The sequence below is a fragment of the Mercenaria mercenaria genome, chromosome 1 (assembly GCF_021730395.1).
Source record: "Mercenaria mercenaria strain notata chromosome 1, MADL_Memer_1, whole genome shotgun sequence".
Classification (NCBI taxonomy): Eukaryota; Metazoa; Mollusca; class Bivalvia; order Venerida; family Veneridae; genus Mercenaria; species Mercenaria mercenaria.
Window position 1 is genome coordinate 23,162,812 of NC_069361.1, and position 127,435 is coordinate 23,290,246.

At 34.1% G+C, this 127,435-nt stretch overlaps 2 protein-coding genes, 1 long non-coding RNA gene and 1 other non-coding gene across 15 annotated transcripts; 2 read left to right on the forward strand and 2 right to left on the reverse strand.

Moving 5' to 3' along the window:
* Window positions 1-12,585: 12,585 nt before the first annotated feature.
* Window positions 12,586-41,948, reverse strand: LOC123543788 (extracellular tyrosine-protein kinase PKDCC-like). Of its 3 annotated transcripts, none has more exons than XM_045329864.2 (7): window positions 41,807-41,948; window positions 26,816-27,601; window positions 24,467-24,589; window positions 22,317-22,525; window positions 21,755-22,002; window positions 15,778-15,954; window positions 12,586-15,525 (listed from the first exon to the last, which is right to left on the reverse strand). In XM_045329864.2, exons 2-7 carry the CDS (start codon window positions 27,431-27,433, stop codon window positions 15,440-15,442), a joined length of 1,461 nt encoding a protein of 486 aa, XP_045185799.2. In that variant the 5' UTR covers window positions 27,434-27,601; window positions 41,807-41,948; the 3' UTR covers window positions 12,586-15,439. The 3 variants fall into 3 exon arrangements, with proteins under 3 accessions (XP_045185799.2, XP_045185792.2, XP_045185805.2); XM_045329857.2 differs by lacking the exon at window positions 41,807-41,948 and adding an exon at window positions 37,193-37,375; XM_045329870.2 differs by lacking the exon at window positions 41,807-41,948 and adding an exon at window positions 33,477-33,511.
* On the forward strand, window positions 40,085-40,156 carry Trnah-gug (transfer RNA histidin (anticodon GUG)). Its single transcript has one exon. It is a non-coding gene; the product is annotated as a tRNA-His (tRNA).
* A 3,411-nt stretch (window positions 41,949-45,359) lies between the features above and the next one.
* Window positions 45,360-93,775, reverse strand: LOC123543758 (extracellular tyrosine-protein kinase PKDCC-like). 7 transcript variants are annotated; one of them, XM_053542243.1, is made up of 7 exons: window positions 93,588-93,775; window positions 57,016-57,808; window positions 54,561-54,683; window positions 47,916-48,124; window positions 47,368-47,615; window positions 46,709-46,884; window positions 45,360-46,419 (listed from the first exon to the last, which is right to left on the reverse strand). In XM_053542243.1, exons 2-6 carry the CDS (start codon window positions 57,631-57,633, stop codon window positions 46,730-46,732), a joined length of 1,353 nt encoding a protein of 450 aa, XP_053398218.1. In that variant the 5' UTR covers window positions 57,634-57,808; window positions 93,588-93,775; the 3' UTR covers window positions 45,360-46,419; window positions 46,709-46,729. The 7 variants fall into 7 exon arrangements, with proteins under 7 accessions (XP_053398218.1, XP_053398226.1, XP_045185771.2 ...); XM_053542251.1 differs by lacking the exon at window positions 93,588-93,775 and adding an exon at window positions 90,836-90,972; XM_045329836.2 differs by lacking the exon at window positions 93,588-93,775 and adding an exon at window positions 64,872-65,019.
* Window positions 93,776-107,450: 13,675 nt separating this feature from the next.
* LOC123536709 (uncharacterized) lies at window positions 107,451-112,267 on the forward strand. 4 transcript variants are annotated; one of them, XR_008370791.1, is made up of 4 exons: window positions 107,451-107,576; window positions 110,758-110,934; window positions 111,346-111,445; window positions 111,823-112,267. It is a non-coding gene; the product is annotated as an uncharacterized LOC123536709 (long non-coding RNA). The 4 variants fall into 4 exon arrangements; XR_008370790.1 differs by lacking the exon at window positions 107,451-107,576 and adding an exon at window positions 109,913-110,156; XR_008370789.1 differs by lacking the exon at window positions 107,451-107,576 and adding an exon at window positions 109,914-110,144.
* The last annotated feature ends 15,168 nt before the right edge of the window (window positions 112,268-127,435 follow it).

Consider the following 127,435-nt stretch of genomic DNA (forward strand, 5'->3'; position numbering starts at 1 on the left):
GTATACAGTTACTGCGCTGGGTGATTCCAGTATACAGTCACTGCACTTGGTGATTCCAGTATACAGTCACTGCACTAGATGAGTCCAGTATACAGTCACTGCACTAGATGAGTCCAGTATACAGTCACTGCGCTGGGTGATTCCAGTATACAGTCACTGCGCTGGGTGATTCCAGTATACAGTCACTGCGCTGGGTGATTCCAGTATACAGTCACTGCGCTGGGTGATTCCAGTATACAGTCACTGCGCTGGGTGATTCCAGTATACAGTCACTGCGCTGGGTGATTCCAGTATACAGTCACTGCGCTGGGTGATTCCAGTATACAGTCACTGCACTGGGTGATTCCAGTATACAGTCACTGCACTGGGTGATTCCAGTATACAGTCACTGCACTGGGTGATTCCAGTATACAGTCACTGCACTGGGTGATTCCAGTATACAGTCACTACACTGGGTGATTCCAGTATACAGTCACTGCACTGGATGAGTCCAGTATACAGTCACTGCACTGGGTGATTCCAGTATACAGTCACTGCACTGGATGAGTCCTGGGTGATTCCAGTATACAGTCACTGCGCTGGGTGATTCCAGTATACAGTCACTGCGCCGGGTGATTCCAGTATACAGTCACTGCGCTGGGTGATTCCAGTAAACAGTCACTGCGCTGGGTGATTCCAGTATACAGTCACTGCGCTGGGTGATTCCAGTATACAGTCACTGCGCTTGGTGATTCCAGTATACAGTCACTGCGCTGGGTGATTCCAGTATACAGTCACTGCACTTGGTGATTCCAGTATACAGTCACTGCACTGGGTGATTCCAGTATACAGTCACTGCACTGGGTGATTCCAGTATACAGTCACTGCACTGGGTGATTCCAGTATACAGTCACTGCACTGGGTGATTCCAGTATACAGTCACTGCACTGGTGATTCCAGTATACAGTCACTGCATTTGGTGATTCCAGTATACAGTCACTGCACTGGGTGATTCCAGTATACAGTCACTGCACTGGGTGATTCCAGTATACAGTCACTGCACTGGGTGATTCCAGTATACAGTGACTGCACTTGGTGATTCCAGTATACAGTCACTGCACTAGATGAGTCCAGTATACAGTTACTGCAATGTATGGTCTTAGCAAACAGTTACTGCACTGGGCGATTCCAATATACAGTCACTGCACTAGATGAGTCCAGTATACAGTTTCTGCACTGTGTGGTTGCAGCAAACAGTTACTGCACTGTGTGGTTGCAGTTAACAATTGCAGCCCTCTTTGGTACCAGAAAAAACAGTTACTTCATTGTGTAGTTGCAGTAAACATTAACTGCACTGTTCATTCTTTACCCTAAATTCTTCCAAGTTGGCGACCGAAGGACTCACCCGATGGAATAATTACATGCAGTTTCTAGGTAAAACCCTTATCTGATTTTCATGGAAGCGAAACTAAATATAGAATTATGGATCGTAATTTGCTTTGAGGATAAACGGAGAATCAAAATAATTTTCAGACAATTCTTCGATAATTTCATGAACACAAATATCTTATATAATGAAAAATTCGTACAATTTTTGCCATTGTGATGTTTAATTCACCATGTTTGACAATAATTACGTTGCTATTGGCAATGATTTTTTATTTCAGTTATTTCGTCAATATGTTTTATGTGTATAATAACTGGATAGCTGTGTTCTCTAATTGATTTTACAGTTATTTCATTATAATGTTTTATGTGGATGAAAGTCCACAAGCTGTATAGTTAGAATGCGTAGAGTACGCAAAGAATGCGCCGAATCCTTTATGCAGCGGCATAACTGCCTGATGCAAATTTCATACGTGAAACTTACACTAAATTTATGTTGTCGAATCAAATATTTTGTCAACTATTTTATCATTTTTAAGATAAAAGTAGTTATAATTTAGCAAAGTTATTTTACATGCATTGTTCCGTTAGGACCATCGCGTGCTGCCCACATAGAAGCGAAGCGCGAATGTACAGTGATAAAGAACAAAGGTACGACTGCAAAGCACGATGGTACGATGGCGAAGATCGTAGCTTTGCCATCATACATTAATGTTTACTACCATAGCTTCGCGTTTCGCTATCGTACGCCTTATAAACCAGGAGTTTACTATAGTGAAGAGAAAAAATGAAAATGCGATGGCGAAGCGCTAAACTTTCACCCATCATACCTTCGCGCTCCGCCATCATACCTTCGCACTCTGAGTTTCAAACCACGCATTTTTAATTTTTGCAAAGGTAGTAGGTTGTAGCGCGAAGAAACGGTTGTATAAACTTTGTCTCTGGAACAAGAGCTGGCCATAAAGGAACACCGTAAAATGTCGGACTAAACCCTGTGAAAAAAATCACTATTCTTCCTTTAGCGTAGCTCCCATAATTTACGCATGCATAAAGATTATTGAATTTCTAGCTTATATGTTTTAAGTATCATGACCGTATATACAATGATTTCTTACATATTTGTATTTTTTTAATAAAATATCCTTTTCATTTAGTTGAAACCAACTATCAGACTAAACCAAAGCAAACAAGTAAACGGAATTTTCTCTCCGGTAACATTACTCATACATGTATTACGGAGAGGAAAAACACGCCATGTACCCGGATAATCTTAACTCTGTTCAGTGACCCTAACTCAGTGCCAACATGGCTGACAGAAAGACGATGTATGTAGTTAATTTCCTTGTCTTTTTTCATGTTTTTATGTGAGTATGCAATGTTAGCGTAAAACTTTTGATAGTCATTATATTCTGTATTGATAACATGTTTTGTGTACTAAATATTTCAATCGAAATGTCACATTATGTGGCTGGAATTCATTAAAATGTACTCAAAAAAGTCTTCAAAATGAACATGTTTTATGTTTCTAACTGTTTTAAAGTACCAGAAATTGCAGTAAGACCTTACTTATTAAATGTATTAGTTCCATAAATATCTCTTTGACAGTGTTTAAAAGTATCAAAGTTTGAAATTGATTTTTATAGCTTAAAAATTATTTTGATTATGAGGTAGGTTTAAATTTGGGGATAATTCCTAACTGGTATAGGAAACAGTGCTGGATAAATACAAACTTAGAATGGATAAACACCTAACCAAACGAAAACGGCTATTCGACTGTGCTTTTTTATGGACTGTTGGTGCTCGAAGTTCTTTGATCTACCCACCCCTGCAGGGATGTGGGATTCCTATGTCCAACTTATCCGACTCGTGATTTTTTTGCCGGCGGGCAAGTGCATTTTTCATTCTGTGTGTCCGCGGACAAGCATACTTTTTCAGGTATAAAATGAGAAAACATAAAATATCATTGATTGTGTGTTGCTTCAAGTGTATGGAGGTGATAAAGATAATGGGTTCATTGACTAGGTCTCGCGCACACTGTAACTCGGTGACTATGATAAAATATCAGAGAAGATTTAGATGCAAGAAGATTTATTTAACGTCGGATAAGTATAAACATATAACACTAGCTTAAAGCTATTTTCCGACAAACACATGTAATTAAGCTCAACATAAGTAAAACAGCTGTAATAAAATGCAAATATGTTAAAGCACATTTAAGCAAATAAAGCATCTGGCTCTAAGTAGATAAGAAACAAATCACAAATTATCACATACATGTTACAGCGCATTAAAACAAAATAGTACATAGGAACTTGCAAATAAAAGGAAAAAGTAATTTACCACATACAGATTTAGCACATTTAAAGCAACATAAAAAAAGATTAGCTGACACTACACAAAAATAAGAAGAGGCACATTTTACAACATGCATTTAAAAAAAAAACATAAAAAAAGAAATCATATACATGCTAAAGGGAACATAAGAACTACTTAAAGTAGCTGAAGAAAATATTTGCATCATCAGCATATAGCATTCTGTAACTAAAACTAAAAAAGGAAAACTAGGGTTACACACAGAGAACTAAAAGGACATTTAAAGACAGCAGAAACGTAAACAACTTAAAAAAGTATTATGACAAGTTTGTAAGTAGAATTCCAACTGCTGAGACAATAAGTCACTGTCAAAGGAAATATTTGAGCCAGTAGTCAGCCAAATTAAAATCAAAAGCACACAGAGATCGCAAGTGTGACTAAAATAAGTCGGAACGTTTTAAGAGTCTTTCTCTGAATTCATCTGGCTTTGCACTATTGCGTGGGCAGTGTTTCGGGCATGACCTCAAAAGATCCCGAACACTGCTTACGCGATTTCAGACCTGTATAAACGTTAAAATGCAAATATTTCAACAGCTTATTTTTTTTACCACAGTTACTGTGATATGCTTTTCTATTTTATTGTCCTAAATAAAGAACTCGATCTCCAGTCTATTTGCACTTTCATGAAGGTTTAATATTGCAAATCAGAGCAAGTGAAATTTGACTATGGACAAGTGGATTTTTAAGTGTCCGTGGACAAGTGAAAAATGTAATGATACCCACACCCCTGTCCCGTCAGTCCATGCATCACTCCCCCCCCCCCCCCCCCCCCACACCACACCACACACACACACACACACACACACACACACACACACACTTTTCTTCCCTATTTACCGTCTGAAAAATATCATATTTAATAATTAATCATAAATCTAATCAAATTTAAACAATATCAAAAATATTCCATTAGCATCTCTATAAAAATCTCTTACACTATACGATATACAAGATTTAAAACAAGCACAATTCTTCTGAAACAGTGTGTGTGTGAGAGAGAGAGAGAGAGAGAGAGAGAGAGGGAGAGAGAGAGGGAGAGATGGAGGGAGAGAGGGTTGGTGACTACAGAACTTCGAACATCGGTGGTAATAAATAATTTCTTATATAAATATAATAATTTTGACTTTTATACTGAGTTATTTTTGAGGGTTTATCCAGATTTTACCAAACATTGCTATTTGCATAATATTAAAATTATTAAAAAATATTTGACTGTAGTGGGCATACATATAACATCTTGTAAAATTAATGATAAAGTTTGAAGACAATACCGCTTATAAAGTAATGTTTACAATAATCAGACCATGTACATGTCAACTCATTCATTTCTATAGAATACTAGTCGGTTAGGTGTTTATCCGTCACGCAATTTCGTGTAAGTTAGGTTTTTATCCATTCCTCATGTAAACTGAGTTCGGTTTTTATCAAATCAAAGTTAGGTTTTTATCCCTTTTCTCGCTGTCAGTACATTTGAACATGTATTGTGTCAACATGTAGTGGGTTAACAACATAGTGTAAACGGGCCTATAAAGCAGTATATCTTGGCTTTCAAACAACAAAATAGTCGAGGCATCAAAAGCATAGAAGTATTTTCAAAGATTTTTTGTAAAAGTTTTCATTGAAAAAGTTGCCTTGTTCGTCGTTTTTCCACCTGAAAACACAAGGATTGATATATTTAACATGATACATTTTGAAATAAATATACACTTGATCAATGGAGATAGATATAACAACAGAAAATTCCTTTATACATCGTAATTACACAGAAAACAAAGTTGTATCGGCTTTACATCCGCCATGTTGGCACTGAGTTAGGGTCGCTGAACAGAGTTAAGATTATCCGGGTACATGGCGTGAAAAAGGCAATTTATAAAAAAAAGGATTTATCAGTGATTTATGTGTACATACATCAGTGTTATTCAATTTATCAACGACAGTCTGGCGCATTATAGCTTAACATATAGTCAGCAAAAAAAATGAATTAAGATAGGAGTTTGTGCCTGAGACTGGATCTGCAATTAAATTTCATTTTACAGACGTTTGGTTTGTAATTTATTGACATGCTTTATAGTTAATAGAGTCATAAAATATTTTTATCGTATAAGTTATGGCTCACGTTAATTTTTATCCTCTTAAAATTAAAGTATGTCGCGTTTCCAAGTAACAATTGCAGAACTTTGAAACAGCGCCGTACAAATACGATACATTGACCTTTCTTTTAAATCTTAACTCACTTAAATTGTCCTCCTTTTCTGATCTTAGAAACTGAATAAAGGTATGTGTTTCATAGGTGAAGGGGATTTTATTTAAAGACTGGACATCTTATCACTATATGGCGAGGATGCACATACTTTTGGATAGTGACATGCTGACTGCAACTTCCTAGGAATCATACTGGTGGTGACGTCTTCATCTCTGTTATTGAATGCTTTTATGGAAATAGGTGCTCCCATATTTGCAAACAGCTTTCGTGCAACAAGATGCCAAAGTCAGTCATTGATATTTGAACAGCGCGGGATGAGAAACCAGAACCATATACATGTACGATCTTGCTTTTTAAATGGCTTTCCATACTAGCCAGTAGATTTGATCTAGTCTGCTGCCTTTTTGGAGACTCTAGCAAATATAGCGAAAATAAAATCTTCTCGAATAAAAACCCCTGTACAGTACAATTTGTTCATCTAATGTCGTTTTCAAGAGTGTCGCTTTTTCTTTGAAATGTCAAAATATTTTAATGCTGTGAAAATTCCACACACCGTGTCCGTGTCATCTGTAAAACTTCCATTCGATTGCTATTAGCTGACTATCACATAGTTTGTTTACTATTTCGTTCTTTCAATAATACATTTAAATGTAAAGTCACGGAAATGACTGCTTGTGCACTTTGTTATGATAAAACCAAATATACAAAATTATTGAAATACATAAAACTTCAAATGCATAAAATAGTTTTATACGCATATAAAATTGCATGCTAGGTTAAACGGAGTTTATATTTGTTACCTAGCAAACTGAATAAAAGTATATAATGGGCTATTTTAGATGGTTAATTGATCTAAGTATTTCTTTGCTGCCTTCTGTAACACATTATGTTTACATTCCTAGTAGTAGAAATGAACTTATTTTATAATTGCCTGTGATGATAAATATGTTATTACCCAATGGTAAAAATCAAGTGATGTATTAATTGCCTGTTGAATGATTTTCTATGACCCAGTGGTAAAAATAATATTATGTATTACACCTAGTGCCTGTGATGTTGACTGATGTGCTATGACCCAGTAGTACAAACAATGTGATGTATGAGGTGCCTGTGATGCTGAATGGCGTGCTATGACCCAATAGTACAAACAATGTGTTGTATGAGGTGCCTGTGATGCTGAATGGCGTGCTATGACCCAGTAGTACAAACAATGTGATGTATGAGGTGCCTGTGATGCTGAATGGCGTGCTATGACCCAATAGTACAAACAATGTGATGTATGAGGTGCTGTGATGCTGAATGGCGTGCTATGACCCAGTAGTACAAACAATGTGATGTATGAGGTGCCTGTGATGCTGAATGGCGTGCTTAGATCCAGTAGTACAAACAATGTGATGTATTAGGTGCCTGTGATGCTGAATGGCGTGCTATGACCCAATAGTACAAACAATGTGGTGTATTGGGTGCCTGTGATGCTGAATGGTGGGCTTTGACCCAATAGTACAAACAATGTGATATATTGGGTGCCTGTGATACTGAATGGTGAGCTATGACCCAATAGTACAAACAATGTGATATATTAGCTGCCTTGATGCTGAATGGCGTGCTATGACCCAATAGTACAAACAATATGATGTATTGGGTGCCTGTGATGCTGAATGGCGTGCTATGACCCAATAGTACAAACAATGTGATATATTAGCTGCCTGTGATGTTGTATGATGTGCTATGACCCAATAGTACAAACAATATGATGTATTAGGTGCCTGTGATGTTGAATAATGTGCTATGACCAAATAGTACAAACAATATGATGTATTAGGTGCTTGTGATGCTGAATGATGTGCTATGACACAATAGTAAACATAATATGATATCTTAGGTACATGTGATGCTGAATGATGTGCTATGGCACAATAGTAAACATAATATGATATCTTAGGTACATGTGATTCTGAATGATGTGCTATGGCACAATAGTAAACATAATATGATATCTTAGGTACATGTGATGCTGAATGATGTGCTATGACACAATAGTAAACATAATATGATATCTTAGGTACATGTGGTGCTGAATGATGTGTTATGACACAATAGTAAACATAATATGATATCTTAGGTACATTTGATGCTGAATGATGTGCTATGACACAATAGTAAACATAATATGATATCTTAGGTACATTTGATGCTGAATGATGTGCTATGACACAATAGTAAACATAATATGATATCTTAGGTACATGTGGTGCTGAATGATGTGCTATGACACAATAGTAAACATAATATGATATCTTAGGTACATTTGATGCTGAATGATGCGCTATGACCCAATTATAAAACCAATATGATGTATTAAGTGTGTTATGGTGTGTTATGGCCAAATAGTAGAAATAAAATGATTGATTAGTTGCCCGTGATGCTAAATTATTTGTTATTAGTAAGTAGTAAAAATGAAAAAAAATATCCATTCATGTCAAGCTAAAATATGTTTTATAACAAAATAAATCAGATAAAATAAAATGCTTCAGTAACTGCCTGTGGTGCTGAATTTTTAAATGCTGAGACCAGTACCAAATGAATAAGTAAATAAATATAATTAGAAAATGCATTTTTTACGGCCAGGCAAATATCTTTATGATATGAGTTGAGGTTGTAAGCCAGACTACACTATTGAACACGGACGGGTCAAAATATGAACAAGACACAAGACGAACAAAAAAACGTATACACCACACGTAGTGAATATATTTCTGAGAAAAGAAAGCAAATATTAAGAGATTTTGCTTTCGCACAACTTAAAAATTAATTCTATTTTTTTTTTACCAGAAACATGTATTAAAGGAACACAAATAAAAGCAATACAGTAATTAATAATTACGTAAGGCAAAATGTATGATGCTTAATTGTAATTATGTAACTACTGATATAAATCATTTATGCTGTATTGATGAGGTTCGTGGTGATGTTTGTGATGTTAATATTGATATCTGTCAGGTTTCTTAGTCGTTCACGAAATCATAGTAAGCTTCCTTCAGCAAAACGAAGGAATTCCTTATCAATGATTGCTTAACACTGAAAATTGAATAAATATAAAGCCGGGCCATTGATTGTCTATAATCTGAACAGTATGTTATGTGCCCAGATCTAACTCTCAGGAGAAAAACGTCCGATAATATAGCTGCAAGTTGTGAAACAGACAGCGCATGTATCCTTATGAATTTATTTGTTTCTTGCACGGTATATTGTTTATAACAAAGCTAATTTCCAGTCACTTTCACTGTGTAGTGCAGTTTAAAATAAGTTGATATAAAATTGTTTCGCTAGGAAGGTTCCAACTTAAGCAAAAATCCATTAAGTGTTGTATCCAAGGCTTCAGAAATGTTATTCTATGGAAATATGCGTCGTGAAAATTTTGAGGTTTTTTTATACTTTGCAGCTAATATTATTGAACATTTCATTTCATTTTTTTTTTGTATACGGCAATAAAACCTAAATATGACAAATATTCAAAATAATCTGACAGAAATGTTGCATTGATAAGAAAACTATTAAAAATAAGTCTATCATAGAATGTAACTAAAAGGTAATAGTCATCTTGTCTTATGCCGTAAAATAACATCGAAAATATTATTGTCAAGTTGTCTTTCCGAAAATGATACTTGCCAAAACCAATATATACACATACAATGGTCTACGTCTACGGGAACCATGCCAAACTGTACCACTTACAGAATAAAAATACAAACCAGGGTTGTTTTATAAAGGAAGCAATAATGAATAATGAAGAATGCCAAAAAAGAAAATCTTGATTCATATCCTAGTCTGATTGAAATTACAACCGCTGCCAAAATGTCTATTTTATAGAATAAGTATGGCACAGATGCAGGCTTTGGAGAAGATGCTGGTAATTGTGTTATGTAGTCAATACTTTCTAAAACAGTACAATTCTGAAACAAAATCCGAAAACAGCTACAAATTTAGTCATATATGGGAACTAAATGAGCCTCGCCATGAGAAAACCAACATAGTGCGTCTGCGACCAGCATGGATCCAGACCAGCCTGTGCATCCGCTCAAATGATGCCGTCTCTGCCTCAAATAGTTTTCAGGACACTTCAGCTCTAATTATTGTTACCCAACCAGGCTGATAGTTAAATGAGCGATAAATGTTTTTCCTTGCGACTTATGACAATGCGAGATTGAAATATGTTGTTTTCATTTAAATTAGTATTCTACTTTATTTGTCAAAACAGATATTTTTCTATTAGGCATGTTTTATTTCTACTGAGTGAAACTCAAAAAAATTCTGATATCAGTTATGGCGCCTTGTAAGATGAGAATAAAAGGACCTCGCTGATTAAGATGTAACCTTGTATAGTCAAGAGAGAGTATGTAAAAATGTAAATTTTTATAGATCTTCTTAACATTCGCGTAGTCGATATAGTGTCAGCTTTGATACTGATATTTTTTTTATTTTAACATAAAAAAATCTACTGATTAAAGGAAAGATGAGATTTTAACAAATGTGCGAAATTTTGCAAAATCTGAATTACCAGAGAACAGCAAATCATATCTACGGCCGCTATTCCTGAAACGGACATACCTTTCTAGAACCTGTATGATCGCAGGCTTAAAAGATACAACTGTAAGTCTGATCAAACCTGCTGCAATATTGATACTTGAGTACTTTCTTTTATTGTCACATGTTCAGCAAATCTCTGAAGGTCAGGAAATCTTTATACAATAAATTTTAGCTATATGCGTGTGCAATGAATGTGGAATGTGTTCATGCTATTTTAAAGACACTTTGAAACTTATCACACGTGTTTCTATATTATGCCAATTGTTTGATAAACATTTCAGCAAACAGAACATGGAATTGTAAAAGTAATATTTTAATGAACAATGCCACAGTTACCAGTTTTTTATATAATTCAGCGGCCAAGTAACTAATTTATAATGAATTATCGTAAAACATAAGCTGTGTCAAAATACATAAGCATCTTTCTAGCATTTGCTTTTGGTCATGAACCATTTCACATTGTCTGACTTCCAATCACTTGCCTACTCAGCAATGCTAGTTCATATCCACATTTGGCTAATGAAAGATTGTTCAATCTACCCAGAAATGGCCGCCCGTGCCTGAAAGTAAAATTCCCTAAGCGGCATCTTGGGCTTTTCTCCAACACTAAAGCTTGAAACTTTACAGATGTCTAAAACGTGATGTCGGCATGACATGAAATGCAAACGCATGAGTAAGAACTTTATTTATCCAATATCATTTTTATTCTGGCAAGGCATACGCACAGAAAATGGCGTCAGACGACATCTAGTTGTTCATGGAAGTAAAGAAAATGAGAGTACAGAGATTAAACTTAAAAACAAAAGTTGCATTTGTATAGGTCTATATTCAGGGTTCACGCACAGGTTTGACCCCGTCTAAAATATGCACGTGAACTTCTTTCTTTTTGCTCATGGGGAGACATTTTTCATCTCTTTCGAGCGAATTGAAAATACCTGGGCTTAAGCATGACATGTCAGCTTTTCATCTATGAAAAACCATTTGCACACGGAAAAAACCACACATCCCACACGGGTCAGTAATGGAGCAAGGGCATATGGATATTTTTGGAACTACGTCAAATCGTTCAAAAGTCTCTTTTTTGTTGTCTAAAAGGTTAGTATGTATCTTATATGTAAGATATTTCCGTATTTGCGAGGTGCAGCCTAGTGTAATAATAATTCTACGGAAGCGTTAAAGGGCTATTTAACGATAATAACGCAAAACATATGGAGAATGTAAATATAATTTCTAATAGGTCAGATAATACCGCTATATTGTATTAGCGGCATAAAGTAAGGTAAATTTGTACTATGTTATTTTTCCACAGAGGAGTAAGATTAGACGAATCTTGAAGATATCAGAATACAGGCGACGAGTTTTTTTTTTTTTTTTTTTTTTTTTTTTTTTGGTATCTACTCGTATGTTACTAATGTAGCTTATTTAAACATAAAATTTAAACGTTTTATTCTTAATTTTCACACTTGCGTAGAAACGATGAAGTTCATGAACCATTTGCACTCGTAGTTATGCCATGAATATACATTTTACTGACCTGACATCATATGATAATGACAAAGCACAAAATGTACAAATCTCAAATGAAGCATCGTGACGGTGCAGAAATGTGTAGTAATGTTTTGAAACATAATTGTTTAAGAGAGGCAGCGCATCGGTTATGTTTTTTTTTCCAAACCACTGAAATATAGATAGAAATAGCGTAAAGAAACCTCATTTGAAAGTTTCTCGATCATGTCCGAACTATCACCAGGTTTACTATTGAATATAGCCGTTTAAACTGCGCGTGAGTGTTCGATATACTTTTAATTTCCAGACGAAAAAAATGGGGAAGAAATTGCGATATCGGTAGATACTGTACTGATGCGTGTCATACTTGAAAATAACAGTTTTCTTTCTTACAATATAGCACATTAATGATAATTGTTTTAATAAGTTTTATCAAAAGAAACGTTTTCAGTCAAATTATATAAAATTCTCCAACTCGTTAAATATTTGTAAATTTCAGACAAGTACAGTCAGTATAAATTCCATAAAATGATAAGAAACATATACAATAGTGTGGTTTAAATCAATTTTATTGAAATAATCTTGTCTTTTTCACATAATAAATTTCTCGATATCAGTTATTCTTAAGTATTCATTTGTTAACATCAAACATTTAAATGTATAGGTATGTTAAACGTAATGATCAAATGCTTAAATAATCATATCTAACACAATACTGATAACTGTTAATGTTCTACAATAAACTTTGCACTTTCTTTACTGAGTGCAATTTAGTGTATAGCATTAAAAATTGATACGTTTCCTAAAATACCTTTTTTGGCACTTTAAGCTGTAACTTTTATGTATCATTAATACTTACATCATTTACTCAGACATGTATAACGAACAATGCAACAACATTTTCAATACTATAGTGATATATAACATGTTAGGCAAAACATGTTTTGGATCTTGGACCTTTTTATGAGGTGTCCAGCTCAAACAATTATATTCAATCAGTACTATTTTTGCACGTAAAGAATAATTTACTCCCTCAAACACTCAACAATAACATAACACAGAAGAGGGAAAAGTTACAAAATAAAACGTAAATGTGGCATATATCACAGCAGAGATGTATCCATAAAATGCTGAAATGGTTGACATCATCTTTATCATTAAATGACAAAGATACTCAGAGTAATAGGTGTTGGTAACTATATCTAATGTTAGTTTACTTTAAGACACGTAGTAATACACCATATTTTTCAATAAGAAGCACACAGGTACATGTTTTGTAGGCCTATACACAGTAAAATCATTCATAATTGGTGGGGGCTTATTTTCGTAGATTGTGTGGTTGTGTTAGTCCACGAAATTAAATCCCAACGAACACATTAAATTTCCATTCATTTTATCTTCAAAAGTTGAAATCCACGAATTCACGTCCCTTTTTTGACAAAACCACGAAACTTTAAATCCACGAAATTAAATGATTTCACACTTACGCATATTGCAAAAACGGTTGTTACTCTCCTGATGCATCTATATAAAATATTTATTGAACGTTCACTCCAAAACGAGAAAACACTTAAAAATAATGTATTAGTGCCTAAAATGACATAAACAAGTACTGCCAAAGTAATATTCCAGCATAGCATTTACAATGGATCATTTATCTCAATTACCGTTCATATCAGAATTGCATAAAATATTTAAAAAATAAGATATTCATCACAGCATTTCTACACAACACAAAAGAACTTGTCCAAAACTTGCAGTTCATACTTAAGACTTAATTGAAGATATACATGTATCTTTGGCTGGCTCATTGTAATCGAAGGTAAAATATGTGGTTCTAAAAGTACATCATTTTTGATATTTGCTGGTTATTAACAGTCAGAGAAATATGCAAATATTAGAATTTTTCAGAGGTTAATTACTTTACATATAAATATGTTAACAATGCGTCATATATTGTTATTTGTCGAAACTGATTTTCAAGATGTGTAGGTAACTGGTAAAAATTACGACCCATGAAATGTATGTTAATGTTTTAAGTTCTAATTGTATAATACCCGACATATGAGCCGCGCCATGAGAAAACCAACGTAGTGGGTTTGCGACCAGCATGGATCCAGACCAGCCTGCGCATCCGCGCAGACTGGTCAGGATCCATGCTGTGCGCTTTTAATGCCTATTGGGATTGGAGAAACTGTTAGCGAACAGCATCGATCCTGACCAGACTGCGCGGATGCGCAGGCTGGTCTGGATCCATGCTGGTCGCAAACCCACTATGTTGGTTTTCTCATGGCGTGTCTCATATATACAACACTCTTAAAGTTGCTTTACGTACAAAGGCAGCCACTCTGGGAGCCACATGTATCTTCTACTAGTACAGACACATAGCGATTTGTCCTGAGGGACAGAGAAAGCAGCACCATCCCATGCAGAACCGAAAGATATATATATGGTAAAAATCCTTTACATACAGGCATGTTTAGCTAATTAATCCTAGCTCTTTGCAGTTTTTTGTAGCAGAATGATTCATGTGATGTTTCCGGAGAAGAATCAGTCATGACCTCTAACATATACGGCGATTGTCCATCAAAGGATATATCTGGTGCCAGATGGATGTAGAAAGATGAAGTTAGTTTATGATTTTTTATGGATATTTTTTTGTAAAATCCACTAGATAACCCGAAAATTTTGTGTAGACATAACATTATCACTTTGAGCTCTTCAACAGTTAAGAAATTTCATGATTTTTATTTAAAATTAGGTGAGAAGTGATCAAAAGGTTGACAAAGACTTTTGCAATTCATGGGTATGTACATGATTACTGAAATGCACCTGTATTTTTCATGTATCCTTCGTTTCAAGCACAAATCCGTGCGACTGATAAACATATAACTTTGATCTTAAATTCAATCATCTATTTTAACCATGTACAAACTACAGGCTACAATAAAACATAGCATACATGTAGCTATGCACATTCCATTACAACTCATTCTAAATTTTAGGATTAAAGTAAGTAACCAGGATAACATGCAAGTCCAATTGAAACATATCCTTGAAGAGTACGGTGGTCTTGGATTATTTAAACAATCTAAAATAAAAAAAATTTGCATATGCAACTCGCGCAGAACCTTTTTTATGTAAACGCATGTTTTTAAATGCCATTGTTAAAGCAAAATGAAATTAGCACAATTACTAGAGTTCGCTTTTTCTTTAGAAAAGAATTTTGCATTGGTAAATTTCTTATCGGCGTTGTTAGTTATTCTCTACTTCAAGTCATTATGATTCTCGGAAAATCTGTCCTGGACAGGTTGGACACGCCGTCTGCAGGACATCACAAACTGTGCACTACTGATCATCTGTCTCCTTGTAATTAATGTCCGTTGTGGATTTTTAATCATTTGATCATCCATTTGGCTTGATGTATAATGTTGTATTTTGATGGAAGGTTGGCGCACCTATGTCATTTTTTAAATGTATCAACTGTCGACCTGGAGCGAAACACAACATAGTTTAGTAATTTAGAATCTAGTTTTATACTGGTACAGTTAATGTTGCAAATTGAAACTGTATTTTTAAGAAATGCATCTACCATTAAACAATCATAAATGAAAACTGGTCTAAATAATATTTCAATTAAAATGTTTATTTCGGTTCCGACTAAAATTCATGGTTGTACAGAATACAAACTTTATCTTCATTAACTGTATAAAATGTATTAATATATTATTTGTTGCTCATACCTGTCCACGTTTTCTGTTGTGTCACAACAAAGCCCTGGCACTCCTCGTCGTTATTACAAACCTCTTCAGCCTCCAGCAGATCAAAGACGGACACTGTGCAGGTTGCCATGGAGACAGACAGTCGGCAGCGATAATCGTACTGCCCTGGTAAGTCCGACTGTTCTATCTTTTTGTAACCTAAAATGAAGGATTCTACAAACTGATTTTTCTGAAAGAAATGATCATACTACATCTATACCGTCAGTATGGAGCATCAATTTAACTCGATTTACATGTACTATTCTAGACAAAAAAGGGGCGGAGTATGACACTCACTGAACGGAATTCTGTGTTCATTAAGATCATCACAAAATTGCTTTATAACAAAAGTCTCATCTAAGTTATCATTTGGAATACATACAATACCCCTTTAATTTAATACCCAAACTGACTAACTAACACTGGTGACTACTGAAATACTAAACATACAACGAACGGCCAGTATTTACTTTACTGTCGTGTACTTTTTCTACGAACTTGGCTATGGTTCGGGTGTCTTGATAACATATATCTCAATTCAACTCAACTCAACTCAACTCATAGTTTATTATAGACTCATCTTTGTATACAATTATAAAATCATAAAAAGACTATACTAAAATTAATACAAGAGGGCCAAGATGGCCCTAAGTTGCTCACCTAAATACACCATAACAGTGTAAACATGTTTGACATAGTGATTTCATGGAAACAAATATTCTGATCAATTTTCATTAAGATTGGACCAAAAATGTGGTCTCTTGAAGTGTAAACAAGTATTTTCTTCAATTTGACATAGGGACCTAGTTTTTAAACCAAGGTAACCTGCATTCGAACTTGACCTAGATTTGATCAAGGCAATCATTCTGACTAAATTTCATGAACCTCAATTGAAAAATACAGCCTCTATCGCATACAAAACCTTTTTCTTTGATTTGTCCTAGCGACCTTGGTTTTGATCCCAGATGACCCGTATTTAAAATTGACCTTAATTTAATCAAGGCTATCATTCTGACCAAATTTCATGAAGATCAATTGAAAAATACAGTCTCTATCGTATACACAAGGGTTTTTTTTATTTGACCTAGTGACCTAGTTTTTAATCACAGATGACCCATATTCTAACTTGACCTGGATTTCATTAAGGCAATCATTCTGACTAAAGTTTATGTATATCCAGTGTAAAATGCAGCCCCTATTGCGTACACAATGTTTTTCTTTAATTTGACCGGGTGACCTTGTTTTTGATCCTAGATGACCCATATTCAAGTTCGATCTAGATTTCATCCAGACAAACATTTTGATCAAATGTCATGAAGATCCGGTGTAAAATGCAGCCCCTATTGCATACACAAGGTTTTTCTTTGATTTGACCTAGTGTTCTAGTTTTTGACCCCAGATGACCCATATTCATAACTGGCCTAGATTTTATCAAGGCAATCATTCTGACCAAATTTCATGAAGATCAATTGAAAAATACAGCCTCAATTGCATACAGAAGGTTTTTCTTTGATTTGACCTAGTGACCTAGTATTTGTCCCCAGATGACCCATTTTCGAAATCGCCCTAAATTTTATCAAGGTAATCATTCTGATTAAATTTCATGAAGATCAGTTGAAAAATACAGCCTCTATCGCATACACATGGTTTTTCTTTGATTTGACCTAGTGACCTAGCTTTTGACCCTAGATGATCTATTTTCAAACTCAGCCTAGATTTTATCAAAGTTATCATTCTGACCAAAATTTATGAAGATCAATTGAAAAATACAGCCTATATCGCATACACAATGTTTTTCTTTGATTTGACCTATTTTTGACCCCATATGACCCATTTTCGAACTCGGCCTAGATTTCATCAAGGTAATCATTCTGACCAAACTTCATGAAGATCAGTTGAAAAATACAGCCTCTAAAGCTAAATATTGACAGACGACGGACGACAGACAGACGACAGACGACGGACGCTGGACATCGAACGATCAGAAAAACTCACCTGAGCATTGCTCAGGTGAGCTAACAAAGCCATTCTAAAATTAGAATTACAAGAGACTGTGTTAGTTATCTCAAATCACATTTATAATTACATTTTAATGAAACTTAAATCTGTATTTATAAAAGAATAAAAATAATTTTATCTACTACAAAATACATTATCTGCACTAGATTCTATTAACCCGAAATTAAAAGTACAGTTAATGTCTAATGTCACGTTCACATTCACAACATATTGACTGACTTAAAATAAAACTTGTTAAACAACCCCCCCCCACCCCCCACCAAAAGTAGATGCCCACGGGCAACATGTCGAGCCCGTCAGCTGTCAAAAGGACTGGGAGTTGCATACGACACTCTGTCTCATTGAGGCAAACATTTATGCCAAATAAAAAAAAGATTGCAAAAAGTTACAATATAAGTTATTTGTAGTAACAAAAAAGGAAAGTAAAAAAAAAAAAAAGTTTGAAGTCAATGCACAAAAATCCTTACCAGTAGAGACAGGTCAAAATACACCTCAAAATTGGATGTAACATGTATGTTTTACTATAGAAAAGTGGTCTTGATTTTTCCCTACGACCAGTAATAAAAAAGTTACAGTATAAGCTATTTATAGTAACAACAAAAGGAAGTAATTCTAGGTTCTTGCGCATGACACTCCATCTCATGATGGTGAATAATTGTGCCAAGTTACATCAAAATCCCTCTATGCATGAAGAAGAAATGCTCCAGACAAAGTCATTCTTGTATCTCACTCACCTTAATCTAATTTTCCTCTTCCCCCCCCCCCCCCCCCCACTCCCCACCACCACCACCACTCCCTTCCTTCTTTTTTCCTTTCTCCTTTTAATCCAAGCAAAATTTGACAGTTGTTTTCTCACATTCAAAAGTTACAGTTACTTATAATAGAGTAATAAGCGTCTATGATATAAAATTTGGAAGCAGGTTTTGGCTTTTAACAATATTTTTATAACTTATCCTGATCAGACAATGTATCAAAATTATTGTTTATTTCATTGATTCTATAAAAAAAAAAGAAGCTCTTCTCGTGTATTAGTATACAGAGGGCATTTCAAATAACATTAATTTCATCATCCACACACACAAAACAAGTTCTGCCATTAATATCAATATTCTCATATCTACCAGTTTCAAGCCTTACTGGTACTACACCACATCTAAATTTCGCAAATGAACTTCTATGGTGAAAAGGTAAATTACATTTTACATAATCTTCAACAGAATGGTTATCTTTGAACAATCTGTATGTTCGAAGTTTGTTTCGACCATGACCTATAGAAGAAATATCCCTATCTAGTAGCATTTTCCATTTGTCTTGTTCTAATGATAATAATTTCGCTTCAACAAAATCTACTATATATTTGGTTGACAATAAATCAAACATTTCAAAGCTTGGACAATCTATATCGTTCAGCATATTGATTACTCTAAAAAAGCTGTTTTTGCATCTGGCTGAAGCACTCTGTCCTACCCATGCAAATATCCTTTTATTAACCCTGCTGTCAACCATTTTTACCATTCTACAAAATTTTCTTGTAACTGAACCCTTCAGTCAAACTGTCATTTGTTTCCAACCCATCTCCCCACTTATTGCAACATAAGGTGTATATTTTCCAACACCTAAGAAGTAACACATGGCACGGTTTTGAATGGCATTTATACATGTAAATGAGTGGTCACCCCAAATTGATGCTCCATAACGTAAAACAGGCCAAACCGTGGTATCATATAATTTTGTAAATTTAAAGTTGAGTATTGGAATCCACCTACTGCTTTACTCTTTGCAATAAAAAGACCAAGTGCTCGTCCAGCAGATAATGCAACAGATTTTTGCCATTTCGCTATAGTCTAAAAATTCATTCAATATAACTCCAATGTATTTATAACTATGCACAAGGGTTAAGCTAATGTTACCAAACTTAAAATCAAAATTTACTAATTGTGTACTCTTCGTTCTAAAATGTATTATATTTGACTTTTCACAATTAACCGACATCCTATTTGTGTTACACCAAATATTTAATGTATCACGCAATTCTTGTAGATCGTCTGCAGATTCGGCTAAAAGAACCACGTCATCCACATATAACAGTATACATACAATATCATCATTTATTTTAATGCCAACATTTAATTCTCTAAGTGCATTTACCAGAACGTTTATATACAAATTAGAAAGAATGGGGGACAAAGGGCAACCTTCTTTCAATCCACATTTAATATCAAACCAAGACGTATCAAAGCCATTTAATCTCACACAACATTTTACATTTTTGTATAATGAAATAATTGCATGCATTAATTTACCATGAAGACCAGTTGCGAACAATTTATCCCAAAGTTTACCTCGATCAATAAAATCATAAGCCTTTTTAAAATCAATGAAGGCAGCAAATGTTGACTGCTTTTTCTGTTTTCTTGTTTCTATAATATTAGTAATCGAAGTAACATGGTCTATTGTACTTCTTCCTTTCATGAAGCCATTTTGTTCATCATATATAACACTATTACTATCACACCAGCTATATATTCTTTCATTTAAAACACTCGCATATAATTTGTACATAACTGGAGCTAAAGTGATTCCTCTATATGACAAGGGATCACGAGGGTCTGCAGTTGAATTCTTTGGAATAGGAGTAATGATCCCTTTAGACCATGCGGATGGTACCATACCAGTAGAAAAACAATGGTTAAAAATATCAAGTAAAGTTGTTAACGCAAGATTATTTTTTAAAGAATCCACTGCAATATAATTAAAACCTGAGGCTTTTCCTAACTTTGCTTTTTTAAAACATAAGCAACCTCGTCACTAGTGATAATATCATCAAAGAGTGGAATCCCGTTACTAATGGACTGAGTATTATTTAGAGGTATGTGTTCATCTAGCATGTCTTGACTTGCTGTGCTAAGTGGATTGAGCAGGTTAAAAACTCATTTCGCCATTTTGACAAAAGAACTTCAGGATTTCTGTTCATTGAACCGTCTGAGGAAACAGTTTCAAAAGGAATGTTTTTACGTCTCTCATTTCCTAAACCTATATTTCCTATCTTTTCCCAAAAGTTATTACATTTTGAGTCTGCTAACTTTTCTATTTCCTCTTGCACACTTTTTAACTTTTGTATTTGTTTAAAATTGTTCTTTTGAGCATTGTGACATTTCAACCAACATTTTTCTGCCTTACTCATTTCATTCCATAGTACAGTTAAATCATCTGTCCACCACGGTTTACCCCTTCGAAATTTCTTACTTGTACTTCTAGATGTAGTACATTTGATACGCTTTACCTGTAATTTCTGCTTTATTTCTGAATGAATGCAGTTAGTAATTTTTTCATAATTCTTGTCAAGCATGAGCTGATTACTAGCATTATTTTCTAACTCAATTACAGCCTGATTTAAATTATTAACTAAAATATCATTACAAAAGAAATCTGAAGAGATATTCTTTGTGTCAAAAATTGTTTTTGTACATGAAAGCTCTACAACTTTAACATTTACATCTTTAGAGATAATATCTAAATGCAAACTCCACTTTAACATTGAATGATCAGGTCTGCCACCATCAGTGTTATTAAAGCATTGGCTTGACTTCACTAAATCTAATGTTCTGACAACTTCAAAATTATTAAACTTATTAAGAAGCTCATACGGCATAAAACAATAGTCTACAACTGAGCAACCTTGAGGCCCAATAAATGTAAAATCATTTCTAACACTTTTCCTTCCATTCAATATGCAAAAATTTGTGTTTATTAAAAAATCAGTAAGTATCTTCCAATAAGCATTTATAGGAAAGTCTACAACACCTCTGTCAGGTAAATCATAACAAAAGTAAACTATTTAATAGCCTGCACTCAACTGTTCAGGAAACTTATTGTTCCATTGAATGGGTCTAATATGTAATTACAGTGTGGATGACAAGTAAGTTTGTTTTAGACTTACTGGAGTTGGAATTTGTTCTGTTTAGGTACCACCCTGACTGATACAATGCCACAAGCTTATTCATTTGTTTCAGTAGCTCTTCTGACGACATGGTGAGATTGGTGTATCCTTCCACAATGCCGTCTATAATTGGCTGAAGCCTTACAGGGGCACCATGAGGAAGGAGGAATATCACAAAATGGCGACCGGCATTGAACAAGTTCTTCATTTCATTGTATTTGACACATCTTCCTTGAACACAATTTGTCCTGAAATCACAATTAAAACAGTTTTGTATTTCGTTCTACATTTTTGTTTAGATTTCATGTGTCAATTTACATAACATGCATTAGATATCTTATGTTCATAATTTATTTTGAACAGACAAATCAGATTTGCTTAAACATATTTGATAAATAAAAACCTAAAGTGCTTGACCTTACCTGTATGAAACGACTGGTACTGGTCACGTTTGGTTAATGCTAATACAGATGCAAATTCGAGTGTTGTCCCTGAATGATTAAGGCTGAAGATGAATTAGCAATTCAATCAAGTACAATAAAAGATATAATATTACGCATACCTCTTAGAGAAATTAGCACTAGAAAAGATTACATCACAGTCGTCTGACGTCCGACATGTAGGATTCTCGAACCCTGTGTCATCAACGTCGGAAAGCTTCAAGCTGCCGTCAACTAGGACAAACTGCTGGCGCCGGAAGTCATTCATAGACATGGAACCGTACGGTGTCTGGCTCAAGAAGTTTACAATCCTAGTTATATCCAAACATACCTGTAGTCAAAATAATTGTACCTCCTAATATTTCTGTTTATAATACAGGAAATATTATATAAAAGGCATGTGAAAAGATTCCTCTCAAATTTATCGATCAAAAAATTTAGGAGTTCAATACATGCTTGGAATATGTCGTTCAAACAGTCGACATACCATATACAATGTAGGAAAATTCGCCTCACTAAGACATTTTTCAACTTTTTGTATGGAGATAATGGTACAAAATAGAACCGGAAGCAGTACTCGTTTTTGTCTGACTCTCGACTGATGAAAGGTAGTTCTAAGACAATGAAAGAATGATGTGTTTTCTGTAATGTAAAAATGTTGATATAAAAATACCCTTTCTCAGTAAACAGTGTTCAAGTTTCATTTTTTTTTTTTTTTGCCGCCTCTGGTTTCATTTAATTATCAGTGTTTCACAATTAATATGTAAGGCAAATCTTCAGTGAATTCCCTACAAGATTGTGTGCTACCTAATATTTTGTAAATCTGGCGATGAAGGCTTTCTAATAGCCTATAAATGCAACAGGACAAGATCTTTTAAAAATCATAACGGATTCAAGGACTGTACCGGCATGACGATTTTCCGTGACGTGTTCTTTCTGTAGTAACTAGTGTGTATTTAAAGCGAAGTAATCTCTTAGACGGACATTAAGATTTTTATAAATCAATTAAGCTTTTTATAAATCAGAGTGATTTCTGGCCATATATAAAATTATTTTAGCTGAAATTTAAAATATATCACAATGTCTTCCTTCAAACAATCTTTTACACTTACCATTAGACTAAACAAAGGCAAGCACATAAAGATTTCTCGCCATCACTTGCTTTACAATAAATTGCAGTTATCATACTGAGAGAAAACAATTTATCTAAGGAATTCTAAAATATTAGCATGTCTGATCTTTTTATCAGTGATATATGTATATTTGCACCGATTCCATTCCGTTAGACATAACAGAAAACATCGGTAATGATTGGTAAAATATGTTTGATATGCTGTCTGTTAACCACTGATCTTCATCAAATATATACACTTTGCATCGGATCGTTCCATGGTAAGTCTCGTCTATTGTGTTACTATTTTATCGTGTGTTTTTTATTTAAACCGGCTTAGAGACGCCTATCTGATGTCAGATTTTATGTGCATTGACGTTAACAAAATGTAGTAACTGTGTTTGAAAATGAAAACAAGGCCTGTTGTTTTCCGTCTTCATATATGCTACATCTGCGTTTTTATTATTCCAAATATCCTTTATTAATTGTAATATGTTTGCAAGCATCTGTGTAATTATGTACATACATTGTCATTTGATGTGATGTTTGTGCGGCTTCTCTGAACTTGATTTTTCCTTTGGGGATCCTTTCTTTGTTCTGATACAGACAACGAAGAATTTACTGAATAAATGTATTCATTCTGCCTTCAATTGGAATATGGCTTATTTATATTTCTTTTTGCTTGTTTCTTGGGTCCTGATTTATTGTTAGCTTTAAACGTGCTTTTATTTTGACTTCAGGAAGTACATTATAAAATGGGTACTCTTCGCTAACACGGAAAGACAACAAATGTTGATTTGAAACGCCCCAGTTCCAATAAAAACTTATTTTAAAGGTACTGTCAAAAAGGTGATGTGAGTAATGAAACATATATGCACGCCTATAACTCTCATCGCCGAACCTTTAAACAAACATAGGAAAGAACATCGAATCATCATTGATATCCTACAAGTTTTCAGTGAAGTTGTTCCCTGCAAATATACCAACATTGATAATGCTGAAACATGTCAACACGATATCACATGCACATATACACTGCCATTTTCTTTGTATTCACATTAAATTTGTTACTGTTTCTCAATAGCGTAAATTTCTTGGAAATTCTTGCTTATTCCACAAATAACAAGCAATTCTAAACAGACAGTGCCTAATTATACTTACTCTAAGCCTGTCTTCCCATGACATTTGCAGCAGTTTTATTAAATCTACGGCTTCTCCTAATTCCGTAACCATAGCAACCCGCACATTGTTGTCTACATTGCGTGGAAGACAGAAGCCAAGCACCTATGCAAATGTACAGAAAAAAAACAATTGACATCTATGTGACTGAAGAGTTTGGAAACAAGTTGTTCTTACAGCAATACAAATATAATGCAATTTCAAGAAAATTTTAATACTATGGCTTCCAGAGGTGTTCATGTTCTATTTGAGTACAATACAAAAACACAAATGTAGTCACTGATCTGTTTTCCATTGTCACAAATGTTTGATTCGATATCTGTTACAAGTTACAACAGTAAATCATTGTGCAACGCAGAATCTGAGACAGCAAATTTCAAAACCTTTTTATACAATAAATAAATAAAGTTTGATTTAGTGCATTTGTTTAAACATCGCCTTAAAACAAGACTAACGATCTTCGTTTTCTCTCAATCACCGACATATTTTCTTACTTAGCACAATCGCCATGCATTTAGGTTCCAGGTAAAAGAACATGGCTTCATCAAAATTGAGCATTTAGGTCCCAGGTAAAAGAACATGGCTTCATCAAAATTAACAAGATTTTTAGCATATTTTCTTATACAACCTCCAGGAAGTTGTCCTTCATTAGACAACAGTGGTAGAGTGTTGAGCTGAGGAACCTTGCAAATGTGCGTAATTTTGCTTTCTGAATTAAGATAAATGATATATTTATAAGATTCCAAAGAAACCTCCTACCTTGATGGATTAGTACAAGGAGACAGAAGCGAATCAGATAGAAATAACATTTAAGAAATGTTATATATAAGTTTATATACCACTTTTTTAGAAGTTCTGTATTAAGAATCAGTCTACAAAAGAATGAGCACCATGCTGTCTTTTTGTCACCTATTTTCGCGAGTACCACATAAAACGTTAGAATATTCTAATGAAGGAAGCAATGCAATTCACACATTTCGAAATTGTTGTATATGCCTCTTTAATGTTTTCAATTAAAAGCTGAACATCTCTCGAAGTAAGCTTAATATAATCGGGCTAGTTTTAGAAATTTTGAGTAATTTTATGTATTTGCAAAACTTAAACGGTTTTCATTTTATAAAGGGGCTGGATTATAATTACGATCTTTTCTAAGACGATACATAAACTATTATTACCGGAAACAAAAGTTTAGATAAGGTCTGTGGAATGCCACAGCCTGTCCAACGTGTCGATACTTATGGTCTTATTCTTAAAACATACCAAAGTCGACATTCTTAGAATATATGAAATAAGAAATAGTACTAAAATGACATGAGAAATTGTAAGCAATTAACACACCATGCAACGATCGTAGTTCACGCCTTTGTTTTTCAGCTGTCACACTGCGAAAAAGACTTAGCAAGTAAGATTATGGCTCATTTGGCGTTTCCAGTTGGTTTAAAATTATGCTTGCTTTTTGTGTATTATTTAAGTTAGGATAATTCTGGACATTTAAATGAATAATTTTGTTTTTAAAGAAAAACGCAGTTTCTGTTTTATGTACTAAGAAAAAAAGTACTTTATAACAAATTGATGGGGTTATTAACGGCTGCAAGAAGTAAAAAATGTACTGTTTAGTCTAGAACTGTTGTTTTTCTGCATCGGTCACGGTAAACCGAAGTATGTATATAATAAAGAAGCATGAAAGTAGTTTTAACAAACGTTACAATGTGCACTTTCTGTCTATCATGCAGCAATAAAGGTGTTGACAGATTAATACAGTATTTAGCAAAGAACATTTTCGCATGAGTGTGCATTTAGCAGTTTGGTTCGGTCTTACCGCTACAACGGTGTTCAAATCGATATAAAATATAGAGGAAAAAGGTTTTATAGACTGTAGAAGTTATCTGACAGGCATTTAAGGCACGTTTGACACTTTTTAAGGTATATTACATTAAAAACCTGAACAATTATTCTATTTAATTTATGTAAACACAGGAGTTTATAATATGTAATATACATGTACAGTGAGTGTTTATAATACACAACCGCTAAAAGAACTGGAAGTTTTCTTAACGGTCGACTGTTACTGCAAGACAATTATTTAAGAAAATAGCACTAAATACATGATTAATTTATATATTAAGTAAAGTAATGATTTTCTTCATTTGACGTAACTATCTGAATATGAAATATTTTAGAAAAAGATGGCTATTGTCTAAATGACAGAAATAATGTAAATAACTTACCGTTTTCCTTTTGAATTTACAATTTTTACAAATATATTATTTTAGACTGTCTTTGATATTTTATTGGTTAGATTAGTGCTTCGTCATTGTTTTAAATATTTACCTTCAAAACATTTTCCCCAGCTAAAGTCTGCAGTAGCACAATCTCTTTGACAATCTTTTTGGCAGCTTTCACATAGCACGCCGTTTGCGACTTTCCAGAAACCATGCAGGTAGTAACATCTTGACCTTTGACATCAACTGTCTTTAAGGCGACAGGTGACCCCTTATACGTTCCCTTGAAAACGGCTTTCGTCCAGCCAGATGCGATATAAGTCCTGTCAGTTATATTTGCAATATCATCACAGTACATCAGATGGTCAGGAAAATATCTCTCGAATAAAACTTCCTTTTCCGGAGCACCATAAGAGATCGAGTTCTCTAAACTGCTTTCCATTATATCCAATAGTTTCCATAATTTATTTTGTAACAAATACCGCTGACTTTCCCGAGAATTCAACTTTCTTTCGTGAAAGACGTTGTATCTTAAATCAATATTTCCTAAATTATACTCCGATGATGTGCCCCCGGGGTCCACATTATTTTCTCCTTCCAATTCGGTGAAGTTCCGTTGAAATGTCATAATATTCATGAAAAGAAAACACAATATCACAAAACTGCTATAATACAACCTGCCTCTCCAGATGATGTTTCTATACCGTCTCCTAAACTTGCAAAACATGTTAAATTATTGTTCTTTCCACATCCTATGATTTGACGTATTCTCAGGCTATATATTTGACTTCCCAAGTTCGATATATTCCGCCGGCTATAAGTTAATTTTACTGCAAACTGCATGCCTTCATGCACAATAACGTAAATATCTGCAGGTGCATTTTGTGTATTTAACCTGAAATAAACAATACAACATTACAGAAATTACCGAACTGCATTAACTTGACACAGCAAACTACTTTTTTTAAGTTTCTTGCAAGAAAAGGCTCTTAAAACATATCCTTGAGTACCAAACTAGACAGTCAAAAATAGAAACGCAATATATATTTATGCCAGCTAGAATTATGTGTTATTGTTTTTCGAAACGTTAAAACCTATATTTAAATATGTCCTATTCGTGAGGCTAAATATACGGAGACTTGCATTATTTTAGTTAATGTAATTTTATGTACTTTATCCTCAAAAATTCAATTGTTACAGTTGAGGATAAATTTCTTTAAATTTCATATTACGAGTATATACATTTATTTTTGATTGCTGCATATAATGTTGAATCTATAATTTATGTGTTGGGTTTACCGTCACACCGACAGAATTATAGATCACATGGCGACTTTCCAACTTTGTTGGTGGTGGAAGACCCCAGGTGCCCCACCGTACATTATTTCATCACAAGCGGGTTCCTGGGCAGAACAACCGACCTTCCGTAAGCCAGCTGGATGGCTTCCTCATATGAAGAATGTCGATGTTGTTTGTTTGTAAAGACACTTTTTACACCAAAATACCTGCTTATATGATCATTATATGAGCCGCGCCATGAGAAAATCAACATAGTGGCTTTGCGACCAGCATGGATCCAGACCAGCCTGCGCATCCGCGCAGTCTGGTCAGGATCCATGATGTTCGCTACCAAAGCCTATTGCAATTAGAGAACCTGTTAGCGAACAGCATGGATCCTGACCAGACTGCGCGGATGCGCAGGCTGGTCTGGATTCATGCTGGTCGCAAAGCACTATGTTGGTTTTCTCATGGCACGGCTCATATATCTCTGTTTTAAAATCACATTGCGACATTTGTACGGGCAGAACTACATCAACAGGAATAATTTATGGCGCTAATGAAATATTATACCACACTAGTAATTGTACATATATAACAGAGAGATGATTCTATCATGACCAGCAATGAGCCCGAAGGCTTCCTTATTGTCTGTGATGCTTAAAACATCTAGGCACTCTCCTGAACATACTGACAGACGTACGCGCTCCGACTACAAAATGGAAACAATTAAACACGTAATGAAATGAAAATAGTTCAGAAAGAGAAAACAAATATATGTTAAGAAAGCAAAACAATTCTCAGACATTATATTAATACATTCTACAAGAAGATCCATCTTTTTGATTAAATTTGTTCGTGAGAGGTAAAATAAATGTGCAGTATCCCTCACGCGTTCCCTGGTACCGGCATAAGCAGAATTCTATCAAAATAAAATTAAATGAACTCTATCATCCAAAAAGACCTGAAAATATATCAACGTAAAATATTGCCTAATTTGTTGCCTTGGTGTTTTTACAAATGTTTTCCATGTATTTCGATTAGTTCGAACTGAATTTGACAATTATCATTCAAGTTTTGATATAAAACTACAAATGATTCACGACAGATAGCCAATTAAAATTCTATAACGCACAGTGCAGTGCATCTTAACTGAAATACAAGAGCAACCTTACCTCTAACAAGTTACTCCTTGTTTAGTTTGTTCGTTTGTTTGTTTTTTTTATGTTTTGTCTATGTTTTTGGGGGGGATGTGGAGTGTTGTTGTATTTTTTGTTTTTGTTTTTTTGTTTCGTTTTTTTTTTCAATTCTGTAATTGCTTCCATATAAGACGCTTATGACACACAAAAGACATAGACTGTCTATTATCTGCACAGTGACAGTATGTCGTGTGCTCTGGAGGATACGAGTCAATACATTCCACAGTACTGTAATAATATTACCGTGACGGAAGTGCATATGATGTATGATATTTGCGTGAATAAGCAAAACGTAAAAATGTCTAAATGAGAACTGACAGAATAAAATCATAATTTATCTGAAATTGGTGTAGTTTACTTTTATTTACTTAGACAAATTATATGACAAATGTTTCAAAATATCTGTAAACATTTATATGGGTCAATAATCGAATAAGCTATGCTGTAGAACGGATTTTTGATACATTTATTCAAGTATGCATAAATTACACGATGTTAGAATGACGTCATAAGCGACAGGACGTCGTTCTGTGATATGCTTTGCAGAGTTGAAATGCAGAGTGTTAAATATAAAAGCAAACAATCAGAAAAAATCATATTGATTGTGTTGAAATAAAAACAAATTAAACAGGAGTAAAATTCTTAACTGAGATTCTTATTGCGCAATGTGCTTCAGTGCTTTTATCTGGACCTTATGGCTGTTAGAGTCCACCTCACTTATCCCGCTTAATTAAGCCGACGCTTGGGAGAGGGGGAGGCGTGGGAGTGTTGCATATGCCATTACCTCTCATGAACAGCCTCAGTCAACCCGAGTCTACTATTTTCTTACATTGCAGTTTTCATTTCTTCCAAAGGATCTTCTTATAGTTTTTATTAAGATAACACTGAATGTTGAGTAATGATGCAGAAAAAGCACTTGCCAAAAATTAAATATACAAACAGAATGGTCTGCTGAAAACGTGCCAACACATACCGTTCATGGTAATGATAATGAATATCAAGATACGTGATGAATATTGATCTGAGCGAATGCGGTGCCAAACAGACTAGCATGGACAAAGAAATTCTACTGTTTGGGTTTATATAGATTACATAATTACAATGCAATTACTGGCAAAACAAAGAAAATGTTTCACTGACGTCATACAGAAGCAACACAGAAAATTTAAAGTAAAGGAAAGTGTGTTTTTTTACAAATAATATGAAGATATAAGGGCTCATACGATGAGAATGATGTCTACCTTTTCAAATATACGATATTAAATTATGCCGACTACCACTTGAGTGAATGGATTTCCATAAAAGTAAGGTTAAGCTTCCTTGAAAGTAATTATCCATATGTCCCATGGATATACCTTGTAACCAATATTTCATTAATCCTCTTGTTTATTTTGTAGCTTAATATGTATAATATTTCATTACATATTATTATATTATCTTTGAATTTTGTTTTATATGTAAAACTTCATAATTTAATACTTAGCAGAATAAGTGAAAAACATTAAAAACATCATCCTGACTGAGTACTTACGGTGTGCCCGGTCGACCACCTCTACTTAATCCTTGAAACAAAGAATCCGATTGGAGATCCTCTACCTAAGTGCTCCATCTCTTAAACAAATACTCCGAATCTAGAGCCTTTATCTACGTTCTCTGTCCGTCCTTGAAACGTTCCGTCCGTCCTTGAAAAACAAATTCGAAGCGAGACCATCTACCTAGGTTCTCAGTCCGTCTACCCGTCCGTCTCTGAAACAAACAGTCCTAAGCAAGACCCTCTACCTAAGTAATCCAGCCGTACCTGAAACTAACAGTCCGAAGCGAGACCCACTACCCAAGATGTCCATCCATCCATAAAACAAAAAGTCCTAAGTGAGAACCACTACCTAAGACATCCATCCGTCCTTGAAACAAACAGACCGAGGCGAGACCCACTGCCTAAGAGATCATTCCGTCCCTGAAACAAACAGTCCGAAGCAAGACCTACTACCTAAGATATCCATCCGTCTTTGAAACAAACAGTCATAAGCAAAACCCACTACCTACGATATCCATCCGTGTCAGAAGCGATGCGTTCTACCTATGCTCCCCTTTCCTCTCGGAAACAAACAGTCCGAAGCAAGACCCCACTACCTAAGATATCCATCCGTCCCTGAAACAAACAGTCCGAAGCAAGACCCACTACCTAAGATATCCATCCGTCCCTGAAACAAACAGTCCGAAGCAAGACCCCACTACCTAAGATATCCATCCGTCCCTGAAACAAACAGTCCGAAGCAAGACCCCACTACCTAAGATATCCATCCGTCCCTGAAACAAACAGTCCGAAGCAAGACCCCACTACCTAAGATATCCATCCGTCCCTGAAACAAACAGTCCAAAGCAAGACCTACTACCTAAGATATCCATCCGTCCCTGAAACAAACAGTCGGAAGCAAGACCTACTACCTAAGATATCCATCCGTCCCTGAAACAAACAGTCCGAAGCAAGACCCCACTACCTAAGATATCCATCCGTCCCTGAAACAAACAGTCCGAAGCAAGACCCACTACCTAAGATATCCATCCGTCCCTGAAACAAACAGTCCGAAGCAAGACCCCACTACTAAGATATCCATCCGTCCCTGAAACAAACAGTCCGAAGCAAGACCTACTTACTAAGATATCCATCCGTCCTGAAAACAACAGTCCGAAGCAAGACCTACTACCTAAGATATCCATCCGTCCTGAAACATCAGTCCGAAGCAAGACTACTACCTAAGATATCCATCCGTCCCTGAAACAAACAGTCCGAAGCAAGACCCCACTACCTAAGATATCCATCCGTCCTGAAACAAACAGTCCGAAGCTAGACCCCTCCTAAGTATCCATCCGTCCCTGAAACAAACAGTCCGAAGCAAGACCCACTACCTAAGATATCCATCCGTCCCTGAAACAAACAGTCCGAAGCAAGACCTACTACCTAAGATATCCATCCGTCCCTGAAACAAACAGACCGAGGCGAGACGCTCTACCTAAGATATCCATCCGTCCCTGAAACAAACAGTCCGAAGCAAGACCTACTACCTAAGATATCCATCCGTCCCTGAAACAAACAGTCCGAAGCAAGACCCCACTACCTAAGATATCCATCCGTCCCTGAAACAAACAGTCCGAAGCAAGACCTACTACCTAAGATATCCATCCGTCCCTGAAACAAACAGACCGAGGCGAGACGCTCTACCTAAGATATCCATCCGTGTCAGAAGCGATGCGTTCTACCTATGCTCTCCGTTCCTCTCGAAAACAAAAAGTCCGGGGAGAGACATGTATTTTTTTTTCTACACGTTAAAATATGAACAGCTATCACTATTATGATATTTTTCCTGTGCAACCTCAGTAATCGCTACACAACGAAAAATATCATTAACAAATTCATTTCCTAGGTTCCCAATTTGTAATGTGTGAGACTGCTACTGTATCTAATACAGAAATTACTTTTCATTCATTAACATGTCAATCTTTCTATCTCAACAGGCGGTCGAAAGCAATCGCAATTGCCATGTCTGCACTTTTGATGACATTATTCGTAGCAAAGGAAGGTCTGCTGTTTTCTGAAGAAGTCTCGGATCGATCATTTAAGGGTAATTTAAGGGCGATGTGTCTGTCATTATTAACATTAACAATACGAGGTCCCAAAACTGTATTTATTTTCTTGAACGTGTCTTTATTTATTAACTGCACGTACGTTGTGAACTTGGGTATTCTCACTGCCCTTGTGCCTAACGTAAACATGATACTAATGAAACGAATGAAAACCAAATGAAAAAGGACAAAAATCCTCAAATTTGTTAACTGTTTGCATACAAATAGTGAACAAATCTTTTGGATTATGAACTGTGTCAACACTTTTAACACAGAATTGTATCTTCTCTCACTGGAGTTTATAACAATATAATGATGTATATGCATTGTAGCTACATGCTTTATGCAATTAACTCTTTAATCGAATTGAATTGATAAGCCTTACCCAGAAGGTTAATTAAGCTCTTTGTTTTATCAAGTGTTATCAAGAATCTTGTATTAGATTTAAGTACTATGATAAATAGCCATGTTTGCTGAAAAGCAACAAGAAATGATGTACATGTACATGATATTTTCAAAACATAATGTTCCCAAAAAAAACTGTACTAATGATTCTGGAGATGGTAAGCAGCTGATGGACATAAAAAATCACTATCTAGTATAAATAAAATGTTAAAATGTAAGTATACCATTTCAAAAATGTATGAAATGCAAACAAAAATTTTAACAAACCTTTTCTACACATCCGTTATTTTGTTGAAGTTTAAATTTGTATCGTGTCCCCTTGGTCTATAACAACAGTTTAAATATTCTTTACAAATGTCATCGGGTAAAATAATACCTCTACTATTAAAGGAGTTATCGCATGTATTAACTTAAACGTGGTTCTATACTTTAGTTATACAGCTTTTGAATGAACGTTTATCTAATTTCTAACGTTTCTAAATGAATGGAATTTATGAATAGTTTTACTGAAAAATATTGAGTTCATAAATATATAGATGTATTTTACACGCACTTTAACTAGTTCATGGTTCGACAGGAAGAACCGACATGAGATGTTTGAATTTTGAAATGGTTTGTATACATTTAATACTTCATATTGGAGTTTATCTGTTTTAAATTTATGTTACTTTTTAAGCATCTATATATATAGGTTAAAGTTAACTCAATTAGGTTGATGATAAATGAAATGTGCGACTCGGCCGATCTTTATTATATTTGTTAAGACGATGTAAGACGACCTCTTTAAGCTATGTCGGACTATCAATCATTTCAACTGCCACAGAAAAAAATCCTGACCCCGCCATTTCAACAGCACGCAATATTTTGACAAGGGATTTACTGTTCTATAGCCGTGATAAATATTTTAAAACTGATTTTATTTTATCAGTATGTCACTGAAAATCTTTCGCAAAACTTTGTTTTTTGTCCGATGTATTTTGACATTTAAATAGAAGCCATGTAAATTTAAGTGTTACGTTATAATGCCTTGGTGAGTGGGACAAAATTGTCAGTAAATAAAGGTCTATAATTATGGTCGACAATTATACTCATTCAAATCACATCACATCTTTTCTTGTGATTTATTTATCAACCTGGAATTTAAACGCTCGTAGCTGAATATCTTGATCTGATCCTCTTTAAACATTTGTTGTTTTGATAACAGTGAAATAGAGTATCTTGAAAAGATCTTCTATTTTTGAACATTTCGAAATGCAGTATGAGTGCGCTTTAACACGGAAATATACTTGTATATTCTTGTTTCAACAGAAATCCATTTATCTTAATCAACATAATACTTATTTAGCTATATATGCAAGAACTAACTAGACACGCCTCTATAATACATTTGTAAAATAGATAAATGATTTGTAGGAATGAACATAATTCAATAATAATTTTAATACGTAATGCCGACGAAAACAACAAACATTTAAAAACGTATAAAATAGCGTATTAACCTTTAACCTGCTAAGTTTCTATAACGAACTTGTCCATCTTCCAGTGGACAGTAGCATTGAGTAAAAGGGGTGCTTACCAAAAAGATACTGACTGAATGGCGAACAGTGCAGATTATGATAAGACTGAACGGACGTGCAGACTGATCATGATCTACACTGGCCGTAAAGGCAGAATCAATCGTGCGAAAGTTAGAAGTAGGAAGTAAGAAGTCAAGAAGTCGGAAGTAAGAAGTGTGGAAGCTGGAAATCAGAAGTCGAAAGTCAGAAAGTTTGGAGTCAGAAGTGCGGAAGTTAGGAGTCGGAAGTGTGGAAGTTAGAAGTAGGAAGTCAAGAAGTTGGAAGTGAGAAGTACAAAAGTTAGAAGTCAGAAGTGGGAAGTACGGAAATCAGTTGTCCCTCCAGGGCTTCCATATACAACAGACGCCTCTGTAATGGTAGAATTTAACTATATTGAATGTGCGCATTTAAAACGTCATGACGTCATTTCTGTTTTAGGTTTATTTTCCGCGCATTGTTAAAACTTTATTTGACATATTTAAACATATAATAGAATTACTTATACAGTTGCTGGCAATGTTAAATTTTGTTTCCTCTTTCCATTTTACATTTCACATGTAAATAGACTAGTGTATGATTTTACGCTAATGTGACAGCTTCGTCCTTACAAATTAATGCATTATGCCATTTAAGTAGTTTTTATGAATGTTATACCTAGTATGAAACCACGGGGAGCTGTATTACTTTCTATACTATTTCCGTAATCCAAATGTAGCATTCTATTACTTATAATGAACAATACTGCAAGACTGCGTGAAAACATTATTTTGTTATTTTTTTTTTTTTACAAAAATTGTGAACATGTAGCATAATCTCAAAGGACTGTGAAGCAATTCGGCGCATAATTTTGAATATAAAGTAATGGATTAGGCATTTAAAAATACATTTTGTCTTTGAGTTTTAATTCTGTCTATCAAATTAATCAAAGTCAAGTTCTCTCTACTGATTTGTCCATTGTACGAAAATATTAACTGCAGGTAAATGGTGTTAAAGATACTGTATTTATTTCTATCGGAATCAACATTTTGCCTATAAACAAATACTGTTTTATCGAAACTATACCAAATATATCTTCGTTTAGAAAATAAAAAAAAATGTTGTCAGTTATTTGTGTCCAGTCATTGAAATAAATAATTACAACAAAACATATTTAAGCCGCTTAAGAATGGCCAATTCCTGTGTCTCACAGAAAAGACAACCCCTGTATGTGAATTTGAAGTCTATGTTTATCAACATTTCCAAATCTTTAAGTTATATGAGCCGTGCCATGAGAAAACCAACATATTGGCTTTGCGACCAGCATGGATCCAGACCAGCCTGCGCATCCGCGCAGTCTGGTCAGGATCCTTGCTGTTCGCTTTCAAAGCCTATTGCAACTAGAGAAACCGTTAGCGAACAGCATGGAGCCTGACCAGACTGTGCGGATGCGCAGGCTGGTCTGGATCCATGCAGGACGCAAAGCCACTATGTTGATTTTCCCATGGCACGGCTCATATAGACAGTCGAAACAAGAACATGAGTCGTTCTGTTTTTACAGCAATATTTCAACAACAACTGATAATTTTCTAAGACTTGTGGAGCATTTAATCATATCTATTTGATGAGTTTTATATACTCAATGCGGACACAACCTTGAGTATATAGTTTAACAATTTGGTATGGTATTATATGAATGAAGAATAAATAAATAAAAAGAAAAAAAGAAAAGCTATACACTGCACTGAAAACAGGGCGTATTCAAAAAAGACAGCACACGCAGAAAAATAATATTTGTTTACATTTTAGAAAGAAAGTTTTGCCATGTTTCGTAAATGAATCATTCGATAAATGGAGCCCTTAAGAGCCAGAAAACTACTTTACATAATTAACAACAGAATAAATAAGATGGCTATTTGCATTTTATAGCTGACAGAACGAGATATAAATCATTGAGAATGTGAATGTAGACGTAAGAAGACAGGATTTTTATATTAATTGTTTTATAATTGAATATGTCAGAATTAATTTTCTATACGTAAAATGGTTTAAATCATTGCATAACTGATAGATTTTAGCTCGTTCGCTTAGCTCAATATGGATAGCGCAGATCTATGGATCGCGGGGTCGTGAGTTCGATCCTTGGGCGAGGCGTATGTTCCCCATGACGACTTGATAAAAGATAATTTCATCCTCTATATCTGATTCATGTGGAGAAGTTAGTATTTACTTGCGGAGAACAAGTTAGTACTGGTTCAGAAACTAGGAACATTCAATTTGGTATACATAACTGTAAATTCTATTAAAAACGACGCTTTATCCAAAACGAACAAACAAACTTTAGTCAAACTTAAATAATCAAAACTACTTTATTGTCTATGGTATGTATATATCATCTGCTTGAAATTATATTTAAAATGCAAAAAGGATATAATTTTATAAAAAGTGTACCTCGTTTAAAGCATTTGTATAACATCCAATGTACGAGCAAATAGAAACATCCAAATTGTGTGGGCACTTTCTTTCAGCATAATAAAAAGCTTTTAATTCACTACAGACAGAGATGTTTTGATATATCCCAGATTACGGCGCTGTGTTATTTATAAAAACAGTATACCAGATACGGTGTGTGTAATTTGAGGATATGATAGTACGCCTGTGTTTAGTTAACAATGTGCCCAGAGTGAAATAAAATATATTTTACGCTTCACCTTTACATAAGGAAGAAAATAAAATAGGTAAGATAAAATAGGACTACAAGGTAAAAGTGTTGCAAATCTTCATGGGATCTAAATTACCATATCAGAACAAATTGTAAATTAATAACACAGAATTAATACAAAGTAAGATCACATTCTGATATATTTTGTACAAACAGCTCAAAATATTCAAAAAGTAAGGCGAAAAGAGCTGGCGAATTATTTTGCCATTGTCTGAAACGAAAAGTCAGACAATCATATCCTTTCCGCAGCCTTAACGTACTAAAACGTATTAGCGTCTGATGGCCCTTTCACGCTTCCGTAGAAACAACATTTATTACATGAAACTTATTTTGAAAATATTTCTGAAATGTCTAGGTCTGCAGCTCTCAAATACGGTTAAATCTTACATCTGAGGCATATACTGACACTCTCAGACAACATCAAAAATGACATTTTGAGCGATTTGATGATGTTCCAAAATTATCAATGTACCCTTGGTCCGTTACCGACCCCTGTGGGATTTGTGTTTATCCAGAGCTGAAATATTTTTTCATAGATTAAAAGCTGACATGCTGTACTAAAGCCCAGGTAATTTCAATTCGTAATAAAGTGCTGAAAATTAGCTCCCCAATAGCAAAAAAAAAAAAAAAAAAAAAAAAAAGAAGTCCACGCGCATACACTTAGACGGGGTGACCCCTGCGCGTGACCCCTGACTATCCACGAATCAAAATGCGGCTTTCGTTTTCAAGTTTAGCATTTCTACTTTCATTTTATTTACTTCCGGAAATAACTGAAGGTCGAGTGACGTCATTTTCTGTGTTGTCAAAAACATACATATGCCTGGCGAGATTGCATAAATATGTGCCGGCCGTCCTAAGGTTATTACAGAATTCATTTTTTATCTAAAAATCAGTGCTTTTTCGACATTTTTTAACACGTCTGTATGAAAACTGACGTTTGAGATAAAAAGGGCGAAACTAAAATGCATTTTAGGAAATCTGTATATCCTTTCCGCAGCCTTAACGTACTAAAACGTATTAGCGTCTGATGGCCCTTTCACGCTTCCGTAGAAACAACATTTATTGCACGAAACTTATTTTGAAAATATTTCTGAAATGTCTAGGTCTGCAGCTCTCAAATACGGTTATATCTTACATCTGAGGCATATACTGACACTCTCAGACAACATCAAAAGTGACATTTTGAGCGATTTGATGATGTTCCAAAATTATCAATGTATCCTTGGTCCGTTACGGACCCCTGTGGGATTTGTGTTTATCCAGAGCTCAAATATTTTTTCATAGATTAAAAGCTGACAAGCTGTACTAAAGCCCAGGTAATTTCAATTCGTAATAAAGTGCTAAAAATTGGCTTCCCAATAGCAAAAAAAAAAAAAAAAAAAAAAAAAAAAAAAAAAAAATGAAGTCCACGCGCATACACTTAGACGGGGTGACCCCTGTGCGTGATCCCTGACTATCCACGAATCAAAATGCGGCTTTCGTTTTCAAGTTTAGCATTTCTACTTTCATTTTATTTACTTCCGGAAATAACTGAAGGTCGAGTGACGTCATTTTCTGTGTTGTCAAAAACATACATATGCCTGGCGAGATTGCATAAATATGTGCTGGCCGTCCTAAGGTTATTACAGAATTCATTTTTTATCTAAAAATCAGTGCTTTTTCGACATTTTTTAACACGTCTGTACGAAAACTGACGTTTGAGACAAAAAGGGCTTAACTAAAATGCATTTTAGGAAATCTGTATATCCTTTCCGCAGCCTTAACGTAATAGAACGTATTAGCGTCTGATGGCCCTTTCACGCTTCCGTAGAAACAACATTTATTACACGAAACTTATTTTGAAAATATTTCTGAAATGTCTAGGTCTGCAGCTCTCAAATACGGTTATATCTTACATCTGAGGCATATACTGACACTCTCAGACAACATCAAAAATGACATTTTGAGCGAATTGATGATGTTCCAAAATTATCAATGTACCCTTGGTCCGTTACGGACCCCTGTGGGATTTGTGTTTATCCAGAGCTCAAATATTTTTCATAGATTAAAAGCTGACATGCTGTACTAAAGCCCAGGTAATTTCAATTCGTAATAAAGTGCTGAAAATTAGCTCCCCAATAGCAAAAAAAAAAAAGAAAAAAAAATGAAGTCCACGCACATACACTTAGACGGGGTGACCCCTGCGCGTGACCCCTGACTATCCACGAATCAAAATGCGGCTTTCGTTTTCAAGTTTAGCATTTCTACTTTCATTTTATTTACTTCAGGAAATAACTGAAGGTCGAGTGACGTCATTTTCTGTGTTGTCAAAAACATACATATGCCTGGCGAGATTGCATAAATATGTGCTGGCCGTCCTAAGGTTATATGGTTTTTAATAAGAATCTATTTATCAAGGTGAATTTTCTCAGCCTACAACCTGCACGTTATTTAGTCAGTGACGCGTCAGCGATGTAGAAACAAATGTGTTATCGCTAAACATGTCAAACTGGTTTATCGTATAAGACTGCACGTTATTGTAACAGTAGTTAGTCCCACGACAGTCGTGCATTTAAAGTATTTCAATTACCAACTGGCTACATAACAACATTTTATAGCCGAACTAATAGTTCAGCGTGACAGCCGTGATCGTATAGTGGTTAGTACTTCGCGTTGTGGCCGCGACAACCCAGGTTCGAATCCTGGTCACGGCAATATCTGTCAGAGTTGCTGTCTCGGCACTGCTGAATATTTCTTTTCTTTAAGACGGTGTTCTAATTTCGTTTTATTTTTTCAACTGGCTTTTCTCAACAATTAATTTATTCTACATAGTTACAAAGCATGTTATTGCTTCTTCTCTTGAGATTTGGTAAGTCACCCTTGACTGAGCAGCAGACCTCTAAAGCTGCAACCTGGCCAATCAAACTCCATGACCCTAGAAATAACCTATGACGTTACAATTATTCTTTCCTAATTGAGGCGACTCTCTGGTTGAAATCGCTCCGCGGATTACACGTACATATTACTAAACCCGAGGATGGAAAAATGGCTTTCTTGAAACATGCCGAACATCTTATTTGTCACAAAGGTTAACATACGTCTTCACCTCCGAATGCATGGTCAATATGTGAAGACACCCTCTCATTGTGCGCAACAAATTCACGCTTCGATTGGTACACTACATGTGGACATATCAGGTCAATGTGTACAGCCAGTGTTTCTTAATTGCCGTATTTACTCAACCGAAAATGGTAATGGATTGACTTTGTTCTTGGATTTAACAACTTACGTTAGCGTAAATACTGTGGAAATAGCGGACTTGACATTTTTAGGAAGTAGAAAACAACATAGTAGTTCTCTTTCAAAATTTTAGTCTTTTTTTTGTATTATGTTGCAGAAATAAACGCCCCCTTGAAGCAAAAATGTAACGCCCCCGGGGGCGCGTAAACGGGGGGGGGGGGGAGGAGGGTAGAGAATGTCAAATGTCATTAAGGTACAATGGTATTGTCCTTGTGTCCAATCCTGGGATTTCACACATTGATGACCAATGTGCAAGAAAAATTTTACAAGATGATCATTATAAATTTATATAGATCTAGATGTGCCCTAGAAGGAACTTTTGCTATGCTTTAACCTGTTAAACACTTTCATTTGGTAGGAAATGCTACTATCCGAAACTGTTGTAATTAATGTTATATGTACCCGTATCAAAATTCTTTTGTTTAGTTTTCGTCACATTTAAATGAGAAAATTGGTTGCTAATATGCTAATTGTGTTGGTTGCTCAAGTTCATAGATATCATCGAAGCGTTTTATTCTATATATACTGTAGTGTTACTGTTGAATGTACATTTGTATTGGGTGCTCTTTAACCTTGTGGCTTAATAAAAATTTTCAAATGCCAATGAATTTCCATGCCCTCACTGTTTCAACTACACTGAGGTTTACTGTTTCTTATTTGCGACTTTAAACTGATGTGATGATAATCTTCTCTACTTTGTATAATTTTACAACATTTTGGCACTTTTAACAATATAAGGCGAAAGTGCTATGTAAAGAATTAAAGAATTATTTTATGGTTGATAGATTAACTTGACAGCAAATAAAGATTAATATTGTAAAGGTATGTTTATTCAAAAAGCACATTTGTTTAAACTTTAGAAACCAGTTAAAACTAGGATACCTGAGTAAAAGTTTAGTACGTAATGAATGTACATTTATATTGCAATTAAACTTGAATTTCTAGCGCAATTAACAATATACTCACGGTTCAATTTGTTTACTGTAAGTGCTAAAATAAACAATTATATTTCAAACAAGAGGCAGATTTACAATTATTAGTAGTTTAAATCATGAAACACTCACCAGTTATACTTCTTCCCTTACAACATGTTAAAATTCCTTTCGTTAAACGTCCCACATTCATGCATCTCCATGTAATACAATAAACATAGGGACTATTTTGATAAAAGTTATCATTGAATCACCTTTTATCAATATTCTCGGGTGACACAACAGGCATTGTAAAGGTGTACCGCCAGTATTTGTTGAGACCGGGTATGTGAGTGTGTCTGAGGTAAAACGTTCGCAAGTATCGTCATAGAAAGAAAACTACTATGTTAAAAAAAATTTATAGGCATTCTTGCATAAAAACTACTTATTTCACTGGATCCGCCATGTATTAACAGGAAAAATTCGTGTATTGGCAAGGTCAACATGATTTATATTTTTGAAATGCTTGCCGGGGACGGACATATCCTTGTGCAGATAGACATCTGGTATTTATGTCTTGTTTCTTCTATAATAACCTGAGCATAAAACCTAATCCATAGTATGTTTTGCTGCATCAGTTACCAACCCAAAAGGCACTGCCTCCAACAATGTACTTTTCTCTCTCTGTTTACTCCCTCTTTTGAACTCGGCGTCGGTTCAATTTTTGTCGATAATCATGAATGTCACGCGATGCGATTCAAAACGGCGTGTACTTGTTTTTAGGAATCATATTAATGATTTGGGAAAGTATCGGTCGGTATATTTTTCTTTCTATTTTTCTCACAGAATTCAGTTAAACTATTTCATAGGTTCATCTTATAACACTTTCTACTATGTAATGTGCGTTTTCATTCCCGTACTGATCAGTGAAAAAGTAAACAGAATTCATAAGACACACTTACCAATGGTACAAATTTCTTTTAACGACATGATATATGCCTTAGAATGCAGCTCTAAAACTAGAAAGCAATAGTTTGAGTAAATAGCCTAACTTCTAGCATGAGCGACCTGTTGAGTTTCCCCTTTTTTCTATTTTCTAACTTCAGAAACATTTTTCAACCACTGACATTTTTAAGCATTTATAGAATGGGATTGTACTTCAAAATATAACACTCAACTGATGAAATTCAGTATATGAAATCGTTATCCTTTCAGATATGCAGTTAATTTTGTACCCTTTACATTTCAACAATGCTAGCGAAATCAATCCTGTCAAGATAGATTTCCACCATTTTCTGTATAAAGTTTTGAAATGTACAGTTGTACGTTACTTAATTACATACAGACATGGTTTTTGCAGTGTTTGTGGTGCTTGTGATTGAGATAAATGAGTATAACATAATATAGAATATAATGGACTATTTAATGATGACTAGATGAATGCTTCTATACTTTGTAATAATTTACACATTTGCCTTTTACAAATGCGAAGTGCTATGTAAAGTTTAAATTATTTTTGGTGATAGATTAACTTGACAGCTAATATTATATTGTCAAAATGTCATTCAAGCTTTGTTTAAACGTTTAGAACATATAAAAATAGAAACCATACAGCTTTAGTACTAATGATGACAAAGCAATAACTGAAATTTCAGCGAATTAACTAATTCAGTTACAATTTTCTGAGTGCTAAAAAAAAATTATAGGGCCCAGAGCAATGGATGTATAATCTACACTCACAGATTTATACTATTCCCTACCAACCGATGTTAAAATTCTTTCGTTACGCATTATGATCCCCATGTAATACCATCAGAATTGATAGTTAATTGTCTTTTTCATTTCGGGTACCATACACAGTGTTAAGGTTACCTGAATATTTGGAAATGTGAGTGTTTTAATTACGCTATCCATAGCAGAACTTATTTAAAAAAAATTATAGATTCGCTACATATTTTGCTCCACCCTTCAAACAGAAATTTCGTTATTGAGTTATAATGTTTATAGTTTTTGAATGCTGCCGGTGAACATACTTAATAGCATTTATTTATGTTTGTTCTTAATTGAGACTATCGATGTTTCCTGTTCAACCACATGGCAAATATAAATGCCTTTTACATTATTAATGTCCAATATAGCATTTAATATGTCACAAACCACTCTGAGACAAAAAAAAATCTAAATTGCCCATAACTTTCATTATCCTGCTTAGTTAATGGAACATTTTGAAATTAAATTTCAGTCTAATGCCTTATACCCTTTAGAAATAATTATGAAAACCATTACCGCGGCAAAAAGTTATTTCCTGCAATTTCGAATTCTTGTTTAAATTTCTATTTAGTGCTTCCAAGCGTTCTACTATTTAATATATTTCTACCGACTGAGAAAGGAACCTACAATAAGCAGTCGTTAATAATCAGTTTCAAAACTGTTTTATTACACAAGTCTCTATTCTTCTGGTGAATAATGCTTTGAGAGCGGCACATATAATGAAACACATAAATTTCAATACATCAAAATACTAATTCCGTAATATGACATCAATTTGTTTTATCTGTCTACCGTCTACCGTCTACCGTGTACTGACGTCACTTCAACCGTCTGTACATTGAATTTCGTCACGGAGGGCGTCAAATATTAGTGTGTAGCTTTTTGTTTGGTGTTCAGCACTTTACAGTTGGACACAACGTCTGGGTGGCTTATTTATATAGTTCTAAAGCCCATTGTGGCTGCGTTGACATGTGTCACCGCTCGTAATAATATTCCTCTAGTTTTTCTGCTTTCTACGATGGCATTGACTACCTACGTAATACTATATGGTGCCTTAATTTGGTTTTTTATAAGTATTTTTACGAGTGAATTGTGTGTTTTACATATCATGTTTTCTGTTACGAATACGTGTGTAAAAGATTCGTATGGGTAACTTGCATTTGTACTGTTCTGTAACTTAGAATCATAATTATCAATGAGGGTTTGCACACAATTTAACTCTCAATTGGTGTTTTAGCCACTCACTGAACGTTCCAAGGTGGTTGTGAGGTCATTCTGGTCTACTTTCTGGTTTACATTGTCTACATATTTCTCATCCATATATCCTTTCCGCAGCCTTAACGTAATAGAACGTATTAGCGTCTGATGGCCCTTTCATGCTTCCGAAGAATCAACATTTATTATACGAAATTTATTTTGAAAATATTTCTGAAATGTCTAGGTCTGCAGCTCTCAAATACGGTTATATCTTACATCCGAGGCATATACTGACACTCTCAGACAACATCAAAAACGACCTTTTGAGCGATTTGATGAAGTTCCAAAATTATCAATGTACCCTTGGTCCGTTACGGACCCCTGTGGGATTTGTGTTTATCCCGAGCTCAAATATCTTTTCGTAGATGAAAAGCTGACATGCCGTACTAAAGCCCAGGTAATTTCAATTCGTTAGAAAGTGCTGAAAATTGACTCCCCAATAGCAAAAAAAAAGAAGTCCACGCGCATACATTTAGACGGGGTGACCCCTGCGCGTGACCCCTGACTATCTACGAATCAAAATACGGCTTTCGTTTTCAAGTTTAGCATTTCTACTTTCATTTTCCTTACTTCCGGAAATAGCTGAAGGTCGAGCGACGTCATTTTCTGTGTTGTCAAAAATATATATACGCCTGGCGAGATCGCATAAATAGTAACTAGTAATAATAACTAGTAATAATAGCAAGCCAACATAGTGTATTTAATACTTTAACAATATACAATATGTTTTGGATCTTGGTCCTTTTTCTGAGCTGACCAGCTCAAAAATTATATATTCTATCTCATATATCCATGTGTAACAATAATTTTCTACCTAAAATGTAAATACTTTGCAATGCAAAAACAGTGAGATAAAAGTCATGTAACAAAATAACAGATATACAGAAGCTTCTTATCACAGCATATATAAATTTACACAATGCTGAAATGGTAGACATCATCTTTGCCATTAACTGTCAAAGATAACTACGTTAAGGTCATTGACCATATGACCAAAATATATACAACTGTGTTCCTGTATCCTTAATTTCAAACAAATGTGCAATTGATTATTAAACAATTAATTTCGTCTTTGAAATCTAATCATCAATTTTAAACATGTATATAATGTATCCAGTCTTTCTTATAGTACATGTAGTATTGTAGATTTAAAGTTATATACAACGTTTTAACAGCATGTTTTGGCTTTACGTTAAACTAGGCATGTTCCAGATCAGATGTAAAGTCAGTATTTATAACATATCCACTTCGTTCAACGAAGCTTGCTTGGATATTTAGGATTGATTTCACACACTACGATAATATGATAATTTGAAAACTGAGAACTATTTTTATGAAACTCCAAAAAACGTTCTTTTTAAAACGATTCCATTGAAGCTAAACATTTGAACGTATCAGTTACACTACTGCTTTCAGTGGAATAAGACTTACTTTTGAAAGCGTTTCCAACCTATAACTTGACTAATCGTATCTGCACATTTGGTTAGTCTTGACTTCTTCTATCCAGCGAAAGAAGTCATTATGAATATTGGACAAGTTCTTTCAAATGTGTCGACTCAGGCTGGATTAATCACAAATTGATGACGAAAGATACGATATACAGCATCTATCCCTAATAATTCATTGTCCATTGACAGTTTGAAACCGTTCTAGTTATCTAACGGGCTTGGTGTATAATGTTGTTTTTCGATTGAAGGTTGGTGAACCTTTGCCATTCTTTAAATGTATCAAACGTCTACCTGGAGTAAAACATAATTAGCTTAGTACTTTTACATCTAGTAAACACATATGCATGAATTATACAATAAATTTAAACAGTCTTCAAATATTAACAACTCTTTCATGCAGAAACAGATTTATTTTAATGGACAATTTTGGCAGAAAACTGATCTAGATAATGCTTCTGTTCTTATGTTTTCTTAAATTCCAAATAAAAAAAAGATGAATGATTTTAACACTTGTTGCTGTAAAATAAAATGCACAACAAAAATTTAAAAACACGAATATATATATTTGTATTGCCTTTACCTGTCCACGTTTTCTGTTGTGTCACAACAAAGCCCTGACACTCCTCGTCGTTATTACAAACTCTTCAGCCTCCAGCAGATCAAAGACGGACACTGTGCAGGTTGCCATGGAGAAAGACAGTCGGCAGCGATAATCGTATTGCCCTGGCAAGTCCGACTGTTCCATCTTTTTGTAACCTAAAATGAAGGATTATATTGTCAGAAATGACCACATTATATGTTATGAACCTTCTATGAAATATTTAGGCTGCATCCACTCGATACAGCTCATATGTATATTCAGTCTTACTATCATCTAACTTTGATTACTGAACTGCTTTATTATACAAGTGTCTTTATATTCAGTATTATTTGAAAGTGACTGTTTACAATATGTCACAGAGCATGATATTTTGGGTCCAATTAGCCAAACTGGTCACATTACGCTTAGCTTCCTCCAAAAATCGAAATGCTAAATATATTATATATGACCAGTGTTTATTTTGTCATAGTGTACTTATTTCGACAAGTTTAACTATGTTTCAAATGCCTTATTGCGAATCTCTCGAAAAGAGTAAACTTCCTCTCTCTTGCAATTCAGACGCCTCTACCTAGCTTTTTAGGTTGTAACGAATGGGACAAATATACTACCAAGATTCGGATGACAAGAAATCTATTTACTGGAGTTGGATTTTGTTCTGTTTAGGTACCATCCTGACTGATACAATGCCACAAGCTTATTCATTTGTTTCATTAGCTCTTCTGATGACATGGTGAGATTGGCGTATCCTTCCACAATGCCGTCTATAATTGGCTGAAGCCTTACAGGGGCACCATGAGGAAGGAGGAATATCACAAAATGGCGACCGGCATTGAACAAGTTCTTCATTTCGTTGTATTTGACACATCGTCCATGACGACAATTAGTCCTGAAATCACAGTAAAAACCAGTTTAATACCTCGTTCCGTTTTTTCCCAGATTTCATGTATCAATTTACATTTCATACATTATTTATCCAATGTCAAATGGTTTCAACCTAAATGTATATTGATAAACTAAAACACTAGACATAGAAGTTTTACATCACAGAAATGCAGTTGACAATGGTCGCATTTCGTTGCTTCTAAATTAGTTGCTAATTTAACGAGAGTTCTTTCAATAAAAAGTATTTTCAGAATGAATTCAGCAACTGCGTCAATTACAATCAAAACAATAATATTACGTGTACCTCTTAGAGAAATTAGCACTAGAAAAGATTACATTACAGTCGTCTGAGGTCCGACATGCAGGATCTTCGAACCCTGTGTCGTCGACGTCGGAAAGCTTCAAGTTCCCGTCAACTAGGACAAACTGCTGGAGCCGGAAGTCGTTCATGGACATGGAACCGTACGGTGTCTGGCTCATAAAGTTTACAATCCTTGTTATATCCAAACATACCTGTAGTCAAAATTACTGTACTTTCTAATAAAGTTTATAAAATGGTAATATTATATGAAAGGTTGGTCGAGACATTCCGTCCAGATTTTTTCACTTTAGGAGTTTAGGAATTCAATATATACTTTGAACCTCCTTGTTAGCCCAGTGGTAGAGAGCCCGCTTCCAATGTGTGAGGTCGTAGATTCGATACCTGACCGCGTTATACCAAAGACGTAAAAATGGTATTAGTAGCTTTCCCGCTTAGCGTTCATTAAGAGGATAGTGCTAGGACTGTTCAGCCCTGTGTCAGTATAATGTGACTGGATGGGATATCATGCCATGTGTTTACGGCGTGATATTCCAGTGAGGCAGCACTATAAAGCTGTGAATGATGCTCACTTCTTCAAGGAGACACAGTTGTTTATATGACTGGTTTTTTTCTGCTTGGTTGCGTTCCATGTTTTCAAAGTACCTTCTAACAGATTTTATTTACATCGTTATCTTTGTTAAATACCAAGGCATCCAAATGGACATGTAGATCTATTTGATTATTTTACAGACCAACTAATGTTGATCAATTTAAAACATCATAGCCTATGAAGATTATATTACAAAATGGGAATGACCGGAATCTGAAATAGCTCAAAATATTTTACTTTCATTTCAAGGGGAATACAGAAGTGCTCCTATCTTAAACTACTATTTTTATTTCATTCAAAATTCTGACTTTAGTCACTTTATTCACATGAATCCTTTACATACATTTCGGCAAACATCTAGCCTAAGGTGTACCCACGGTAGTGTAAGGGGTTTACATTTCTTTAAATTTCGACTGGTCTTAACAACATTCTTGACATTTTCGTAATTGAAATTATGTTGGACCGTGTGGTCAGTGAGAAGGGAAGACAATACATAAACACGGCTTCAGTTATGAAGCCTCTTACCTAGACTTATACCTAGTCATTTTTATCTTTTTATTTTTTTTTCAAATGAGTGCTTTGGTTACTAAATACTAGTTATGATTTTAACACAATGCCTAAAAGACAATGTACATTCTGTTTAAGAAATAATTTATAGCAAAAGAGTGCTTTAACACTATTTATGCACATGGGCGGTTATACGTCGGACGTAATAATTGTACGGCGTATTACCGCCCGAGTGTATAAATAGTGTTAAAACTCTCTTTAGCTATAAATTATTTCGATTCTAATATGCAGTTAATCTAAAACAGTAGATAAAATATAGAAGCGCTCTTTCTTGGTCACAACAAAAACTATGACGTCACCACACGTTAACGTGATGTCATTCTAGCGTAAGAGTGTTTTAACAGAGACAAGTATATTAGAATATTCCACAAAGCACTGTGTCTGCAAGATAAAGAAGCGTGACAAGGCCCCGATGCAAAAGGTGGCCTAAAATACTCCTCATACATTCCAACAATTATTTATTTAATCACCCAGTCATTTAATAAACAGAACACTTTTAAATGTTTCACATATTTAATTTTCAAGCGTACATGTTTCATTTATAATTTATAAACATTTTGTCTCGAAATCGAGACGTTTGCAGCAAAATGCATACAAACACCACATCATCAAACTGTTATCAGGCTCGAGAGCAACAGGAAAGGTTAGAAAGTATTAGCAAACAATGTGGAAGCTTTTAGCGTTTATGCGCAATTTCAGCCGCTCCTCTTGCTGCATGTTTCTTGCTTAAGAAACAAGTAGTACATTGTAGAGAAAAGGTGTGTTATTTACAGGACGTTTAAAACGTATTTACATAGGAAAGAAAACTAAAGAATAAATTCGATAAGTATAATAAATAATATTAAATAGTATAAAATGATATAGGAGTCAATGCAAATACAATTTCATATTAGAATGCCAAACAAAATGGTAGAGTACAGGGCATTTATCAATAATGATGCGAGACAAACAGGATAAACTAAACTGAGGGGCGATATCAACTAGAAAAAAGCCAAAACGTGTGTTGTACGAGCTGAAGTAATATGTACAGACAGTGAAACTGTACGGTTTGCTTCATTTTTAAATGACAGTGTACGTCTGTGTCGAATGTTTCGGCTCTTATACAGAACCAACAACATTAGAGAAGTTATTTTGTGTTGCCTTTCATAATTGTTGTTTCTATCTAATGAACCCAAAGCACCTTTTGAAATTTACAGAGTGGTCATTTTTATTAAAACGAAAGCACTTTTTCACGACTCGTGGAATTAAGCCTTGCTGCCTACCACAAACTTTGTTTGAACTAGCATGGGTATTTATCAATAATGTGTACCGGATAACACTTCAAAACAGTTAAATCCTAAATTTCTTCTTTTACACGCAAATTCATCCACACTTTTCTGAATTTCTGGCATGCCAAGAACTATCACGAGGAAGCAACGCATCCATCACGCAATTAATACGACGAGTTATTTTCAAATAAGCGAAACAAATGTCAGTCAAGATTATTATGTATTTACTCAGATAAACGAAGCTGACAGGAACATTTTTTGTCTCACCCTCTGGTGATGCAAGACAGTCGTTAGATAATGAAAGAAATTTGTGTTTCCTGTGCATGAATATTGCATATGAAAAATTAAAGCTGTCCTCTTAGAACACAGCATTTCAGTTTCATTTTCATTTACCTCCTACGCTTTCATCTATCACAGTTTCACAGACAGTCATGTTTATTCCAGACTTCCGCCAATTTCTTGCAGATGTCAGATCACAGAAACATTTTCATAAATTTAATGATAAATTATCTACTAGTCTATGCAAGACGGCCATGATAAACCTACATCGCTAACCCCAGTTTCACGGCTCACACAGGTATAACAAAATATCTTTGAAAATTGGCCTGCATTTTTCAAAGTCTTCCATAAAGTCATATAAAAACTAGACACACCTCTTGCAACTATGACTGTTTTTTTTTTCCTGACAAATCAATTTATAGTAGAGGGTTACCCAAGGAATGTTTCTGTAAAAATATATTTAAAATCAGACCAGTGGTCTAGGGTGACCTGTGTTTGAAGATTTTCTGTAATTAGCTCCGGTGACCAATAATTTTTGACAAGAATTTATTTAATTCCCACTATATAAATAAAGGGAAAATAGTAACCATATTTGTGACGAATTAGAAAGATCTGAACACTCCTAGTAGAGTCCTGTAAATTATTTCAGAATAGTGGCAGCAGATTCCGTAGAGGAGATTTAAAAATTCCCCGCTACTTGTACATATACAGAAAATTTACCAAGTCCGCTAGCGGCCATGTTTTTGACGAATCGGAAAAATGAAGATAATATTGAGAGAAGGTCTTGCAATGAACATTTAAGTGTTTCTTTTTTATATAATTGGGTTTTTTTTATATAATTGGTTTAGGAGCTCTTTGTTTGAAGTTATTTTCACAAATCAAAATAATATGAGCAATCTTTGTAGAGAGTCACCTAATGATCATTCACGTGAAATTATTTTAAATACAGGCAAAATATTTTTGAAAAGAAGATCTCTAAACTTTTTATTACATACCTATAGGGACAAATGACCATGTCTTCTTGCTGCCATGTCTTTTGATGAATCAGAATAAGCTGTACATTCTTAGTTGAAGGTAATCCAAGATTGTGTGAAATCATCTTAAAACCTGACAGCAGTTTCTGACAAGAATTGGAAGTTTCCACTGTATACATATTGGTTAAGGTGAAAATGCACTCCAGCAGCCATGTTTTTTTATGAATAAGACTATTTTGAACAATCGTGGTAGAAAGTCGGCTAAGGATCATTTATGTGTAATTATTTACAATTCAGTCAAGCAGTTTCTGACAAGAAAATATTTTTCTTTTCCATTATATACATGTAAGGAAAAGAGACAACGCACTCAGGTGGCCATGTTTTTTGACGAATCAAAGTGATTTATATAATTTTGGTATTAGCTCACCAAAGGATCATTTTGTGAAATTATTTTAAAATCAGGCCAGCAGATTCCGACAAGGATTTTTTTAAATTTAATTTACGATATATACATATAGGGAAATGTGACCCTCTGGCAGTCATTTTGTTTAGGAATTGGCATAATTTGAATGATCATGGTAGTGGGTCACCTAGGAGTATTTACGTGAACTTGTTTCAAAATCGGTGGAGTGGTTTAAGAAGAGATGAAGTTTGAAGATTATTTTTTGTTTAAGCTCTACCGGCCCCTATGGGCAACCAAGCGGAATCCTTTGGACAACTTTGAAAGGGCATCCAGGGCAAAAATCATCAAATTTCCATGGTTTCAGAGGAGATGTTGTTCGAAAAAACTGTTGAAGCCGACTGACGACAGTTGGCCATACGGACATATGAATGTCGCCAGACAATGAGTGAGGTAAAAAAAAAAGCAAGTCAAAGAAAACGAAAATTATAACCGGAAATTTAAACATCATCGCGAATTCAAGGAATGACAATTTTAGTGATACATTCTAACAGTTATTACTTAGTGTATAATTATGGCGAACTAAACCTCCGATATTTTAGAATATATTCAGAAAATGGCAAGTGATTTCTGGTATACATCTTGTGTGGCCATATACAAAATGATTTTAAAACACATCTAAAATTGATCACAATTTCTTCCTCTAAACAATATTTGACGCTACCCATTAGAGTAAACAAAAGAAACATATAAGCAATCACACTTGTCAATAGCATTACAAGTATTATACGGATAGAAAACATTTTATCCTTGGAATTCTAAAATATTATCTACGCATTTTATCATTGATAAATGTATATCTGCACTAGTTCCATTCCGTTAATCAAGCCAGTCAGACATAACAGAAACCGTCAGCAATGATTAGTAAGATATGTCTGATACGCTGCCAGCCACCGATCTTTCATCAAATAAACGTTACGCTTCGTAACGCTTCAATCTTAGATTGTTTTATAGTATCTCTCATTCTGTCTGGTATTCTTTTAAGCTATATTAATAAAAAGCACCATTCGAGACACATATTTGTTGTCGGATATCTATCCTAATTAAAACAATTTTCGCAATGACATTTATGTAATAATCTGTGGTAGGCTATGAAAAACAGAAAATTATTCAGCACATTAAAGGAAATAAAAAGAGGTTGTTTCATCAAATTAAATACTGCTATGATAGTCGCTATACGATTATATGTAAAGTCGCGAAAACATGTGACAAATCGTCAGACCAAAAATCATGAATCTCTTATTGCCCTACATTGTCATACTAAAAATTACATTTAAAAAGAAACGTGAAGTGTGATATTGTTAGCAACTTCCATTTATTTCCTAACCTGGCATATAAGCAAAATAATGAAATATACGCACTTATCTCATCAAGTTAGAAATAAGCGATCGATTTGAATTAAACATGTTTTTGTTGGGTTTAACGTCACACCGACGCAATTACAGATCATTTGGCGATTTTTCCAGCTTTTTATGGTGCAGAACGACCTAAGGTGCCCCTCGGAGAAGAACTAACGACCTTCCGTAAGCCAGCTGGATGGCTTCCTCACATGAAGAATACAACGCCCCAGCAAGGCTCGAACCCACATTGGTGAGGGGCAAGTAATTCGAAGTCAGCGACCTTAACCACTCGGCCATTAAGGACCCCAGCCCCACTCCAGTAAAATATAAGAAACATTGATTCCACAATAATTAAAAGGATTTTAGGTTTTCATCCATGATTCCACCTGTGCTGTGTATCCTTTTAAGGGTGCAGTTAAGCGCTCGATTGAGACTCCCCTGTGGGGGTTTTGCCACTGCCCGTTCCAGGGTAGTGCCCAGGTGTGTTTCGTATTTACACATGTTTTTTGTATTTGCTTATATGTGTAATATTCAAATTTACCTTTATTAGTGTGTATGTGTGGACACAGTCTGCATACAAATGCACATACATTGTCATGTGAAGTATTGTTTGAGTACTGCGTTGGCATTTTCTGTTGTCCTTGTTTTATAAACAGTCATTAATCAAGCAGCTAGAACAAATGTCTTTAATTATAAATGCTTTTTGTTTACTGCCCGCTTATTTTTTTGATTTTGTTTCAAGATATATATATTTATTTTAGTCTATAGGTTTTTACTGACATAGAAAGGAATTACGAATACAACAAATGTTTTTATTTACAACGTCAAAACTTTATATAAAAAAATTAACTCTGAAAATTGTTATCGAACAGTGACATATGTAAAGAAATATCTATTTAAACAAAGAAACCTAAGAACAAATGTAGGTATAAATAGGCCTCGAGAAGTTTTCCCTGAAGTTGTTCCTTCATCAAAAATATTTCAGTAACATTTGATGATGCAGAATTATGTCGTTATACACAGATATCTCCAGTGTGTTTCCGTAAAATTTGTTACTATTGTTTAATAAAGTAATTGTATTTCCTGGAAATTTTGGTCGATACCACGGCTGCACAAGCAGTTCCATAGAGATAATATTAATTATACTTACTCTAAGCCTGTCTTCCAATGACATTTGCAGCAGTTTTATTAAATCTACGGATTCTCCTAATTCTGTTACCATAGCAACCCACAGAATGTCGCCTACATTGCGCGGAAGACAGAAGCCAAGTACCTGCATAAAACGAATCAAAAGACGTATTAAAACATATGCACGGCTACTAAACGCTAGCGCCACCACTAAATTGTGGTGATAAGGAAAAGAGCTATCGACATTTCCGTGGTGCAGCTATCGCCCGTTTGAAAATGTAAACACGTGAGTAAAATTTATATTTAATCTTATATTTTTATTGATAGAACTTTTTTCAAAAATCGGAGAATGTAGTTCCGTGTAACAACACTTTAACTAGCGGTTGGCTGTGATTTTATTAAAATAATATGCAAATTGTGGTGTCAGGAGCTATTCTCCCGAATCTGACAGTCGCACATTTTCATATAGGCCACTATTCGAACACCATTTCGATTAATGGACACACTGTAAGAACATACCTGCGCATGCAAATAGTGTAGAAATGATAAATAACTATATAGACACACACCATGAATAATAGAATCTCGGGTTAGAAGAATATTCCAGGATTTTTAAAAGTGGTGGCGCTATAACTCTAGTGATGGCGCTATACAGTAGTGGTGGCGCTGTTACGGCATTAAGTAATACGAACTGCTGACGCATCCGGAACAAAACAAACACCAACATTCTCTAACTGATAATATTCCTGCAAGGAATCATGTTATTAAAGAAAGAAAAACACGATCATAGTTTATTTACCTTTATGAAACATTCTCTATCCAAGAAAAGAAAAGAATAAAATACTCACATACCCTTGGGCCTCTTGTAAATTTCCTTTGTTTAAAATTTTAATGTAGAATTATTTTCTAACCTTTAAATATTCTACCTAAATACAAACGTAAGTGTACTTTAAATTCAGGTCATGAAAAATAGTAGCAATACTTTTATTTCAAACAAAGATTTGTGTAGAATTTATTTGTTATATTTAGATTCTGAAAGTTACTTGCCTTTGTATTTGTACGTCGTTTGCATGCATTGTAAACAAAAGACCATACTTTCACAATTTTTTCTAAAAAGTACAGTACAGTTTCAATTCCAATCGATTAAATATGATTAATTAATACAGCTTAGATGCACAATCTGAATCCATATACATGTAGATTATTTTGCGATCATGTACAGGTTACAACATGTATTTTGTTGAGTAACGTAATTTGGGTGTAGTGTGGGATAGGAAGGTAACATCAATTATTGTAGAAATTTCCGCGGCTTGCAGTCCGACATTTTCATATTTTAAAATTGAATATATCAGCCACTAATCATATACAACAGCGCCACCACTACTGTATAGCGCCACCACTTGGGTGATAGCGCCACCATTTTCAAAAATAGTCGTGTTTTAACTTTTTAACTGTGTTTTTCGTAATTCTTTGGTGTACTGGAATACGTGTTATTCAGTTCTACACGATTTGCATGCGCAGGTATGTTTTTACAGTGTGTCTTATCATCGGAATGGTGTTCGAATACTAGCATATATGGAAATATGCCACTGTCAAATTCAGGAGAAAAGCTCCTGGCACCACAGTTTGCATAATATTTTAATGAAATTACAGCCAACCTCTAGTAAAAGTGTTGTTACACGGAACTACATTCCCCGATTCTCGAAAAAAGTTCTATCAGTAAAAATATAAGCTCAAATATAAATTTAACTCACGTGTTTACAAGTAGAAACGGGCGGTAGCTGCACCACGGAAATGTCGATATCTCTTTTCCTTATCACCACAATTTGGTGGTGGCGCTAGCGTTTAGTAGCCGTGATATGACATTTATGTGACTGAAGAGCTTGAAAAATTGTTATTCGTAGATCAATACATACAATAATCTGTCGTTATTGCATTTTCAAGGAGATATAACTGCTGTATACCAGAAGTTGTTTTACTATATTAAACATAGAGTAACCCCCGTGTGCAGTAGTTTGCTCAGACACTCAACTTCTGGCATAGATAAAATAGCAATAAAGGTATTGACAGACCAGTAAAATATTTCATACAACAAAATGTATTTGTTATATATAAGCAGAGAACATTGTTTTAGAATATGTTTGCACTTGGCAAATGTTGGATACATTTAAACGCAAATTGAATCTTCAACTTATTGTAACAGTGAGAAATATGATGCGTACAATCAATAGCATATTGTGCTACATGAACCAGGAAAAAGCATTACATTAGAACAAAATTGAAACAAATTTCTTTGATTGTATTTTGGTGAAAAAGTGTTCAAACAAACATTAAAACTGGAACATTCTAACTGCGATTTAAATTTCACATGTAATAAAATTGCAAAAAAAAAATATCATCATTTTGCTTTTGTAAACGATATCTAAAATGTACAGATTAATATTTCGTCTGAGGTTAATATTGTTTGAATTATTTACCTTTAAAACATTTTCACCAGCTAGCGCCTGCAGCAGAACAATTTCTTTGACAATCTTTTTGGCAGCTTTCACGAAGCATGCTGTTTCTGACATTCCAGAATCCATGCAGGTAGTAACATCTTGACCTTTGACATCAACTGTCTTTAAGGCGACAGGTGACCCCTTATACGTTCCCTTGTAAACGGCTTTCGTCCAGCCAGATGCGATATAAGTCCTGTCAGTTATATTTGCAATATCATCACAATACATCAGATGGTCAGGAAAATATCTCTCGAATAAAACTTCCTTTTCTGGAGCACTATAAATGACCGAGTTCTCTAAACTGCTTTCCATAATATTTAGTAGTTTCCTTACTTTATTTTGGAATAAATACCGCTGACTTTCCCGAGAATTCAACTTTCTTTCGTGAAAGACGTTGTATCTTAATTCAATATTTCCTAAATCATACTCCGATGATGTGCCCCCGGGGTCCACATTATTTTCTCCTTCCAAGTCAGCGAAATTCCTTTGAAATGTCATAATATTCATAAAAAGCAAAAATGATATCACAACACTGATATAATACAACCCTTGTTTCGAAATAACCTTTCTATACCGTCTCTTAAACTTCCAAAACATGATGAATTATTGTACAAATTATTGTACTTTCAACACTATATGATTTGATATGTCATCTTGCTATATGACATCCCGAAATTGATATAAGATTCCATCGGCTATGAGTTACCCTGTAAACCGCATAGTTTCGTGCACAGTAATGTAAATATCTGCACGTGCATTTTGTGTAATTATCCTGAAATAAAGAGTATTATATTTGAACACCTTGCTTACATACGAATATGTTCAATGATTTGTAATTCTTTGTAACAAATGTTTGATTTGAGATCTGCAACAGTACTAAATCATTCTGCATTACTTAGACAAAGACGGAAAATTGCATGCTAGTTTATTAGTTCAGTTTCTTCCATTTTTCATCAAGATTAATTTCAAATCATTATAGGGTTTTTACAGTGTCTTAGGGCTGTGTACTGAGACTATTGAATCCATTCCCTAAGAGTTAATACATTGATTTTTGTAGTTTTAAGATAGCCAAATGTCTTTTTAGATGTGTTGCTACATGTGGTGTATTGATGAAATATCAAATATTTGGCGAAACCATCTGGAAACTGACTACGCATATTTCTGTCCACAAACTTTCAAAAACTGTTAAAATGTTATTTAAACTTTGTTTGTATAACATTTAGAGTTCACATTAATTCATTTGTTGACAATTCGAATCTCAGTACATGTATAGCCTTGAAACGGTATATTAAACCCTGCAGCAAACCAATCAAGCTTAAGGATCTTCAGTTTCTCTCGGTCATTGACACCTTTTGTTATATAGCACAACCGGACGTCCCAATATGTTCCATCTTTGTAGGCCATAGCCTCATCAGATGCAATGAAGTTTTCCCTTATCCAATGAACAGCCTCTTTATTTGCTGATTTGCACAATGCTGAGCTGATGACCCCTGCATTTTTCCACAGCACAGACGAACATACAGAGAGACTTTAACTTGATCAGCAATGAGCTTTCCTGAGAGCTGCGCTGCATCTGTCATTGGTAGGCAAACTAGCTAGGTACTGTTGTAAATATTTTGTTTCTCATGTCAAGTGGAAACAAATTAGCACATGATGAGTGAAAACTAGAAAATGCTTTTGTAAAAAAGCGCATGTCTCCCCCAATGCAAAGTCCTATAGGCAAGAAGTCAATAGGGGTCAGGAGCGAAAGTCAAAGAGACACTGATGGTTGGCTGCAAATAGGACCATCTACTTGGCATGTCCAGTCATCCCGCTAAATTTCAACACTCTTGGTTTTCAAGTCACTGTTCAGGCTCCTGTGACCTTTATCAAGTGACCTCAAAATAAATAGGGGTCATCTACTCTGCATGTCCAGTCATCCAATTAAGTTTTAACATTGTAGGTCAAGCGGTTCTCAAGTTATTTCCAAAAAATGATTTTACATGAACAGGCCACTGTGACCTTGACCTTTAATAGACTGACCCCAAAATCAACAGGGGTCATCTACTCTGCATGTTCAATCATCCTATGAAGTTTCAACATTCTGGGTCAAGTGGTTTTCAAGTTATACATCGGAACTGGTTATCAATGTTCAGGCCCCTGTGACCTTGACCTCTAACGGAGTGACCCCAAAAACAATAGCGGTCATTTACTCTGCATGAACAATCATCCTATGAAGTTTCAACATTCTGGGTCGAGAGGTTCTCGTGTTATTGATTGGAAATGGTTTTCCATGTTCAGGCCCCTGTGGCCTTGACCTTTAACAGAGTGACCTTAAAATCGTTAGGGGTCATCTACTCTGCATGACCAATCATCCTATGAAGTTTCATCTTTCTGGGTCAAGTGGTTCTCAAGTTACTGACCTGAAATGGTTTTCAATGTTCGGGTCCCTGTGACCTTGACCTTTCACAGAGTGAACCCAAAGTTGTTAGGGATCATCTACTCTGCATGATCAATCATCCTATTAAGTTTCAACATTCTGGGTCAAGTGGTTCTCAAGTTACTGACCGGAAATAATTTTCAATGTTCAGGCCCCTGTTACTTTGACCTTTAATGGAGTGACCCAAAAATCAATAGGGGTCATCTACTTTGCATGTACAATCATTCTATGAAGTTTCAACATTCTGGGTCAAGTGGTTCTCTAGTTATTGATCGGAAATGGTTTTCAATGTTCAGGCCCCTGTGACCTTGACCTTTGACGGAGTGACCCCAAAATCAACAGGGGTCATCTACTCTTCATGGCCAATCATCCTATGAAGTTTCAACATTCTGGGTCAAGTAGTTCTCTAGTTATTGATCGGAAATGGTTTTCAATGTTCAGGCCACTGTGACCTTGACCTTTGACGGAGTGACCCCAAAATCAATAGGGGTCATCTACTTTTCATGACCAATCATCCTATTAAGTTGCAGCATTCTGGGTTAAGTGGTTCTCTAGTTATTGATCGGAAATGGTTTTCAATGTTCAGGCCCCTGTGACCTTGACCTTTGACGGAGTGACCCCAAAAACAATAGGGGTCGTCTACTATAGCAGCCCTACAACCCTATGAAGTTTGAAGGTTCTAGGTCAAATGGTTCTCCAGTTATTGCTCGGAAATGAAGTGTGACGTACGGACGGACGGACGGAAGGACGGACGGACGGACAGGGCAAAAACAATATGTCTCCTGGGGGAGACATAATTATTCCAAGGAAGTTTTAGAAGTCATATATGCGAAAGCAGCTGAAGAATATTTGTGTTGTTACATAGTCAAAACGACAAAAACAACCATTCAAACATTTTATTAAAAACATTGTAGAATTTTGAGCTTTGTTCTTACGATTATGAATGTTTTCTGTATGTTTAGATTATTTCAAACCAAAGTTATTTCTATTCTTTCAGACAATTATCTTTCAAATTATGATTTACAAACACAAGTGACGGAAGAAAATATATTTAACCGTTTATAAAATTCTATAAACTTTAGTAGAGTACAGTTGTATTGAAATACAAGAAAAGCTTTACCTTAAACAACTGTTATTCCAAATTTTTCAAAGATTTCTATAACTGCTTCTATGTAAGACGATTACGCCTAGACAGAATGACAAAAACGTAATGCTAGGAAATTGATTGTCTATTATCTGTACAGAGTCTATTCACAATATGATGTGTGCCGTCTTCAACGAAGACATTTTAAGAGCTCAGGAGGATATAGCAGTCGATAAATTCTACAGTAATTATATAACTGTAACTGATGAATTGATAATCCCTGCATGCGATGCATTTATAGCTTGGAATGTTTGCGCCAATAAGCAAAATGTCAAATGTCTAAATGAGGATTGGATATACATTGTAATTGCTTGGCAGAATAGAAACATATTTTCCTGAAATTCATGAATATGTTTCATTTTTCATTCGACAGTACTCATGTAAAATGCAAAATATATAACGAAGATTTCAGAACTGAGTTAATGCACATGTATGAATTATTGATCTAAGAAATATAAGCTATATTGTCGATATATTTACTAAAGTATGTATTTGTTTTTTTACACAATACTAAATGGTAGTATTTAGAGATAGGATGTTGATCGGCAATATGCCTTTCAAAGAGTTAAATAAGAACAGAATAAAATCATATTACTTGTATGGGTTGGGATGAAAACAAACTGAACTGGAATAATGTTTTAAGTTGAGTCTGTTACTATACAATATGCCTTAGTGTTTTTATATGATCCTTTCAGGTCATTGAGTCCATTTAATTGTTCAGCATAATACAGTTCTACTTAAGCATGTGCAAGGGACGAGAGATGTGTTGCACATCAGCAGACTCAATCAACTCAATCTTCTATTGTTTTGCTTTGTTGTGTTTCTATGCTTTCAGAGGATCTTCTGGTACATTTTATCATGATTACGTCAAAATATCTTTTTTGGTGTTGAGTAATGATTTCTAAGACTAATAACATAATGCTATTGACAACAAAGGAAAGCGTCTTCAGAGGTAAATTTATACACTGAAAGTATGACCATCATATTAATAACGTCCTACAGAGTTTACTAACATGTGGATGACGTATGCTGACTGTTTCTCTGACTACCACGATTTGCTTTCGCAGAAATAGGGTCTAGCTTTCAAAACAAAACTGTCCTCTCCAAGAAATCACCCGTATGTCTAAAGATCATTGAAAGTTTCTTGTTTCTCCTGTCATTTAATAATAGTATTTATCATTAGAAATGTATGTCTTTTATTTAGTATGTAGTGGAAAACGTAAACTTTGACATTTTAAGATAGCATCCTTGTGGAATATCTAATACCGACTGTATGTGGTTAATGGTTATGACAATCTATCGACAACCTCTACATTCTCCGTTTGTCGCTGAAACATACAGTCCAAAGAGAGACATACAGGTTTTATACACAATAAAGTGTGTACAGCTGTCATATAATAGATTGTTTCTCCGTAACTTGAAACCGTACCAAACAAAAGCATCATGAACTAATTCATTCCTTAACTTCCTAACATGTAACGTGTCAGACTGCCAGTGTATTTAATACAGAAATTAGTTTTTCAGTCATTAACATATCAATCTGTCTGTTGACACTGAATATCTCAACATGCTGTCGTTTCTTATAGACAGAAAGGTCTCGTATTTGTCTTGTTTGCACGTTTGATGACACTGCAGCTACAGCAGTGAGTCTGTTATATCTTAGCCTCATAGTTATTGTATTAGGATCAATAATGATTACAGCCGTGAGCTAATGCTATAACGTTGCATACCGTAGTCAATATTATATTATTCGCACTCGGGAAGCGATTCTTTTTTTCTTTTTTGATAATCGTCAAATTTTGTTAAACAGCTGTGTTTTTTTACAATAGCAGCGTCTTATTCGTTTAAGATAACATATATTTATAACACAGCTCAACCTATACTTGGCGCAAACATGATAACATGACATGACAGAAATCTGTCATAATAATTATCTCACAATCAATCAAGGTACAATGTAGATATTCCACGACGGCAAACATATTTCTGATTGATACAGTCGCCAATATATTGGTATTACAACATACGTGCTTTTCTCCAAGATGAAGCTGCTTCTGAACTAACCAAAACATATCTAGGCATATAATGGTTCTTGATAGGTAATATATAAATAAAAAATACAAATAGGTGAATGAATGAAACTACGTATTTGAGAAAATGTATTGATTTATATTTTAAGCTTCACCGTTTTGTCATGTTTTGTAAATGAATCATCCGGTAAAACGGAATGAAATAAGACAGCTTTTGCATTTTATAGCTGACAGAACACAATTAAAGTACAGGATATAAATCGTGGAGAAGGTGAATGTAGACGTATATAACCAGGCTTTTTATATTAATTGTTTTATAATTGAATTTGTCTTAATTCATTTTTATAGTTTAAGGTACGCATGAATTGTAAATATTTTGAGTCACGGACTAACTGATAATTGCAAATAAAACATTTTCTTGTCTACCGTATGCCTGGAAGCGTAAAACAGATATAATTTTTCATAAAAAAACTGTACCTCGTTCATAACATGTGTGTAATATCCGATTCAACAATATCATCCAAATTATAAGAAAACACTTTCATGCAGAATAGTTAAAAGCTTTTAGTTCACTACAGACAGAGCTATTTTGATATATCCCAGCTTGCTGCGCTGTGTTATTTATAAAAACAGTATACCAGATACGGTGTGTGTAATTTGAAGATACGATAGTACGTCTGTGTTTAGTTAACAATGTGCCCAGAGTGAAATAAAATATATTTTACGCTCCACAGTTACATAAGCAAAATAAAGAAAATAAAATAGGTAAGATAAAGCCAGACTCGGCCACAGTTGTGGTAAAACGAATGTATATTTACAACAGAAATGATCAAGAAAATGAAACAATTCCAATGCGATAGAAAATTAATTATAGGTAAATGCAAATGATAAATGAGGTACTGTCGAAGCAACGCGAAACATTTTGTAAAATTCCAACATTTGAACAAATTACTTAGAGCAAATATGCCAACCAATTCACAGTGCATATACCCATATCTTGATATATCTAACCTAGTAGGTAGTCTGAACTTCCTTCTGGTAAATGACACAAATAGTTAGTTTCGCTAGTACGGGAATCTTATCCTCTAAGCACTCTAGTTCAACGTGACAAACCTAGTCAATATTTACATACACAGTTTAAGCGTTTCCACTTCCCCCATAATTATTATTATTTTAGTCTATGTGTAACTCTTTAAATCAGATGAAAACGTTTACGACGGATGCAAGATTCAAACCTTCAAAAGGATCAGGTATTAATCAAAGTTCGTGCATATCATTTTTAACTGAAATGCTTGTGTTTGCGCCATAATGCTATGCGATAGCTTAAGACAAAATGATATCTACATTACTGTGGAAGAAGTTCGGTGTGACAGCCGTGATCGTATAGTGATTAGTACTTCGCGTTGTGGCCGCGACAACCCAGGTTCGAATCCTGGTCACGGCAACATCTGTCAGAGTCGCTGTCTCAGCACTGCTGAATATTTCTTTTCTTTAAGACGGTGTTCTAATTTCGTTTTTTCCCCAACAATTAATTTATTCTAAATAGTTACAAAGCATGTTATTATACACTATCATTTTGTAGGAAATCAGAAAGGCGTTTTGCTCTACCCGAAACCGTATCAAAATTCTTTTCTTTAGTTTCCATCACTTTTAAATGAGGAAATAGGTTGCTTATATGCAAATTGTGTTGGTTGCTCATAGATATAATCGAAACGTTTTATACTACATATACTTACATACCTATAGTGTTACTGTTGAATGTACATTTGTACTGAGTGCTCTTTAACCTTGTGCCATAATCAATAATTTCAAATGCCAATGAATTTCCATGCCCATACTGTTTCAACTACACTAAGGTTTACTGTTTCTCAATCGCGACTTTAATTAAAATAAGTATAATTTTATAACATTTTGACAAGGCAAAAGTGCTATGTAAAGAATTAAAGAATTATTTTATGGTTGATTAATTAACTTGACAGCAAATAAAGATTAATATTGGAAAGGTATGTTTATTCAAAAACCACATTTGTGTAAACTTTAGAAAACAGTTACAAGTTTGCTTGAGTTAAAGTTTAGTACGTAATGAATGTACATTAATATTGCAACTAAACTTGAATTTCTAGCGCAATTAACACTATACTCACAGTTCAATTTATTTGCTGTAAATGCTACAATAAACAATTAAATTTCTAACTAGAGGCAGATTTACAATTATTAGTAGTTTAAATCATGAAACACTCACCAATTCCACTTCTTCCCTTACAACATGTTAAAATTCCTTTCGTTAAACGTCCCACATTCATGCATCTCCATATAAAACAATAAACAGGACTATTTTGATAAAAGTTATCACTGAATCACCTTTTTTCAATATCCTCGGATAACACAACGGGCATTGTGAAGGTGTACCGCCAGTATTCGTATTTGTTGATACCGATTATGAAAGTGTGTCTAAGGTAAAAACGCTCGCAAGAAAACTACAATGTTAAAATATCTTTTATAGGCATTCTTGCATAAACAACTATTTATTTCACTGGATCCTTCCATGTATTAAAAGGAGAAAAATCGTGTCTTAACAAGGTCAGTACATGATTTATTTTTTGAAATGCTTGCCGGGGACAGACATATATACTTGCGCAGATAGACATCTAGTATTTATGTCTTGTTTCTTCTATAATAACCTCTTTTTGGAGCATAAAATATGCAATCTAATCCAAAGTATGTTTTGCTGCATCAGTTACCAGCCCCAAAGCCACTGCCTCCAACAATGTACTTGTCTCCCTTTGTTTACTCGACGTCGGTTCAATTTTTGTCGATAATCACAGATGTATTGAATCGCGTGTACTTGTTTTTAGGAATCATATTAATGATTTGGGGAAGTATCAATCGATATATTTTTCTTTCTATTTTTCTCACAGAATTCATATAAATCTACGTTAGTACTCATTTGAACTCAAAATGTGTTCGTACTAAAACTTGCTCGAATGTAAAATAATTGTCGTTGAAATTTTGTTCCTGTTTACCAAATTTTAAACAGTATGCAAAATTATGGACAATGTCATGCGGTAATGGGTATGTAAAGTATGGAATAACAGAATGGTAATTAGAAATTGTTCCGGAATCGTAGTCATCACATATGAAAACAATGAATTTAGTCGTCGTGTCGTGCTTTTTTATGAAAGAATAGCGACAATACACGTTTGTTTTGTATATTAACGTCTGCAGAAGCCACAAGAAAATATGTATTATCCGTATATTGATGAGTCTTCAACGTGTCTATGTATGTAAATGTATATGCGGCTAGTCCATTAAACTATTTCATAGGTTCATCTTATAATACTTTCTACTATGTAATGTGCGTTTTCATTCCCGTACTGATCAGTGAAAAAGTAAACAGAATTCATAAGACACACTTACCAATGGTACAAATTTCTTCCAACGACATGATATATGCCTTAGAATGCAGCTCTAAAACTAGAAAGCAATAGTTTGAGTAAATTGCCTAACTTCTGTGGTGGGTGCGTCTGTATGCTTGTGAGTCTATAACGGTGCCCTACTGTTTTCATATGTGTTGCTTGTTCGTTTTCTATGATATTCAGTTGACCGTCGTTGTGTGTTTATCTTTGGTACATGAGTGTCTGTGCTATTGTGGTTTACGTTGTAATTTTAAAGAACATGGTATTCCCTTGTATATTCGTCCTTGTTCAACTTTCCCCTTCGGATTCCTCCCCCCACCCCCGACCCCATTTCGCCCCTTACCATTTCCTTCCCCTTTATCAATATTTAAATTAATATGTACTTGTTGGATGTTTGAAGCAACCCGTCTGAAATATTTTTCCATTACAGCTTCCTTTTGTTGTGGGCCTACTATGTAAATGCGTGGCTCTGGGGCTGTGTTTTTGGTGCTCTGTGCTTCCGAGAAATCTACCCTTACCTATTATCTTTTCTAACTTGAGTGAACTGTTGAGTTTCCCCTTTTTCTATTTTTTAACTTCAGAAACATATTTCAATCACTGACATATTTAAGCATTTATAGAATGGGATCGAACTTCAAAATATAAAACTCATTTGATGTAATTCAATGTATGAAATCGTTCTCTTCTCAGATATGCAGTTAATTTTTGTACCTTTATCATTTCAACAATGCTAAGAAAAAACCCATCAAACCTTTCAGAGAGTGGCATTTCCACCATCATTCTGTATAAAGTTGAAACGTTCAGTGTAACCGTTTGGTAAAAAGAAAGTGTTCATTTTATCTCAATTACATACAGACCCTAGATGTATTGCAGTGTTTGTGGTGATGGTGGTGATGATGATGATGATGATGATGATGATGAATATAATGGTGACTATGTCAATGATGACGAGATGGAATGGCTAGGATATGGTGAAACTAATGTTGTCACTCCTTCGTTTATAAATGTATTCAGTTTGTTTGATTATTTTTGGGGAATCATGCTTGTTTATATCAGTTAAACATTGTACGTTTAGAACATAAAATTAAACGCACCATACAACTGTTATAGTAATGATAATAAACGAAATACCGAAACGCTTGCAGAGAAATTATATATAACTTTTCACAAAATGTTTCTTGTTTTGGGTAAACGGGTGTAGGCCGAGAAGGATGTAACTAATTCACAGATTTTAGCTATTCCCTACCAACCGCGAGTCGTACTTTGTTTCGGGAATGATCTCATGTAGATTATCCTCAGTATTGTTCTAATTTCTGTTTCGTTCGGGTCATACAGTCCGTTCAATGTTACTCTTAATACGTTGGAAATGTTGACTGTTTTATTACCTATCATGAGCAGACTTAATTAAACCCAAATATATTCGCTACATTTTGCTCTATGCTTCCAAATAAATTTCTTTTAGATGTTATGATTTTTAGGTGTGGTGCCTTTAACAGCTTACAGTTTAAGTAAGGCTAACTGGCGCTTGCTCCTTAAGTGGACGATGTGCTTCACTCTCTTGGGATATAAATAAAGCTTTAAAATAATTTTCAAAACATTTATATCACAAGCAACTCTGAGACAAAAAAAATCTAAATTGCCCATAAATTTCTTCATCCTGCTTGGTTAATGGAACAGTTTAAAAATAAATTTCAGTCTAATGCCTTATGCCTTTTAGAAATATTTATGGAAACCATTAAAATTTCTGTTTAGTGCTTCCAAGCGTTCTACTATTTAATATATTTCTACCGATCTCCTGTAATCCCTGAGAAAGGAAACTACAATAAACAGACGTAATTAATCAGTTTCAAAGCGGTTTTATTACACAAGTCTCAATTCTTCTGGTGAATAATGCTTTGTGAGCGGCATATATAATTAAACACATAACAATTTCAATTCATCAAAATACTGATTTCATATAATGACATCAAATGTTTTCATCTGTCTGCCGTCTACTGTCTACTGATATCGCTTCAACCGTCTGTACATTAATTTTCGTCATGAAGGGCGTCAAATATAGTGTGTAGCTTTTTGTTTGGTGTTCAGCACTTTTACAGTTGGACACAACGCCTTCCTCTTTAATTGTGTCTGGATGACTTATTTATAGGCAGTCCTAAAGCCCATTGTGACTAAGCTGTGTTTACATGTGTCACCATGCCGGTTTTCGGGCTCGTAATGTTGTTCCGCTAGTTTTTCTGCTTTCTACTAATGCATTGGATACATACTATATGGTGCCTTAATTAGGTTTTCTTGTAAGTATTTTTACAAGTGAATTTTTGTGTTTTACATATCGTGTTTTTTGCAAGAGATTCATATGGGTAACTTGTATTTGTATTGTTCCGTAAATTAGGATCATAGTTATGAATGAGGGTTTGCCCACAATTTAGCTTTCAAGTGGTGTTTTAGCCACTCACTGACCGTTCCAAGGTGGTTGTTAGGTTTTTCTGGTATACTAGTACTTGATTTACAGTGTCTGCATATTCCTCATCCATATATACAATACTTTTGTTTTAGGGGCGAATGTGTTCTTGGAATCTTGGAACGTTGCGTTTGAACTCGTTTTGATAACAAATAAACTTGAAAAATATGCACAAAAAAAATTTAATACATGAAAAAGGAACAAAAGGAAGTGATGAGAGTTTCTAGGAATGGATGAAGGGCCATTTATTAACAAATGAAATTAATTTCAAAAACAATGGATAAAGAACTCGAAGTTTTGTTGCCGTTTATTTCAGTATTACATTGTTAAAGTCTTACAATATATACCAGCACTAGCATTAATTGATACAAATATTATGATTTACTTCGCGGAAGAAATCTTGTTGATAGATAATATAATTTCTGTGACCTCCATTCTATGATATACAATAAAGGTGTTTGGATTTTCGTAATTATATGAGAAACTTTACCATGGACAGTGGTAAGGTTAATTTATTAAGATATATTCAAAATCTAAGAAATACTGGCGTATGAAGTCTCAGATTTTGTTGGTGGTTTCAAACACATATTGGGACGAATTTGATACTATTGCCTGCCTTTTGTTCGGGCAATACAAACGTTGCCACAACGTGCTCTTCCTTATGAAAATAATGTTGTTGTTTTGTATTTCGTAAGGAGAGAAAAATGGACGGATGGACGAACGAATGACTATATTGACCCAGACAAACTTTTGTTTCTACGTATACATACAAGAACAACAATAAACCCGCTTTTTCTATTAGAATCTCCGTATAATGAAAAAGAAGATATACGCTTGTCCGGTATAAAGCAAATTTATTGAAATAATTTTGTCTTAAACATGTGATATGCATCGTGATAAGAATACTGTTTGCAAATGGGTATTGTTTACACAAGTTAAAATCGTGAACACAAAATTTATATACGCTCAATTTTATAAATCTCAATTAATGTGTAATTATTATATAAGTGCTGGTTTGATTTTATTTTTTATTTATTTATCTAATTTACTGTAATCACATTGATGTAGAACTTTACATGTAAGAACAGTTTTCTTTTTTTCTGTTGTTGTTGTTGATATTTTACGGGTTTAATACAACTATAGCTATGACAAAAACAGTAGTATTGAAAGCACGTATTTCCAGCTTGATTTCACATTTCTTAGTGTCCTTACTCTAGGCATTTAAGAAAATAAACTGTTCCAAATTTTTGGTGGTCAATACTGTTATCATTGCATAGAAAATGGTCTAACTTAGAAAATTATATTAGCGAGTATAAAATCTGATAACATTACCCCTTTTAACCAATCAGATTTCACGTAACAAATAAGGTTCAATTACTGGACAATACACACTATTATTAATAACAAGCCAACATCGTGTATTTAATAATTTAACAATATATAACATGTTTTGGATCTTGGTCCTTTTTCTGAGCTGACCAGCTCAAAAATTATATATTCTATCTCATATATCCATGTGTAACAATAATTTTCTACCTAAAATGTAAATATTTTGCAAAAACAGTGAGATAAAAGTCATGTAACAAAATAACAGATATACAGAAGCTTCATATCACAGCATATATAAATTTAAAACAATGCTGAAATGGTAGACATCATCTTTGCCATTAACTGTCAAAGATAAAAAAAAAAGGTCATTTCTTACTTATTGTACGCTTAGGTCATTGCTCATATGACCAAAATATGAACAACTATTTTCCTGTATCATTAATTTCAAACAATGAATGTATTGGTGCGACGTTAAACCCAATAAATACTAATACTAATTTCAAACAGATGTGCGATTGATTATTAAACAATTAATTCCGCCTTTGAAATCTAATCATGTATATAATGTATCCAGTCTTTCTTATAGTACAAGTAGTATTGTAGATTTAAAGCTTTAACAACATGTTTTGGCTTTACGTTAAACGAGGCATGTTCCAGATGTAAAGTCAGTATTTATAACATATCTATTTCGTTCAACACATCTGGCTTGGATATTTTATCTTTTATGAAACGCCAGAAAACGTTATTTTCAAAACGCTTCCGTTGAAGATAAACATTTTAACGGTACGAACGTATCACAGTTACTGTAGTTCTTTCAGTGGAATAAGACGTACTTTTGAAAGCGTTTCCAACCTATAACTTGACTAATCGTATCTGCACATTTGGTTAGTCTTGACTTCTTCTGTCCAGCGAAAGAAGTCATTATGAATATTGGACAAGTTCTTTCAAATGTGTCGACTCAGGCTGGATTAATCACAAATTGATGACGAAAGATGCGATATAGAGCATCTATCCCTAATAATTCATTGTCCATTGACAGTTTGAAACCGTTTGAGTTATATAACGGGCTTGATATATAATGTTGTTTTTCGATTGGAGGTTGGTAAACCTTTGCCATTCTTTAAATGTATCAAACGTCTACCTGGAGTAAAACATAATTAGCTTAGTGCTTTCACATCTGGTTAATACATATGCATGAATTATACAATAAATTGAAACAGCCTTAAAATAATATCAAATCTTTCATGCAGATACAGATTTAGTTTATCAATGGACAATCTCAGCAGAAAACTGATCTAGATAATGCTTCTCTTCTTATGTTTTCTTCAATTCCAAATGAAAATAAGATGAATGATTTTAACACTTTTGCTGTAAAATAAAATGCACAACAAAAATAAAAAACGAATATATATATTTGTATTGCCTTTACCTGTCCATGTTTTCTGTTGTGTCACAACAAAGCCCTGACACTCCTCGTCGTTATTACAAACTTCTTCAGCCTCCAGCAGATCAAAGACCGAAACTGTGCAAGTTGCCATAGAGACAGACAGTCGGCAGCGATAATCGTATTGGCCCGGCAAGTCCGACTGTTCCATCTTTTTGTAACCTAAAATAAAGGATCATATTGTCAGAAATGACCACATCATAGGTTCTGAACTTTCAATGAAATAACTTGCATCCACTCGATACTGCTCATATGTATATTCAGTCTTACTATCATCAAATTCTGATTACTGAACTGCTTTATTATACAAGAAGTGTCTTTATATTCAGTATTATTTGAAAGTTACTGTTTACAATATGTGACAGAGCATGATGTTTTGGGGATCAAATAGCCAAACTGGCCACCTAACGCTTAGCTTCCTCGAAAGTTCGAAATGCTAAAATATACTATAAATGACCAATCTGTTTACTTTGTCATAGTGTACTTTATTCTCCAAGTTTAACTATGATTCAGATGTCTTAATTGCGAATCTCTCGAAAAGAGTAAACTTCCTTTTCCTTCCACTTCAGACGCCTCTTCCTAATGTTTTAGGTTGTAACGAATGGGACAAATATACTACTAAGATGCGGATGACAAGAAAGCTTTTTATTAGAATTTATTTACTGGAGTTGGAATTTGTTCTGTTTAGGTACCATCCTGACTGATACAATGCCACAAGCTTATTCATTTGTTTCAGTAGCTCTTCTGACGACATGGTGAGATTGGTGTATCCTTCCACAATGCCGTCTATAATTGGCTGAAGCCTTACTGGGGCACCATGGGGAAGGAGGAATATCACAAAATGGCGACCGGCATTGAACAAGTTTTTCATTTCGTTGCATTGTATACATCTTCCTTGACGACAATTAGTCCTGAAATCATAGCAAAACCCAGTTTAATACTTCGTTCCGTTTTTTCCCAAACATCGTGTATCAATTTACATTTCATACATTATCTATCCAATGTCAAATGGTTTTAACCTACATATGTATTGATAAACTAAAACACTAAACATAGAAGTCTCACGTGACAGAGATGCAGTTGACAGTGGTCGCATTTTATTGCTACTATATTAATTGCTAATTTAACGAGAGTTGTTTCAGTAAAAAGTATTTCCAGAATGAAATCAGTAAGTCAACCAATTACAATGAAAATAATAATATTACGTGTACCTCTTAGAGAAATTAGCACTAGAAAATATTACATTACAGTCGTCTGAGGTCCGACATGTATGATCCTCGAACCCTGTGTCGTCGACGTCGGAAAGCTTCAAGTTGCCACCAACTAGGACAAACTGCTGGCGCCGGAAGTCGTTCATGGACATGGAACCGTACGGTGTCTGGCTCATAAAGTTTACAATCCTCGTTATATCCAAACATACCTGTAATCAAAATTATTGTACTTACTAATATGTTCATAAAACCGGTAATATTATATAGAACGTTGGTTGAGAGATGCTGTCCAGGTTTATCACTTTTTTAGGAATTCAATATATGCTTTGTACCGCCTCGGTAGCCTAATGGTAAAGTGCCCGCTTACAGTGAGAAAGGTCGTGGGTTCGGTCCCTGGCCGCGTCATACCGACGTAAAAATTGTATTAGTAGCTTTCTCGCTTGACGCTCAGCATTAAGAGAATAGTGGTAGCACTGGTCTGTCCTGTGTCAGTATAATGTGACTGGGAGGGATATCATGTGATGTGTAAACGGCGTGATATTCCAGTGAGGCAACTAAATATCACTTCCTCAAATACACAATAGTCGTTTATATGACTGAAAAAATGTTGAAAAGACGTTAAACCCGAAAACCTGCAATATAAACATTTATAAAAGCCTTTTAGCTTTTTCATCTGCAAATGTTTCCTTGTTTCGCATTACGGAGTGTTTAACTATCACAACAGAGTTCTTTTTAATACGTGCCGTGCTGAGGCTGTGTATGAAGTGTTTCCGTAATTGTTATATTTTCTGTTCCTTCGGGATTATGGAGTCTATTTAATTTTCCGATAACATAATTCCGCTTAAGACGGTGCAAGGGGGCGTTGGGGTGTTACGCCTCATGAACTGACTCAATCACACCAAGTCTGCTATTATTTTGCGTGGCTGTGTTCTATTCTATTCTTTCGAAGGACCTTCTTATACATTTTATGTACATCATTTTCTTTTATTAAAACCAAGGCATCCATAAAAATATATTCGAATCTTTATGCCGACCAACTAATGTTCATCAATTTAAACATCGCATGGATATTATATTACAAAATGGGCATGGCGGGAATCTGAATTAGCTCAATATATTTTACTTCCATTTTAGGGTGCATGCACATACCTTATTTTACTTTTTTATCTCATTCATTTTTCTAACTTTATTCACATGAATTCTTTACATACATTTCGGCTAAGCCTGCAGATAAAACTAACATAAAAATACATCTAGCCTAGGGTGTACCCGTGGTAGTGTAAGGGGTTTACATGTCTTGGCCTATCAACGTCCTTGACATTTTGGTATGACCGTGTGGTAAAGGGAGACGGGAAGACAATACATATATATGAAGCCTTTTACCTATTCTTATACCTACATAATAGCCTAGTTTGTTTGTTTTGTTGTTTTGTTTTTTTTTTTGTTGGAGGGGGGGGGGGGGGTTAATGCGTGCTTTGATTACTAGATACTAGTTATGAATTTAGCACAATGCCTTAAGGACAATGTACATTCTGTTAGTCCACAAAGCACTGTGTCTGCAAAGGCCCCGATGCAAAAAGGTTGCCTAAAATACTCCTCATACATTCCAACAATTATTTATTTATTCACCCAGTCAGTCATTTAATAAACAGAACACGTTTAACTGTTTCTCAAAATAATGTTCACATTTTTTATTTTTTAAGCGTACGTGTTTTCATCTGTTACTAAATCATTTTAAGTACAAAACTTACGTTTGCAATTACGTTATGACATTTATGACACGATATATTTCTTAAAAGCTTTTATAGCAATAAAACGTTTCCTGAAGATTTATAATTTATAAACATTTTGTCTCGAAATCGAGACATTTGCAGCAAAATGCAATCAAACACCACATCATCAGGTTCGAGAGCAACAGGAAAAGTTAAAATCTATTAGCCAAACAATGAGCTCCTGTGGAGGCTTTTAGCAGTTATGCGCAATTTGTTGCATGTTTCTTGCTTAAAAACAAGTAATACATTGTAGACACGATGTGCTTTCTTGATAGTTGTATTTACAGGGCATTCAAAACGTATTTACATTAGATAGAAACCTAAAGAATAAATTTGATAAGTATAATAAATAATATTATATTTAAGTATAAAATGATATAGGAGTAAATGCAAATACAATTTAATTTTAGAATGCTAAACAAAATAATGATGCGAGACAAACAAGATAAACTGAACCAATGGATGATATCAATTTAAAGCAAAAGCGTGTGTTGAACGAGCTGAAGACAGACTGTGAAATTGTGCGGCTTGCTTATTCTTTAAATGACAGTGTACGTCTGTGTCGAGTGTTTCGGCTCTTATACAGAACCAATATACGTTAGGGAAGTTAGTTTGTGTTGCCTTTCATAATTGTTGTTTCTATTTAATGAACCCAAAGCACCTTTTGAAATTTACAGAGTGGTAATTTTTTATTAAAACGAGAGCACTTTTTACGACCCGTGGAATTATGCCTTGCTGCCTACCATAAACTTTGTTTGAACTAGCATGGGTATTTATCAATAATGTGTACCGGATAACACTTCAAAACAGTTAAATTCTAAATTTCTTCTTTTACACGCAAATTCATCCACACTTTTCTGAATTTCTGGCATGCCAAGAACTCTCACGAGGAAGCAACGCATCCATCATGCAATTAATACGATGAGTTATTTTCAAGTAAGCGAAACAAATGTCAGTCAAGATTATCAGGTATTTACTCAGATAAACGAAGCTGACAGGAACATTTCTTGTCTCACCCTCTGTTGATGCAAGACAGTCGTTAGATGGTGAAATAAATTTGTGTTTCCTGTGCATGAATACTGCATGTGAAAAATTAAATCTGTCCTCTTAGAACACAGCATTTCAGTTTCATTTACCACCTACGCTTTCATCTGTCACAGTTTCACAGACAGTCATGTTTATTCCAGACTTCCACCAACTTCTTGCAGATGTCAAATCACAGAAACGTTTTCATAAATTTAATGATAAATTATCTACTAGTCTATGCAAGACGGCCATGATAAACCTACATAGCTAACCTCAGTTTCACGGCTCTCACAGGTATAACAAAATAACTTTGAAAATTGGCCTGCAGAGTTAAAGGAGATTTTTTTCAAGGTGTTCCATTAAGTCATATAGGGAAAACAAGACACACCTCTGACAGTTTTTAGTGCCGGTTTAACCAAGGAACGTTTCTGTAAAAATGTTTTTAAAATCAGACCCGTGGTTTACGATGACCTGTGTTTTTCCAACAGTTTTTGATAAGACTTTTTTTAATTCCCACTATATAAATAAAGGGAAACTGGTGGCCATATTTTTGATGAATCGGAAAGATCTGAACACTCTTAGTAGAGAGTCACCCAAAAACATTCCTGTAAAATATTTCAAAATAGTGGCAGCAGTTTCCGGAGAGGAAATTTTAAAATTTCTTACTATTTGTACATATACAGAAAAGTCCGCTAGCGGCCATGTTTTTTGACGAATCGGAAAAAAGAAGATATTCTTGAGAAAAGGTCATAAAATGAATATTTAAGTGAAATTATTTTAAATCGTGACCAACGGTTAGGAGCTGTTGTTTGAAGATATTTTCTAGAATCAAAATAATATGAACAATCTTTGAAGAGAGTCACCTAATGATCATTCATATGAAATTATTTTGAATACAGGCAAAAAGTTTTTGACAAGAAGATATTTTTATTACATACCTATAGGGACAAATGACAATGTCTTCTTGCTGCCATGTCTTTTGATGAATCAGAATAATATGTACATTCTTAGTGGAAGGTAGTCCAAGATAGTTTGTGTGAAATCATTTTAAAACCTGACAGCAGTTTCTGACAAAAATTGAAAGTTTCACTGTATACATACTGGTTAAAGTGAAAATGCACTCCAGCAGCCATGTGTTTGATGAATAAGAATATTTTGAACAATCGTGGTAGAAAAACAGCCAAGAATCATTCATGTGAAATTATTTACAAATCAGTCTAGCAGTTTCTGACAAATAATATTTTAATTTTCCATTATATACATAAGGAAAAGAGACAATTCCCTCGGGTAGCCATGTTTTTGACGAATCAAAGTAATTTATATAATTTTGGTATTAGCTCACCCAAGGACCATTTTGTGAAATTATTTTAAAATCAGGGCAGCAGTTTCTGACAATAAGTGTGTTTTTTTTTTATTATTTAATATACGCTATATACATAAAGGGAAATGTGACAACGCCCTCTGGCAGTCATTTTGTTTAGAAATTAGAACAATTTGAACGCATGTTAGTGAGTCATCTAGGAGTATTTACGTGAACTTGTTTCAAAATCGTTGGAGTGGTTTAAGAAGCGGTGACGTTTGAAGAATACTTTATTTCAGCTCTACCGGCCCCTATGGGCAACCAAGCGGAACCCTTTGGACAACTTTGAAAGGGCACCATCAATGTAACACCCAGGCCCAGATTCATCAAATATCCATAGTTTCAGAAAAGATGTTGTTCGAAGAAACAGTTTACTGTTTTATGGCAAATTAAACCTCCGATCTTACATTTTGTTACTTTAGAATATATTAAGAACATGGAAAGTGATTTCTGCTGTACGTTTTGTGCGGCCATATACAAAATGATTTTAAATCACATCTAAAATTGGTCACAATTTCTTCCTCCAAACAATATTTGACACTACCCATAAGACTAAACAAGGGAAACATATAAGCCATCACACTTGTCAATAGCATTACAGGTATTATACGGATAGACAACTTTTTATCCTTGGAATTCTAAAATATTATCTATTCATTTTATCAGTGATAAATGTATATCTGCACTAGTTCCATTCCGTTAATCAAGCCAGTCAGACATAACAGAAACCGTCAGCAATGATTAGTAAGATATGTCTGATACGCTGCCAGCCAGCGATCTTTCATCAAATAAACGTTACGCTTCGTAATATCATAGATTGTTTTATAGTATCTCTCATTTTTTCTAATATTCTTTTAATCTATACTTATGAAAAGCGCCATTCGAGACACATATTTGTTGTCCGGTTTCTATCCTAATTAAAACAATTTTCGCAATGACATTTATGTAATGTGTGCTAGACTATGAAAACTGATCTCTGTTTTGTATGTTAGGGATTCACATGTATAAAATATTGATTTATATACAATGTCTTTTATGCGGAAATATAACTGTTGTTTAAAGGGATCAATGATTTATCTATGATAAATTACTCAGAAAATTGAAGGAAATAGAAAGAGGTTGTTTCATCAAATTAGATATTGCTATGATAGTCACTATACGACTATATGTAAACTCGCGAAAACATGTGACAAACCGTCAGACCAAATAGTGCATACATTGCCTTACTATAATTATATTTAAAAGGAAACGTGAAATGTGATATTTTAGTTTTCCTAACCTGGCAAATTTTTGTAAGATTAGCAAAATAATGAAATATACGCACTTACCTAATCAAAGTAAGAAATAAGCGATCGATTTGAATTAAGCATGTCAGAAAAATACAATTTGTTATTGGATTTAACGTCCCACCAACACAATAATAGGTCAAATAGCAATTTTTACAGCTTCTGATGGTGATAAACCCTTCGTGCATTATTTCATCACGGGCGGGTGCATGGGTAGAACCACCGACCTTCCGTAAGCCAGCTGGATGGCTTCCTCACATGAAGAATACTACGCCCCAGCAAGGCTCGAACCCGCATTGGTGAGGGGCAAGTAATTTGAAGTCAGCTACCTTCACCACTTGGCCATGGAGGACCCCCACCCCACTCCAGTAAAATATAAGAAACATTGATTCCACAATAATTAAAAGGATTTTAAGTTTTCATCCATGATTCCACCTGTGCTCTGAATCCCTTTAAGAGTGCAGTTAAGCGCTCGGTTGAGACTTTCCTTTATTAGCGTGTATGTGTGGACACAGTCTGCGTGTGTTAGCATTTTCTATTGCCCTTGTTTTAGATATTAAGCAGTTAGAGCGAATGTCTTTAATTATAAATTCTTTTTGTTTACTGTCCGCTTATTTTCTGATCTTCTGATTTTTGTTTCAAGATATAAATTCATTTTTAGTAATTAGGTTTTTGCTGACATGGAAAGAAACTACGTTCTTATTTAAAACGTCAGTACTTCCAAAAAATAATATATTCGAGTAGTGACACAAGTTTCGAAACATCTATTAAATCTTCTATTTTCCCTGAAGTAAATATTTCAGTAACATTTGACGGTGCAGAATTATGTCGTTATAAACAGACATCTCCAGTGTATTTCCGTAAAATTTGTTAATATTGTTTAATAAAGTAATTATATTTCCTGGAAATTTTAGTCGATAACATGGCTGCACAAGTAGTTCCATGGAGATAATACTAATTATACTTACTCTAAGTCTGTCTTCCCATGACATTTGCAGCAGTTTTATTAAATCTACGGCTTCTCCTAATTCCGTTACCATAGCAACCCTCAGACTGTCGCCTACATTGCGCGGTAGACAGAAGCCAAGCACCTGCGTAAAACGAATCAAAAGACGTATTGAAACATATGACATTTATGTGACTGAAGAGCTTGAAAAATTGTTATTCGTAGATCAATACATACAATAATCTGTCATTATTGCATTTTCAAGGAGATATAACTGCTGTATACCAGAAGATGTTTTGCTGTATTAAACATAGAGTAACCGTCGTGTGTATTGTATGCATAGACATTCAACTTCTGGCAATAGAGGTGTTGACAGACCAGTAAAATATTTCATACAACAAAATGTATTTGTCTTCATTTATATATATATGCAGAGAGCATTGTTTTAGAATATGTTTGCACTTCGCAAATGTTGGACACATTGAAACGCAAAACTGAATTTTCAACTTATTGCAACAGTGAGAAATATGATGCTTACAATCCATAGCATATTGTGCTACATGAACCAGGATAAAATTAAAACAAATTTCTTTGATAATATTATAATGAAAAAAAGTGTTCAAAAAAAACATTAAAATTAGAACATTCTCTTTGCGATTTAAATTTCACATGTAATAAAATTGCAAAAACTCTTACCATCTTCCTTTTGCTTTTTGTAAACGATATTTGAAATGTACAGATTAATGATTCGTCTTAGAATAATATTGTTTAAAATATTTACCTTTAAAACATTTTCACCAGCTAACGCCTGTAGCAGAACAATTTCTTTGACAATCTTTTTGGCAGCTTTCACGAAGCATGCTGTTTCTGACTTTCCAGAATCCATACACGTTGTAACATCCTGACCTTTGACATCAACTGTCTTTAAGGCGACAGGTGACCCCTTATACGTTCCCTTGTAAACGGCTTTCGTCCAGCCAGATGCGATATAAATCTTGTCTGTTATATTTGCAATATCATCACAGTACATCAGATGGTCAGGAAAATATCTCTCGAATAAAACTTCCTTTTCTGGAGCACCATAAGTGACCGAGTTCTCTAAACTGCTTTCCATAATATTCAATATTTTTCTTAAAAATTTTAATAAAATACCTACTTTCCCAAATCAAAGTCTTTCATAAAACGGTATTAAGTCTATTCCTAAAATCCCAAACCCCGGGGCCCATTTTTCTCCCAAGTGCGTTTTTTTAAAATTTCTTTTAAAAAGAAATAACACAACACTGTTAATAAAAACCCTTGTTTTCAAATCACCTTTACCTTTCAATTCCAAAATGATGAATATTGTGAAATTTAATTCCAAACTGTTTTGAAAATCTTCGTTATTAAACACCGGGATAAGGATTAGTTGGATTTGCAAAAATGGTTTTTTACCTAATAAATATCGCAGGTTTTGTGTATTTTTAAAATTAAAATTTTATAAATTCCAATCTATTACTGGTTCGTTTTTGCAAATCAACATTCGTATTACAAAAACCAATTTATATGTAAACAATGTGCGAAATTTCGAAAAGGTTTTGAGTCTGTATTCTTAAACTATTTTAACGGGGTCTTTTTTAATGTTTAGGTTACCAGTTACAATTTACAACATTCAAAATTGAAGGGTTTTTCGGTTTAGAGGTATGAGACGAAACCTTTCCCAAGGATTAAAAAAAGATTGTATTTAGTAAGACATTGTTTTTAGTGTTGGGCTAACGTTGAAAAAAAAATTTGGGGATCCTTGGTTACTAGGGTTGTCCCCTTACAAAACTTTTGAAACTTTTTGGTATAAACATTTAAGGGAACTTAAATTATTTGGCAATTAAATGCAAAAAAAAAAATCAGTAGGGACTTTTCCCGTTATGTCACTTGTTAAAATAACAACGAACCAATTTTTATTATAGCCAAGTAATTAACTTTTTTACAAAAATTTTTGTTTTTCCACTGGGAAAGCTTTTAAACCCGAAATATAAAAAACGATACGACTTTGAAATTTTATTACAAATGGTGGGGTCTTTGGTAATTTTGATTTTCATGAACGGAAAAAATTGCTTTTAAATTATTTTAAAATTTAATTCAATTTGAAAGGAAATTTTGTATTTACTGTAAAAAACTTTTAGTTTATTAAAACTTGTAGAATTTTTAGTTTGTCTTACATTTAAAAATGGTGATATTTCCAAATATTTTTTCATCTTTCAATTATAAACTAACCAAAGTGCCAAACGAGAAAAAAATTTAACGTATAAATTCCTAAAAGTTCAATAGAGTCTTGTTAAACCGAGAAAAAATGTTCAAACAATGTAACATTTTTAAACATGTATAATTCGGGGAACGGGTTCAGACAAAATGCAAAAGAAATTTAAAAATATAGTGAGTGTGTGTATGTATTTTTACAAATCTTATTCACAAATAATCGCCAAGATAATTGGCTCCGAGGAATAGCACAAAAAACTTGTAACTTTTTAAAAAATACGAAAATTTTATGATGTTCCTTTGCGAGAATTTATAAGCTAAATGTTTCAAAACAAAATGTCAAGTTAATATGGTTGTAATTGAATGTTGAGAAAAAAAAATTACCTCAAATCAAGAAAACATTTATTTTTTATTGAAAACCCAGGGGTTTAAAATAAAAACATAATACAAATTTTCCCGGACTCCTTTGTATTATGTTCATCCATTTAAAATTGATGTTTCAAAAAATAATGAAATAGATTTATCGCAAATGCTAGAAAAGATAATAAAAAGTTTTTTTGGTTTTGGGTTAAAAAAACAATAAACAAAAAATTCTAAATTATATAAATTATGTTTGTATTAATCTTTATATTGGGTTAAAACATTTTATTACCATTCAGGGGGAAACATTACCAATAGCGTATATAACCAATTGAAAATGGTTTGTTTGTAATACCTTTTTAATACATTTTAATGTCTTAAAGCCCGAATTTCCCTTTCTTTGGTGTTGTTTGGAAAAAAAATTTTAAATATTTTAAAGATCAAGAAGGAAAGGGTACAACGTATCGATTTAAAAACGTTATTGGAAAAATTTTAAAACTATTTTTCTATCAATACTAACACTTTTAGGGTTTATTTAACGCTAAATGGGGCCCGCCAAACTTTTTTGGTTTTATATTTTAAAATAACTACACATATAAAAAAAAACTTCAGTTATTGAAAATTTACCTCATACTTTTTGATAAGGAAAAATACACATGTAAAAATTATCTTATAAAATTAAATGGGAAATCCCTTTAAAAATTTTTTAAATGAATATTCAATATAATATTAATTGGTATATAAATAAAGATAAATGTTTTCGATCCCGATAATCGTAAAAAGGGGTAAGTATTAAAAAATTTCAAAAATAAAAAAAATTTTCTTTTTTTTTTTTTTTTTCAAAAATCGTTTTTTTTGGGGGTAATAAAATAATTTGAATATCATTTCGGAATATTAAGGTATGATTTGTGGTAATTATGAATTAAAATTTCTAATTTGGGGTTGCCAAAAAAATTTTTCCCCAAAAATTAGATTGGGTTTCAAGAAAAATATAAGTTCATAGTCTGATTCTTTCTAACCTAAGTCCAAAAAACACCAGGGATATTAAGTCTTTCTAAATTTTAAAACGATTAATTAACCAGATTTTTTTTTTTTTTTTGACGAAATTTACATGTGGGTTTATTTGAAGAAGGTTTGTTTTTGCTTTTAAAAAATTTATGTTGCCAAAGTGTTTATTTTTCACTCAGTTAATGAAATGGTTTAAATGTTCGTGTGATTAAATCTAAACTTTTTTTTATAGTTTTCAATATACTTAGGAAAATATGGTCAATAAATTTGGGCAGTTCATAGGGGAAATGAATTATAGGGAATTAAATATTTGTTTTTTTTTAACGTCTAAAAAAGTATGAAAAACCATTTAAAGGGTATTAAAAGATTTTTTTTTCCAAAAGTGGTTTTTGGGTAAGATACATTTTATAAAAATTTATTTTAATTAATAATATTAATTATCCGGATTTTGTGTTAAATGTAGGATGAAAATGTGAGCTCAAAGTGATAGAAGACTGTAATATTAAAGGGACCTTCCTTAGAAAAAAATTGTAGTAAGTTTAAATTAATAAAAAAAAAGAAAAAAACTTTTTTAAAATTCATACTAAATGTTTTAAATTAAATTATGATTTAAATTATCTGTTAGGATAACGGCCGGAAAGATAAATGAGTTTGTATAAACTATTAGTTAAAAGCTGGTTATTATCGCTTTCTTCATCCCCGAATTAACCGGTGTTCATGTTCCGAAAAAATTTGAAAAACTGGTTTGTCATTGTATTTTAAAAACCCTCAAAGGAAAAATGTGGTAAAATGTTTTTTAATTATATTTTTTTAGAGAAATTTTTATGGTTTTTTTTTTTGGAATCAAGGAATAATTTTGGAATGAAACCCCTTAAACTAGTAAATAATCAATTATTTTTTTTAAATTTTAAGACCATTTGGTCTAATTATGATTTTGGGGTATAATTCCCCAAAAAGTTTTTTTAAAATTTTGAATTATTTTATTACATAAGAGAATTAAAATAGTTAGTTTTATAAAAATCCAGTATTTTTCAAACATAAATTATAAGAATTTAGATTGAATTAATTTAAAAATTAATGGAAACTCGATTTTGTATAAACGTATTTTAAAAATCCCCGCCTTTCAAGAAAAAATGTAAATGACAAAATAGTGGAATCCAAAAAAATTTAAAAAAGCATGGGTCCCTTTCAAAAAACAAATGTAAAAGCACTAGGTTAACCCTCCTAATTAAATAAAACGAAATTTACAGTGTTAAACTATGCAAAAAGGGATCACTTTATATAAAATTGAAAAACCTTTTGGGCTTTTCCCCAGTACATTAGTGTTTATGCCACCGAACCTTTTTTAAATTTTACTCCATTGCACGGAATGGTTATTGTCACCACAAATATTTTATTCAAAATTTATTTGTCTCGAATAGAAGGACGAGAAAAGGTCAACTAAAAGTAACGCACTAAATCCTCTAATTTCTTTACAAGTTCCACCATAGCAATTTTTTTAAAATTACTTTTTAATCCTCCAAAAACCCCCATGCAAGGAAATATAAATTAGGAAATTTTACTTCCTAATCAGAATTCCTAACTATTCAAAGGGAATAATTAGGAAAAAAAAGACCATTTTTTAAGAACTTTCCTTTAAATCCGTTCAATTTCAATCGATAAAAAATAACATTCCAAACAAAATTAAAGCATGTTAAATGAAAACCGCGTTGTAATAAAACAGTTGGAGGCGGTGTGCCATTGTAAATTTTTTCTGAATCCTTTAAAAAGATTAAAAAGTAAGAAAAATCACAATACAGTTTTGGGCCGCCATTTTGTCTGGTAAAAGGCTAAACCTTTCAAGAAATTCGTTAAATATTTGATTTTGCGATTTTATATTTACGTTATTTACAAGAATAAAATACTGGTTACACTTTTGTGAAGGCGTCTTCAAATGTAAACAACTACGGTCATTTCGTTTAAAACCCAATGTTCTCCCACTAGAAAAAAATAGTTGAATTGATATCTCAAAAATTTTGTTTCTTTACCACATATAAAAAGGGAAAATTTATTTTTTAGTTTAAATTTCCGGGAATTAAAATTTCAAATATATCCACCAATATATAAGTTAAAATTTGTCGTATGAAATAAAATTTTGTTTTGGAGTTCAAGATGCGAAGGAAAATCCGAGGGAAGAACTTTTGTAAATAAACATGATTTAATAATTAGATCTAACCCGACCAAACAAATTTTTTAAATCAAAAAAATAATTAAAAGAGAAAAATTTTCGCTAACACGGATAAAAAAACATTTTTAAGTAATTATAAGGACGTCCTTCCTTTGGGGGCAGTTTTATATTTGGTTTCTATTTAAGCGCGGGGCAACCGAGATACGGCAAATTTAGCTGTTGTTTCCCGCCGGGACACTGCCAGAAGGTAATATTCCGAAAATTCACTTAAAAATAAAATAATTTATTATTACCGTTGAAATTTAAAACTGCATAATTAATAACATGTTAAAAAAACTATTTCCATGTAAAGGAAGCGAAACAAGATAACAAACTGCATCCGTTTGTGGGGCGCCCCCCGCCACACAAAAAAGGTTGAGCGTTGGGCCTGGGTCGCCGGGGCGTATGTTCTCCTGCTTTGATAAACGACAAACGAAACATTTTATCGTAATGTGGGGTTTGCGTTCTGGGGGGCGGGGTTTGCAAACCAAAGAACAGGGTTTCGAAACTGCCCCTTAATTACTAAATAATAAAAACGGGTTTACCAAGGACAAAAAGTTTTCCTACGCCAAAATATTTCTTTTTACTGCGAATTTTTAAAATTTACAAATACGGTTTTTTTTTTTTCAAAGACAAAAACTATTTGAAACTAAAAAAACTATACTAAAGGAAAATATAATGGTTTGATTTGCTTTGAATATATATTTAATTATAAATAAACGGTTAAAAATGGGGAATGATGAACTTTGTATGGAAATTTATGATTTATCCTTCCACACCGTTTTGTTAATGTTTTGTAATGATATCATTAAATAGAGAAATATTTAATTAATATTAATACGGAATAAATAAAAAGACGCTATTTTTAATTTTTATTGGACAGAAAAATTAATTAAAGATATTTAATCTAGAAATGTAGTAAGAGTCATAGAAAGGTTTTTATTAAATTTTTATAAATGTGGAAAGCATAATTATTTTTATAGTTAAAAAGTGTGTTTTTTTATAATAATTTGGTTAAACAAACTGTTTGAAATAAAATCCCTTTCTTTTTGTTGCGTATCCCCTTGGGAAGCAAAAAGTTTTTAAAATTTAAAAATTAAAAAGTCTGTCTAAACATGGTTAAATTCCGATTAACTAATCCAAAATTATAAGACAAAATTTCATCAAATGTTAAAGAAAACATTTATTACCATATCAAACTATTTGTTATCAGTGCTGCCCTATACTTATAAACCATAAAAGTTATACCCGTTTCGGTGTGTATTAATTTTGCAAACGATAAAGTAGTTGCTTGTTTTATAGTAAATTCCGATAAATAATTTTTTAAAGAAATTTAATAAGAAACAAAAAAAAAAAAGGAAATTTAGCCGGTGGGGCCAAGGGCAAAAGTGACTTCAGCGTGCCGTGTTGGCTGGAAAAAATAAAATTTGGTGAGAAATTAACTATAGGTTAAAATAAAAGAAATTGGGTTTTAAGCAAGGAAACATAAGTTAAAATTCCAAAATTTTTAACCTATTACTGAGCTTATAAAAACGTTTACAGTGGAAAAAAAGGACCCCTGGATTTTAGCCCCTGTAAATTTCAACGGAAGAAAACTTTTGATCAAGACAAACCTAAAAAAGGATAATTATTAATCAAAGTTCTTTTTAAAATATATTTAACGTTAAATTGTTTGTTTTGTTTTTTCATTTAACGTAAAAAAAAGGGAATTGTTTATGGTTGCGTCGTTAAGACAAAAGATATTACATTACTGTAGAAAAAATTAAATGTGAAGCCCGTTGATGGTATATGATTAGACTTTCCGCGTCCGAGGCGAACAACATTAATCGGGTCAGGGCCTTGTCGTTCGCGCTCAGCACCCGAAGATTTTTTTTCCAGACCTTTCTGGTGCTGTGGGGTTTAAAAAGTTTGTCTCTCGGGGCGTAATTGAAAAACGAACTTTTTTAAACTGTTTTAAATCTTTGGGGGGTAAAACCAAAGTGACATTTTTCGGAATATAAAAAATTATCTAAATTAATGTTTTCATAAGTAAAATAAAATCCACAAAACAAACATATTTATATGCCCCAAAATTAAAAATTTTTATTGCAAAACCTTCTACAATTAATAACCAATTTAATATAAATTACAAATATAAAAACGTTTTAAAAATAGAATTTAAAATTTGGAAAAAATGTATTAATATATTTTACCCCTTTTATTTTTATTTTGAAACTATCATGTTAAATGAAATTTTCCTAAATTTAAGGAATGTAACAGTTTGATTTAAGCTGGCTTAAAAGACGGAATGTTTTGAAAAGTAGTAGACGTTACATTGGGAACAGGGTAAGATTGTCTGTCATTTTTTTGAGGTTAGGTTTGTTAAATAGTGTCACTTGTAAGCAAAGTTTTTGTTCCGTTTTGGGAGGTACAAAAATTTCCCAGAAAATATGAGCTGTACCTGATACAGGGTATATAAATTAACAATATACCAAAATGGAACCATTATTCTTTCAGAAGTTAACGGTTTTTCATAAAAAGGGCATTTTTGAATATCCGGCTGATTTGGGCTGTTTTTATTTCAGATGGTAGGTGGAATTTGGTAAATATACGTGCAGAACAATGTGAGAATGAAAAAATTTTTGCTCTAATACAAAAAAAAAATTTTAATTTTTGTAAAGCCAAGGCTCGAACGCAAGGGAGTATTAAACAATTATTTGAAAAAAGCGATGAATTGAAGTTTATGGTATAGTTACGTAGGTCTTGACAATGGGTTCGACGCACATTTGTAACCAAACCAAACTCCCTTTGGAGCAATTTGAAAAAGTTGTCATGGAAAATAAAACATAAATTTCAGTTTTAACTATTCCAATTTGCAGTTAAAGGTTGCAAAGATTTAAACCTCAAAGGTCAAGTTTTATAAAGTTGTTTCATTTTAAAATTTGTTGATTTTTTTACCAATTTTGGTGATGCTATCATGGGAAACAAAGGGGATATTTCTCAACTGGTTTAGGAAGCCGTATATAAGGGTTAAGTATTTGGTGGCCGGACCCCCAGGTCCCAAACCCCTGGTCCGGGTTGTCAGATTCGCTGTTCGACTAAAATTTATTGTTCTTTGGTGGTAAGTTAACCAAAAAGGGGATTATGTTCCCAAAGCATTTGAGGTTTGAATCAGTAATGAAAATATCGAAATTTCGAAAGTGATAAATTTTCAAAATATAAACATTGTTAAATTAATCTTTATCTTAAGGTCCAAAAAATCATAAATAAAATTTACATGCGTTTAACCAAAAATTATATTTCTTTTGCACTTTTTAATCAAATTTTACTTAATATCTTGAAAAATTTAGCACTTTTTAAGATTAGGACGGGAAATTTTATTTTACATCGATATTTTGATTTCAAGTAACTTTTTCTCTCAAAAAGGTTTTCAGTTTTATCCTGGGGAACAACAGATAGCAGGAGATTTACCAATTTCTGTCACAAGGGAGCAAGTTGGTGGGGAAAAATGTCCTTTAATTTTTGTTGGGGTATACAATTCCAGTTTAGATTTTGATGAACAGTTTCAAAAATATCTTTTCGGAAGGGGGACGCAGAATGAAATTCTTAAATTCCGGTGGTTTATAGAAGAATTTTCCCATCTGGGTTTTGTGACTGTTGTAAGTTTATTTTAACTGGATATTTTAAAAAGGCAAAGTATTTTAGAAACCCTTTTGCACAAATTTGATTTGTTTGGGGGATTTTCCTTAGCCCTAAGTAATCGAATGACAGTAAGCTTTAGATTTTCTTTGTTTAAAATTTGTTTTGGTAGTTACGCTAGTCTAGAAGTCCGCATTTTACATTCCCACCAACTTACACTTTTTTGAACGAAACGTTTGGGTCATTCATAAAATTTTTTTAGATTTAATTTTTCATTTTTAGGTGTATCCAGATTTTTCAAGGAACTGTCGGTTAGAGAGAATAGTTTTTTCCCTTTGGGGGCTGTTTTGAAATTTTTAGGGAATTTTGTGACTCGACAAGATCATTGATTCTAATGGGAACGATTAACATAAAGTTTTAAAACCCGGGGAACCAATCGGGTTGTAATATGTCCGGATAAAATTTCAATTTTTCGTAATGATTTCTCCATCAAGGGGGGCGATGTTCAAATTTTCACTAATAAAGCAGTGCAGGGAATTATTGGAGGTTCGAACCTCACCAACGATTCCCCTTTAGTTTTGATATCAGGGTCAAGATATATAACCCATTGGACATGCGTTTAACCCCAGATTTCAAGCATTTGAAATAGAATTTTGTTAGCAAATTGCTTTTTTATGGTGAGCTTTTAAGTTAAAGACAGAAATTGGACTTGCGTTAAATTTGTTCAAGTAACCGTTCTTCTTCAAACAAAGGGGTTTTTACAGATTTTCCATTTCGGAAAACCAGATTGAGGGGGAATGATTACAATTTCCTTCACAACGGAGAAAGTTTTGTGGAAAATGCCCTTTGGGGGTTGTTTCTGTATAACAGGCAAGTCCTCCACCTTTACGGTCGGGTCTCGGGACATCATCAAAGCAGTAACCATCCTGAGACAATTCCCCTGACAACTCAACCCATCCGGCTTTTTAGCCAGTTTCAGTGATCACACAGAGGTCTATACCCCCCCTCTAATATATGTTTGGGAAGGTCAGCAGACTTTCCTCCCGAAAGACCTTATGTTCACAGTTGAAAGTTTCAGTTGTTTCTTTCTTGGGCATTCAATAAAATGAATGATCTAGTTTAATTTGGATCAAATTTGAACGTTCCTGTTGTTTCTTTCTGTGTGCATTTGATATAAATGTGTGATCTAGTTTAATTTGGGTCGAATTTGTCAAGTGAATATCAGCTTTAGATTTCACTAAGTCAATGTAAGTGGCAACGGTGAAATAAATTGCTAATTGTCGGCTACGGACATACATTTATATTTTTTTAATTAAATTATCTCGAGCGCGCGAGATAAGATTACGTAAGATCGAAGTCAGATTTCGTGCGCTGAGATAACATGTCGATCATTCGAGATAATATTGCCTTTCAACGAGAGAGTTATGTTGGTCCTACATCAATCACCTAAGCTTTGCAACCTAGAGTAGATAAGAAACAAGTCCCGCCCACTAGCGGCGATTTTTTTGTACAAATCAAAAGTGTGAACAATTTCATTAAATGTTCAGATGATATACTGTACGGAAAGAGTAAGTCAAATTCAATTAACGACTTTGGATGATTTTTTTCTGAAAGCATGCTATTTGGACAAGAAGTTTCCATTTTATGCATCGTCCGTAATGTAGCCGACTTAAGACAGTTTTGTTAAGAAGTCATCCAAGAAAGATTCTGTCAATTACTTTGTTTGAAACTACTTGTCCGAGTTTAGAATGATTACAAACGATTAATAATTGTTCTTTGAGTGTTGTAAATTACATGCTGATATGTTTCTGATAAGAATGGTCGCCGTGGCCTGCATGTATTGTCAAGACAATTATCCACGGAACTGTTTACTAAGACTGTTCATACTATTTGATTTGTGACAGCTGGTGGCCATGGCTTTTTTCAACATTATGTATTTATATCTGTCTGAGATGTAAAACTCGAGTGGTCGATCTAAAACCATCATGGTCCATTTGTTTTAAGAAAGAAACTTATCTCGATCGCATGACCTCTTATCTTGAGTGCTCGAGGTAATTTTATCTAAAAAAAAAATAAATGTGTGTCCCGAGTTGGTCGATTTATGGACATCATTGCATGCCTGCCTTACAACAGTGTTTGCATATAAAACGGCCTCTTTAAATCTTGTGATATAATAAATCACTTAAACTGCGAGCCCGCTACTTCAACAGCACAAGGGCTTACTGTTTTATAATCACGACCTTAAACTGACTGTTTTATATCAAAATAATGTTGAATGTTTTGCGAACGCTTAAATTGAAGATTTTTTTCTTTTTTTGTGAATGATAGAGAATTAAGATTAACATTGCATATGTGTACACATTCAAAAATAACATTTGCCTAAACAATGGGTTTTATCAGCCAGGAACGTTTACAACAGAAAAAAATAAGTTAAGCACATAATAAATTATCTTCCAACTAAATGACTATTTTACTGGAGTTTAAATACTAAAGAAAACAAATATAATGTTAAGACAGTCGTTGTTTAAATCACTCACCAGTTTCACTTCTTTTTCTCTAACATGTTATATTTCCTTTCTTTAAATGTCAAAAATTCATAAATCTCCAAGTAAAACTATAGAGATAGGGACTATTTTGATAAAAATTATCATTAAATCACCTTTTATCAATAAGCGGATCGTGTAAAGGTGTATCGCCAATATTTGTTGACATTTTAAGGTTTTACGCAGATATGCCTAAGGTAAAACATGTGATCATAATAAAGTATGTCTATGTCATATAATTTACAGAACATATTCGCCTTACATTAGTTACAATGTTGTATAATAAATTTACTATATAAAGATATCTGAAAATATGAAAATCATTACAGAACAGAACAGAACATATATTTTATTAGATTTGTACATAGCACATCATCAATATAAACATTTACATTACATATAGTGTAACATCACGTGTGGCTGTATGATAAATTATAATAAAACGCAGTTTACATAGAGGATGATCATATTTTGCTAGACATTTATGATAGTATTTCTAATTTCTAAACTTTCTTTAACATATTTTGCAAATTTGTATAATAGAGATCTGTTAGTTGTTTACATTAGCTGGATAAATTACATATAAAGTCTAATTTAAAATATCTGTTATAGGTATTCATTCGTCTTCAACAAAAGATCCTCATTGCGTTCACATCTGTTTATAGATTTATGTGTTATGAGATTTATTGTAACAATATAAATTCAATTTGAATGAAGGGTGGGGTTGCGGGAGGGTGATGCAGGAAAAAGGATACTTTTGAAGGATTTCAGTCAAATACTTTTAACTTTATGTTCTTGTGCACAGTGGTTGATATGCTTACAATAAAGACAATTTTAACAACTTTTTAGGCCTTATGGAGTTGTTACTTGTAAACTATTAAGTTTGGATCACGGCACTGTTTCATTTGTGTCTGGTAATATTACTTAATGGTTTAATATAAGAGGTTATGGTCCGACAGTTTTGAGACACATAATATGTTTCATGTTCTGACTGTGTCTGACGGTTATGAACGTGATAGGCCCTTCTTAAGACCCACTAGGACACTTGTTTTCTGGCCTGTTTCGTCCAGCGACTCTTAAAGGAGTTTCTCTTGGTGTTCTGTTCTCTTGAGAGAGACACTGGGTACATTCGTATACATTAAGGTTTGTGTGAATGTCGGTCATATTCATATTCGTGCAATCATGCGTACTGAGATAGTTTTGGGAAGGCTGCATTCTTTTCCTTGCTAAATTAGTTAAATGACTTTTAGTCATAAAATGTAAAGACGTAATTGTATGCACTTTTTAAAAATGTTTTTCGATCTTATTTTTTTTTCGTTTTATGTGCTGTTTTAAATGAAGCCAACAAGTAAAAGGGATGTTTAATTTGAATTTAACACCACAGTCATAAAATTATATTGCATGTCAGAATATTTAGATTGGATAATTTATATTTATGTTGTTAAAAAAATGAGTTACAAAATTGATTTTAATCAGAAACCCATTTCTACCACCCGTAAATCCTGCATTATTGACTGATATGGCTAAACCCCTAGAAACCACGCTAACATGTATGTATGACTAATAAAACTGAAATCGTAGTCTTTTTACATATGCAGTTAATTTCGTCATTGTAAAACTTCGCCATGGTATTTTGTGGAAACTTGAGATTATAAACCTGTCAAGCCTGTCACAAAACAGACGCTTTGCTTTGATGGGATTTTCGTTACTGTTTCGTATAAAATTTCAAACATTTAGCGGAAAGTACATTTTTACACTGAAATGTCTGCAATGTTACATTGATACTGCAACTTTACAAATGGGACTGAATGATCTTCAGTTAGTTGAATATGTTTATATTCTCTTATAACAAAAATAATGGCCAAGACGTATTGTTCCTATCATTTTCCTTTTTTAAATCAGTTAAACTACTGTTCATCAAAAATATAGCATAGTGTTCCTGTGATGTTTAATTTAATGGTTTTCAAATTACCTATCTATAATGTGATGAATACATGGCGAACTGTCTCCGGAATTGAACTTGTTGTAGGTCAGTAGTAAAAACGTTTTCTAGTCTAGTCATACGTATTACTTTTTACTTGCTCAGATTCTGGTTTTCTTTGCATTTGTTATTTTTATATGAAACTATATAATTTTCAATTGCCAGTTCTTAAAAAGAAAATTAAAACCAATATTTTTGTTGTTTATTCCATTTCTCTTCATTTGTATTACTGTTACAAATTCTTTGCAACCGCCCGTGATACTAACTGAGCCGTGCCATGGGAAAACCAACATAGTGGCTTTGCGACCAGCATGGATCCAGGCCAGCCTGCGCAATCTTGTCAGGATCCATGCTGTTCGCCAACAGTTTCTCTAATTGCAATAGGCTTTGAAAGCGAACAGCATGGATCCTGACCAGACTGCGCGGACATATAGTTTACAAACTATTGTGAATTGTTTTGGGTATCATTATGTAGTTTTCCTCGTGGCAACAACCCGATGTACCGTCCACTCAAAGTCGACTGGTTCTTGATTTCATACTCCTAACAATACTTCCTGGTTGTGAATTACTGGCGTCATTCAGAAAAAAAAAATCGAAGATGTTTGACATATTCAGTCACCTGTTATTTTAAGGTTAATCATGAATTATATTTGAGTCATTGCATAAAACTAAATGTGATAAAGTCTTGTGAATTTTATTTTTAATCAATTTTATTAAATGTGTATTAACTTTAAAAACTAAAATAGTTTTAAAACAAAAACATACCTAGATCAGAACGTTTGCATAATATCCAAAATGTTATCCCAACTGCGAGAATTTCAATCAGCGTACACCTGCTCACGGCGCTGTTTTAATTTATTTTTATATAAAAAAAAAACATGCTACCAGATACAGTATATAGTAAATTGAAGATACGCCAGTATGTCTGTCTTCTGTAAACAATATGCCCTGAGTAAAATAAACTATATTTCAAGCGTCACAAGTTAACAGTATTGTTTTTTCTTTGGGAAATAATATTTTGGTAAATGTAGGTGCGGCCATGCAACTAAATAAAAAAAGCAGATGATTAATCATCTGGAAGATACTAAAATAATCCATGTCATTGAAAAGATATGCAAATAGAATATAAATTTCTAAATCCGAAAAGCTGCCGAAAATATATTTCATATTTTTTCATTTATCATTTTTGTATTGTACTTCACATTATAACTATGAAGTGATCCGTGAAGGTAAGATGTATTCTTGAACGGAGGTCGCGGGTTCGTGATTCCGACAGGTCAGTCTCCAAAAGCACAGCACGAGTACATGTTCTGAGGAACCAGTCAATAAATTTACAAAATGTTAATTTAGTCCGAATTGACTATATGGGTTCGAACGTAGACTTATTTCCTTTCATGAGGGTTTAAATTTAACAATTTGTTGAACATGTATGTACACTGGTTAGTGAGTCACGTCAACACAATGTTGGTCATACGACGACTCTCGAAGTTTTTACGATGGAGGAAGACTCTAGTTGCCTCTCCTTGTATTATTCAGCCAAAGGTGGGAAACCGTTTAAAACAACCGAGATTTCCAATCAAACCAATGGCCTTAACCACTTGGTCTTTTACGATCATGGCTATGCCAAATATGACAGTGTTAATTTTAAAAAATCTATAAGAAGATCTTTCGGAAGTATAGAATGCTACCAAGCAAAATAATAGCAGACTTGGTTTGACTGAGTCTGTTCATAACAGGTGCAAAACTACTCACGCCCCCAAGCACCGACTTCATAATAAAACTGCATGTAGTCTATGTTCCCAAAGGGCCAGAAAATATAAGAACACTGCCAACACTTGCCATAATTTCTGAGCCAACTGCAAAATTTACTATATTTCGATTAGGACCTTACTGTTGCATGCATGAATAAAAATGAAATTTGAAAATCTGACATTGCCCTTTATCCTCCATTATTATGCAGACTGTCGTGGATTATTACAACTACAGTTAGATATAAATAGAACTTTACTAATTCTACCTGTTCATTAATGTGACGTTTTGTTACAATCCCTCGGGCCTCCGCAGAAGTTAATAGACAAAAATATTAAATGGAGCTACTTCTGTTTCTGTCGCATTGACGTTTGTTTCAATTTCTTTCGTATTTCATTTCAAGGTATTTTTTTCCAATGGCCTTTCATTACCGACGTGACCAAATTTATCGAAACTTCTTCGTTGAGCTAATGTATAGGTGAAACGTGAAATATGTTTTATTTCACTCTGGACACATTGTTTAATAAAGACGGGCCTACTATTATATCTATCTTCAAATTATGTACACCATATCTGGTATCATGCACAGTATATCTTTTTTTATATTTTTATGATACATTCATACATATGCTCTAAACATACCCTAGAAAAAAGTGTCTTATACTGAATGGTTAATTTCTATTGTAACCTATGAGTAGGGGAAACTTCCCGTTTGGGAAATCAATTTATGGTTTTTCCCTACTTCACAGATGGGAAGCTTGTTACTTTAATATAGTAAATTGTTTCCATCAAAAGGCATTAGTATACATGGTATTTTGAGGATTTCACTACTGCCTACTATTCATTGAAAATTCATATATACACCATACCTAATAAAGGATATGAATTCTGACATATTCAATTACAAAACAATTAATGTCAAAACGTCTTGTCTACTAACTCTATATTTACCTTCACAACAATTTGTTTCTCGTAATTTACTGTGGACTACCAGCTATAAAATTCAAAATATCTATCTCATTTAATACTGTTATCAATTATGTTAAGTATTTTGATGGCTCTGCCGAATGACTCATTTAGAAACAATGACGGTCTTGCTAAAAAGTAAATGAGCCGCGCCATGTGAAAACCAACATAGTGGCTTTGCGACCAGCATGGATCCAGACCACGCAGTCTAGTCAGGATCCACACTGTTCGCTAAAGGTTTCTCTGATATTAACAGGCTTAGAAAGCGAACAGCATGGATCCTGACCAGACCGTGTCATTGATGTGCATATATGTTTCATGAACGATTATGTAGTTATTTTTCAACTCCCGTTTTTTTTCTATAATTAATAAACAACTAAATGTATCCTACTGCCTTTATTTACCTGATGGCAATTATCATTATTTATTTACAACTCACTATGCACTATTTTAGCTATCTTAGGTGATATCTTAGATTACTTCATAATTGTCATGCGTTAACTCCAAGTATTAAAGATGGTTATTTATTAGAGTCTAACCATGCCTTGTTCATGGTTAAGTTTATCTTAAATTGTGATTCTGTTGTAGTTTTACTGATATTTTTATGAACTTCCTTTTTCCATCTGTCCTTCCTGGTACTAATAATTCATTTTTTATCCCGCTACTCCTTATTTTTCACTGTATAATACTATTTATAGCCAACCGTATCGATTTATCCAGGCGTCAGAACATTAGTCTTTATATATATACCGTCTGGCTGCTGTAAAAATTCGCCACATACTCGAATTGTTTTGGAAATTTATGTATTAAGTTCGATTTATAATTATAACAGTAAGCAAGAAAGTTTTATGTTTGCGTTTTTGTCATGAAATGCGCTTCATAAACATTTTATTTTTTTATTTTTAAATTTTTCATCAGTAACACATGTTTTGTCATGGAACTGCTCATATATATGTGACGCATCAGGCGAAATAACACCATTTCAGTGTAAAATATCGTCTTTGCAAAAGCAAAAGATGTAGGCTTATAATGACAAAAGCATTTAATAAAAATGCAGTACATAGAATCCTGTCGTAATTATAAATGTTAGATAGCATATTGATGTGCTATAAAGAAAGTGCCCATAATCGATATAAGGAATTACCACAAATGGTACATAAATCTGGATTAAAATAAATGGGTTCCTGTTTAAACAACAGTACAGATTGTGCTGTAAGCGTGTTCACATGTTTAAAAAAATGAGAGAACCTGAGGATTCTGTTTGTATTTATTATGTATAAATCGAAAAACAAATGTTGAAAGAGAATTGAACTTCGATCCTTTTAGATATTTATTAAAGCATTGCCGACTAAAGGTGTTGCAGCAGTTTGGGTGCTGAATCATTAAGATGCACCACATTGTATTATTGTTATAAAATATCAAATTCGGCGAAAATAGGTTTTTTTCGAATGCATACATGTTCATTTTTGAAAGACACGTTTGTTCAAATATTACATTTAGGCACGTGCGGTGTATATACAAATCATATAAAACTTTGAAACAATTTTGATTGTCCGAATTGCCGCAAATGCGAGTACATCAATTTGGTGTGATATATGAGGACTTTGATATTCTTATAAAGTTACAGTGCATACTTTAAAAAGCCGGCACTCACAGGAAATATGTTTTATCTATTGATAAACAACATGTTATAGTTTTTAATGTAGTTTTAGAACTTGCCATACTTATGTTTGCAATAATTTTATAAAGAAAGAGCAAAACGTTTACTATGTATGGTTAAACCTGTACACAAACCCTTGTGTCTCCCGATAAAGCAACTTCTGTTCAATGTATTACGTGGAGACATATAAATGTGAGACTTTTAAAGAAAGGTAGCACTTTACTAGTACAAACATAAAGAAATAATAGAGAATGCTTTATAATAGAAATTATTGCCTCATAATGACATTTGACATAAAATTATAAATGAAATTAGTTAAAGAAAATGGTACTATATATAGTAACTATAGTGTATGATTCTATGTTAATTAAAAAACGGCAATAACTGTGAAAAAATATCCAACCGGAACACCATCTACCTTTGATAGTAAAGCTTCCTAAGAAGTTTCGCTAAATTTCAATCAGTGGTTGCTGAGAAATACATCGGACAAGAATTGCGGGACGGAAAGACGGACGAAAGTTCCTACATATGGGTATTTATGTGGCTACTCTTTTGTTCTCTCTACTGTTCTTTTAGCCACGTAAAAGAAAAATAGCCACATAAAAGCCTTACGGAATGAATGTAATCAAAGAAAAAGTACAGTTACCTATTGTTCCTATAGCCACTTAAGTATGCAAATGTGGGCCCGGATAGTCGGACGGACGGACAGACGAAGTTGCGACTATATGCTTCCCCTTCGGAGAAAATTAAAATAAGAAAACTTGTTACAGCTTTGACTTGTAGCAAAATGGCCATCACACTATTTATCGACATTCAAAATTTGAATTCATATCAAACTATATCCCATTTACTTAATTGTACAGATACAAAGAGCTCCTAAATAAGCTCTGCTATTTTTGCAATTACTTATTATTTAGAAACCATACAACTTTGATTATTTCCACATGTACTCTTGACTATTAAAAGAAATAATCTCATAACTGGCTATAAATTGCATGTGTATTTTATAGGAACTAACCGTACGCGCCTTTTGCAAGATTGAAACCGATTATATCTAACAACAAAGACATGTGCCTGACGCGTGGCCCAAAACAGGTAGCTCGCGTCACAGTCTCCATGAATCCCATCCTAGTGACATAAATCAATGTAGGAGATAATCACAGAATAACAAGAGATGTGGCAGGACAGCAACGCTTAACTATTCAAAAGCATTGACACTAAAAAACGTTATACAAAAACTTAACAGAACAAAACAAGAAATATCTTTAAAAATGATGGTCGGCGTATTGTAATAAGGAAAGAAGTTTATGAATTTTTCATCTAACATTCATCTTTCATCTAACATTTTTCAAATTGCAAAACTAAACACCGCACTTTAACAATTTAAATGGTTCTCTTTTAATTTTTCGCAAAGGTTTCGTAGGGTTGCAATTTTGTTTCGTTTATCCTTAGACGAATAATTACAGCAGAAGTTTGATGAAGATTCATGAAGCGGTTCATGAGAAGAGGTCATTAAACGTGTTTATATTTTTAGCTAAATTGGTCCCTATACCCATTTGTAACAAAATAGCAGGAGACCTTACGATATTGTTACACATCGAGTTTGATAAAAATCCATTACATTTTAGTGGTTAATGCGAAGAAAGACATATCTACTTTTAGCTATAGTTCCTATATAAATAAATTTGGAAGAGGACCTTATAATGATGCTCCAGACCAAGTATGACAAAGATCCACCAAGCTGTTCATGAGACGCTGTATAAAGGCGTTTCTAGTTTTAGCTCTAGCAGCCCCTAAAAGGGGTTAAATGTCCCAGCTGAACAAAATTTGCTGCGGGCCTAATAAAGATGCTACAAATCAAGTTTGATTAGAATACATGAGAAAAAATCAATTAAAGGATTTTTTTTATTTATTATTTTTATTTATTTCTAAAATAGACCAACTGATCCCGCTTTAACAAATGCATATTCATGAATCTTTGGACGTCACACCTATAAAAAAGTGAAAGTCAAGCAAAATATACAATTGTAATTATATCAATATTTCTGTTTCATAAGCAAAGTTTGATCGCAGTCACATCACATAGATAAACTGTATGCAGCGTACCTTCGTTTCAGAGTAATGAGATTCAGTCATTATATAGCATATATATAATAAAACAGATTTCAACTGAGTTCAATATTTGCATACCATACTAAAGAAAAATATTCATATATAATAAATCAGTTAAATAATTTATAACAAATATATCAAAGCAAACAAGTATTCATTTTAATATGCAATCTGAATTAATCACAAAAGCAAGAAACCTTTTCATATACAGACGACAATTGTAACAAGGAAAATCTTTTTAAAAGCACTTCTCTACATAAAAGACTCTTATCACACCCTTATTCATGTGATACGCAGACCGTATTCAGCTCTTTCTTTAATTTGATATATGTTGGTATTTGAACAGGTTTTTTATCATATTTATTAAACTTACTTATCATTTTGAGATATATCAATATTCTTGCTAAATATACTGAGCCAAAATAGCTTTAAAACTGTGAACAGCGTCGTTTAGGATAAACGCTTTGTCTACATTTCACTCAGAGTAGCACATTCAACAGAGTGAAAGAAATTGACACGCAGAGTGTTGCATAAATCTTCCATTTTGATAAATCATCTATAATGCGTTATCAAGTAGTTTGATTTGCAAACTGAAGTCACGTGGCATAGGTAACGAAAACGAATTTAGACGGCGTCGCCGAAAAGGTCGTACACGGGGCGTTATTACCGGTATGCGAGAAAGCACAATTTCTGAATGCATTGCATATCGTATCATTACAGTGCACCAGGACCAGGAACAGGAAGTGGTTACGGAGACACCAACTTAACCAAACGTTACAAAGTCAACAAAGGTACATAAGTTTGTTATAAACAAACTAGAGCTATGTTATCTGTACATTGCAAGTCAGATCATCACAAGGAATTAGCGAGAGAAAGAGCTAGGTATTGCATTTGGAATTTTTAGGGATGGTCTAGGTTAGTTGTCGGTTCGACTGAAATTAATTTCAATGAAATTTATCAAAAGATGACAGTAAATGCGTACTATGATGACTTTGTTCTGTGTAAATTTTCAAATAATGTTCTTCATTAAAACAGTCTAACAAGCCAATATTATTCTGAGTCTAGTTAGAAGTTGTGTTCTGCATACAACCATCATTTCTAACGACAAGCCTTCCCTTCCTGTTGAACTATGAACGTTCTTAAATGCGTGCACCACCGCTAATAATGTTTCGATATCATCATCAACATATTTACATCAAACTTGTATATTTAAAGTTTTATGTTTATCAGGAAAGTATGAATACAGTTTCGGACTAGGCTATACAACTTGTAAACTTGGATTAAGGTTATTTGCCTGATAACTCCTTTAATAGTAATGGTATTACTTTGCCTGTTGATGTATGACTAAACTGCTGTCATAGATCAGCGAAGAAAGAGTAGAAAGAAACTTGAATAGAAGATATTGGCAAAGTATTGGCATTTTATGCTTCAGGAAATTGTAAAGAAAGTATAACGCTGGAATGTTCGAGTCAGCAGCTGTCCGAGAGGTTTTGCTTAAAACAAATATTTCCAAAAAAATAACATTGAGTTTTATATTCCTTCTAATCTAATTGTTCATATCATTCAGCCACACAATTTAATGTCTTAGATAAAGTAAGTTAAATATATCCAGAAAACTCGAGCTGATAAAATAATTAAAACTATGTTTGGGGAAAAGGTCAGTTTTGTAGAATGGCGAGAACATTTCAAAACATTTCGTGTTGGCAAGAACACTTGAAAACATTTCATGCGCATTTGACTGCTATTGTTTTCATCCTTTTAGAATTTCTTAAAATTTTTAATTGTTTGGAGCAACACAAACGTTAATAGCCACCATAATATAATACGAATATTTGCAACAGTAACTGTTGGTTTTCACTGTACGTATTTCTTATGCTTAAATAATGGATTCTCATATATAAGAAGGCGTAAAAAAATTGTTTGTTTCCGGTATCCCGACCTACCCTAAATTTTTGGCCCGACCCTAAATGTTTTTATGGCCTTGGAGAATATTTTTTTCAACTTTTTAACAAATAGATGCAAAACTGCACTTTTTATGCTTTAAACATAGCCAGTGATGTTAGAAATCAACTTACTGATGCTCTAAAGGCATAACCCCCTTATTTGTAATCATTTTTTGACAAAAAAATAATTTCCGAAAAGTCCCCCTTAATAAAAACAATTTCCAATAAAAAAAAATTTCCGACCTACCTACCCTAATTTTTTTCAGCATGTTACCGGAAACAAAGAATTTTTTTTTAGGCCGAATCAATAAATATTCAATATCAAAATGAAGAATGACCTGTTGAAGAAGATTACTAGTATTGTATGCTTGAAATACAATAGTTATGTCACAAAGGTACACCCTGGAAAACTAAAGAGTGGATTGATAAATAAATAATTTCGATCATATGATAAATTCTACAGCTTTGCTTGTCAAGAAAAACTAAAAGTCTCTCTTCAGATATTTTATTTCACTAACAGTCTGGCACTTGGGTGGAGGGACCGGCCTTCCGGACAGTGTCACAAAAAGAACCAGACGTATTCTTTAAAATAGCCTACACTGGTAATATTTTATATTTTAAGTATTCATCTTATATTTTTACATTTACATACACAAGAAAACATATTAAGAAAATAAAATAAATATACATATAGCAACAAAATACAGTACACAAGAAGATGTAAATCCACGCAACGTACGCTAACTATAACGAGGTGACAGTCGTAATATAGCTTCATGTAGCTTGTGGCCGAAGACTATTTTTAAACCAGTCAGCATATTTCCAGTATCGTAAACTCTCACAAGTTTAGCTTTTTAAAAAGCTAGAAAGTGGCTCGATTAGCTCTTGTTCTAACAGGGCAGTTATGAAGCACAGTGATATGCCAGTGAAAATTATAGGGTCTGTCACGGCGATGGATATCATATAGCGTAATAGCGAGCTCGAAGAGCAGGCCCTTCGGGCCTGCTCGAGAATCGAGCTTTACCGTAACGCAAGTATACTTTCACACTTGGTGATGGATTTGAAAAGTTTCGTCGTAAGTTTTAAAAAAGCGCACTCTAGCGGATTGGTGCTCACAGGAAGTACTTCTTTCCGGAGTGAATACAGAACTTCATTCAATTGCTAAAAATTATTCATCACTCAACAAGAATGAAAGAATGATTTCCAGTTGTTTGAAAAAAATATTATTTGCATTTAAAAGATCAAGCATCGGCCAGAAAATGGAAAAAATGTCATTAATAAGCAGAAAGAAACGGGAACGCGGTAATGACGTCACCGTGACACCGGCTTCCATAAATTTTGCAACGTATGATATTCACTGTTATAGGCATGGTGACACTAGATGTAGACTTTTTTCAAGCGAATAGGTTCTCCTGAACTCTTGTGACTAGTGAATAGTTTCTATGTGACAAATGAATGATGCATAATATTTTTAGATAAATCCGATTTCTTTGAGCTCGCTTTGAGGCTTTGCCTTAGTTCATATTATAAGTTACAGCTATGGCGATGAGAAATTATGTCTTGCACATCTACAGGTTTTGCGGGAACCTCCAGTGTAGAGAGTTGCAAAAACCGAAAAATTTAACGAGAAGAGCCGAAAAGGAAGGAAGGGAAAAAACGAAAAATTAAACAAGAAGAACCGAAAAGGAACGAAGGGTACTGTATTCTGTGTTGATAACGCCTTGAAATTTTGCCTTATTACTATTTCAGATCTTGTCTTCATAGTTCTGAGGCGTATATTCATTCATTTTTTCCAGAAAAGGAGCAATCTGAATCTTTCTGCATAATTTCAACAACTACAATAAGGGACAGGCAATCGATGTATTTTCTACTTGCATAGATTGTTCCTTTGCGTGTCATTGAGCTTCTTTGTGTTCATTAATATAAGATGGTTGCGCTATGTGGATTACATGACTTTTTCGTAAACCAGCTTTCGATTGGTCACTTTTTGTAAGCCTGCTTTCAATTGGACTCTTCTCGTAAAGGAAATGCTATTTTGTTTTCTTGGTTGCTGGCTTGCATTTGTAATGAAAGTAAAAAGCTGAGAGCCAGGTTTAGGAGATGTTCTGCCTTTTAGGTAGACTTAATAGTAAAATCCTATCGTAATACTGGCTCGTCGAGACGAGCCAGCAACATAAAATAATACCCTTAGACACCTTTCCGCTTTGTTAATTCTATGATTTACCCCTTTCACTTGTTGTTATATAGTAAAATATATAAATGGATTGGCCAATCTAAATACAACGCACATAACTTCAACTTTGGAAACGTTTCCAATATAGACAATAATATTGCTGTATTTATCTTACAACCTTAATTGATTGCATGAAAAACAATTACCAACAACAGATCATAAAGTCTGTTTGTCTGTACTGTTTTAGACAGTTTGGAACCATTTTACAGGCTCATTTTATTCTAATATCTGCAGAGATACTTGGGAATTTATATATTTAGTCCAACATTTCAAATATCCTCGAGATTGCCCAACCCTTTGATGACCAGTTACGTAAAACTATACTGTTTTTGTTCTAAATAGTGTCTGTGTTTTGTTAATTAGTTTCATGAGAAACTGGACAAAATATAAGCATCACTTCAGACAATAACAGCGTAGTCATGTTACTATCGATACTAACAGACAACAAACATGATTATTTTATCTACATTATCAATTTAGCCTCACATGCAACAATAGTCTTTCTGTACTCATACTAATATTTGACCTTTAAGACACGAATTCAGATGTACCAATAATGATAAGAAAAACATTCTTATTCAACACATTTTGAGGATAATGTACACAAAACTATAGCATCCCAGACAACGTGTGGTTTAGCTTAACGGGTTGTATTTAGCCGACTGCAAGTAATGACACTCGGCCCTTATGACATGAAGCATACATTTAGTCTCTAGTCTTTGAATATTTTCAGTATATATTTTAAGAGCATCATGTTTTGCATCGATTGTTGTAACAAGATGAAGTAGACCGTTAATCTTTGTATGCTGCACTCTATTTCAGGTTAGATACATAAAATGCAGCTGCAGACATTTACATGACTTTACATGAGAACATACACTTTACAGTAAATGAGACGACAACTTAAGAAAGCGGATATCTTAAATAAGATATTGTCGTAGATATAGTAATCTAACATGTTTTGGAAATTCAAGAGACGGTACAGAAACTACATCCCGAAATACAGGTTATTTTATAGAGGTTTTTTTGATATCAATATTTCTTTTTATTTATATAATTACATCTCAGTAAAATCTGGAAAGTAGATCCCTCGGAAGCACCGAAAACAAGGCAAACAGTGAAAATTGCAGACTCGATTTGATCGAGTCTGTTCATGGGCAGTAATGGAAAATGCAACACTGCTCACGCCCCCTAGCACCGGCTTAAGCAGTATTCAATCTTCAAACTTTGAAGTCTAAATGAGTTGAAATCAATAATCCCGAAGGACCAGAAAATATAACAACACTGAGATGAAGTCGGGGCGACTTTTTACGGCCGCCACACAGCACTTAACACCCGCTGTTGTGGAGTAAATAAAATCTGGAAAGTAGATCCCTCGGAAACACCGAAAACAAGGCAAACAGTGAAAATTGCAGACTCGGTTTGATTGAGTCTGTTCATGAGCAGTAATGGAAAATGCAACACTGCTCACGCCCCCTAGCACCGGCTTAAGCAGTATTCAATTTCAAATCTAAATGAGTTGAAATCAATGATCCCGAAGGACCAGAAAATATAACAACACTGAGATGAAGTCGGGGCGACTTTTTACGAACGCCACACAGCACTTAACACCCGCTGTTGTGAAGTAAATAAAATCTGGAAAGTAAATATGCGAATTTAAAGCAAAAAAATAGTGCAGACCCCGGGGGTACACCATATGAGAACACTATAATAAATTGATTACTTAAAATACGTTTTCCAGGAAAGAGAAAATGAATTATCCGGAAAGTCCATGGTATGTGTTCGAAAATAAATATAAGTAACTTCAGGATATAATGGAAAGCAATTTAGAGAACTCTGTATATTTAATATGGTACGCCAGAATATGAATTTGCAAGATATTGTGTAATATTTGACCTCCTGCTGTACTATAAGGATATTTCAGCTAAAAATGACATGACTTAGTAAAGAAAGGCAAATTCGTAATTTATTCTTTAGACGACCCTAAATATAGAATTCATCCAAATATTAATTTTGATGCTCGTCGTGGTCAGATTGCTGAATCCATCGAAACTTTTTTGTGTTAATGATGCCGTCGTGAGAATGCTGATCCCGACACATCATCATCTCGGAAACGTAATGTTTTTGATATTGTCGATTCTCGTTAAGAAATCAACACCTACTTATACATTTAGTCCTTCTGTTGAACAGCATCTGGTCACTGATCATATCACTGAAGTTTCTAATTTGAAAATTCGTATAGATGATCAACACATTAAACTTCCAGTCATATATTGGATACCTAAATTGCATAAACAACCATATAAAGCTCGTTGCATCGCTAATTCAAGTTCTTTTACCACTACAAATATTTCTAAGTCACTAACATCATGTCTAACCGCCGTAAAAACCCACGCGAAAAGATACTGCGATAAAGTATACGCAAAACTCTGGTAAACACTTACTTTAGAACTGTGACGAAGTTTGTTCCCAGCAAACACACAACGTTAAGACAACGTTGTGTTTTAGTTGTATGTTAGTTGTGTTATTTTACAACGTTGTGACAACGTTGTAACAACGTTGAGAACTATTCAAAATAGTGATTAGAAATGTATAGGAGAAAGTCCTATGCAAGCAATGTGTGAATGTACTGAAAAGACCCTATAAAAAGACACACTGAGTTTTTATCTGAATCTTGTAAAATCTACAACGTTAGTACAACGTTGTGCAAACGTTGAGCTACAACGTTGTGTACATAACAGTGCTGTAACGTTGTCACAACGTTGTAAAGTAACGTTGTCACAACGTTTTACTCAAGTTTGAATCACAACGTTGTTAAGGTAACGTTATATTAACGTTTTTACAATGTTGCCAATTTTCAGTGAAAGAGTAGTTATGAAAGTATATTCAAAACCGACAGTTGCCTAGAAAAGCCTGCCTACTTGCGGAGCTACCGAGGTCGCCTGCTCAGCAGCTGTCAACTGCCTCATACGTGAACTGCTTTGCTACTCCCTTATATACTAATTTTTTTCGCTCGATTGTGAAGAATAAAGCTTGAGTCCAAATCCGGGAAAACCTTGGAATGGCGTTTAATGAGGACGTTAACTGTCATGACCCATTATTAGGGTTCAAACCCACATCTCCATGGTAAGCAGCCGACACCTTATCTCCAACACCAACACTCCCCTTCTGCCGCAAAACATTGCCAGTTATATAGGTAATTTGTACAGCATATGCTGTATGCAGGTCTAGAATTTTCTCTTTTTTTTTATGGACATTCTGTAAATATATTTACAATCCATAAATCTGAAGATTTTTCAGTATAAATTTATAGACTGGTTGTATGAGATCTGTTAAAATTACAATTTAAATCATAACTGCAAGTTAAAATGAAATTTTTCACTCATTACATTAAGCATGTAGATTTAAAACATAGAAATTATTTCATACAGATGGATCACTTTATTTTTTCACATTTTCCAAAAATTCAAAGTTGTCAATATTGACAGAAAATCACACAAAAAAAACCCTTCTTATGCATTCTAAGTTTAACCCTGCAGTTTTGACCAATTGTTAGAAGGATAATATGCCCCCTGCCCCCCACCCTACTCCCGCCCGATCATACCTGGGACCTACGCTTAAGCAAATTATGTATTTATGAGGGTACATCAGAAATACTGATGACCTGAACTTCAAACTTCTGAAAAATAAGCTTGTTTCTTGAAAAAAATTAGGTTAGATCTATTTTAGTGTCAATATTTTGTTGTTGTTGTAGTATTTCATTATGTAAAGCTGATTTCGTGCGATAGGTTCGAATCTATATTTTGCCATTATAATTTCGTTTATTTCAATTTAAGTTGTCGAACATACTGTAACATCATTGAACATAAATATTTTTTCGTAAATTTACTTCGAGTATCTCCTTCTTAAAAAGAAACGTTGATTCGGATGTAGGCCTACTGACACCTGAATATCTGCATGGCGCGCGAATGTTTACAAAGTCCGATAGTATTTTTGGTGTCTCTCGGTGATACTGTTACACATTAGAACAACTGAATAAAATCTCCTTTCAATTAACTATCGATATATCTGGTGTTTTACGTAAGACTGAGGTAAGTACATATAATTAATACTTATATATCTAGATTATTCTTGAATTCATTTTGGCGCAAAGTTATCCCAAGATTTGGGCCAAGTCAAGATTTTGTTGCAGATCAAATAGCCTACATATGCGTTCGTTAACAGCAACATGAAATTTATTCAGTAAAAACCCTAAAGTCTAGTTTCTGTAAAGAAAAAAAAAACGAATGCAAATTGCTGCCATACCCCACCCACTTCTGTTAAACAAGAAACTTTCCATATAATATTCAGCACTGGTAAAGGTAAAGGTAATTTTTTATTTACCATTGCTTGGTGAAACAATTAACATAAGCTCTCTAGAACTTTTCTGCGACCCTATATTAAAACAGTTAAAACCAATTATACCTCACCCCTGCAATTTGCTGGTACCCATTTACAGCTGGGTCGACTGAGGCAGTCGTGATAAAGTGCCTTGCCCAAGGACACACCACAGTGGGAGTAGCCAGGATTCGAACCAGGGGCCTTCGCCTCCGTAGGAAAGCGTCTTAGCCCTCTCGACCAGTGCGTCCGCAACTATTTAATTTCTGTTTCGAAGTCTTTCAGTGCTTTCACGGGATCTACTTTTCAGATTAAATTTACAGCACAACAGCGGATGTTAAGTGCTGTGTGGCGGCCATAAAAGTCGCCCCGACTTCATCTCAGTGTTGATGTATTTTCTGGTCCTTCGGGATCATTGATATCAACTCATTTAGATTTGAAGATTGATTACTGCTTAAGCCGGTGATAGGGGGCGTGGGCAGTGTTACATTATCCATAACTGCTCATGAACAGACTCAATCAAACTGAGTCTGCAATTTTCACTGTTTGTTAAAATTGTTTTGTTGTCGGTGCTTCCAAGGGATCTACTTTTCAGATTTATTTATATTTTTAACTATATAAGTATTAAATCAGAGCTTCAGATAAGCTGCGTACTTACGAAAATAAATTTTCAGAAAACCTGATTGAATTAATAAAATTAACACAAGGATGTATCTAGCCGTCTGGGTTACCGAATGCCTAGTCTGAGATTTAGCCGATCTGAGATCCCTTTACCAGACGGCTAGCAAATCCTCAAGGATTTTCTAACCATCCAGTAATAGATTTCCTAATGAATAAGTAATGATACCTGTTATTTACTGAAAAAATACAGATGTCGATACTCGTCTGCAAACAAAACTTTGTGTGAATACATACTACAGATTTACTTTTAATCGTGCATGTAGATACGAAGACTTGCATGTCAGTACTGAGGTCATATTATAAACTCATTCTAGTGTGAAAGCTAAGTCAGGTTTCTTTGTAAATCTTCAGGACTTTTTACATGGAGAGGTGGCGATTAACTTAAATGGTATGATCCTCATGCCAAGTGGGACAGGAGAGGTCATACAAATGCATGTAAATACCGAAACTTGCATGTCAATTCTAGGTGCATCAAACATAGGAACTAACTAAAGTCTGAAAGCTATCTCATGTTCCTTTGTCAATCCTCAGACCTGTTTACATGGAGAGGTGGCAGATACCTTAAATGGTTCGATCCTCATGCCAAGTAGGACAGGAGAGGTGGTACATATGCATGTAGATACCAAGACTTGCATTTATAATGTAAATACCTAAGTACGTCATACATAGTAAAAACCAATTCAAATCTGGAAGATATCTCATGTTTCTTTGTCAATCCTCAAGCCTGTTTACATGGAGAGGTGGCGAATACCTTAATTGGTCCGATCCTCATGCCAAGTAGGACAGGAGAGGTGGTAACAAATGCATGTAGATACAAAGATTTGGGATGTCACTACTTAGTATGTCATTGTAAACTAATTCAAGTCTGAAAGCTACAGTAAAACCAATTCAAATCTGGAAGATATCTCGTGTTTCTTCGTCAATCCTCAGGCCTGTTTACATGGAGAGGTGGCGAATACTTAATTGGTCCGATCCTCATGCCAAGTAGGACAGGAGAGGTGGGACAAATGCATGTAGATTTAAAAAGATTTGCATGTCACTACTTAGTATGTTATAGTAAACTAATTCAAGTCTGAAAGCTATAGTAGAACCAATTCAAATCTGGAAGATATCTCGTGTTTCTTTGTCAATCCTCAGGCCTGTTTACATGGAGAGGTGGCGAATACCTTAATTGGTCCGATCCTCATGCCAAGTAGGACAGGAGAGGTGGTACAAATGCATGTAGATACCAAGACTTGCAGGATGTAAATACCTAAGTTTGTCATACGTAGTAAAAACCAGTTCAAATCTCGTGTTTCTTTGTCAATCCTCAGGCCTGTTTACATGGAGAGGTGGTGAATACCTTAATTGGTCCGATCCTCATGCCAAGTAGGACAGGAGAGGTGGTACAAATGCATGTAGATACCAAGACTTGCAGGATGTAAATACCTAAGTTTGTCATACGTAGTAAAAACCAGTTCAAATCTCGTGTTTCTTTGTCAATCCTCAGGCCTGTTTACATGGAGAGGGGGCGAATACCTTAAATGTTACGATCCTCGTGCCAAGTAGGACAGATTAGGAGAGGTGGTACAAATGCATGTAGATACCAAGACTTGCATGATGTAAATATTTAAGTATGTCATACATAGTTTAAAAACCCGTTCAAATCTGAAAGCTATCTCATGTTTCTTTGTCAGTCTTCAGGCCTGTTCACACGGAGAGGTGGCGAATACCTTAATTGGTATGATCCTCATGTCAAGTGAGACATGAGAGATGGTTATAAATGCATGTAGATACCAAGCTTTGCATGATGTAAATTCTTAAGTTAAATTCTTAATGTACAGTTATGTCTCCTAAACTGCTCTCTAAATTTTCAAATAATTTTACATGCACATCACCATCATGAGCGCAAGAACACGTGCATTTACATGTTACTTTGACCTTCACCTTGACTTGAGATACTTTTTTAAGTCAGTTTCTTCAAAAATAAGCAATTTATGTGCCATACGATATGGAGATATTCATCACCTTCAGTGATAGCTCTAGTTATTTAAATTTTAAAGGTTTAATGACTGAAATTGAATCATTTGATACCATTAATGGCATAAAAGTTTATTCAATGAGTACTGTCTTGTTCTTATAATGCGATCTACTTTTGTCAATACGATTGCTGTAGAACTGATTGGACCTACATATTTACAATAGTTTAACTGTTGTTCTGTTTCCTTTTTACAGTCCCAATATTATTGCACATTCGGTAGCAAAGATGTTGACACCACATGTCGTCTGATGATGACTTTTACGGGATCGAATAAGGTTTGGTCATTGTATTCCCTGAAAGGAATGAGAGGAGAAAAGGAACTGGAAGACCTGGCTATCTGCAGGCCAATGCTGGCTGCAGGTCAATATTGAGTAAGTTCTGTATACTGTTACAGTGTGGAGTAAATTTGTTTTTTAACATGTCCAGAGAAAGAGGATAGGTAGCTTGGTAATTAAAAAAACAACATGTTTAGAATATTGATAACATAAATCATCATCACTGACAGGTATTTTTTGGGGACAATTCAGAAAAGAAAAAGCTCAGCTGGGCCTCATGTTCTCAAACCATTTTTCAGTCTCATTTGTTGTTTTATCTAAAACATCATAATCAAGCGGGAATCCATTTAAATAGCTATTTTAGATAGTTTTAAATTTCATTTGTTGTTTCATTAATATAATATAAGATTTAAATTAACGTGAGCATGGCGCCTAATGTGGATGCCTCTTTTGTGATAACGGCAATTGATTACAACTTTTACACCACTGTAATGATTTTTTTTTCAGATGCTCTTATGAAAACTCATAAGACAATAACAAAAAAAAGAAGCTGAGGATGCTGTTTTTAAAACATGCTCCATTCAAAAAAGGTGGATTGAAATTTAAGGTAGGCTTAGATTCTATTGCTTTTCTATTGTTCAGTGTTGATGCTTTTTGGATAAGTCAGAAAATTTACAACATTAAATGTAAATTGAGCTCTTGATAATCTTCAGCTTTACTTCTTTGTTTTTGGTGTTGCACTAAAAAGGTCAGCATAATTTGATTCAGGTTTTACTGCAGGATTCAGGATGGTTGAACTGATATAAAATTAAAGAACCAAATCTTCATCCTTAAATTTTGCTTAAAACATAAATTTAAGTTTCAGAAACAATTTAAACAAATAATGTGTCTTTGCTCCAGAATCATTCTGTCATTGACATTGTTTTACACAAGTACTTAATATTAATGAATTATATTAAAACAAAACATTCAATATTATTACAGAAAGGTGTGACGGGTGCGTCTGCTGCAGGCAGGGAGGATTTGACGGTCAGCCAGAGGATTTGGAGATATACTGTAATGTCTTTAATGTGGACTTGCGTGTGATTTAAGTTTTCACAAGGGTTTTAGTGTGTGTGAAAGTATGTCAGTTTTCAAAATTGAGCTATGTCAATTTGCTCAAACTACATAACTCAAAGAACTTTGAAGCGGTCTTGTTGACGTCATGAGCTTTTGTTTAATACCAGTATTGGTGATATAGGCCCATGATTATATACTGTAGAAAGTGAACAAGTTCACTGCTCAATACAGATAGTCATATAGCCTGATCTCTGAATGATATTTATGAACCAAAAGAAGGCATAAAATAAAAACATACAGTAGTGATTTGAATTATTGATATTGTTAAACTAGATCTGGGCCAGTATTCATAACATACTCGCATACCAGAGGTCTACCGTGGATCCCCGGATGAACCTCTGGCACATTTCGCCGATATTTATGATTTGGTTACATTACAGGTAAAACGTTTCAGCCAATCAGCGTCGTTTCGCGACAAATCGTAGCGAACCAATCAAAATCGTCCTTGAAAAGCGTGACCGCGTCCTTTCCATATTATCGAGGGAATACGATGTCCATTTACGACGAATATTATTATTTCTTGATGATAATCTCTTAACGTCGAATTACAGGAATAAATCTTTATTATTGCAATCATGGAATACAGCCTTTATCCATCGTAAGCAAGTATCTTGTTTACATATTTTTTAAAGTTTCAATTCGGAGTTCCAAATAATGGCGAACAATGATTGGCTGAAACCACTCCCGATAGTAATTACGAGTGCGCATGCTCACCAAGTAAACGATGGAAATAATTCAGAGGTTCGTCTCGGGATTTTGACGAACCTCTGATGGATGAGAATGTATTCATAAAGGATCTTAGTAAAAAAAATTATCTAGAACTTAATATTCTTTGAACAGTCAAGTCAAAAACTTTTCACGCTCTAAATATTTCACAGCATGACTCCAAACTTGTATATTATACCAAAGAAAAATAGATTGGCAACTTGAAAGGCGTATAGAGCAAATCTCCCCAACATCACATGGCAACTGAATGAGGTCTCCTTTTAGTAAGCATATTTGATCACAATTGATCAAGTCAGCAAATGCTTTGAAATAAGGAAACTTGATTGTTTGTGTATAATGCTAATGGTACCTTTTTAATAATGTTACTAGTATTTTCTACACAGGAAAGTAATGAATTTTTGATTGGAAGTCTGAGAAATCAACAGTTGTTGAAAAATGGACTTGATTCGGTTTATTACGCGCCAGTGTAACATTAAATACTGACCACGTTGAAAATTGACCCCATAGATCCTTTTCAACGTTGAGAATTGACCCCTTCAACATCAAATTTTGATCAAAGGGTCCTTTTTCAACGTTGAGAATTGACCCCGTCAACATTTCAGCATTAAATTTTGATCAAAAGATCCTTTTTCAACATTGAGAAATGGCCCCACCAACATTTCAACATTAAATTTTGATCAATGGGGTCAATATTTAATGTTACACCGGCTGTACCGCCAGTTTAATACTTCAGTAAGCATCTGTTGATTTGATCACGACTGATCAAATCGGCAAACACTTTGAAATAATATAACGCGCCAAGGTCAATGTCACCAAGGTGTTATAGTGACGTCTTTGGTTATTTTTAAGGTTAAAGTTTTTCGGCAACCTTTGTTTTTCTGTCATAGCTTTGTTATTATTGCTTATATCTTTCTGTAACTTTACATAAACATTGTCCAGCATACAAACAAAGTATGTACAGGGGGTCGGCCCATTATACCCAAGGTCAAGGTCACCAAGATGTTATACTTAGGTTAAGGTCACAAACTTGTTATACTTGGAATTATTTTCATGTTAAATTTTTTGGAAAGCTTCGTTTATAGACATACCTTTGGTACTTTAAAAGATAGTGACCACTTTATCATCATCATCTGCATGTGTGGTAGCGATCCCAATAACTCTAATATGTGTTCTTGACAGAATTATGCCCCTTGATGTATCTTCCTTCTAAAGTAGAGGTCTCCTATTGAGACATATATTCATTTTACTGTCAAATCACCGAATAGTGGAGCGCGCTGTCTTACGGACAGCTCTTGTTGTTGAGACCCTTAGAGAATTTCAAATTTGTTGTCGCATATCTTCACTCTGATGTGTTGCACACAAGTTGCATCCATATAACCATGGTCAAGGTCACACTTTGGTCAAAGGTCAAAAGAGAGTTTATTCTAACACATTCTTTGTTTATTTCTTTTACTATTTTTTATCAGAAAATCAAATTATTGATCGTCTGCGTTACTTAAATTTTGTTTTTCTCAAAAACTGTCAAAGGTAACCATTTGAAACTTGAAAAACTTGTTCACTTTTACACATTTTTATACGCCCAAAGGGACGTATTATGTTATGACGCAGGTGTCCATCTGTCCGTCCGTTAGCAATTTCGTGTCCACTCTGTAACTCTTGGACCCCTTGAAGGATTTCAAAGAAATTTGACACAAATTTTCACCACATGGAGACGACGTGCAGAGCGCTTGTTTTGGATGACTAGGTTAGAGGTCAAGGTCACACTTAGGGGTTTAAGGTCATATAAGTGTGTTTCGTGTCCGCTCTGTAACTCTTGAACTGCTTAGAGGATTCCAAAGAAACTTGGCACAAATGTTCACCACACTGAGGCGACGTGCAGAGGGCATGTTTTAGATGACTCGCTTCAAGGTCAAGGTCACTCTTGGGGGTCAAATGTCATATATGACTTTGCTTTGTGTATATTGCTCTGCATTGCAGTGCTCTTGTTTTTATTTGGCAGATCCCTTGTTTGTTCTCGTACAATAATTTTTTTGTATTACTTCCCTTTTTTGTTACTATAAATAGCTTATTTTGAAACTTTTTTATTATTTGCCATAGGGAAAAACCGAGACCACTTTTCTGTGGTACAACATGGATGGTACCTCCAATTTTTAGGTGTATTTTGACATAACTTTACCTGGTAAGAATTTTTTTGTGGACTTGGAATTTTTTTCTGGATTTTCTTCTTTTTTTTTATTCCTGTCCTTTGGGCTTCAACAGTCAAGTTCTTTAAATTTTGCGCCCATCCTCTGATGTAACCCTTCGGGTGTATATTGCCCCGCTTGGCGGTGCTCTTATATTCATTGCAATGCAGGTAACCCTGTGATTTGTTTTTACAGAGTAAATACCTCTTACTGTCCGTCAGTCTCCAATTTCTCAATACAGTGTAACAAGGTATTTTTCTTCTTTACAGTGGTGACCCCATTCTGTTGACTAGGTGACTTTCAATGATTTTTTTGTTGAGCTATTGCCCTTTTTGGACCTTGAATTTTCAGTTGTTTTTTTTTTCAATCCAATTACCCAATATCTTATCATAGGTATTGACATTATACTAGACATAATTTATTGTGATGACCCAATTTGTTAGACAAGAGGAGGTAACTCTATCAAGGATCATTTTCTAAGAATTATTGCTCTTTTTATATGCCCGTTTGAAAAATTGGACGTATTATGGGAACGCCCCTCTTCTTCATGCATGGAGGGATTTTGATGAAACTTGGCACAATTGCTCGCCATCATGAGAGGGAGTGTCAGGCGCAAAAACCAGGTCCCTAGGTCTAAGGTCAAGGTCACAATTAGAGGTCAAAGGATACAAGAATGAAAACTGTTCGGAGCATTTCTTCTTCATGCATGGAGGGGTTTTGATATTACTTGGCACAAATGTTAACCACCACGAGACGGAGTGTCATGCGCAAGAACCAGGTCCCTAGGTCTAAGGTCAAGGTCACAGAGGCTAAAGTTCAGATACAAGAATAACTGTCCAAAGCATTTCTTCTTCATGCATAGCGGGATTTTGATGTAACTTGGCACAATTGTACACCATCATGAGACGGAGTGTTATGCGCAGGTCCCTTCTTTAGAATTACTTCCCTTTGTTGTTACTATAAATAGCTTATATTGCAACTTTTTCGTTACTAGTCGTAGGGAAAAATCGAGATCACTTTTCTGTAATGCAACATGCATGATACATCCAGTTCTGAGATGTATTTTGACCTGTCTCTACCTGGTAAGATTTTTGTGTGGACTTGCAACTTTTTTTGGGGGGGTGGGGGGGGGGGGGGGGGGTTTAAAGATTAACTTCCCTTAGTTGTTACTATAAATAACTTACATTGTAACTTTTTTATAATTGACCATAATTATGGAAAAACCAAGACCACTTTTATGTGGTATACAACATAGATGTTTTTTTCAATCAGTAACTTGAGAACCACTTTACCCAGAATGTTAAAACTTAATAGGATGATTGCACATGCAGAGTTTATGACCCCTATTTTTTTGGGGGGTCACTGGACCTGAACATGAGAAACAATTTCCATTTCATAACTTTTAAAAGAACCACTAGGCCCAGAATTTTGAAACTTAGTGGGATGATTGGACATGCCAAGTAGATGATCCCTTTTGCAGCCAACTATCATTGTCTCTTTGACTTTTGCTCCTTTCCCCTATTGACTTCTTGCCTATACGACTATGCATTTGGGGAGACATGCATTTTTATTCAAAATCATCTTCTAGTTCACCTTTGCTGAACTTGCCGCTCATGAAGTCCGTATTTACCTTGTTCCTGTGGGCATTGTATTAGATTTTGTTATCGTTAAACTACATAAGATTTTTTGTATTTAATTAAATTGAATTATCGTTATCGTTTAACTACATAATCTTTTTATAATTTTGGACTTGAATTATCGTTATTGTTAAACTACATAAGTTTTTTTGTATTTGATGGATTTAAATAATTGTTACGTATGCTTTAAACTGTATTGTATTATCAAGGGGTGCAGTATTCCCATATACTGCTTAAGGGATTACTTTCGTTGTTTCTGAACTTAACGAATATTTTAGTAAATTTTATAATTAGATCTTGAATTAAAATATGTAATTGAAATTTTGTTTTGCTTATTTATTTAAACATGAGCTGTCAAAAGTAGGTTGTATTTTGGTGGTTTCACAACGTTAACCAACAACGTTGTCACAACGTTGATACGACTCCACATTTTTACGTTGTCACAACGTTGTATCTGACCGCAACACAACATTATGCCACAACGTTGTCGCAACGTTGACACGACTCCACACTTTTACGTTGTCACAACGTTGTTTCTAACGTTGTCACAACGTACAGCACAACGTTGTAACAACATTGTCACAACGTTATTGTGCTTCCTGGGTTAGGCAATTTCTGTTTATTGAACAATATTTACGCCAGGTTTGGGAATAGTAACTGGTATTCCCATGAGAACAAATTGTGCACCCCTTGTGGCAGATTTGATTTTATATTGTAATGTGAACATTTCTCCAAATACACAGACAGATATCATTACAGCATTCAATAATACATCACGTCTTTTGTTATGAATAATCAACAAGTTTAAAAGTTTTTTTCATATATCCATTAGGTCATAGACCCATGTGGCAATTTTAGTACATACAAATAATACGAATAATATGACGGGCATGTACATATAATATAATTTCATATTTGCATTGAATTATACAATTTTAATAAATATAATTGTATGAAACATTAGTTGTCACAATATGACAGAAATCAAAATTTGCAGTAAACCTAATGTACACATACTTGTAACGTTACAACACAATTTGTCGTACATTATACATATTATATTGCAACAGCAAAACGATCGAGGCACTTTAAAAAAGTCTATAATGTGATCAATACTATACCACTGCATAGTAAACTTTGTAAGTAAGATTCACAAGTGGTTTTTGATAAACATGTTTAATAGTATTTGTCAATTTGATTATCATAAAATATGTAACACCATTATCAACACACATGTCAATCATAACGATCATTTTTACTATAAAGTTATGAAAAAGTACATTCCACTTTGATGTCTATCTTGTCTGAAACGAAAAGCAAGAAAAAACGGTAAAAATTAATGCTTGTTTGTTGCAGAAACAAATGTGCAGTTAGTAACGACTAGTATACATAACATTAACGTTACATATAACTAATTTCATATATATTCCTAAATTACGTGTTAATATATAATAAAATAAGTCTGATCTCATAGTAGATGCTTTGTTTACAAAACTTAATGTTCGGCTATTTTCCGAATTCAACAGTTCTATGAATTTAAACATATTTGGACGTTTCCAGTAATCCAGTAAACCGGTTTCAATGCAAAGTCTATGAGATGATAATCGTAGCCTAGCTACACTTAGTGACTTACTCTTAACTTTGATATATTGATTACATCGAGATATGGCTGAAATTTAATATCAGCAATGTTTTTATTATAAAAGTGCTCTACTAGAGTCATGTAGTCTACTTCTCCAATTTTGCATAAATTGATCATTTATTCGTTGTTTAATAAAAAAAAGAAACATGTTCATATCACCAACTGTTTGATAATACCAAACACCAGGGAATCCAAGTAAGAATAATAAATCTCTTAACAAAACACCAGTTTTTCGTCCTTGGCTTATCTATAATATCTTGATAGAACATATTGTATATGATTTTGATATATTTCTTGGAATCTGATTGTAAATTTTTTAACCAAAATTTAACTATTGCATAAAAACTGTAATATTGCAATGGTACTCTGCCTAATTCACCAAACACAAAGTCGTTTTGGGTTGTTTTTGACACCTAATAGACGCTTACAATACTGAAGATGTGCTCTTTCTACTGCGTTTCCACTATGGAAGCCCCACACTTCACACCCGTAATTTAATATAGGTACAACTAATTTATCAAAAAGATCTAATTTGTGTTTAACAAATATTTGTAAACTTATGTAGGTACTTATTTATTTTAGATATTGCCATTAACGATTGACCAGCGAGAGTATTCTGGGACTCTACGATAGGCAGTTTCTAAATCCCACCGGAACTGAGCTATTTTGATTTCTGTCTTCCGATCTGTTTCGTCGGGTTCTTAAGGATGTTTCCCTTGTTGCTCCTGTCTTTTGCAAAGGCGCTGAGTACATGCGTTTTATTTTCGGTTCTTCAGCTTTGCTTTTCATATAAATTTAGAACAGCATTTTTAAATTTTACAAGTCCTGCATTCTGTTGCCATTGCATGTGTTAGGGATTCATCTGGCGAATATTACTTTTATTTACACTGTCCTGATATTTTGGAACATGGCGGTGGTAAGAGTGAGGTTAGGTGCGCACCATAAACCGGTTAAAGCTCCTCAGTGGTGTTTTTGCCACTGACCGTTCCAAGGCGGTACCTCAAAATGTTCCTTTATTTGTTCATTTTATCCTCATGTGTTTGTTCTGTATGTGCACGTTTTTGGAACTTGGCATTCCCTGTTGAATATTTATCCTTGTTTTTATATTGCATCTGACTGGATGAACGCTGTTTACACGGGAACATATAAGCGGTCAACTGTCGCTTTAAAGAACTGTACTGTACTATGTTTAAGTATTCTTTTTTTTTTACTTACTGGTGCTTAATGTAACACAAAACGTTACGCTAATTAAAAAAATGTCAGAATTCATTCGTTGTTTGAAGTCTTGAAACATTGTCAGTCATTTAACCTCAACATTGATTTTATATTCCAAGAAAATTTACCAGAGATATATAGGACATGATTTAGTATTTTACGATCCTAATTGTACGAGTCTGTTACGCCGAACACATTTGTAGCAGTTCTTACGAAACAAGATCTACCTAGTTACACTTATGATATAAAGAATTCTTTGCTTAAATATATAGTGAAGACAAAAAGTTAACAAAAACCTCTATGGATATGCCAGTACCTTTATTCCTTCTCCGCGACCGAATGGTGAAGGTCTCTGGCGTTAAAGCACTTGCCCCTTACCGATATATGTTCGAAACCTTGTTGGCTGTGCAGATTCTTACGAAAGGTCGGTGCTTCTACCCAGTTGCCCGCCCATATCTGAAACAATGACCAGAGCGGCACCTGGGATCTTCCTCAACCATAAAAAGCTGAAAAACTTAAATGGAGTCGGCGCGAGTCTAAACCCTCCACCCTAATCCCCTACCCACTAAAAATTAAAAAAAAATATTGCAATCAAGAGTGCATAGTTTGTACAAAATTCTTTTCAGTAGTAAGACGATTACATTTGGATTTACTTTATAAATAACCAACTTCTAAATATGCAGCATTTCAAGTGTAAACGTCATTTTTTCTTGTCAATGCAAAATGAGAGATGATTATGTTGTTTTGATCTGAGAATAGATTGTTAGTTTTCAAGCTCTTCAGTCAAATACATGTCATATACTATATGTCTTTTGATACGTTTTGTGCAGATGCATGGCTTTTTTCTTCGACAATCTATGAGTTGCTATGGTATCGGAAGTAGGAAAAGCCGTTGATTAAATAAAACTGCTGCAAATGCCATAGGGAGACAGGCTTAGAGTAAGTATAATTATGTGAGCCGTGCCATGAGAAAACCAACATAGTGGCTTTGCGACCAGCATGGATCCAGACCAGCCTGCGCATCCGCGCAGTCTGGTCAGGATCCATGCTGTTCGCTTTCAAAGCCTATTACAATTAGAGAAACTGTTAGTGAACAGCATGGATCCTGACCAGACTGCGCGGATGCGCAGGCTGGTCTGGATCCATGCTGGTCACAAAGCCACTATGTTGGTTTTCCCATGGCACGGCTCATGTATTATCTCTATAGCACTGCTTGTGCAGCTGTAGTATCGACCAGAATTTCCAGAAGATATCTGTGAATGAGATGTCGTGTTTTACAAATTTGTACATTATCTCAGTTTCTAAAATATGTGCGTGAAACATCCTCCACACTCGGGGTGTTGAATTATTCATGGGAGGAAGCTATCCAGCAGGCTAACTGAACGTTGGTGATTCTACCCAGGTAGCCGCCCGTGATGAAAGTATGCATGGAAGGGCACCCGGGGTTTTCTTCTACGGTCGCCATGTGTTCTATAATTGTGTGGGTGCGACGTTAAACCCAACAAAAGAAAACTATCCATACCTGCGTTTGTTCCTTGGTATGGACAGCGAGATTTTATTTTAAATCCATAGATATTACGAAGCGAATTTCAGGGCAGGCAGCGTATCAGAAATATTTTGCCAATCAAAACTGATATTTTCTATAACGTCGGGTTTGTTGATAAAGAGACTGGATCCGGTGCACATATACATTCATCACTGATAAAATGAACAGATATACTGATATTTTCGAATTCCTATGCCAATTTGTTTTCTCACCGTATAATATCTCTAAAATACCAAAGATCAGTTGATAGTGAAAAATATTTCGTTCATATGTTTGTTTTTGTTTTGTGTAGTGTCAAAGATTGTTTGAAAGAATAACAGGTGTTAAATTTAAATGTCGATATTTAAAATCACTTAATCTATAGACACAAAAATTATGAATCAGAAATCTGTCCTTTTTTTTTTTTTTTTTTAGTTTTAGTTTTAGAAGTATTTTCGTAAATAGATTTGTTCGCTAAAATAATGGCTTGAAATTTATAATTAGTTTCGCCAATGAAATTGTTAAAATAGTTCACGAAATAGTGTGCGTCTAGACATTCTTTGAATCTGGGGTAGAGCTTTTTTAATTCCGTTTATATTTTGCAGTTTTTGTAAAGTATTTGTATTGACCGTTGCAGGAACTTTACAAATGTCTTAGAAAATGCTCTTTACTCTAATTGGAACGTTTCTTCCTTCTTGGGCTGCTTCTTACCTCTAATCTTTCATTCCTCATTAGCACATTTTTTCCTTCTACTATTTTTATGTACTGTCGGATACGTAAAACGCAAAATGTCTATGTGATATTTTTGAAAGAAATACCGCGACGTCAGTTATAAATGCACATAATACAAAATCAGTGTAACGGCGGTAATTAAATGTAAGCGGGGGCGAGAAATAAAACAAAACACAATATACCGAGAGGAGAAATTCATCTGTTAACTTTTTCACTAACCAATATTTTTGCTCTGGGTAAACAACTGTTTCTCCTTATCTATGAATCATCTTGCATCAACCGAGGGTGAGGCACGAAATTCTCGTGTCAGCTTTGTTTATCTGCAGCGTAAATAACAAGTGAGTTCAACTGACATTTGCTTCGCTCACTCAAATAACTAAAATATAAATTGCATGACAGATGCATTTACTTCATTGGAAGGATGATCGTGGTAAGACAGAAATTTAAACATATGGAAGAATTTGTGTATTAGTGTTTAACAAGAGAGATTTTGGATTTAATGGTATTTAAAGAAATAATCTCGCACCAATGATATATACTGTATTTTTGTGCTATGCCATTGGAGTAAAATAGTTTTGAAAGTCAACCACTCTCACTCACTTGTCTCTATCTCTACGGTGTCCCGTTAGGGCCATCGCTGCATAATATGAGATCGTAACAACGAAACAATGATATTTTGATGTTGCAAAGTCGAAATAACGAAACTACGATAGTGAAAAATCAACACAACGAAACTACGATGGTGAAAAGTCGAAATGATGAAAGGGCCGCAGTGGTTTTAAATTTTTTGAATGTGTTGTATACATTTGATACAGTTTAAGAAGGTCTAGGTCCGGCAACATCCAGTCCATACACATCAAGCCAAGGTGATAACCAGAACTAAGTGGACAAATGATAAATGACTTATTATAATAATCTGTCACTGGATGTATGTGCAGATGGGAGTGACTGCATGCAAAACAGTTACCCGAGAGCCGGATATTCCCACCTGCATCTACAACTAGTGGTAGATTATTTATCATTCATACTGCATATTACTAAATTATTGAATAAATAAAGCAAAACAAAATACTGAATTTCTAGCACTTTTTCTTATAGTATAGCGTTTTCATAGTAGATGAATCCGGGCTGTGTCCCATCTACATCTTCAAGAGTTGCAAATGAAACGCAAATAAACAAAAGCACAAAACTTTAAAGAAACCTAGAAACTTCATAGAACTATTAATCTTGACAATTTTTCATAGATATATTGACGTCATGCCATTCAATCCACGTGACGACGCACGGGTATAATTTTGTTAAAACCACTGAAAATATGTAAAAGAAAATTTTAGTTGTTTTTCAGTATAAGGTCGAATATATTTCACTCGTGAATACCTTAGTTAACATTTTCGCTTGTGGTTGCGCCATTCGTGAAAATATTGCCTATTATGTTCACTAGGTTCTAATAAATATCCTCTATATCGTTTAGACATGTGGTAAATTACTTGAATTTATTCTAAACTAGAGTTATATCAGATATAACTGTGAAAATTTAGCCGAGTACCTTTGTCAGTTTATGGCAAAGATGATGTCTACCATTTAAGCATTTTGTATTTTTTTGTGGTGTGTGATATATTACATCTTTTCTTACATGACTTTTATGTCATTATTTTTGTATTGTTTATTGTTTAAATTTCGGGGCGAAAATTTTTACAAACAGAATATATTTTATGAGCTGATCCCCTCAGAAAAGGGGCTATGTTATATATCGGTACAGAATCGATTGCATGCTAATTTCTATGCAGTGGTGCCATTATATATTTCAATGTCAAAGTACAAAAGGTACAGGTTTATTGATTTTGAAAATAAAAGTAATTACTTTGTTGTAGTTCTTGTTGGATTACGGCGGAAAGAAGCAAAATCAAACCTTCTTTTAAGCAATCGTCCGTACGTCTGTTCGTATGAAATGCAAAACTCCAGAATTATTTGCAACAGCATAAGAAGTATTTATTGCGAGGACTAGATACACGCACTAATATCAAAATTGACTCGGACTCGGCGTATACTAGTATATGAAACCGCCAACAGAATCTACAAGTTTGGAATCTCCCTACCACTGTCATTCTTCTGTTTAGCTACGGACTAAACAAACGATACCGTTTTAAAGGAAAACAAACCACTGTTCAATGTTTTACGTAGACCGCAACTCAGACAAGTTATATTGTATGTGATGAGGATTTTATGTTTTGAAGTCCGTCGGCATAAATAATCACTCGCAGGTCATCTGTAAGTAGAGTATTGACCCACAGAGTTTAAAAGCTCAAAACAATGAGTCAAGAAACAGAAACAATGGTTGTGTATAATAAAACCAGATTTTTTATATGTAAATAGACTTTAATCCTAACCAAACTACTGTATAAAATATATACTAAACAGTTGTCGTCTACTTCGATGGTAGACAGACTAAAATGTAAAGATGACTGCATCGGTGTCAGTAAATCGGTAGTTAGACCAAAAACATGAAGAAGTTCCAAGAGATAAGTATTTTGATAACAATAATCTGTCACTGGATTAGATGCAGATGAAAATATATTTTGACTTGAACCTTTGAAATCACGTTTGTCTCTAACGTCCTAGTAACCGGTATCAACTCATTAAAACTAAAACAGACGTAAGACCTATATGGAGAGTGGTTAAGGTCACTGATTTTGAATCTTTTATGAGTTCTAAATCTTGCTTAGAGCATAGAATTCTTCTTACAAGGAAGGTATCCAGCTGGCTTAGGGAAAGTAAGAGTGCACACCTATGCCTGAAAAAATACCAGGATGCACATCTGGGGTCTCCCTCCACCATCAAAAGCTGCAAAAGTCTTCAAATGACCTATATTGTCATTGTGACTTAAACCAACAGGATAAATTCAACTAAAGGACAATAGTTAATTTCCACAATTTATTTGGTAAAAACATAATATATCAATGTACTTACTCTCCATTTTATCAACTCAATGAAACAAACTAAAACAAACACATGAATTGGTAAAAAATGATATAATGACCTGTGTTTATACAATGAAAGACCAAACTTCTGACCAGGACTAAAATTCTATGAAATAATAATACAACATGCATGACACTCACAAAAGTCTGAATACATTCACTTTAAAAATGATCAACTTGTTTGATATGATCTGCTCTAAAATGATTACTTTTTTGATAGCATACACAAGATATGCTTCGTCTTATACCGTCATTTCTAAAATTGATAAACTTGTTTAATAACACTCACTCTAAAAAAAGACCAACTTGTTTGACAGCATCCACACTACAATGACCAGCTTGACTGAGCTTGCATTATAAACAAAAAACTTCATAAAATTAAATACTATCACAGACTGATGAAAATATTGTTACTAAGAATTCAATGTAATAAAAGCAAATTTTAATGAGCATTTACACATAATTCATGTTTAAAAATAACTTCATTAAAAACTTCAGGGGTCACTCTGCCATTTGCCACTTGAACCATTTGCTACAATTTCATGAAAATGACTCAAACTTCATGAAAATGACACAATTTTTTATGTTGCTTTTAAAATGAGACAATTAAACGATTAATATCAGGTAAACTTCTAACCGATATGTTACTTCTGCATTGAAAGTAGCTCTATAAAGTTTTGAGTCAGTGTGACCTCTGAAGTAATAAATGACAACCACCTGACAATAAATGGTAACAGACTGACAATCAATGACAATACAATGTATATAGATATTGTCAAGTTTCTAGTTCTCATGCTTTTCCTGTTCTCATGTTCTTTCCAAAGCTGAGGTTATTTAACTTTTGGTCTGGAACATTTTATCATTCTATTAAATAGAAGTGGTGTCTTTGTAATGAAGGCAACACAATATGATTTTTTTTTCAATTTTAAGTTAGTGAATTCAGCAGTTACAGACAATGGGGTACTTTTGGCTGAAATCTGTTAAAGCTATTTTATGTATACAGAAATAGCCACCTTATTTGCAAATCACTGATTAAAATCAACCACAGTTGTTATTTAGAAATGGCAAAATAAGAAACTCAAAATATACATTTTACCTCTTTTTTACTCATATGTAGTTTACTATACAAATGATTTGTTTAGAATGTGTGGTTTGTTATCTTAATGATTCCTAAAAGTATATTTTTTTCCATAGGAGAATTTATGTACCAACTTGAAGAAATGGATATTTCCGACTTTCTGTTCCTGTCTGACAGATGTATGTTTAATCAAAACGGAAATCAATGTCCACTTTCAAAAATATTCACTGAAAAAGTACAGAACCTTCATTTTATCGAAGCCATCTACTGAAGCTGCAGTCTGTTGAAAAATGGTTAGGCATTATAACATATTAGCTAAACATGTACTTGATTCTTGGCTGAAGTAAATACTGTATAAGGATACTGTTTTGAGTTTTCAATTAAAATTATCTGACATCATAAAACTCTAAATTCTGCTATCCAGATGCAAATGTTTTGCACAAGGAGTCATTGAAAGTAGGATACAGGAATAGGATCATACCACCAGCATAAATTAACTTTTCTCAATATTTCTAAAATACATGCAAAAATGAGATATTAAATTATTTTACCTTTTTTTGTTTTATATTGTAAAAAGAAAAAATATTGTATTCTCTGGCAAAACACATAATTATATAGCTCTTCACAGAATTTTGAAATTTAAAGAAGCTGCAAATCTTAGATTCACAAGAAGTGGACACTTCCACTATATGTACTATATTGAGCCTCCAAAAACCTTTCTTCTTTGATACCCTTAGAATAATGTATAACTTATATCTGAATCTTGCAACAACAAAAAATACAAGAGGGTCATGATGACCCTGGATCGCTCACCTGAGTAATATGAGCTACATGTTTCAAATGTCAAACTGATGATAAAATATTAAGAAAGTCAGTAGGTCTCATTCATGGTCAATGAAATTCAGTTTTACGATTTGTGTGCAAAACTGTGTATGTCATCAAAATGTCAAGGCTGTATCTTAAAAAACAAGAAAGTAGGTCAGTAGGTCAAGGTCACAGTCAAGTGACATCACATTACTTAGGTAATTATAATTAAACAGTCTTGGAAATAGGATCAGATGATTTTTTAAGTATTTTCCCTAATAGTATATAACTCACATAATAACTAAGTGACCCCAGGGCAGGGCCTCTTTTAACCCCAGGGGCATAATTTGAACAATTTTGGTAGAGGACTACTAGACAATGCATCATACCAAATATCAAAAGCCTAGGTCGTATGGTTTCAGACAAGAAGATTTTTAAATCTTTTTTCCTATATAAGTCTATATAAAACTTGGGACCCCCAGGGCAGGACCTCTTTTCACCCAAGGGGTACAATTTCAATAATTTTGGTTGAGGACCATAAGACAATGCTACAAACCAAATATCAAAGGTCTAAGTGTTGTGGTTTCAGGCAAGAAGATTTTTAAACTTTTTTTACTATATAAGTCTATGTAAAACTTGGGACCCCCGGGGCGGGGCCATATTTGACCTTAGGAGGATAATTTGAAAAATCTTGGTAGAGGACCACTAGATGATGCTACATACCAAATATCAAAGCCCTAGGCCATGTGGTTTTGTACAAGAAGATTTTCAAAGTTTTCCCTATATAACTCTATATAAACCATGTGACCCCCGGGGCGGGGCCATATTTGACCCTAGGGAGATAATTTGAACAACTCTGGTTGAGGACCACTAGATGATGCTACACACCAGATATCAAAGCCCTAGGCCCTGTGGTTTTGGACAAGCAGATTTTTTAAGTTTTTCCTTTCGGTTGCCA

Bases quoted from the DNA above. Each gene is read 5' to 3' on its own strand.
- LOC123543788 (XM_045329864.2), bottom strand. From the start codon at position 27,433: ATGTTTTGCAAGTTTAGGAGACGGTATAGAAACATCATCTGGAGAGGC. The intron at 22,526-24,466 runs GTAAGTATAATT...TTTTGACTACAG, and splicing joins CATGGGAAGACAGGCTTAGA to GTATGTTTGGATATAACTAG. The intron at 22,003-22,316 runs GTATGCGTAATA...TTGTGATTTCAG, and splicing joins AGTGCTAATTTCTCTAAGAG to GACAAATTGTGTTCAAGGAA.
- LOC123543758 (XM_053542243.1), bottom strand. From the start codon at position 57,633: ATGTTTTGGAAGTTTAAGAGACGGTATAGAAAGGTTATTTCGAAACAA. The intron at 54,684-57,015 runs GTAAATAATTCA...CGTTTTATGCAG, and splicing joins CTGGTGAAAATGTTTTAAAG to GTACTTGGCTTCTGTCTTCC. The intron at 48,125-54,560 runs GTAAGTATAATT...TTTTGACTACAG, and splicing joins CATTGGAAGACAGGCTTAGA to GTATGTTTGGATATAACAAG.